Below are 144,179 nucleotides of genomic sequence, written 5' to 3'. Positions count from 1 at the left end.
GGCCGGCCGGAACCACCTCTCAGACGTGCCAGAACCTCATGCCGGACACCCCAGAACCACCTGCTGGACAGACCGGAAACACCTGCCGGACACGCCGGAACCACATGTTCGACTCGCTGGAACCACATTCTGGACATGGCAAAATCACCTGCCGCCTATGCCAGAACCGCTTGGCGAACACTCCGGAATCACCTGTCAGGCATGCCGGAACCACCTCTCAGACCTGCCAGAACCACATGCCAATGACACCGGAAGCACCTGCCGAGCATGCCGGAAGCACCTGCTCGACTCGCCAGAACCACCTGTCGGACACGCCAAAATCACCTGCCGGCTACGCCACAGCCAGTTGGTGAACACTCCGGAAACACCTGCCGGGCTGGCTGGAACCACCTGCCAGCTACGCCAGAACCACTTGGCGGAGACTCCAGAAACACCTGTTGGGCCAGCCGGAACCACCTCTCAGACGTGCCAGAACCATGTGCCTGAGATGCTGGAACCACACCCCGAACAGACCGAAACCACCTGCCAGACCCAACTGAACCACGTGCCGAGCACGCAGGAACAACCTGCTCGCCTCGCCGGAACCACCGGCCGGGCGCAGCGGAAGCACCTGCCGAGCGCGCCGGAGCCACCTGCTCGCCTCGCCGGAACCACCTGCCGGGCCCAGCGGAAGCACGTGCTGAGCGCGCCGGAGCCACCTGCTCGCCTCGCCGGAACCACCTGCCGGGCCCAGCGGAAGCAACTGCCGAGCGCGCCGGAGCCACCTGCTCGCCTCGCCGGAACCACGTGCCGGGCCCTAACCCTAACCCTAACCCTAACCCTATCCCCAAACCCTAACCCTAACCCTAACCCCTAACCCTAAGCCTAACCCTAAACCCTAACCCAACCGTAACCCTAACCCTAACCCTACCCCTAACCCTAACCCCTAACCCCAAACCCTAAACCCTAACCCTAACCGTAACCCTAACCTTATCCCTAACCCTAACCTGATGGACAGGCTGGAACCAGCTGCTCAACTCGCCGGAACCACCTGCCAGACATGCCAGAACCACCTGCCGAGCACGCCGGAGCCACCTGCTGGACTCACCAGAACCACCCGCCTGACAGGCCAAAATCAACAGCTGGCTATGAGAGAACCACCTGGCAGACAATCCGCAATAACCTGCCAGGCATGCAGGAACCACCTCTCAGACGTAAGAGAACCACGTGCCGGACACGCTGGAACCACGTCCTGGACAGACTGGAACCACCTGCCGGACATGCCTGGACCACCTGCCGAGCACGCCGGAACCACCTGCTCGACTCGCAGGACCCATGTGCCAGACACGCCAAAATGAACTGCCGGCTACACCAGAACCACTTACCGGACACTCCGGAATAACCTGCCCGGCATGCCAGAACCACCTCTCAGAAGTGCCAGAAGCACGTGCTGGACATGCCGGAACAACCTATCGGACAGAACGGAACAACCTGCCGGACACACCAAAATCACCTGCGGGCTACGCCAGAACCATTTGGAGGACTCTCCGGGAAAACCTGCCGGGCATGCTGGAACCACCTCTCAGACGTGCCTGAACCACGTGGCGGACACTCCGCAAACGCATGTCGGGCCGGCCGGAACCACCTCTCAGACGTGCCAGAACCTCATGCCGGACACCCCAGAACCACCTGCTGGACAGACCGGAAACACCTGCCGGACACGCCGGAACCACATGTTCGACTCGCTGGAACCACATTCTGGACATGGCAAAATCACCTGCCGCCTATGCCAGAACCGCTTGGCGAACACTCCGGAATCACCTGTCAGGCATGCCGGAACCACCTCTCAGACCTGCCAGAACCACATGCCAATGACACCGGAAGCACCTGCCGAGCATGCCGGAAGCACCTGCTCGACTCGCCAGAACCACCTGTCGGACACGCCAAAATCACCTGCCGGCTACGCCACAGCCAGTTGGTGAACACTCCGGAAACACCTGCCGGGCTGGCTGGAACCTCCTGCCAGCTACGCCAGAACCACTTGGCGGAGACTCCAGAAACACCTGTTGGGCCAGCCGGAACCACCTCTCAGACGTGCCAGAACCATGTGCCTGAGATGCTGGAACCACACCCCGAACAGACCGAAACCACCTGCCAGACCCAACTGAACCACGTGCCGAGCACGCAGGAACAACCTGCTCGCCTCGCCGGAACCACCGGCCGGGCGCAGCGGAAGCACCTGCCGAGCGCGCCGGAGCCACCTGCTCGCCTCGCCGGAACCACCTGCCGGGCCCAGCGGAAGCACGTGCTGAGCGCGCCGGAGCCACCTGCTCGCCTCGCCGGAACCACCTGCCGGGCCCAGCGGAAGCAACTGCCGAGCGCGCCGGAGCCACCTGCTCGCCTCGCCGGAACCACGTGCCGGGCCCTAACCCTAACCCTAACCCTAACCCTATCCCCAAACCCTAACCCTAACCCTAACCCCTAACCCTAAGCCTAACCCTAAACCCTAACCCAACCGTAACCCTAACCCTAACCCTACCCCTAACCCTAACCCCTAACCCCAAACCCTAAACCCTAACCCTAACCGTAACCCTAACCTTATCCCTAACCCTAACCTGATGGACAGGCTGGAACCAGCTGCTCAACTCGCCGGAACCACCTGCCAGACATGCCAGAACCACCTGCCGAGCACGCCGGAGCCACCTGCTGGACTCACCAGAACCACCCGCCTGACAGGCCAAAATCAACAGCTGGCTATGAGAGAACCACCTGGCAGACAATCCGCAATAACCTGCCAGGCATGCAGGAACCACCTCTCAGACGTAAGAGAACCACGTGCCGGACACGCTGGAACCACGTCCTGGACAGACTGGAACCACCTGCCGGACATGCCTGGACCACCTGCCGAGCACGCCGGAACCACCTGCTCGACTCGCAGGACCCATGTGCCAGACACGCCAAAATGAACTGCCGGCTACACCAGAACCACTTACCGGACACTCCGGAATAACCTGCCCGGCATGCCAGAACCACCTCTCAGAAGTGCCAGAAGCACGTGCTGGACATGCCGGAACAACCTATCGGACAGAAAGGAACAACCTGCCGGACACACCAAAATCACCTGCGGGCTACGCCAGAACCACTTGGAGGACTCTCCGGGAAAACCTGCCGGGCATGCTGGAACCACCTCTCAGACGTGCCTGAACCACGTGGCGGACACTCCGCAAACGCATGTCGGGCCGGCCGGAACCACCTCTCAGACGTGCCAGAACCTCATGCCGGACACCCCAGAACCACCTGCTGGACAGACCGGAAACACCTGCCGGACACGCCGGAACCACATGTTCGACTCGCTGGAACCACATTCTGGACATGGCAAAATCACCTGCCGCCTATGCCAGAACCGCTTGGCGAACACTCCGGAATCACCTGTCAGGCATGCCGGAACCACCTCTCAGACCTGCCAGAACCACATGCCAATGACACCGGAAGCACCTGCCGAGCATGCCGGAAGCACCTGCTCGACTCGCCAGAACCACCTGTCGGACACGCCAAAATCACCTGCCGGCTACGCCACAGCCAGTTGGTGAACACTCCGGAAACACCTGCCGGGCTGGCTGGAACCACCTGCCAGTCACGCCAACATCACCTGCCAGCTACGCCAGAACCACTTGGCGGAGACTCCAGAAACACCTGTTGGGCCAGCCGGAACCACCTCTCAGACGTGCCAGAACCATGTGCCTGAGATGCTGGAACCACACCCCAAACAGACCGAAACCACCTGCCAGACCCAACTGAACCACCTGCTAAGCACGCAGGAACAACCTGCTCGCCTCGCCGGAACCACATGCCGGGCGCAGCAGAAGCACCTGCCGGGCGCGCCGGAGCCACCTGCTCGCCTCGCCGGAACCACCTGCCGGGCGCAGCGGAAGCACCTGCCGAGCGCGCCGGAGCCACCTGCTCGCCTCGCCGGAACCACCTGCCGGGCCCAGCGGAAGCACGTGCCAAGCACGCCGGAGCCACCTGCTCGCCTCGCCGGAACCACCTGCCGGGCCCAGCGGAAGCACCTGCCGGGCGCACCGGAGCCACCTGCTCGCCTCGCCGGAACCACGTGCCGGGCCCTATCCCTAACCCTAACCCTAACCCTATCCCCAAACCCTAACCCTAACCCTAACCCCTAACCCTAAGCCTAACCCTAAACCCTAACCCAACCGTAACCCTAACCCTAACCCTACCCCTAACCCTAACCCCTAACCCCAAACCCTAAACCCTAACCCTAACCGTAACCCTAACCCTATCCCTAACCCTAACCTGACGGACAGGCTGGAACCAGCTGCTCAACTCGCCGGAACCACCTGCCAGACATGCCAGAACCACCTGCCGAGCACGCCGGAGCCACCTGCTGGACTCACCAGAACCACCTGCCTGACAGGCCAAAATCAACAGCTGGCTATGAGAGAACCACCTGGCAGACAATCCGCAATAACCTGCCAGGCATGCAGGAACCACCTCTCAGACGTAAGAGAACCACGTGCCGGACACGCTGGAACCACGTCCTGGACAGACTGGAACCACCTGCCGGACATGCCTGGACCACCTGCCGAGCACGCCGGAACCACCTGCTCGACTCGCAGGACCCATGTGCCAGACACGCCAAAATGAACTGCCGGCTACACCAGAACCACTTACCGGACACTCCGGAATAACCTGCCCGGCATGCCAGAACCACCTCTCAGAAGTGCCAGAAGCACGTGCTGGACATGCCGGAACAACCTATCGGACAGAACGGAACAACCTGCCGGACACACCAAAATCACCTGCGGGCTACGCCAGAACCACTTGGAGGACTCTCCGGGAAAACCTGCCGGGCATGCTGGAACCACCTCTCAGACGTGCCTGAACCACGTGGCGGACACTCCGGAAACGCATGTCGGGCCGGCCGGAACCACCTCTCAGACGTGCCAGAACCTCATGCCGGACACCCCAGAACCACCTGCTGGACAGACCGGAAACACCTGCCGGACACGCCGGAACCACATGTTCGACTCGCTGGAACCACATTCTGGACATGGCAAAATCACCTTCCGCCTATGCCAGAACCGCTTGGCGAACACTCCGGAATCACCTGTCAGGCATGCCGGAACCACCTCTCAGACCTGCCAGAACCACATGCCAATGACACCGGAAGCACCTGCCGAGCATGCCGGAAGCACCTGCTCGACTCGCCAGAACCACCTGTCGGACACGCCAAAATCACCTGCCGGCTACGCCACAGCCAGTTGGTGAACACTCCGGAAACACCTGCCGGGCTGGCTGGAACCACCTGCCAGTCACGCCAACATCACCTGCCAGCTACGCCAGAACCACTTGGCGGAGACTCCAGAAACACCTGTTGGGCCAGCCGGAACCACCTCTCAGACGTGCCAGAACCATGTGCCTGAGATGCTGGAACCACACCCCGAACAGACCGAAACCACCTGCCAGACCCAACTGAACAACCTGCCAAGCACGCAGGAACAACCTGCTCGCCTCGCCGGAACCAACTGCCGGGCGCAGCGGAAGCACCTGCCGAGCGCGCCGGAGCCACCTGCTCGCCTCGCCGGAAACACCAGCCGGGCCCAGCGGAAGCACCTGCCGAGCGCGCCGGAGCCACCTGCTCGCCTCGCCGGAACCACCTGCCCGGCGCGCCGGAGCCACCTGCTCGCCTCGCCGGAACCACCTGCCGGGCGCAGCGGAAGCACGTGCCGGGCGCGCCGGAGCCACCTGCTCGGCTCGCCGGAACCACCTGCCGGGCCCTAACCCTAACCCTAACCCTAACCCTATCCCCAAACCCTAACCCTAACCCTAACCCCTAACCCTAAGCCTAACCCTAAACCCTAACCCAACCGTAACCCTAACCCTAACCCTACCCCTAACCCTAACCCCTAACCCCAAACCCTAAACCCTAACCCTAACCGTAACCCTAACCCTATCCCTAACCCTAACCTGACGGACAGGCTGGAACCAGCTGCTCAACTCGCCGGAACCACCTGCCAGACATGCCAGAACCACCTGCCGAGCACGCCGGAGCCACCTGCTGGACTCACCAGAACCACCTGCCTGACAGGCCAAAATCAACAGCTGGCTATGAGAGAACCACCTGGCAGACAATCCGCAATAACCTGCCAGGCATGCAGGAAAAACCTCTCAGACGTAAGAGAACCACGTGCCGGACACGCTGGAACCACGTCCTGGACAGACTGGAACCACCTGCCGGACATGCCTGGACCACCTGCCGAGCACGCCGGAACCACCTGCTCGACTCGCAGGACCCATGTGCCAGACACGCCAAAATGAACTGCCGGCTACACCAGAACCACTTACCGGACACTCCGGAATAACCTGCCCGGCATGCCAGAACCACCTCTCAGAAGTGCCAGAAGCACGTGCTGGACATGCCGGAACAACCTATCGGACAGAAAGGAACAACCTGCCGGACACACCAAAATCACCTGCGGGCTACGCCAGAACCACTTGGAGGACTCTCCGGGAAAACCTGCCGGGCATGCTGGAACCACCTCTCAGACGTGCCTGAACCACGTGGCGGACACTCCGCAAACGCATGTCGGGCCGGCCGGAACCACCTCTCAGACGTGCCAGAACCTCATGCCGGACACCCCAGAACCACCTGCTGGACAGACCGGAAACACCTGCCGGACACGCCGGAACCACATGTTCGACTCGCTGGAACCACATTCTGGACATGGCAAAATCACCTGCCGCCTATGCCAGAACCGCTTGGCGAACACTCCGGAATCACCTGTCAGGCATGCCGGAACCACCTCTCAGACCTGCCAGAACCACATGCCAATGACACCGGAAGCACCTGCCGAGCATGCCGGAAGCACCTGCTCGACTCGCCAGAACCACCTGTCGGACACGCCAAAATCACCTGCCGGCTACGCCACAGCCAGTTGGTGAACACTCCGGAAACACCTGCCGGGCTGGCTGGAACCACCTGCCAGTCACGCCAACATCACCTGCCAGCTACGCCAGAACCACTTGGCGGAGACTCCAGAAACACCTGTTGGGCCAGCCGGAACCACCTCTCAGACGTGCCAGAACCATGTGCCTGAGATGCTGGAACCACACCCCGAACAGACCGAAACCACCTGCCAGACCCAACTGAACAACCTGCCAAGCACGCAGGAACAACCTGCTCGCCTCGCCGGAACCACCTGCCGGGCGCAGCGGAAGCACCTGCCGAGCGCGCCGGAGCCACCTGCTCGCCTCGCCGGAAACACCAGCCGGGCCCAGCGGAAGCACCTGCCGAGCGTGCCGGAGCCACATGCTCGCCTCGCCGGAACCACCTGCCCGGCGCGCCGGAGCCACCTGCTCGCCTCGCCGGAACCACCTGCCGGGCGCAGCGGAAGCACCTGCCGGGCGCGCCGGAGCCACCTGCTCGGCTCGCCGGAACCACCTGCCGGTCCCTAACCCTAACCCTAACCCTAACCCTATCCCCAAACCCTAACCCTAACCCTAACCCCTAACCCTAAGCCTAACCCTAAACCCTAACCCAACCGTAACCCTAACCCTAACCCTACCCCTAACCCTAACCCCTAACCCCAAACCCTAAACCCTAACCCTAACCGTAACCCTAACCCTATCCCTAACCCTAACCTGACGGACAGGCTGGAACCAGCTGCTCAACTCGCCGGAACCACCTGCCAGACATGCCAGAACCACCTGCCGAGCACGCCGGAGCCACCTGCTGGACTCACCAGAACCACCCGCCTGACAGGCCAAAATCAACAGCTGGCTATGAGAGAACCACCTGGCAGACAATCCGCAATAACCTGCCAGGCATGCAGGAACCACCTCTCAGACGTAAGAGAACCACGTGCCGGACACGCTGGAACCACGTCCTGGACAGACTGGAACCACCTGCCGGACATGCCTGGACCACCTGCCGAGCACGCCGGAACCACCTGCTCGACTCGCAGGACCCATGTGCCAGACACGCCAAAATGAACTGCCGGCTACACCAGAACCACTTACCGGACACTCCGGAATAACCTGCCCGGCATGCCAGAACCACCTCTCAGAAGTGCCAGAAGCACGTGCTGGACATGCCGGAACAACCTATCGGACAGAACGGAACAACCTGCCGGACACACCAAAATCACCTGCGGGCTACGCCAGAACCATTTGGAGGACTCTCCGGGAAAACCTGCCGGGCATGCTGGAATCACCTCTCAGACGTGCCTGAACCACGTGGCGGACACTCCGGAAACGCATGTCGGGCCGGCCGGAACCACCTCTCAGACGTGCCAGAACCTCATGCCGGACACCCCAGAACCACCTGCTGGACAGACCGGAAACACCTGCCGGACACGCCGGAACCACATGTTCGACTCGCTGGAACCACATTCTGGACATGGCAAAATCACCTGCCGCCTATGCCAGAACCGCTTGGCGAACACTCCGGAATCACCTGTCAGGCATGCCGGAACCACCTCTCAGACCTGCCAGAACCACATGCCAATGACACCGGAAGCACCTGCCGAGCATGCCGGAAGCACCTGCTCGACTCGCCAGAACCACCTGTCGGACACGCCAAAATCACCTGCCGGCTACGCCACAGCCAGTTGGTGAACACTCCGGAAACACCTGCCGGGCTGGCTGGAACCACCTGCCAGCTACGCCAGAACCACTTGGCGGAGACTCCAGAAACACCTGTTGGGCCAGCCGGAACCACCTCTCAGACGTGCCAGAACCATGTGCCTGAGATACTGGAACCACACCCCGAACAGACCGAAACCACCTGCCAGACCCAACTGAACCACGTGCCGAGCACGCAGGAACAACCTGCTCGCCTCGCCGGAACCACCGGCCGGGCGCAGCGGAAGCACCTGCCGAGCGCGCCGGAGCCACCTGCTCGCCTCGCCGGAACCACCTGCCGGGCCCAGCGGAAGCACGTGCTGAGCGCGCCGGAGCCACCTGCTCGCCTCGCCGGAACCACCTGCCGGGCCCAGCGGAAGCAACTGCCGAGCGCGCCGGAGCCACCTGCTCGCCTCGCCGGAACCACGTGCCGGGCCCTAACCCTAACCCTAACCCTAACCCTATCCCCAAACCCTAACCCTAACCCTAACCCCTAACCCTAAGCCTAACCCTAAACCCTAACCCAACCGTAACCCTAACCCTAACCCTACCCCTAACCCTAACCCCTAACCCCAAACCCTAAACCCTAACCCTAACCGTAACCCTAACCTTATCCCTAACCCTAACCTGATGGACAGGCTGGAACCAGCTGCTCAACTCGCCGGAACCACCTGCCAGACATGCCAGAACCACCTGCCGAGCACGCCGGAGCCACCTGCTGGACTCACCAGAACCACCCGCCTGACAGGCCAAAATCAACAGCTGGCTATGAGAGAACCACCTGGCAGACAATCCGCAATAACCTGCCAGGCATGCAGGAACCACCTCTCAGACGTAAGAGAACCACGTGCCGGACACGCTGGAACCACGTCCTGGACAGACTGGAACCACCTGCCGGACATGCCTGGACCACCTGCCGAGCACGCCGGAACCACCTGCTCGACTCGCAGGACCCATGTGCCAGACACGCCAAAATGAACTGCCGGCTACACCAGAACCACTTACCGGACACTCCGGAATAACCTGCCCGGCATGCCAGAACCACCTCTCAGAAGTGCCAGAAGCACGTGCTGGACATGCCGGAACAACCTATCGGACAGAACGGAACAACCTGCCGGACACACCAAAATCACCTGCGGGCTACGCCAGAACCATTTGGAGGACTCTCCGGGAAAACCTGCCGGGCATGCTGGAACCACCTCTCAGACGTGCCTGAACCACGTGGCGGACACTCCGCAAACGCATGTCGGGCCGGCCGGAACCACCTCTCAGACGTGCCAGAACCTCATGCCGGACACCCCAGAACCACCTGCTGGACAGACCGGAAACACCTGCCGGACACGCCGGAACCACATGTTCGACTCGCTGGAACCACATTCTGGACATGGCAAAATCACCTGCCGCCTATGCCAGAACCGCTTGGCGAACACTCCGGAATCACCTGTCAGGCATGCCGGAACCACCTCTCAGACCTGCCAGAACCACATGCCAATGACACCGGAAGCACCTGCCGAGCATGCCGGAAGCACCTGCTCGACTCGCCAGAACCACCTGTCGGACACGCCAAAATCACCTGCCGGCTACGCCACAGCCAGTTGGTGAACACTCCGGAAACACCTGCCGGGCTGGCTGGAACCACCTGCCAGCTACTCCAGAACCACTTGGCGGAGACTCCAGAAACACCTGTTGGGCCAGCCGGAACCACCTCTCAGACGTGCCAGAACCATGTGCCTGAGATGCTGGAACCACACCCCGAACAGACCGAAACCACCTGCCAGACCCAACTGAACCACGTGCCGAGCACGCAGGAACAACCTGCTCGCCTCGCCGGAACCACCGGCCGGGCGCAGCGGAAGCACCTGCCGAGCGCGCCGGAGCCACCTGCTCGCCTCGCCGGAACCACCTGCTGGGCCCAGCGGAAGCACGTGCTGAGCGCGCCGGAGCCACCTGCTCGCCTCGCCGGAACCACCTGCCGGGCCCAGCGGAAGCAACTGCCGAGCGCGCCGGAGCCACCTGCTCGCCTCGCCGGAACCACGTGCCGGGCCCTAACCCTAACCCTAACCCTAACCCTATCCCCAAACCCTAACCCTAACCCTAACCCCTAACCCTAAGCCTAACCCTAAACCCTAACCCAACCGTAACCCTAACCCTAACCCTACCCCTAACCCTAACCCCTAACCCCAAACCCTAAACCCTAACCCTAACCGTAACCCTAACCTTATCCCTAACCCTAACCTGATGGACAGGCTGGAACCAGCTGCTCAACTCGCCGGAACCACCTGCCAGACATGCCAGAACCACCTGCCGAGCACGCCGGAGCCACCTGCTGGACTCACCAGAACCACCCGCCTGACAGGCCAAAATCAACAGCTGGCTATGAGAGAACCACCTGGCAGACAATCCGCAATAACCTGCCAGGCATGCAGGAACCACCTCTCAGACGTAAGAGAACCACGTGCCGGACACGCTGGAACCACGTCCTGGACAGACTGGAACCACCTGCCGGACATGCCTGGACCACCTGCCGAGCACGCCGGAACCACCTGCTCGACTCGCAGGACCCATGTGCCAGACACGCCAAAATGAACTGCCGGCTACACCAGAACCACTTACCGGACACTCCGGAATAACCTGCCCGGCATGCCAGAACCACCTCTCAGAAGTGCCAGAAGCACGTGCTGGACATGCCGGAACAACCTATCGGACAGAAAGGAACAACCTGCCGGACACACCAAAATCACCTGCGGGCTACGCCAGAACCACTTGGAGGACTCTCCGGGAAAACCTGCCGGGCATGCTGGAACCACCTCTCAGACGTGCCTGAACCACGTGGCGGACACTCCGCAAACGCATGTCGGGCCGGCCGGAACCACCTCTCAGACGTGCCAGAACCTCATGCCGGACACCCCAGAACCACCTGCTGGACAGACCGGAAACACCTGCCGGACACGCCGGAACCACATGTTCGACTCGCTGGAACCACATTCTGGACATGGCAAAATCACCTGCCGCCTATGCCAGAACCGCTTGGCGAACACTCCGGAATCACCTGTCAGGCATGCCGGAACCACCTCTCAGACCTGCCAGAACCACATGCCAATGACACCGGAAGCACCTGCCGAGCATGCCGGAAGCACCTGCTCGACTCGCCAGAACCACCTGTCGGACACGCCAAAATCACCTGCCGGCTACGCCACAGCCAGTTGGTGAACACTCCGGAAACACCTGCCGGGCTGGCTGGAACCACCTGCCAGCTACGCCAGAACCACTTGGCGGAGACTCCAGAAACACCTGTTGGGCCAGCCGGAACCACCTCTCAGACGTGCCAGAACCATGTGCCTGAGATGCTGGAACCACACCCCGAACAGACCGAAACCACCTGCCAGACCCAACTGAACAACCTGCCAAGCACGCAGGAACAACCTGCTCGCCTCGCCGGAACCAACTGCCGGGCGCAGCGGAAGCACCTGCCGAGCGCGCCGGAGCCACCTGCTCGCCTCGCCGGAAACACCAGCCGGGCCCAGCGGAAGCACCTGCCGAGCGCGCCGGAGCCACCTGCTCGCCTCGCCGGAACCACCTGCCCAGCGCGCCGGAGCCACCTGCTCGCCTCGCCGGAACCACCTGCCGGGCGCAGCGGAAGCACCTGCCGGGCGCGCCGGAGCCACCTGCTCGTCTCGCCGGAACCACATGCCGGGCCCTAACCCTAACCCTAACCCTAACCCTATCCCCAAACCCTAACCCTAACCCTAACCCCTAACCCTAAGCCTAACCCTAAACCCTAACCCAACCGTAACCCTAACCCTAACCCTACCCCTAACCCTAACCCCTAACCCCAAACCCTAAACCCTAACCCTAACCGTAACCCTAACCCTATCCCTAACCCTAACCTGACGGACAGGCTGGAACCAGCTGCTCAACTCGCCGGAACCACCTGCCAGACATGCCAGAACCACCTGCCGAGCACGCCGGAGCCACCTGCTGGACTCACCAGAACCACCCGCCTGACAGGCCAAAATCAACAGCTGGCTATGAGAGAACCACCTGGCAGACAATCCGCAATAACCTGCCAGGCATGCAGGAACCACCTCTCAGACGTAAGAGAACCACGTGCCGGACACGCTGGAACCACGTCCTGGACAGACTGGAACCACCTGCCGGACATGCCTGGACCACCTGCCGAGCACGCCGGAACCACCTGCTCGACTCGCAGGACCCATGTGCCAGACACGCCAAAATGAACTGCCGGCTACACCAGAACCACTTACCGGACACTCCGGAATAACCTGCCCGGCATGCCAGAACCACCTCTCAGAAGTGCCAGAAGCACGTGCTGGACATGCCGGAACAACCTATCGGACAGAACGGAACAACCTGCCGGACACACCAAAATCACCTGCGGGCTACGCCAGAACCATTTGGAGGACTCTCCGGGAAAACCTGCCAGGCATGCTGGAATCACCTCTCAGACGTGCCTGAACCACGTGGCGGACACTCCGGAAACGCATGTCGGGCCGGCCGGAACCACCTCTCAGACGTGCCAGAACCTCATGCCGGACACCCCAGAACCACCTGCTGGACAGACCGGAAACACCTGCCGGACACGCCGGAACCACATGTTCGACTCGCTGGAACCACATTCTGGACATGGCAAAATCACCTGCCGCCTATGCCAGAACCGCTTGGCGAACACTCCGGAATCACCTGTCAGGCATGCCGGAACCACCTCTCAGACCTGCCAGAACCACATGCCAATGACACCGGAAGCACCTGCCGAGCATGCCGGAAGCACCTGCTCGACTCGCCAGAACCACCTGTCGGACACGCCAAAATCACCTGCCGGCTACGCCACAGCCAGTTGGTGAACACTCCGGAAACACCTGCCGGGCTGGCTGGAACCACCTGCCAGCTACTCCAGAACCACTTGGCGGAGACTCCAGAAACACCTGTTGGGCCAGCCGGAACCACCTCTCAGACGTGCCAGAACCATGTGCCTGAGATGCTGGAACCACACCCCGAACAGACCGAAACCACCTGCCAGACCCAACTGAACCACGTGCCGAGCACGCAGGAACAACCTGCTCGCCTCGCCGGAACCACCGGCCGGGCGCAGCGGAAGCACCTGCCGAGCGCGCCGGAGCCACCTGCTCGCCTCGCCGGAACCACCTGCTGGGCCCAGCGGAAGCACGTGCTGAGCGCGCCGGAGCCACCTGCTCGCCTCGCCGGAACCACCTGCCGGGCCCAGCGGAAGCAACTGCCGAGCGCGCCGGAGCCACCTGCTCGCCTCGCCGGAACCACGTGCCGGGCCCTAACCCTAACCCTAACCCTAACCCTATCCCCAAACCCTAACCCTAACCCTAACCCCTAACCCTAAGCCTAACCCTAAACCCTAACCCAACCGTAACCCTAACCCTAACCCTACCCCTAACCCTAACCCCTAACCCCAAACCCTAAACCCTAACCCTAACCGTAACCCTAACCTTATCCCTAACCCTAACCTGATGGACAGGCTGGAACCAGCTGCTCAACTCGCCGGAACCACCTGCCAGACATGCCAGAACCACCTGCCGAGCACGCCGGAGCCACCTGCTGGACTCACCAGAACCACCCGCCTGACAGGCCAAAATCAACAGCTGGCTATGAGAGAACCACCTGGCAGACAATCCGCAATAACCTGCCAGGCATGCAGGAACCACCTCTCAGACGTAAGAGAACCACGTGCCGGACACGCTGGAACCACGTCCTGGACAGACTGGAACCACCTGCCGGACATGCCTGGACCACCTGCCGAGCACGCCGGAACCACCTGCTCGACTCGCAGGACCCATGTGCCAGACACGCCAAAATGAACTGCCGGCTACACCAGAACCACTTACCGGACACTCCGGAATAACCTGCCCGGCATGCCAGAACCACCTCTCAGAAGTGCCAGAAGCACGTGCTGGACATGCCGGAACAACCTATCGGACAGAAAGGAACAACCTGCCGGACACACCAAAATCACCTGCGGGCTACGCCAGAACCACTTGGAGGACTCTCCGGGAAAACCTGCCGGGCATGCTGGAACCACCTCTCAGACGTGCCTGAACCACGTGGCGGACACTCCGCAAACGCATGTCGGGCCGGCCGGAACCACCTCTCAGACGTGCCAGAACCTCATGCCGGACACCCCAGAACCACCTGCTGGACAGACCGGAAACACCTGCCGGACACGCCGGAACCACATGTTCGACTCGCTGGAACCACATTCTGGACATGGCAAAATCACCTGCCGCCTATGCCAGAACCGCTTGGCGAACACTCCGGAATCACCTGTCAGGCATGCCGGAACCACCTCTCAGACCTGCCAGAACCACATGCCAATGACACCGGAAGCACCTGCCGAGCATGCCGGAAGCACCTGCTCGACTCGCCAGAACCACCTGTCGGACACGCCAAAATCACCTGCCGGCTACGCCACAGCCAGTTGGTGAACACTCCGGAAACACCTGCCGGGCTGGCTGGAACCACCTGCCAGCTACGCCAGAACCACTTGGCGGAGACTCCAGAAACACCTGTTGGGCCAGCCGGAACCACCTCTCAGACGTGCCAGAACCATGTGCCTGAGATGCTGGAACCACACCCCGAACAGACCGAAACCACCTGCCAGACCCAACTGAACAACCTGCCAAGCACGCAGGAACAACCTGCTCGCCTCGCCGGAACCAACTGCCGGGCGCAGCGGAAGCACCTGCCGAGCGCGCCGGAGCCACCTGCTCGCCTCGCCGGAAACACCAGCCGGGCCCAGCGGAAGCACCTGCCGAGCGCGCCGGAGCCACCTGCTCGCCTCGCCGGAACCACCTGCCCAGCGCGCCGGAGCCACCTGCTCGCCTCGCCGGAACCACCTGCCGGGCGCAGCGGAAGCACCTGCCGGGCGCGCCGGAGCCACCTGCTCGTCTCGCCGGAACCACATGCCGGGCCCTAACCCTAACCCTAACCCTAACCCTATCCCCAAACCCTAACCCTAACCCTAACCCCTAACCCTAAGCCTAACCCTAAACCCTAACCCAACCGTAACCCTAACCCTAACCCTACCCCTAACCCTAACCCCTAACCCCAAACCCTAAACCCTAACCCTAACCGTAACCCTAACCCTATCCCTAACCCTAACCTGACGGACAGGCTGGAACCAGCTGCTCAACTCGCCGGAACCACCTGCCAGACATGCCAGAACCACCTGCCGAGCACGCCGGAGCCACCTGCTGGACTCACCAGAACCACCCGCCTGACAGGCCAAAATCAACAGCTGGCTATGAGAGAACCACCTGGCAGACAATCCGCAATAACCTGCCAGGCATGCAGGAACCACCTCTCAGACGTAAGAGAACCACGTGCCGGACACGCTGGAACCACGTCCTGGACAGACTGGAACCACCTGCCGGACATGCCTGGACCACCTGCCGAGCACGCCGGAACCACCTGCTCGACTCGCAGGACCCATGTGCCAGACACGCCAAAATGAACTGCCGGCTACACCAGAACCACTTACCGGACACTCCGGAATAACCTGCCCGGCATGCCAGAACCACCTCTCAGAAGTGCCAGAAGCACGTGCTGGACATGCCGGAACAACCTATCGGACAGAACGGAACAACCTGCCGGACACACCAAAATCACCTGCGGGCTACGCCAGAACCATTTGGAGGACTCTCCGGGAAAACCTGCCAGGCATGCTGGAATCACCTCTCAGACGTGCCTGAACCACGTGGCGGACACTCCGGAAACGCATGTCGGGCCGGCCGGAACCACCTCTCAGACGTGCCAGAACCTCATGCCGGACACCCCAGAACCACCTGCTGGACAGACCGGAAACACCTGCCGGACACGCCGGAACCACATGTTCGACTCGCTGGAACCACATTCTGGACATGGCAAAATCACCTGCCGCCTATGCCAGAACCGCTTGGCGAACACTCCGGAATCACCTGTCAGGCATGCCGGAACCACCTCTCAGACCTGCCAGAACCACATGCCAATGACACCGGAAGCACCTGCCGAGCATGCCGGAAGCACCTGCTCGACTCGCCAGAACCACCTGTCGGACACGCCAAAATCACCTGCCGGCTACGCCACAGCCAGTTGGTGAACACTCCGGAAACACCTGCCGGGCTGGCTGGAACCACCTGCCAGCTACTCCAGAACCACTTGGCGGAGACTCCAGAAACACCTGTTGGGCCAGCCGGAACCACCTCTCAGACGTGCCAGAACCATGTGCCTGAGATGCTGGAACCACACCCCGAACAGACCGAAACCACCTGCCAGACCCAACTGAACCACGTGCCGAGCACGCAGGAACAACCTGCTCGCCTCGCCGGAACCACCTGCCGGGCGCAGCGGAAGCACCTGCCGAGCGCGCCGGAGCCACCTGCTCGCCTCGCCGGAACCACCTGCTGGGCCCAGCGGAAGCACGTGCTGAGCGCGCCGGAGCCACCTGCTCGCCTCGCCGGAACCACCTGCCGGGCCCAGCGGAAGCAACTGCCGAGCGCGCCGGAGCCACCTGCTCGCCTCGCCGGAACCACGTGCCGGGCCCTAACCCTAACCCTAACCCTAACCCTATCCCCAAACCCTAACCCTAACCCTAACCCCTAACCCTAAGCCTAACCCTAAACCCTAACCCAACCGTAACCCTAACCCTAACCCTACCCCTAACCCTAACCCCTAACCCCAAACCCTAAACCCTAACCCTAACCGTAACCCTAACCTTATCCCTAACCCTAACCTGATGGACAGGCTGGAACCAGCTGCTCAACTCGCCGGAACCACCTGCCAGACATGCCAGAACCACCTGCCGAGCACGCCGGAGCCACCTGCTGGACTCACCAGAACCACCCGCCTGACAGGCCAAAATCAACAGCTGGCTATGAGAGAACCACCTGGCAGACAATCCGCAATAACCTGCCAGGCATGCAGGAACCACCTCTCAGACGTAAGAGAACCACGTGCCGGACACGCTGGAACCACGTCCTGGACAGACTGGAACCACCTGCCGGACATGCCTGGACCACCTGCCGAGCACGCCGGAACCACCTGCTCGACTCGCAGGACCCATGTGCCAGACACGCCAAAATGAACTGCCGGCTACACCAGAACCACTTACCGGACACTCCGGAATAACCTGCCCGGCATGCCAGAACCACCTCTCAGAAGTGCCAGAAGCACGTGCTGGACATGCCGGAACAACCTATCGGACAGAAAGGAACAACCTGCCGGACACACCAAAATCACCTGCGGGCTACGCCAGAACCACTTGGAGGACTCTCCGGGAAAACCTGCCGGGCATGCTGGAACCACCTCTCAGACGTGCCTGAACCACGTGGCGGACACTCCGCAAACGCATGTCGGGCCGGCCGGAACCACCTCTCAGACGTGCCAGAACCTCATGCCGGACACCCCAGAACCACCTGCTGGACAGACCGGAAACACCTGCCGGACACGCCGGAACCACATGTTCGACTCGCTGGAACCACATTCTGGACATGGCAAAATCACCTGCCGCCTATGCCAGAACCGCTTGGCGAACACTCCGGAATCACCTGTCAGGCATGCCGGAACCACCTCTCAGACCTGCCAGAACCACATGCCAATGACACCGGAAGCACCTGCCGAGCATGCCGGAAGCACCTGCTCGACTCGCCAGAACCACCTGTCGGACACGCCAAAATCACCTGCCGGCTACGCCACAGCCAGTTGGTGAACACTCCGGAAACACCTGCCGGGCTGGCTGGAACCACCTGCCAGCTACGCCAGAACCACTTGGCGGAGACTCCAGAAACACCTGTTGGGCCAGCCGGAACCACCTCTCAGACGTGCCAGAACCATGTGCCTGAGATGCTGGAACCACACCCCGAACAGACCGAAACCACCTGCCAGACCCAACTGAACAACCTGCCAAGCACGCAGGAACAACCTGCTCGCCTCGCCGGAACCAACTGCCGGGCGCAGCGGAAGCACCTGCCGAGCGCGCCGGAGCCACCTGCTCGCCTCGCCGGAAACACCAGCCGGGCCCAGCGGAAGCACCTGCCGAGCGCGCCGGAGCCACCTGCTCGCCTCGCCGGAACCACCTGCCCAGCGCGCCGGAGCCACCTGCTCGCCTCGCCGGAACCACCTGCCGGGCGCAGCGGAAGCACCTGCCGGGCGCGCCGGAGCCACCTGCTCGTCTCGCCGGAACCACCTGCCGGGCCCTAACCCTAACCCTAACCCTAACCCTATCCCCAAACCCTAACCCTAACCCTAACCCCTAACCCTAAGCCTAACCCTAAACCCTAACCCAACCGTAACCCTAACCCTAACCCTACCCCTAACCCTAACCCCTAACCCCAAACCCTAAACCCTAACCCTAACCGTAACCCTAACCCTATCCCTAACCCTAACCTGACGGACAGGCTGGAACCAGCTGCTCAACTCGCCGGAACCACCTGCCAGACATGCCAGAACCACCTGCCGAGTACGCCGGAGCCACCTGCTGGACTCACCAGAACCACCTGCCTGACAGGCCAAAATCAACAGCTGGCTATGAGAGAACCACCTGGCAGACAATCCGCAATAACCTGCCAGGCATGCAGGAACCACCTCTCAGACGTAAGAGAACCACGTGCCGGACACGCTGGAACCACGTCCTGGACAGACTGGAACCACCTGCCGGACATGCCTGGACCACCTGCCGAGCACGCCGGAACCACCTGCTCGACTCGCCGTACCCATGTGCCAGACACGCCAAAATGAACTGCCGGCTACACCAGAACCACTTACCGGACACTCCGGAATAACCTGCCCGGCATGCCAGAACCACCTCTCAGAAGTGCCAGAAGCACGTGCTGGACATGCCGGAACAACCTATCGGACAGAACGGAACAACCTGCCGGACACACCAAAATCACCTGCGGGCTACGCCAGAACCACTTGGAGGACTCTCCGGGAAAACCTGCCGGGCATGCTGGAACCACCTCTCAGACGTGCCTGAACCACGTGGCGGACACTCCGGAAACGCATGTCGGGCCGGCCGGAACCACCTCTCAGACGTGCCAGAACCTCATGCCGGACACCCCAGAACCACCTGCTGGACAGACCGGAAACACCTGCCGGACACGCCGGAACCACATGTTCGACTCGCTGGAACCACATTCTGGACATGGCAAAATCACCTGCCGCCTATGCCAGAACCGCTTGGCGAACACTCCGGAATCACCTGTCAGGCATGCCGGAACCACCTCTCAGACCTGCCAGAACCACATGCCAATGACACCGGAAGCACCTGCCGAGCATGCCGGAAGCACCTGCTCGACTCGCCAGAACCACCTGTCGGACACGCCAAAATCACCTGCCGGCTACGCCACAGCCAGTTGGTGAACACTCCGGAAACACCTGCCGGGCTGGCTGGAACCACCTGCCAGTCACGCCAACATCACCTGCCAGCTACGCCAGAACCACTTGGCGGAGACTCCAGAAACACCTGTTGGGCCAGCCGGAACCACCTCTCAGACGTGCCAGAACCATGTGCCTGAGATGCTGGAACCACACCCCGAACAGACCGAAACCACCTGCCAGACCCAACTGAACAACCTGCCAAGCACGCAGGAACAACCTGCTCGCCTCGCCGGAACCAACTGCCGGGCGCAGCGGAAGCACCTGCCGAGCGCGCCGGAGCCACCTGCTCGCCTCGCCGGAAACACCAGCCGGGCCCAGCGGAAGCACCTGCCGAGCGTGCCGGAGCCACCTGCTCGCCTCGCCGGAACCACCTGCCCGGCGCGCCGGAGCCACCTGCTCGCCTCGCCGGAACCACCTGCCGGGCGCAGCGGAAGCACCTGCCGGGCGCGCCGGAGCCACCTGCTGGTCTCGCCGGAACCACCTGCCGGGCCCGAACCCTAACCCTAACCCTAACCCTATCCCCAAACCCTAACCCTAACCCTATCCCCTAACCCTAAGCCTAACCCTAAACCCTAACCCAACCGTAACCCTAACCCTAACCCTACCCCTAACCCTAACCCCTAACCCCAAACCCTAAACCCTAACCCTAACCGTAACCCTAACCCTATCCCTAACCCTAACCTGACGGACAGGCTGGAACCAGCTGCTCAACTCGCCGGAACCACCTGCCAGACATGCCAGAACCACCTGCCGAGTACGCCGGAGCCACCTGCTGGACTCACCAGAACCACCTGCCTGACAGGCCAAAATCAACAGCTGGCTATGAGAGAACCACCTGGCAGACAATCCGCAATAACCTGCCAGGCATGCAGGAACCACCTCTCAGACGTAAGAGAACCACGTGCCGGACACGCTGGAACCACGTCCTGGACAGACTGGAACCACCTGCCGGACATGCCTGGACCACCTGCCGAGCACGCCGGAACCACCTGCTCGACTCGCCGTACCCATGTGCCAGACACGCCAAAATGAACTGCCGGCTACACCAGAACCACTTACCGGACACTCCGGAATAACCTGCCCGGCATGCCAGAACCACCTCTCAGAAGTGCCAGAAGCACGTGCTGGACATGCCGGAACAACCTATCGGACAGAACGGAACAACCTGCCGGACACACCAAAATCACCTGCGGGCTACGCCAGAACCACTTGGAGGACTCTCCGGGAAAACCTGCCGGGCATGCTGGAACCACCTCTCAGACGTGCCTGAACCACGTGGCGGACACTCCGGAAACGCATGTCGGGCCGGCCGGAACCACCTCTCAGACGTGCCAGAACCTCATGCCGGACACCCCAGAACCACCTGCTGGACAGACCGGAAACACCTGCCGGACACGCCGGAACCACATGTTCGACTCGCTGGAACCACATTCTGGACATGGCAAAATCACCTGCCGCCTATGCCAGAACCGCTTGGCGAACACTCCGGAATCACCTGTCAGGCATGCCGGAACCACCTCTCAGACCTGCCAGAACCACATGCCAATGACACCGGAAGCACCTGCCGAGCATGCCGGAAGCACCTGCTCGACTCGCCAGAACCACCTGTCGGACACGCCAAAATCACCTGCCGGCTACGCCACAGCCAGTTGGTGAACACTCCGGAAACACCTGCCGGGCTGGCTGGAACCACCTGCCAGTCACGCCAAAATCACCTGCCAGCTACGCCAGAACCACTTGGCGGAGACTCCAGAAACACCTGTTGGGCCAGCCGGAACCACCTCTCAGACGTGCCAGAACCATGTGCCTGAGATGCTGGAACCACACCCCGAACAGACCGAAACCACCTGCCAGACCCAACTGAACAACCTGCCAAGCACGCAGGAACAACCTGCTCGCCTCGCCGGAACCAACTGCCGGGCGCAGCGGAAGCACCTGCCGAGCACGCCGGAGCCACCTGCTCGCCTCGCCGGAAACACCAGCCGGGCCCAGCGGAAGCACCTGCCGAGCGCGCCGGAGCCACCTGCTCGCCTCGCCGGAACCACCTGCCCGGCGCGCCGGAGCCACCTGCTCGCCTCGCCGGAACCACCTGCCGGGCGCAGCGGAAGCACCTGCCGGGCGCGCCGGAGCCACCTGCTCGGCTCGCCGGAACCACCTGCCGGGCCCTAACCCTAACCCTAACCCTAACCCTATCCCCAAACCCTAACCCTAACCCTAACCCCTAACCCTAAGCCTAACCCTAAACCCTAACCCAACCGTAACCCTAACCTTAACCCTACCCCTAACCCTAACCCCTAACCCCAAACCCTAAACCCTAACCCTAACCGTAACCCTAACCCTATCCCTAACCCTAACCTGACGGACAGGCTGGAACCAGCTGCTCAACTCGCCGGAACCACCTGCCAGACATGCCAGAACCACCTGCCGAGTACGCCGGAGCCACCTGCTGGACTCACCAGAACCACCTGCCTGACAGGCCAAAATCAACAGCTGGCTATGAGAGAACCACCTGGCAGACAATCCGCAATAACCTGCCAGGCATGCAGGAACCACCTCTCAGACGTAAGAGAACCACGTGCCGGACACGCTGGAACCACGTCCTGGACAGACTGGAACCACCTGCCGGACATGCCTGGACCACCTGCCGAGCACGCCGGAACCACCTGCTCGACTCGCAGGACCCATGTGCCAGACACGCCAAAATGAACTGCCGGCTACACCAGAACCACTTACCGGACACTCCGGAATAACCTGCCCGGCATGCCAGAACCACCTCTCAGAAGTGCCAGAAGCACGTGCTGGACATGCCGGAACAACCTATCGGACAGAACGGAACAACCTGCCGGACACACCAAAATCACCTGCGGGCTACGCCAGAACCACTTGGAGGACTCTCCGGGAAAACCTGCCGGGCATGCTGGAACCACCTCTCAGACGTGCCTGAACCACGTGGCGGACACTCCGCAAACGCATGTCGGGCCGGCCGGAACCACCTCTCAGACGTGCCAGAACCTCATGCCGGACACCCCAGAACCACCTGCTGGACAGACCGGAAACACCTGCCGGACACGCCGGAACCACATGTTCGACTCGCTGGAACCACATTCTGGACATGGCAAAATCACCTGCCGCCTATGCCAGAACCGCTTGGCGAACACTCCGGAATCACCTGTCAGGCATGCCGGAACCACCTCTCAGACCTGCCAGAACCACATGCCAATGACACCGGAAGCACCTGCCGAGCATGCCGGAAGCACCTGCTCGACTCGCCAGAACCACCTGTCGGACACGCCAAAATCACCTGCCGGCTACGCCACAGCCAGTTGGTGAACACTCCGGAAACACCTGCCGGGCTGGCTGGAACCACCTGCCAGTCACGCCAACATCACCTGCCAGCTACGCCAGAACCACTTGGCGGAGACTCCAGAAACACCTGTTGGGCCAGCCGGAACCACCTCTCAGACGTGCCAGAACCATGTGCCTGAGATGCTGGAACCACACCCCGAACAGACCGAAACCACCTGCCAGACCCAACTGAACAACCTGCCAAGCACGCAGGAACAACCTGCTCGCCTCGCCGGAACCAACTGCCGGGCGCAGCGGAAGCACCTGCCGAGCGCGCCGGAGCCACCTGCTCGCCTCGCCGGAAACACCAGCCGGGCCCAGCGGAAGCACCTGCCGAGCGCGCCGGAGCCACCTGCTCGCCTCGCCGGAACCACCTGCCCGGCGCGCCGGAGCCACCTGCTCGCCTCGCCGGAACCACCTGCCGGGCGCAGCGGAAGCACCTGCCGGGCGCGCCGGAGCCACCTGCTCGTCTCGCCGGAACCACCTGCCAGGCCCTAACCCTAACCCTAACCCTAACCCTATCCCCAAACCCTAACCCTAACCCTAACCCCTAACCCTAAGCCTAACCCTAAACCCTAACCCAACCGTAACCCTAACCCTAACCCTACCCCTAACCCTAACCCCTAACCCCAAACCCTAAACCCTAACCCTAACCGTAACCCTAACCCTATCCCTAACCCTAACCTGACGGACAGGCTGGAACCAGCTGCTCAACTCGCCGGAACCACCTGCCAGACATGCCAGAACCACCTGCCGAGTACGCCGGAGCCACCTGCTGGACTCACCAGAACCACCTGCCTGACAGGCCAAAATCAACAGCTGGCTATGAGAGAACCACCTGGCAGACAATCCGCAATAACCTGCCAGGCATGCAGGAACCACCTCTCAGACGTAAGAGAACCACGTGCCGGACACGCTGGAACCACGTCCTGGACAGACTGGAACCACCTGCCGGACATGCCTGGACCACCTGCCGAGCACGCCGGAACCACCTGCTCGACTCGCCGTACCCATGTGCCAGACACGCCAAAATGAACTGCCGGCTACACCAGAACCACTTACCGGACACTCCGGAATAACCTGCCCGGCATGCCAGAACCACCTCTCAGAAGTGCCAGAAGCACGTGCTGGACATGCCGGAACAACCTATCGGACAGAACGGAACAACCTGCCGGACACACCAAAATCACCTGCGGGCTACGCCAGAACCACTTGGAGGACTCTCCGGGAAAACCTGCCGGGCATGCTGGAACCACCTCTCAGACGTGCCTGAACCACGTGGCGGACACTCCGGAAACGCATGTCGGGCCGGCCGGAACCACCTCTCAGACGTGCCAGAACCTCATGCCGGACACCCCAGAACCACCTGCTGGACAGACCGGAAACACCTGCCGGACACGCCGGAACCACATGTTCGACTCGCTGGAACCACATTCTGGACATGGCAAAATCACCTGCCGCCTATGCCAGAACCGCTTGGCGAACACTCCGGAATCACCTGTCAGGCATGCCGGAACCACCTCTCAGACCTGCCAGAACCACATGCCAATGACACCGGAAGCACCTGCCGAGCATGCCGGAAGCACCTGCTCGACTCGCCAGAACCACCTGTCGGACACGCCAAAATCACCTGCCGGCTACGCCACAGCCAGTTGGTGAACACTCCGGAAACACCTGCCGGGCTGGCTGGAACCACCTGCCAGTCACGCCAAAATCACCTGCCAGCTACGCCAGAACCACTTGGCGGAGACTCCAGAAACACCTGTTGGGCCAGCCGGAACCACCTCTCAGACGTGCCAGAACCATGTGCCTGAGATGCTGGAACCACACCCCGAACAGACCGAAACCACCTGCCAGACCCAACTGAACAACCTGCCAAGCACGCAGGAACAACCTGCTCGCCTCGCCGGAACCAACTGCCGGGCGCAGCGGAAGCACCTGCCGAGCACGCCGGAGCCACCTGCTCGCCTCGCCGGAAACACCAGCCGGGCCCAGCGGAAGCACCTGCCGAGCGCGCCGGAGCCACCTGCTCGCCTCGCCGGAACCACCTGCCCGGCGCGCCGGAGCCACCTGCTCGCCTCGCCGGAACCACCTGCCGGGCGCAGCGGAAGCACCTGCCGGGCGCGCCGGAGCCACCTGCTCGGCTCGCCGGAACCACCTGCCGGGCCCTAACCCTAACCCTAACCCTAACCCTATCCCCAAACCCTAACCCTAACCCTAACCCCTAACCCTAAGCCTAACCCTAAACCCTAACCCAACCGTAACCCTAACCTTAACCCTACCCCTAACCCTAACCCCTAACCCCAAACCCTAAACCCTAACCCTAACCGTAACCCTAACCCTATCCCTAACCCTAACCTGACGGACAGGCTGGAACCAGCTGCTCAACTCGCCGGAACCACCTGCCAGACATGCCAGAACCACCTGCCGAGTACGCCGGAGCCACCTGCTGGACTCACCAGAACCACCTGCCTGACAGGCCAAAATCAACAGCTGGCTATGAGAGAACCACCTGGCAGACAATCCGCAATAACCTGCCAGGCATGCAGGAACCACCTCTCAGACGTAAGAGAACCACGTGCCGGACACGCTGGAACCACGTCCTGGACAGACTGGAACCACCTGCCGGACATGCCTGGACCACCTGCCGAGCACGCCGGAACCACCTGCTCGACTCGCAGGACCCATGTGCCAGACACGCCAAAATGAACTGCCGGCTACACCAGAACCACTTACCGGACACTCCGGAATAACCTGCCCGGCATGCCAGAACCACCTCTCAGAAGTGCCAGAAGCACGTGCTGGACATGCCGGAACAACCTATCGGACAGAACGGAACAACCTGCCGGACACACCAAAATCACCTGCGGGCTACGCCAGAACCACTTGGAGGACTCTCCGGGAAAACCTGCCGGGCATGCTGGAACCACCTCTCAGACGTGCCTGAACCACGTGGCGGACACTCCGCAAACGCATGTCGGGCCGGCCGGAACCACCTCTCAGACGTGCCAGAACCTCATGCCGGACACCCCAGAACCACCTGCTGGACAGACCGGAAACACCTGCCGGACACGCCGGAACCACATGTTCGACTCGCTGGAACCACATTCTGGACATGGCAAAATCACCTGCCGCCTATGCCAGAACCGCTTGGCGAACACTCCGGAATCACCTGTCAGGCATGCCGGAACCACCTCTCAGACCTGCCAGAACCACATGCCAATGACACCGGAAGCACCTGCCGAGCATGCCGGAAGCACCTGCTCGACTCGCCAGAACCACCTGTCGGACACGCCAAAATCACCTGCCGGCTACGCCACAGCCAGTTGGTGAACACTCCGGAAACACCTGCCGGGCTGGCTGGAACCACCTGCCAGTCACGCCAACATCACCTGCCAGCTACGCCAGAACCACTTGGCGGAGACTCCAGAAACACCTGTTGGGCCAGCCGGAACCACCTCTCAGACGTGCCAGAACCATGTGCCTGAGATGCTGGAACCACACCCCGAACAGACCGAAACCACCTGCCAGACCCAACTGAACAACCTGCCAAGCACGCAGGAACAACCTGCTCGCCTCGCCGGAACCAACTGCCGGGCGCAGCGGAAGCACCTGCCGAGCGCGCCGGAGCCACCTGCTCGCCTCGCCGGAAACACCAGCCGGGCCCAGCGGAAGCACCTGCCGAGCGCGCCGGAGCCACCTGCTCGCCTCGCCGGAACCACCTGCCCGGCGCGCCGGAGCCACCTGCTCGCCTCGCCGGAACCACCTGCCGGGCGCAGCGGAAGCACCTGCCGGGCGCGCCGGAGCCACCTGCTCGTCTCGCCGGAACCACCTGCCAGGCCCTAACCCTAACCCTAACCCTAACCCTATCCCCAAACCCTAACCCTAACCCTAACCCCTAACCCTAAGCCTAACCCTAAACCCTAACCCAACCGTAACCCTAACCCTAACCCTACCCCTAACCCTAACCCCTAACCCCAAACCCTAAACCCTAACCCTAACCGTAACCCTAACCCTATCCCTAACCCTAACCTGACGGACAGGCTGGAACCAGCTGCTCAACTCGCCGGAACCACCTGCCAGACATGCCAGAACCACCTGCCGAGTACGCCGGAGCCACCTGCTGGACTCACCAGAACCACCTGCCTGACAGGCCAAAATCAACAGCTGGCTATGAGAGAACCACCTGGCAGACAATCCGCAATAACCTGCCAGGCATGCAGGAACCACCTCTCAGACGTAAGAGAACCACGTGCCGGACACGCTGGAACCACGTCCTGGACAGACTGGAACCACCTGCCGGACATGCCTGGACCACCTGCCGAGCACGCCGGAACCACCTGCTCGACTCGCCGTACCCATGTGCCAGACACGCCAAAATGAACTGCCGGCTACACCAGAACCACTTACCGGACACTCCGGAATAACCTGCCCGGCATGCCAGAACCACCTCTCAGAAGTGCCAGAAGCACGTGCTGGACATGCCGGAACAACCTATCGGACAGAACGGAACAACCTGCCGGACACACCAAAATCACCTGCGGGCTACGCCAGAACCACTTGGAGGACTCTCCGGGAAAACCTGCCGGGCATGCTGGAACCACCTCTCAGACGTGCCTGAACCACGTGGCGGACACTCCGGAAACGCATGTCGGGCCGGCCGGAACCACCTCTCAGACGTGCCAGAACCTCATGCCGGACACCCCAGAACCACCTGCTGGACAGACCGGAAACACCTGCCGGACACGCCGGAACCACATGTTCGACTCGCTGGAACCACATTCTGGACATGGCAAAATCACCTGCCGCCTATGCCAGAACCGCTTGGCGAACACTCCGGAATCACCTGTCAGGCATGCCGGAACCACCTCTCAGACCTGCCAGAACCACATGCCAATGACACCGGAAGCACCTGCCGAGCATGCCGGAAGCACCTGCTCGACTCGCCAGAACCACCTGTCGGACACGCCAAAATCACCTGCCGGCTACGCCACAGCCAGTTGGTGAACACTCCGGAAACACCTGCCGGGCTGGCTGGAACCACCTGCCAGTCACGCCAAAATCACCTGCCAGCTACGCCAGAACCACTTGGCGGAGACTCCAGAAACACCTGTTGGGCCAGCCGGAACCACCTCTCAGACGTGCCAGAACCATGTGCCTGAGATGCTGGAACCACACCCCGAACAGACCGAAACCACCTGCCAGACCCAACTGAACAACCTGCCAAGCACGCAGGAACAACCTGCTCGCCTCGCCGGAACCAACTGCCGGGCGCAGCGGAAGCACCTGCCGAGCACGCCGGAGCCACCTGCTCGCCTCGCCGGAAACACCAGCCGGGCCCAGCGGAAGCACCTGCCGAGCGCGCCGGAGCCACCTGCTCGCCTCGCCGGAACCACCTGCCCGGCGCGCCGGAGCCACCTGCTCGCCTCGCCGGAACCACCTGCCGGGCGCAGCGGAAGCACCTGCCGGGCGCGCCGGAGCCACCTGCTCGGCTCGCCGGAAACACCTGCCGGGCCCTAACCCTAACCCTAACCCTAACCCTATCCCCAAACCCTAACCCTAACCCTAACCCCTAACCCTAAGCCTAACCCTAAACCCTAACCCAACCGTAACCCTAACCTTAACCCTACCCCTAACCCTAACCCCTAACCCCAAACCCTAAACCCTAACCCTAACCGTAACCCTAACCCTATCCCTAACCCTAACCTGACGGACAGGCTGGAACCAGCTGCTCAACTCGCCGGAACCACCTGCCAGACATGCCAGAACCACCTGCCGAGTACGCCGGAGCCACCTGCTGGACTCACCAGAACCACCTGCCTGACAGGCCAAAATCAACAGCTGGCTATGAGAGAACCACCTGGCAGACAATCCGCAATAACCTGCCAGGCATGCAGGAACCACCTCTCAGACGTAAGAGAACCACGTGCCGGACACGCTGGAACCACGTCCTGGACAGACTGGAACCACCTGCCGGACATGCCTGGACCACCTGCCGAGCACGCCGGAACCACCTGCTCGACTCGCAGGACCCATGTGCCAGACACGCCAAAATGAACTGCCGGCTACACCAGAACCACTTACCGGACACTCCGGAATAACCTGCCCGGCATGCCAGAACCACCTCTCAGAAGTGCCAGAAGCACGTGCTGGACATGCCGGAACAACCTATCGGACAGAACGGAACAACCTGCCGGACACACCAAAATCACCTGCGGGCTACGCCAGAACCACTTGGAGGACTCTCCGGGAAAACCTGCCGGGCATGCTGGAACCACCTCTCAGACGTGCCTGAACCACGTGGCGGACACTCCGCAAACGCATGTCGGGCCGGCCGGAACCACCTCTCAGACGTGCCAGAACCTCATGCCGGACACCCCAGAACCACCTGCTGGACAGACCGGAAACACCTGCCGGACACGCCGGAACCACATGTTCGACTCGCTGGAACCACATTCTGGACATGGCAAAATCACCTGCCGCCTATGCCAGAACCGCTTGGCGAACACTCCGGAATCACCTGTCAGGCATGCCGGAACCACCTCTCAGACCTGCCAGAACCACATGCCAATGACACCGGAAGCACCTGCCGAGCATGCCGGAAGCACCTGCTCGACTCGCCAGAACCACCTGTCGGACACGCCAAAATCACCTGCCGGCTACGCCACAGCCAGTTGGTGAACACTCCGGAAACACCTGCCGGGCTGGCTGGAACCACCTGCCAGTCACGCCAACATCACCTGCCAGCTACGCCAGAACCACTTGGCGGAGACTCCAGAAACACCTGTTGGGCCAGCCGGAACCACCTCTCAGACGTGCCAGAACCATGTGCCTGAGATGCTGGAACCACACCCCGAACAGACCGAAACCACCTGCCAGACCCAACTGAACAACCTGCCAAGCACGCAGGAACAACCTGCTCGCCTCGCCGGAACCAACTGCCGGGCGCAGCGGAAGCACCTGCCGAGCACGCTGGAGCCACCTGCTCGCCTCGCCGGAAACACCAGCCGGGCCCAGCGGAAGCACCTGCCGAGCGCGCCGGAGCCACCTGCTCGCCTCGCCGGAACCACCTGCCCGGCGCGCCGGAGCCACCTGCTCGCCTCGCCGGAACCACCTGCCGGGCGCAGCGGAAGCACCTGCCGGGCGCGCCGGAGCCACCTGCTCGGCTCGCCGGAACCACCTGCCGGGCCCTAACCCTAACCCTAACCCTAACCCTATCCCCAAACCCTAACCCTAACCCTAACCCCTAACCCTAAGCCTAACCCTAAACCCTAACCCAACCGTAACCCTAACCTTAACCCTACCCCTAACCCTAACCCCTAACCCCAAACCCTAAACCCTAACCCTAACCGTAACCCTAACCCTATCCCTAACCCTAACCTGACGGACAGGCTGGAACCAGCTGCTCAACTCGCCGGAACCACCTGCCAGACATGCCAGAACCACCTGCCGAGTACGCCGGAGCCACCTGCTGGACTCACCAGAACCACCTGCCTGACAGGCCAAAATCAACAGCTGGCTATGAGAGAACCACCTGGCAGACAATCCGCAATAACCTGCCAGGCATGCAGGAACCACCTCTCAGACGTAAGAGAACCACGTGCCGGACACGCTGGAACCACGTCCTGGACAGACTGGAACCACCTGCCGGACATGCCTGGACCACCTGCCGAGCACGCCGGAACCACCTGCTCGACTCGCAGGACCCATGTGCCAGACACGCCAAAATGAACTGCCGGCTACACCAGAACCACTTACCGGACACTCCGGAATAACCTGCCCTGCATGCCAGAACCACCTCTCAGAAGTGCCAGAAGCACGTGCTGGACATGCCGGAACAACCTATCGGACAGAACGGAACAACCTGCCGGACACACCAAAATCACCTGCGGGCTACGCCAGAACCACTTGGAGGACTCTCCGGGAAAACCTGCCGGGCATGCTGGAACCACCTCTCAGACGTGCCTGAACCACGTGGCGGACACTCCGGAAGCGCATGTCGGGCCGGCCGGAACCACCTCTCAGACGTGCCAGAACCTCATGCCGGACACCCCAGAACCACCTGCTGGACAGACCGGAAACACCTGCCGGACACGCCGGAACCACATGTTCGACTCGCTGGAACCACATTCTGGACATGGCAAAATCACCTGCCGCCTATGCCAGAACCGCTTGGCGAACACTCCGGAATCACCTGTCAGGCATGCCGGAACCACCTCTCAGACCTGCCAGAACCACATGCCAATGACACCGGAAGCACCTGCCGAGCATGCCGGAAGCACCTGCTCGACTCTCCAGAACCACCTGTCGGATACGCCAAAATCACCTGCCGGCTACGCCACAGCCATTTGGTGAACACTCCGGAAACACCTGCCGGGCTGGCTGGAACCACCTGCCAGTCACGCCAACATCACCTGCCAGCTACGCCAGAACCACTTGGCGGAGACTCCAGAAACACCTGTTGGGCCAGCCGGAACCACCTCTCAGACGTGCCAGAACCATGTGCCTGAGATGCTGGAACCACACCCCGAACAGACCGAAACCACCTGCCAGACCCAACTGAACCACCTGCCGAGCACGCAGGAACAACCTGCTCGCCTCGCCGGAACCACCTGCCGGGTGCAGCGGAAGCACCTGCCGAGCGCGCCGGAGCCACCTGCTCGCCTCGCCGGAACCACCTGCCCGGCGCGCCGGAGCCACCTGCTCGCCTCGCCGGAACCACCTGCCAGGCCCAGCAGAAGCACCTGCCGGGCGCGCCGGAGCCACCTGCTCGCCTCGCCGGAACCACCTGCCGGGTGCAGCGGAAGCACCTGCCGAGCGCGCCGGAGCCACCTGCTCGCCTCGCCGGAACCACCTGCCGGGTGCAGCGGAAGCACCTGCCGAGCGCGCCGGAGCCACCTGCTCGCCTCGCCGGAACCACCTGCCGTGCCCAGCGGAAGCACGTGCCAAGCACGCCGGAGCCACCTGCTCGCCTCGCCGGAACCACCTGCCGGGCCGAGCAGAAGCACCTGCCGAGCGCGCCGGAGCCACCTGCTCGCCTCGCCGGAACCACGTGCCGGGCCCTAACCCTAACCCTAACCCTATCCCCAAACCCTAACCCTAACCCTAACCCCTAACCCTAAGCCTAACCCTAAACCCTAACCCAACCGTAACCCTAACCCTAACCCTACCCCTAACCCTAACCCCTAACCCCAAACCCTAAACCCTAACCCTAACTGTAACCCTAACAGTATCCCTAACCCTAACCTGACGGACAGGCTGGAACCAGCTGCTCAACTCGCCGGAACCACCTGCCAGACATGCCAGAACCACCTGCCGAGCACGCCGGAGCCACCTGCTGGACTCACCAGAACCACCTGCCTGACAGGCCAAAATCAACAGCTGGCTATGAGAGAACCACCTGGCAGACAATCCGCAATAACCTGCCAGGCATGCAGGAACCACCTCTCAGACGTAAGAGAACCACGTGCCGGACACGCTGGAACCACGTCCTGGACAGACTGGAACCACCTGCCGGACATGCCTGGACCACCTGCCGAGCACGCCGGAACCACCTGCTCGACTCGCAGGACCCATGTGCCAGACACGCCAAAATGAACTGCCGGCTACACCAGAACCACTTACCGGACACTCCGGAATAACCTGCCCGGCATGCCAGAACCACCTCTCAGAAGTGCCAGAAGCACGTGCTGGACATGCCGGAACAACCTATCGGACAGAACGGAACAACCTGCCGGACACACCAAAATCACCTGCGGGCTACGCCAGAACCACTTGGAGGACTCTCCGGGAAAACCTGCCGGGCATGCTGGAACCACCTCTCAGACGTGCCTGAACCACGTGGCGGACACTCCGCAAACGCATGTCGGGCCGGCCGGAACCACCTCTCAGACGTGCCAGAACCTCATGCCGGACACCCCAGAACCACCTGCTGGACAGACCGGAAACACCTGCCGGACACGCCGGAACCACATGTTCGACTCGCGGGAACCACATTCTGGACATGGCAAAATCACCTGCCGCCTATGCCAGAACCGCTTGGCGAACACTCCGGAATCACCTGTCAGGCATGCCGGAACCACCTCTCAGACCTGCCAGAACCACATGCCAATGACACCGGAAGCACCTGCCGAGCATGCCGGAAGCACCTGCTCGACTCGCCAGAACCACCTGTCGGACACGCCAAAATCACCTGCCGGCTACGCCACAGCCAGTTGGTGAACACTCCGGAAACACCTGCCGGGCTGGCTGGAACCACCTGCCAGCTACGCCAGAACCACTTGGCGGAGACTCCAGAAACACCTGTTGGGCCAGCCGGAACCACCTCTCAGACGTGCCAGAACCATGTGCCTGAGATGCTGGAACCACACCCCGAACAGACCGAAACCACCTGCCAGACCCAACTGAACCACCTGCCGAGCACGCAGGAACAACCTGCTCGCCTCGCCGGAACCACCTGTCGGGCGCAGCGGAAGCACCTGCCGAGCGCGCCGGAGCCACCTGCTCGCCTCGCCGGAACCACCTGCCGGGCCCAGCGGAAGCACCTGCCGGGCGCGCCGGAGCCACCTGCTCGGCTCGCCGGAACCACGTGCCGGGCCCTAACCCTAACCCTAACCCTAACCCTATCCCCAAACCCTAACCCTAACCCTAACCCCTAACCCTAAGCCTAACCCTAAACCCTAACCCAACCGTAACCCTAACCCTAACCCTACCCCTAACCCTAACCCCTAACCCCAAACCCTAAACCCTAACCCTAACCGTAACCCTAACCCTATCCCTAACCCTAACCTGACGGACAGGCTGGAACCAGCTGCTCAACTCGCCGGAACCACCTGCCACACATGCCAGAACCACCTGCCGAGCACGCCGGAGCCACCTGCTGGACTCACCAGAACCACCTGCCTGACAGGCCAAAATCAACAGCTGGCTATGAGAGAACCACCTGGCAGACAATCCGCAATAACCTGCCAGGCATGCAGGAACCACCTCTCAGACGTAAGAGAACCACGTGCCGGACACGCTGGAACCACGTCCTGGACAGACTGGAACCACCTGCCGGACATGCCTGGACCACCTGCCGAGCACGCCGGAACCACCTGCTCGACTCGCAGGACCCATGTGCCAGACACGCCAAAATGAACTGCCGGCTACACCAGAACCACTTACCGGACACTCCGGAATAACCTGCCCGGCATGCCAGAACCACCTCTCAGAAGTGCCAGAAGCACGTGCTGGACATGCCGGAACAACCTATCGGACAGAACGGAACAACCTGCCGGACACACCAAAATCACCTGCGGGCTACGCCAGAACCACTTGGAGGACTCTCCGGGAAAACCTGCCGGGCATGCTGGAACCACCTCTCAGACGTGCCTGAACCACGTGGCGGACACTCCGGAAACGCATGTCGGGCCGGCCGGAACCACCTCTCAGACGTGCCAGAACCTCATGCCGGACACCCCAGAACCACCTGCTGGACAGACCGGAAACACCTGCCGGACACGCCGGAACCACATGTTCGACTCGCTGGAACCACATTCTGGACATGGCAAAATCACCTGCCGCCTATGCCAGAACCGCTTGGCGAACACTCCGGAATCACCTGTCAGGCATGCCGGAACCACCTCTCAGACCTGCCAGAACCACATGCCAATGACACCGGAAGCACCTGCCGAGCATGCCGGAAGCACCTGCTCGACTCGCCAGAACCACCTGTCGGACACGCCAAAATCACCTGCCGGCTACGCCACAGCCAGTTGGTGAACACTCCGGAAACACCTGCCGGGCTGGCTGGAACCACCTGCCAGTCACGCCAACATCACCTGCCAGCTACGCCAGAACCACTTGGCGGAGACTCCAGAAACACCTGTTGGGCCAGCCGGAAACACCTCTCAGACGTGCCAGCACCATGTGCCTGAGATGCTGGAACCACACCCCGAACAGACCGAAACCACCTGCCAGAACCAACTGAACCACCTGCCGAGCACGCCGGAACCACCTGCTCGACTCGCAGGACCCATGTGCCAGACACGCCAAAATGAACTGCCGGCTACACCAGAACCACTTACCGGACACTCCGGAATAACCTTCCCGGCATGCCAGAACCACCTCTCAGAAGTGCCAGAAGCACGTGCTGGACATGCCGGAACATCCTATCGGACAGAACGGAACAACCTGCCGGACACACCAAAATCACCTGCGGGCTACGCCAGAACCACTTGGAGGACTCTCCGGGAAAACCTGCCGGGCATGCTGGAACCACCTCTCAGACGTGCCTGAACCACGTGGCGGACACTCCGGAAACGCATGTAGGGCCAGCCGGAACCACCTCTCACACGTGCCAGAACCTCATGCCGGACACCCCAGAACCACCTGCTGGACAGACCGGAAACACCTGCCGGACACGCCGGAACCACATGTTCGACTCGCGGGAACCACATTCTGGACATGGCAAAATCACCTGCCGCCTATGCCAGAACCGCTTGGCGAACACTCCGGAATCACCTGTCAGGCATGCCGGAACCACCTCTCAGACCTGCCAGAACCACATGCCAATGACACCGGAAGCACCTGCCGAGCATGCCGGAAGCACCTGCTCGACTCGCCAGAACCACCTGTCGGACACGCCAAAATCACCTGCCGGCTACGCCACAGCCAGTTGGTGAACACTCGGGAAACACCTGCCGGGCTGGCTGGAACCACCTGCCAGTCACGCCAACATCACCTGCCAGCTACGCCAGAACCACTTGGCGGAGACTCCAGAAACACCTGTTGGGCCAGCCGGAACCACCTCTCAGACGTGCCAGAACCATGTGCCTGAGATGCTGGAACCACACCCCGAACAGACCGAAACCACCTGCCAGACCCAACTGAACCACCTGCCGAGCACGCAGGGACAACCTGCTCGCCTCGCCGGAACCACCTGCCGGGCGCAGCGGAAGCACCTGCCGAGCGCGCCGGAGCCACCTGCTCGCCTCGCCGGAAACACCAGCCGGGCCCAGCGGAAGCACCTGCCGAGCGCGCCGGAGCCACCTGCTCGCCTCGCCGGAACCACCTGCCCGGCGCGCCGGAGCCACCTGCTCGCCTCGCCGGAACCACCTGCCGGGCGCAGCGGAAGCACCTGCCGGGCGCGCCGGAGCCACCTGCTCGGCTCGCCGGAAACACCTGCCGGGCCCTAACCCTAACCCTAACCCTAACCCTATCCCCAAACCCTAACCCTAACCCTAACCCCTAACCCTAAGCCTAACCCTAAACCCTAACCCAACCGTAACCCTAACCCTAACCCTACCCCTAACCCTAACCCCTAACCCCAAACCCTAAACCCTAACCCTAACCGTAACCCTAACCCTATCCCTAACCCTAACCTGACGGACAGGCTGGAACCAGCTGCTCAACTCGCCGGAACCACCTGCCACACATGCCAGAACCACCTGCCGAGCACGCCGGAGCCACCTGCTGGACTCACCAGAACCACCTGCCTGACAGGCCAAAATCAACAGCTGGCTATGAGAGAACCACCTGGCAGACAATCCGCAATAACCTGCCAGGCATGCAGGAACCACCTCTCAGACGTAAGAGAACCACGTGCCGGACACGCTGGAACCACGTCCTGGACAGACTGGAACCACCTGCCGGACATGCCTGGACCACCTGCCGAGCACGCCGGAACCACCTACTCGACTCGCCGTACCCATGTGCCAGACACGCCAAAATGAACTGCCGGCTACACCAGAACCACTTACCGGACACTCCGGAATAACCTGCCCGGCATGCCAGAACCACCTCTCAGAAGTGCCAGAAGCACGTGCTGGACATGCCGGAACAACCTATCGGACAGAACGGAACAACCTGCCGGACACACCAAAATCACCTGCGGGCTACGCCAGAACCACTTGGAGGACTCTCCGGGAAAACCTGCCGGGCATGCTGGAACCACCTCTCAGACGTGCCTGAACCACGTGGCGGACACTCCGGAAACGCATGTCGGGCCGGCCGGAACCACCTCTCAGACGTGCCAGAACCTCATGCCGGACACCCCAGAACCACCTGCTGGACAGACCGGAAACACCTGCCGGACACGCCGGAACCACATGTTCGACTCGCTGGAACCACATTCTGGACATGGCAAAATCACCTGCCGCCTATGCCAGAACCGCTTGGCGAACACTCCGGAATCACCTGTCAGGCATGCCGGAACCACCTCTCAGACCTGCCAGAACCACATGCCAATGACACCGGAAGCACCTGCCGAGCATGCCGGAAGCACCTGCTCGACTCGCCAGAACCACCTGTCGGACATGCCAAAATCACCTGCCGGCTACGCCACAGCCAGTTGGTGAACACTCCGGAAACACCTGCCGGGCTGGCTGGAACCACCTGCCAGTCACGCCAACATCACCTGCCAGCTACGCCAGAACCACTTGGCGGAGACTCCAGAAACACCTGTTGGGCCAGCCGGAAACACCTCTCAGACGTGCCAGAACCATGTGCCTGAGATGCTGGAACCACACCCCGAACAGACCGAAACCACCTGCCAGAACCAACTGAACCACCTGCCGAGCACGCCGGAACCACCTGCTCGACTCGCAGGACCCATGTGCCAGACACGCCAAAATGAACTGCCGGCTACACCAGAACCACTTACCGGACACTCCGGAATAACCTGCCCGGCATGCCAGAACCACCTCTCAGAAGTGCCAGAAGCACGTGCTGGACATGCCGGAACATCCTATCGGACAGAACGGAACAACCTGCCGGACACACCAAAATCACCTGCGGGCTACGCCAGAACCACTTGGAGGACTCTCCGGGAAAACCTGCCGGGCATGCTGGAACCACCTCTCAGACGTGCCTGAACCACGTGGCGGACACTCCGGAAACGCATGTCGGGCCGGCCGGAACCACCTCTCTGACGTGCCAGAACCTCATGCCGGACACCCCAGAACCACCTGCTGGACAGACCGGAAACACCTGCCGGACACGCCGGAACCACATGTTCGACTCGCGGGAACCACATTCTGGACATGGCAAAATCACCTGCCGCCTATGCCAGAACCGCTTGGCGAACACTCCGGAATCATCTGTCAGGCATGCCGGAACCACCTCTCAGACCTGCCAGAACCACATGCCAATGACACCGGAAGCACCTGCCGAGCATGCCGGAAGCACCTGCTCGACTCGCCAGAACCACCTGTCGGACACGCCAAAATCACCTGCCGGCTACGCCACAGCCAGTTGGTGAACACTCCGGAAACACCTGCCGGGCTGGCTGGAACCACCTGCCAGTCACGCCAACATCACCTGCCAGCTCCGCCAGAACCACTTGGCGGAGACTCCAGAAACACCTGTTGGGCCAGCCGGAACCACCTCTCAGACGTGCCAGAACCATGTGCCTGAGATGCTGGAACCACACCCCGAACAGACCGAACCCACCTGCCAGACCCAACTGAACCACCTGCCGAGCACGCAGGAACAACCTGCTCGCCTCGCCGGAACCACCTGCCGGGCGCAGAGGAAGCACCTGCCGAGCGCGCCGGAGCCACCTGCTCGCCTCGCCGGAACCACCTTCCGGGCCCAGCGGAAGCACCTGCCGAGCGCGCCGGAGCCACCTGCTCGCCTCGCCGGAACCACGTGCCGGGCCCTAACCCTAACCCTAACCCTAACCCTATCCCCAAACCCTAACCCTAACCCTAACCCCTAACCCTAAGCCTAACCCTAAACCCTAACCCAACCGTAACCCTAACCCTAACCCTACCCCTAACCCTAACCCCTAACCCCAAACCCTAAACCCTAACCCTAACCGTAACCCTAACCCTATCCCTAACCCTAACCTGAAGGACAGCCTGGAACCAGCTGCTCAACTCGCCGGAACCACCTGCCAGACATGCCAGAACCACCTGCCGAGCACGCCGGAGCCACCTGCTGGACTCACCAGAACCACCCGCCTGACAGGCCAAAATCAACAGCTGGCTATGAGAGAACCACCTGGCAGACAATCCGCAATAACCTGCCAGGCATGCAGGAACCACCTCTCAGACGTAAGAGAACCACGTGCCGGACACGCTGGAACCACGTCCTGGACAGACTGGAACCACCTGCCGGACATGCCTGGACCACCTGCCGAGCATGCCGGAACCACCTGCTCGACTCGCAGGACCCATGTGCCAGACACGCCAAAATGAACTGCCGGCTACACCAGAACCACTTACCGGACACTCCGGAATAACCTGCCCGGCATGCCAGAACCACCTCTCAGAAGTGCCAGAAGCACGTGCTGGACATGCCGGAACAACCTATCGGACAGAACGGAACAACCTGCCGGACACACCAAAATCACCTGCGGGCTACGCCAGAACCACTTGGAGGACTCTCCGGGAAAACCTGCCGGGCATGCTGGAACCACCTCTCAGACGTGCCTGAACCACGTGGCGGACACTCCGGAAACGCATGTCGGGCCGGCCGGAACCACCTCTCAGACGTGCCAGAACCTCATGCCGGACACCCCAGAACCACCTGCTGGACAGACCGGAAACACCTGCCGGACACGCCGGAACCACATGTTCGACTCGCTGGAACCACATTCTGGACATGGCAAAATCACCTGCCGCCTATGCCAGAACCGCTTGGCGAACACTCCGGAATCACCTGTCAGGCATGCCGGAACCACCTCTCAGACCTGCCAGAACCACATGCCAATGACACCGGAAGCACCTGCCGAGCATGCCGGAAGCACCTGCTCGACTCGCCAGAACCACCTGTCGGACACGCCAAAATCACCTGCCGGCTACGCCACAGCCAGTTGGTGAACACTCCGGAAACACCTGCCGGGCTGGCTGGAACCACCTGCCAGCTACGCCAGAACCACTTGGCGGAGACTCCAGAAACACCTGTTGGGCCAGCCGGAACCACCTCTCAGACGTGCCAGAACCATGTGCCTGAGATGCTGGAACCACACCCCGAACAGACCGAAACCACCTGCCAGACCCAACTGAACCACGTGCCGAGCACGCCGGAGCCACCTGCTCGCCTCGCCGGAACCACCTGCCGGGCGCAGCGGAAGCACCTGCCGAGCGCGCCGGAGCCACCTGCTCGCCTCGCCGGAACCACCTGCCGGGCCCAGCGGAAGCACGTGCCGAGCGCGCCGGAGCCACCTGCTCGCCTCGCCGGAACCACCTGCCGGGCCCAGCGGAAGCACCTGCCGAGCGCGCCGGAGCCACCTGCTCGCCTCGCCGGAACCACGTGCCGGGCCCTAACCCTAACCCTAACCCTAACCCTATCCCCAAACCCTAACCCTAACCCTAACCCCTAACCCAACCGTAACTCTAACCCTAACCCTACCCCTAACCCTAACCCCTAACCCCAAACCCTAAACCCTAACCCTAACCGTAACCCTAACCCTATCCCTAACCCTAACCTGACGGACAGGCTGGAACCAGCTGCTCAACTCGCCGGAACCACCTGCCAGACATGCCAGAACCACCTGCCGAGCACGCCGGAGCCACCTGCTGGACTCACCAGAACCACCCGCCTGACAGGCCAAAATCAACAGCTGGCTATGAGAGAACCACCTGGCAGACAATCCGCAATAACCTGCCAGGCATGCAGGAACCACCTCTCAGACGTAAGAGAACCACGTGCCGGACACGCTGGAACCACGTCCTGGACAGACTGGAACCACCTGCCGGACATGCCTGGACCACCTGCCGAGCACGCCGGAACCACCTGCTCGACTCGCAGGACCCATGTGCCAGACACGCCAAAATGAACTGCCGGCTACACCAGAACCACTTACCGGACACTCCGGAATAACCTGCCCGGCATGCCAGAACCACCTCTCAGAAGTGCCAGAAGCACGTGCTGGACATGCCGGAACAACCTATCGGACAGAACGGAACAACCTGCCGGACACACCAAAATCACCTGCGGGCTACGCCAGAACCACTTGGAGGACTCTCCGGGAAAACCTGCCGGGCATGCTGGAACCACCTCTCAGACGTGCCTGAACCACGTGGCGGACACTCCGCAAACGCATGTCGGGCCGGCCGGAACCACCTCTCAGACGTGCCAGAACCTCATGCCGGACACCCCAGAACCACCTGCTGGACAGACCGGAAACACCTGCCGGACACGCCGGAACCACATGTTCGACTCGCTGGAACCACATTCTGGACATGGCAAAATCACCTGCCGCCTATGCCAGAACCGCTTGGCGAACACTCCGGAATCACCTGTCAGGCATGCCGGAACCACCTCTCAGACCTGCCAGAACCACATGCCAATGACACCGGAAGCACCTGCCGAGCATGCCGGAAGCACCTGCTCGACTCGCCAGAACCACCTGTCGGACACGCCAAAATCACCTGCCGGCTACGCCACAGCCAGTTGGTGAACACTCCGGAAACACCTGCCGGGCTGGCTGGAACCACCTGCCAGCTACGCCAGAACCACTTGGCGGAGACTCCAGAAACACCTGTTGGGCCAGCCGGAACCACCTCTCAGACGTGCCAGAACCATGTGCCTGAGATGCTGGAACCACACCCCGAACAGACCGAAACCACCTGCCAGACCCAACTGAACCACCTGCCGAGCACGCAGGAACAACCTGCTCGCCTCGCCGGAACCACCTGCCGGGCGCAGCGGAAGCACCTGCCGAGCGCACCGGAGCCACCTGCTCGCCTCGCCGGAACCACCTGCCGGGCCCAGCGGAAGCACGTGCCGAGCGCGCCGGAGCCACCTGCTCGCCTCGCCGGAACCACCTGCCGGGCCCAGCGGAAGCACCTGCCGAGCGCGCCGGAGCCACCTGCTCGCCTCGCCGGAACCACGTGCCGGGCCCTAACCCTAACCCTAACCCTAACCCTATCCCCAAACCCTAACCCTAACCCTAACCCCTAACCCTAAGCCTAACCCTAAACCCTAACCCAACCGTAACCCTAACCCTAACCCTACCCCTAACCCTAACCCCTAACCCCAAACCCTAAACCCTAACCCTAACCGTAACCCTAACCCTATCCCTAACCCTAACCTGAAGGACAGCCTGGAACCAGCTGCTCAACTCGCCGGAACCACCTGCCAGACATGCCAGAACCACCTGCCGAGCACGCCGGAGCCACCTGCTGGACTCACCAGAACCACCCGCCTGACAGGCCAAAATCAACAGCTGGCTATGAGAGAACCACCTGGCAGACAATCCGCAATAACCTGCCAGGCATGCAGGAACCACCTCTCAGACGTAAGAGAACCACGTGCCGGACACGCTGGAACCACGTCCTGGACAGACTGGAACCACCTGCCGGACATGCCTGGACCACCTGCCGAGCACGCCGGAACCACCTGCTCGACTCGCAGGACCCATGTGCCAGACACGCCAAAATGAACTGCCGGCTACACCAGAACCACTTACCGGACACTCCGGAATAACCTGCCCGGCATGCCAGAACCACCTCTCAGAAGTGCCAGAAGCACGTGCTGGACATGCCGGAACAACCTATCGGACAGAACGGAACAACCTGCCGGACACACCAAAATCACCTGCGGGCTACGCCAGAACCACTTGGAGGACTCTCCGGGAAAACCTGCCGGGCATGCTGGAACCACCTCTCAGACGTGCCTGAACCACGTGGCGGACACTCCGCAAACGCATGTCGGGCCGGCCGGAACCACCTCTCAGACGTGCCAGAACCTCATGCCGGACACCCCAGAACCACCTGCTGGACAGACCGGAAACACCTGCCGGACACGCCGGAACCACATGTTCGACTCGCTGGAACCACATTCTGGACATGGCAAAATCACCTGCCGCCTATGCCAGAACCGCTTGGCGAACACTCCGGAATCACCTGTCAGGCATGCCGGAACCACCTCTCAGACCTGCCAGAACCACATGCCAATGACACCGGAAGCACCTGCCGAGCATGCCGGAAGCACCTGCTCGACTCGCCAGAACCACCTGTCGGACACGCCAAAATCACCTGCCGGCTACGCCACAGCCAGTTGGTGAACACTCCGGAAACACCTGCCGGGCTGGCTGGAACCACCTGCCAGCTACGCCAGAACCACTTGGCGGAGACTCCAGAAACACCTGTTGGGCCAGCCGGAACCACCTCTCAGACGTGCCAGAACCATGTGCCTGAGATGCTGGAACCACACCCCGAACAGACCGAAACCACCTGCCAGACCCAACTGAACCACCTGCCGAGCACGCCGGAGCCACCTGCTCGCCTCGCCGGAACCACCTGCCGGGCGCAGCGGAAGCACCTGCCGAGCGCGCCGGAGCCACCTGCTCGCCTCGCCGGAACCACCTGCCGGGCCCAGCGGAAGCACGTGCCGAGCGCGCCGGAGCCACCTGCTCGCCTCGCCGGAACCACCTGCCGGGCCCAGCGGAAGCACCTGCCGAGCGCGCCGGAGCCACCTGCTCGCCTCGCCGGAACCACGTGCCGGGCCCTAACCCTAACCCTAACCCTAACCCTATCCCCAAACCCTAACCCTAACCCTAACCCCTAACCCTAAGCCTAACCCTAAACCCTAACCCAACCGTAACCCTAACCCTAACCCTACCCCTAACCCTAACCCCTAACCCCAAACCCTAAACCCTAACCCTAACCGTAACCCTAACCCTATCCCTAACCCTAACCTGACGGACAGGCTGGAACCAGCTGCTCAACTCGCCGGAACCACCTGCCAGACATGCCAGAACCACCTGCCGAGCACGCCGGAGCCACCTGCTGGACTCACCAGAACCACCCGCCTGACAGGCCAAAATCAACAGCTGGCTATGAGAGAACCACCTGGCAGACAATCCGCAATAACCTGCCAGGCATGCAGGAACCACCTCTCAGACGTAAGAGAACCACGTGCCGGACACGCTGGAACCACGTCCTGGACAGACTGGAACCACCTGCCGGACATGCCTGGACCACCTGCCGAGCACGCCGGAACCACCTGCTCGACTCGCAGGACCCATGTGCCAGACACGCCAAAATGAACTGCCGGCTACACCAGAACCACTTACCGGACACTCCGGAATAACCTGCCCGGCATGCCAGAACCACCTCTCAGAAGTGCCAGAAGCACGTGCTGGACATGCCGGAACAACCTATCGGACAGAACGGAACAACCTGCCGGACACACCAAAATCACCTGCGGGCTACGCCAGAACCACTTGGAGGACGCTCCGGGAAAACCTGCCGGGCATTCTGGAACCACCTCTCAGACGTGCCTGAACCACGTGGCGGACACTCCGGAAACGGATGTCGGGCCGGCCGGAACCACCTCTCACACGTGCCAGAACCTCATGCCGGACACCCCAGAACCACCTGCTGGACAGACCGGAAACACCTGCCGGACACGCCGGAACCACATGTTCGACTCGCTGGAACCACATTCTGGACATGGCAAAATCACCTGCCGCCTATGCCAGAACCGCTTGGCGAACACTCCGGAATCACCTGTCAGGCATGCCGGAACCACCTCTCAGACCTGCCAGAACCACATGCCAATGACACCGGAAGCACCTGCCGAGCATGCCGGAAGCACCTGCTCGACTCGCCAGAACCACCTGTCGGACACGCCAAAATCACCTGCCGGCTACGCCACAGCCAGTTGGTGAACACTCCGGAAACACCTGCCGGGCTGGCTGGAACCACCTGCCAGCTACGCCAGAACCACTTGGCGGAGACTCCAGAAACACCTGTTGGGCCAGCCGGAACCACCTCTCAGACGTGCCAGAACCATGTGCCTGAGATGCTGGAACCACACCCCGAACAGACCGAAACCACCTGCCAGACCCAACTGAACCACCTGCCGAGCACGCAGGAACAACCTGCTCGCCTCGCCGGAACCACCTGCCGGGCGCAGCGGAAGCACCTGCCGAGCGCGCCGGAGCCACCTGCTCGCCTCGCCGGAACCACCTGCCGGGCCCAGCGGAAGCACGTGCCGAGCGCGCCGGAGCCACCTGCTCGCCTCGCCGGAACCACGTGCCGGGCCCTAACCCTAACCCTAACCCTAACCCTATCCCCAAACCCTAACCCTAACCCTAACCCCTAACCCTAAGCCTAACCCTAAACCCTAACCCAACCGTAACCCTAACCCTAACCCTACCCCTAACCCTAACCCCTAACCCCAAACCCTAAACCCTAACCCTAACCGTAACCCTAACCCTATCCCTAACCCTAACCTGAAGGACAGCCTGGAACCAGCTGCTCAACTCGCCGGAACCACCTGCCAGACATGCCAGAACCACCTGCCGAGCACGCCGGAGCCACCTGCTGGACTCACCAGAACCACCCGCCTGACAGGCCAAAATCAACAGCTGGCTATGAGAGAACCACCTGGCAGACAATCCGCAATAACCTGCCAGGCATGCAGGAACCACCTCTCAGACGTAAGAGAACCACGTGCCGGACACGCTGGAACCACGTCCTGGACAGACTGGAACCACCTGCCGGACATGCCTGGACCACCTGCCGAGCACGCCGGAACCACCTGCTCGACTCGCAGGACCCATGTGCCAGACACGCCAAAATGAACTGCCGGCTACACCAGAACCACTTACCGGACACTCCGGAATAACCTGCCCGGCATGCCAGAACCACCTCTCAGAAGTGCCAGAAGCACGTGCTGGACATGCCGGAACAACCTATCGGACAGAACGGAACAACCTGCCGGACACACCAAAATCACCTGCGGGCTACGCCAGAACCACTTGGAGGACTCTCCGGGAAAACCTGCCGGGCATGCTGGAACCACCTCTCAGACGTGCCTGAACCACGTGGCGGACACTCCGCAAACGCATGTCGGGCCGGCCGGAACCACCTCTCAGACGTGCCAGAACCTCATGCCGGACACCCCAGAACCACCTGCTGGACAGACCGGAAACACCTGCCGGACACGCCGGAACCACATGTTCGACTCGCTGGAACCACATTCTGGACATGGCAAAATCACCTGCCGCCTATGCCAGAACCGCTTGGCGAACACTCCGGAATCACCTGTCAGGCATGCCGGAACCACCTCTCAGACCTGCCAGAACCACATGCCAATGACACCGGAAGCACCTGCCGAGCATGCCGGAAGCACCTGCTCGACTCGCCAGAACCACCTGTCGGACACGCCAAAATCACCTGCCGGCTACGCCACAGCCAGTTGGTGAACACTCCGGAAACACCTGCCGGGCTGGCTGGAACCACCTGCCAGCTACGCCAGAACCACTTGGCGGAGACTCCAGAAACACCTGTTGGGCCAGCCGGAACCACCTCTCAGACGTGCCAGAACCATGTGCCTGAGATGCTGGAACCACACCCCGAACAGACCGAAACCACCTGCCAGACCCAACTGAACCACCTGCCGAGCACGCAGGAACAACCTGCTCGCCTCGCCGGAACCACCTGCCGGGCGCAGCGGAAGCACCTGCCGAGCGCGCCGGAGCCACCTGCTCGCCTCGCCGGAACCACCTGCCGGGCGCAGCGGAAGCACGTGCCGAGCGCGCCGGAGCCACCTGCTCGCCTCGCCGGAACCACCTGCCGGGCCCAGCGGAAGCACGTGCCGAGCGCGCCGGAGCCACCTGCTCGCCTCGCCGGAACCACCTGCCGGGCCCAGCGGAAGCACCTGCCGAGCGCGCCGGAGCCACCTGCTCGCCTCGCCGGAACCACGTGCCGGGCCCTAACCCTAACCCTAACCCTAACCCTATCCCCAAACCCTAACCCTAACCCTAACCCCTAACCCTAAGCCTAACCCTAAACCCTAACCCAACCGTAACCCTAACCCTAACCCTACCCCTAACCCTAACCCCTAACCCCAAACCCTAAACCCTAACCCTAACCGTAACCCTAACCCTATCCCTAACCCTAACCTGACGGACAGGCTGGAACCAGCTGCTCAACTCGCCGGAACCACCTGCCAGACATGCCAGAACCACCTGCCGAGCACGCCGGAGCCACCTGCTGGACTCACCAGAACCACCCGCCTGACAGGCCAAAATCAACAGCTGGCTATGAGAGAACCACCTGGCAGACAATCCGCAATAACCTGCCAGGCATGCAGGAACCACCTCTCAGACGTAAGAGAACCACGTGCCGGACACGCTGGAACCACGTCCTGGACAGACTGGAACCACCTGCCGGACATGCCTGGACCACCTGCCGAGCACGCCGGAACCACCTGCTCGACTCGCAGGACCCATGTGCCAGACACGCCAAAATGAACTGCCGGCTACACCAGAACCACTTACCGGACACTCCGGAATAACCTGCCCGGCATGCCAGAACCACCTCTCAGAAGTGCCAGAAGCACGTGCTGGACATGCCGGAACAACCTATCGGACAGAACGGAACAACCTGCCGGACACACCAAAATCACCTGCGGGCTACGCCAGAACCACTTGGAGGACTCTCCGGGAAAACCTGCCGGGCATGCTGGAACCACCTCTCAGACGTGCCTGAACCACGTGGCGGACACTCCGCAAACGCATGTCGGGCCGGCCGGAACCACCTCTCAGACGTGCCAGAACCTCATGCCGGACACCCCAGAACCACCTGCTGGACAGACCGGAAACACCTGCCGGACACGCCGGAACCACATGTTCGACTCGCTGGAACCACATTCTGGACATGGCAAAATCACCTGCCGCCTATGCCAGAACCGCTTGGCGAACACTCCGGAATCACCTGTCAGGCATGCCGGAACCACCTCTCAGACCTGCCAGAACCACATGCCAATGACACCGGAAGCACCTGCCGAGCATGCCGGAAGCACCTGCTCGACTCGCCAGAACCACCTGTCGGACACGCCAAAATCACCTGCCGGCTACGCCACAGCCAGTTGGTGAAACTCCGGAAACACCTGCCGGGCTGGCTGGAACCACCTGCCAGCTACGCCAGAACCACTTGGCGGAGACTCCAGAAACACCTGTTGGGCCAGCCGGAACCACCTCTCAGACGTGCCAGAACCATGTGCCTGAGATGCTGGAACCACACCCCGAACAGACCGAAACCACCTGCCAGACCCAACTGAACCACGTGCCGAGCACGCAGGAACAACCTGCTCGCCTCGCCGGAACCACCTGCCGGGCGCAGCGGAAGCACCTGCCGAGCGCGCCGGAGCCACCTGCTCGCCTCGCCGGAACCACCTGCCGGGCCCAGCGGAAGCACGTGCCGAGCGCGCCGGAGCCACCTGCTCGCCTCGCCGGAACCACGTGCCGGGCCCTAACCCTAACCCTAACCCTAACCCTATCCCCAAACCCTAACCCTAACCCTAACCCCTAACCCTAAGCCTAACCCTAAACCCTAACCCAACCGTAACCCTAACCCTAACCCTACCCCTAACCCTAACCCCTAACCCCAAACCCTAAACCCTAACCCTAACCGTAACCCTAACCCTATCCCTAACCCTAACCTGACGGACAAGCTGGAACCAGCTGCTCAACTCGCCGGAACCACCTGCCAGACATGCCAGAACCACCTGCCGAGCACGCCGGAGCCACCTGCTGGACTCACCAGAACCACCCGCCTGACAGGCCAAAATCAACAGCTGGCTATGAGAGAACCACCTGGCAGACAATCCGCAATAACCTGCCAGGCATGCAGGAACCACCTCTCAGACGTAAGAGAACCACGTGCCGGACACGCTGGAACCACGTCCTGGACAGACTGGAACCACCTGCCGGACATGCCTGGACCACCTGCCGAGCACGCCGGAACCACCTGCTCGACTCGCAGGACCCATGTGCCAGACACGCCAAAATGAACTGCCGGCTACACCAGAACCACTTACCGGACACTCCGGAATAACCTGCCCGGCATGCCAGAACCACCTCTCAGAAGTGCCAGAAGCACGTGCTGGACATGCCGGAACAACCTATCGGACAGAACGGAACAACCTGCCGGACACACCAAAATCACCTGCGGGCTACGCCAGAACCACTTGGAGGACTCTCCGGGAAAACCTGCCGGGCATGCTGGAACCACCTCTCAGACGTGCCTGAACCACGTGGCGGACACTCCGCAAACGCATGTCGGGCCGGCCGGAACCACCTCTCAGACGTGCCAGAACCTCATGCCGGACACCCCAGAACCACCTGCTGGACAGACCGGAAACACCTGCCGGACACGCCGGAACCACATGTTCGACTCGCTGGAACCACATTCTGGACATGGCAAAATCACCTGCCGCCTATGCCAGAACCGCTTGGCGAACACTCCGGAATCACCTGTCAGGCATGCCGGAACCACCTCTCAGACCTGCCAGAACCACATGCCAATGACACCGGAAGCACCTGCCGAGCATGCCGGAAGCACCTGCTCGACTCGCCAGAACCACCTGTCGGACACGCCAAAATCACCTGCCGGCTACGCCACAGCCAGTTGGTGAACACTCCGGAAACACCTGCCGGGCTGGCTGGAACCACCTGCCAGCTACGCCAGAACCACTTGGCGGAGACTCCAGAAACACCTGTTGGGCCAGCCGGAACCACCTCTCAGACGTGCCAGAACCATGTGCCTGAGATGCTGGAACCACACCCCGAACAGACCGAAACCACCTGCCAGACCCAACTGAACCACCTGCCGAGCACGCAGGAACAACCTGCTCGCCTCGCCGGAACCACCTGCCGGGCGCAGCGGAAGCACCTGCCGAGCGCGCCGGAGCCACCTGCTCGCCTCGCCGGAACCACCTGCCGGGCCCAGCGGAAGCACGTGCCGAGCGCGCCGGAGCCACCTGCTCGCCTCGCCGGAACCACCTGCCGGGCCCAGCGGAAGCACCTGCCGAGCGCGCCGGAGCCACCTGCTCGCCTCGCCGGAACCACGTGCCGGGCCCTAACCCTAACCCTAACCCTAACCCTATCCCCAAACCCTAACCCTAACCCTAACCCCTAACCCTAAGCCTAACCCTAAACCCTAACCCAACCGTAACCCTAACCCTAACCCTACCCCTAACCCTAACCCCTAACCCCAAACCCTAAACCCTAACCCTAACCATAACCCTAACCCTATCCCTAACCCTAACCTGACGGACAGGCTGGAACCAGCTGCTCAACTCGCCGGAACCACCTGCCAGACATGCCAGAACCACCTGCCGAGCACGCCGGAGCCACCTGCTGGACTCACCAGAACCACCCGCCTGACAGGCCAAAATCAACAGCTGGCTATGAGAGAACCACCTGGCAGACAATCCGCAATAACCTGCCAGGCATGCAGGAACCACCTCTCAGACGTAAGAGAACCACGTGCCGGACACGCTGGAACCACGTCCTGGACAGACTGGAACCACCTGCCGGACATGCCTGGACCACCTGCCGAGCACGCCGGAACCACCTGCTCGACTCGCAGGACCCATGTGCCAGACACGCCAAAATGAACTGCCGGCCACACCAGAACCACTTACCGGACACTCCGGAATAACCTGCCCGGCATGCCAGAACCACCTCTCAGAAGTGCCAGAAGCACGTGCTGGACATGCCGGAACAACCTATCGGACAGAACGGAACAACCTGCCGGACACACCAAAATCACCTGCGGGCTACGCCAGAACCACTTGGAGGACTCTCCGGGAAAACCTGCCGGGCATGCTGGAACCACCTCTCAGACGTGCCTGAACCACGTGGCGGACACTCCGGAAACGGATGTCGGGCCGGCCGGAACCACCTCTCACACGTGCCAGAACCTCATGCCGGACACCCCAGAACCACCTGCTGGACAGACCGGAAACACCTGCCGGACACGCCGGAACCACATGTTCGACTCGCTGGAACCACATTCTGGACATGGCAAAATCACCTGCCGCCTATGCCAGAACCGCTTGGCGAACACTCCGCAATCACCTGTCAGGCATGCCGGAACCACCTCTCAGACCTGCCAGAACCACATGCCAATGACACCGGAAGCACCTGCCGAGCATGCCGGAAGCACCTGCTCGACTCGCCAGAACCACCTGTCGGACACGCCAAAATCACCTGCCGGCTACGCCACAGCCAGTTGGTGAACACTCCGGAAACACCTGCCGGGCTGGCTGGAACCACCTGCCAGCTACGCCAGAACCACTTGGCGGAGACTCCAGAAACACCTGTTGGGCCAGCCGGAACCACCTCTCAGACGTGCCAGAACCATGTGCCTGAGATGCTGGAACCACACCCCGAACAGACCGAAACCACCTGCCAGACCCAACTGAACCACCTGCCGAGCACGCAGGAACAACCTGCTCGCCTCGCCGGAACCACCTGCCGGGCGCAGCGGAAGCACCTGCCGAGCGCGCCGGAGCCACCTGCTCGCCTCGCCGGAACCACCTGCCGGGCCCAGCGGAAGCACGTGCCGAGCGCGCCGGAGCCACCTGCTCGCCTCGCCGGAACCACGTGCCGGGCCCTAACCCTAACCCTAACCCTAACCCTATCCCCAAACCCTAACCCTAACCCTAACCCCTAACCCTAAGCCTAACCCTAAACCCTAACCCAACCGTAACCCTAACCCTAACCCTACCCCTAACCCTAACCCCTAACCCCAAACCCTAAACCCTAACCCTAACCGTAACCCTAACCCTATCCCTAACCCTAACCTGAAGGACAGCCTGGAACCAGCTGCTCAACTCGCCGGAACCACCTGCCAGACATGCCAGAACCACCTGCCGAGCACGCCGGAGCCACCTGCTGGACTCACCAGAACCACCCGCCTGACAGGCCAAAATCAACAGCTGGCTATGAGAGAACCACCTGGCAGACAATCCGCAATAACCTGCCAGGCATGCAGGAACCACCTCTCAGACGTAAGAGAACCACGTGCCGGACACGCTGGAACCACGTCCTGGACAGACTGGAACCACCTGCCGGACATGCCTGGACCACCTGCCGAGCACGCCGGAACCACCTGCTCGACTCGCAGGACCCATGTGCCAGACACGCCAAAATGAACTGCCGGCTACACCAGAACCACTTACCGGACACTCCGGAATAACCTGCCCGGCATGCCAGAACCACCTCTCAGAAGTGCCAGAAGCACGTGCTGGACATGCCGGAACAACCTATCGGACAGAACGGAACAACCTGCCGGACACACCAAAATCACCTGCGGGCTACGCCAGAACCACTTGGAGGACTCTCCGGGAAAACCTGCCGGGCATGCTGGAACCACCTCTCAGACGTGCCTGAACCACGTGGCGGACACTCCGGAAACGCATGTCGGGCCGGCCGGAACCACCTCTCAGACGTGCCAGAACCTCATGCCGGACACCCCAGAACCACCTGCTGGACAGACCGGAAACACCTGCCGGACACGCCGGAACCACATGTTCGACTCGCTGGAACCACATTCTGGACATGGCAAAATCACCTGCCGCCTATGCCAGAACCGCTTGGCGAACACTCCGGAATCACCTGTCAGGCATGCCGGAACCACCTCTCAGACCTGCCAGAACCACATGCCAATGACACCGGAAGCACCTGCCGAGCATGCCGGAAGCACCTGCTCGACTCGCCAGAACCACCTGTCGGACACGCCAAAATCACCTGCCGGCTACGCCACAGCCAGTTGGTGAACACTCCGGAAACACCTGCCGGGCTGGCTGGAACCACCTGCCAGCTACGCCAGAACCACTTGGCGGAGACTCCAGAAACACCTGTTGGGCCAGCCGGAACCACCTCTCAGACGTGCCAGAACCATGTGCCTGAGATGCTGGAACCACACCCCGAACAGACCGAAACCACCTGCCAGACCCAACTGAACCACCTGCCGAGCACGCAGGAACAACATGCTCGCCTCGCCGGAACCACCTGCCGGGCACAGCGGAAGCACCTGCCGAGCGCGCCGGAGCCACCTGCTCGCCTCGCCGGAACCACCTGCCGGGCCCAGCGGAAGCACGTGCCGAGCGCGCCGGAGCCACCTGCTCGCCTCGCCGGAACCACGTGCCGGGCCCTAACCCTAACCCTAACCCTAACCCTATCCCCAAACCCTAACCCTAACCCTAACCCCTAACCCTAAGCCTAACCCTAAACCCTAACCCAACCGTAACCCTAACCCTAACCCTACCCCTAACCCTAACCCCTAACCCCAAACCCTAAACCCTAACCCTAACCGTAACCCTAACCCTATCCCTAACCCTAACCTGACGGACAGGCTGGAACCAGCTGCTCAACTCGCCGGAACCACCTGCCAGACATGCCAGAACCACCTGCCGAGCACGCCGGAGCCACCTGCTGGACTCACCAGAACCACCCGCCTGACAGGCCAAAATCAACAGCTGGCTATGAGAGAACCACCTGGCAGACAATCCGCAATAACCTGCCAGGCATGCAGGAACCACCTCTCAGACGTAAGAGAACCACGTGCCGGACACGCTGGAACCACGTCCTGGACAGACTGGAACCACCTGCCGGACATGCCTGGACCACCTGCCGAGCACGCCGGAACCACCTGCTCGACTCGCAGGACCCATGTGCCAGACACGCCAAAATGAACTGCCGGCTACACCAGAACCACTTACCGGACACTCCGGAATAACCTGCCCGGCATGCCAGAACCACCTCTCAGAAGTGCCAGAAGCACGTGCTGGACATGCCGGAACAACCTATCGGACAGAACGGAACAACCTGCCGGACACACCAAAATCACCTGCGGGCTACGCCAGAACCACTTGGAGGACTCTCCGGGAAAACCTGCCGGGCATGCTGGAACCACCTCTCAGACGTGCCTGAACCACGTGGCGGACACTCCGCAAACGCATGTCGGGCCGGCCGGAACCACCTCTCAGACGTGCCAGAACCTCATGCCGGACACCCCAGAACCACCTGCTGGACAGACCGGAAACACCTGCCGGACACGCCGGAACCACATGTTCGACTCGCTGGAACCACATTCTGGACATGGCAAAATCACCTGCCGCCTATGCCAGAACCGCTTGGCGAACACTCCGGAATCACCTGTCAGGCATGCCGGAACCACCTCTCAGACCTGCCAGAACCACATGCCAATGACACCGGAAGCACCTGCCGAGCATGCCGGAAGCACCTGCTCGACTCGCCAGAACCACCTGTCGGACACGCCAAAATCACCTGCCGGCTACGCCACAGCCAGTTGGTGAAACTCCGGAAACACCTGCCGGGCTGGCTGGAACCACCTGCCAGCTACGCCAGAACCACTTGGCGGAGACTCCAGAAACACCTGTTGGGCCAGCCGGAACCACCTCTCAGACGTGCCAGAACCATGTGCCTGAGATGCTGGAACCACACCCCGAACAGACCGAAACCACCTGCCAGACCCAACTGAACCACGTGCCGAGCACGCAGGAACAACCTGCTCGCCTCGCCGGAACCACCTGCCGGGCGCAGCGGAAGCACCTGCCGAGCGCGCCGGAGCCACCTGCTCGCCTCGCCGGAACCACCTGCCGGGCCCAGCGGAAGCACGTGCCGAGCGCGCCGGAGCCACCTGCTCGCCTCGCCGGAACCACGTGCCGGGCCCTAACCCTAACCCTAACCCTAACCCTATCCCCAAACCCTAACCCTAACCCTAACCCCTAACCCTAAGCCTAACCCTAAACCCTAACCCAACCGTAACCCTAACCCTAACCCTACCCCTAACCCTAACCCCTAACCCCAAACCCTAAACCCTAACCCTAACCGTAACCCTAACCCTATCCCTAACCCTAACCTGACGGACAAGCTGGAACCAGCTGCTCAACTCGCCGGAACCACCTGCCAGACATGCCAGAACCACCTGCCGAGCACGCCGGAGCCACCTGCTGGACTCACCAGAACCACCCGCCTGACAGGCCAAAATCAACAGCTGGCTATGAGAGAACCACCTGGCAGACAATCCGCAATAACCTGCCAGGCATGCAGGAACCACCTCTCAGACGTAAGAGAACCACGTGCCGGACACGCTGGAACCACGTCCTGGACAGACTGGAACCACCTGCCGGACATGCCTGGACCACCTGCCGAGCACGCCGGAACCACCTGCTCGACTCGCAGGACCCATGTGCCAGACACGCCAAAATGAACTGCCGGCTACACCAGAACCACTTACCGGACACTCCGGAATAACCTGCCCGGCATGCCAGAACCACCTCTCAGAAGTGCCAGAAGCACGTGCTGGACATGCCGGAACAACCTATCGGACAGAACGGAACAACCTGCCGGACACACCAAAATCACCTGCGGGCTACGCCAGAACCACTTGGAGGACTCTCCGGGAAAACCTGCCGGGCATGCTGGAACCACCTCTCAGACGTGCCTGAACCACGTGGCGGACACTCCGCAAACGCATGTCGGGCCGGCCGGAACCACCTCTCAGACGTGCCAGAACCTCATGCCGGACACCCCAGAACCACCTGCTGGACAGACCGGAAACACCTGCCGGACACGCCGGAACCACATGTTCGACTCGCTGGAACCACATTCTGGACATGGCAAAATCACCTGCCGCCTATGCCAGAACCGCTTGGCGAACACTCCGGAATCACCTGTCAGGCATGCCGGAACCACCTCTCAGACCTGCCAGAACCACATGCCAATGACACCGGAAGCACCTGCCGAGCATGCCGGAAGCACCTGCTCGACTCGCCAGAACCACCTGTCGGACACGCCAAAATCACCTGCCGGCTACGCCACAGCCAGTTGGTGAAACTCCGGAAACACCTGCCGGGCTGGCTGGAACCACCTGCCAGCTACGCCAGAACCACTTGGCGGAGACTCCAGAAACACCTGTTGGGCCAGCCGGAACCACCTCTCAGACGTGCCAGAACCATGTGCCTGAGATGCTGGAACCACACCCCGAACAGACCGAAACCACCAGCCAGACCCAACTGAACCACGTGCCGAGCACGCAGGAACAACCTGCTCGCCTCGCCGGAACCACCTGCCGGGCGCAGCGGAAGCACCTGCCGAGCGCGCCGGAGCCACCTGCTCGCCTCGCCGGAACCACCTGCCGGGCCCAGCGGAAGCACGTGCCGAGCGCGCCGGAGCCACCTGCTCGCCTCGCCGGAACCACGTGCCGGGCCCTAACCCTAACCCTAACCCTAACCCTATCCCCAAACCCTAACCCTAACCCTAACCCCTAACCCTAAGCCTAACCCTAAACCCTAACCCAACCGTAACCCTAACCCTAACCCTACCCCTAACCCTAACCCCTAACCCCAAACCCTAAACCCTAACCCTAACCGTAACCCTAACCCTATCCCTAACCCTAACCTGAAGGACAGCCTGGAACCAGCTGCTCAACTCGCCGGAACCACCTGCCAGACATGCCAGAACCACCTGCCGAGCACGCCGGAGCCACCTGCTGGACTCACCAGAACCACCCGCCTGACAGGCCAAAATCAACAGCTGGCTATGAGAGAACCACCTGGCAGACAATCCGCAATAACCTGCCAGGCATGCAGGAACCACCTCTCAGACGTAAGAGAACCACGTGCCGGACACGCTGGAACCACGTCCTGGACAGACTGGAACCACCTGCCGGACATGCCTGGACCACCTGCCGAGCACGCCGGAACCACCTGCTCGACTCGCAGGACCCATGTGCCAGACACGCCAAAATGAACTGCCGGCTACACCAGAACCACTTACCGGACACTCCGGAATAACCTGCCCGGCATGCCAGAACCACCTCTCAGAAGTGCCAGAAGCACGTGCTGGACATGCCGGAACAACCTATCGGACAGAACGGAACAACCTGCCGGACACACCAAAATCACCTGCGGGCTACGCCAGAACCACTTGGAGGACTCTCCGGGAAAACCTGCCGGGCATGCTGGAACCACCTCTCAGACGTGCCTGAACCACGTGGCGGACACTCCGCAAACGCATGTCGGGCCGGCCGGAACCACCTCTCAGACGTGCCAGAACCTCATGCCGGACACCCCAGAACCACCTGCTGGACAGACCGGAAACACCTGCCGGACACGCCGGAACCACATGTTCGACTCGCTGGAACCACATTCTGGACATGGCAAAATCACCTGCCGCCTATGCCAGAACCGCTTGGCGAACACTCCGGAATCACCTGTCAGGCATGCCGGAACCACCTCTCAGACCTGCCAGAACCACATGCCAATGACACCGGAAGCACCTGCCGAGCATGCCGGAAGCACCTGCTCGACTCGCCAGAACCACCTGTCGGACACGCCAAAATCACCTGCCGGCTACGCCACAGCCAGTTGGTGAACACTCCGGAAACACCTGCCGGGCTGGCTGGAACCACCTGCCAGCTACGCCAGAACCACTTGGCGGAGACTCCAGAAACACCTGTTGGGCCAGCCGGAACCACCTCTCAGACGTGCCAGAACCATGTGCCTGAGATGCTGGAACCACACCCCGAACAGACCGAAACCACCTGCCAGACCCAACTGAACCACGTGCCGAGCACGCAGGAACAACCTGCTCGCCTCGCCGGAACCACCTGCCGGGCGCAGCGGAAGCACCTGCCGAGCGCGCCGGAGCCACCTGCTCGCCTCGCCGGAACCACCTGCCGGGCCCAGCGGAAGCACGTGCCGAGCGCGCCGGAGCCACCTGCTCGCCTCGCCGGAACCACCTGCCGGGCCCAGCGGAAGCACCTGCCGAGCGCGCCGGAGCCACCTGCTCGCCTCGCCGGAACCACGTGCCGGGCCCTAACCCTAACCCTAACCCTAACCCTATCCCCAAACCCTAACCCTAACCCTAACCCCTAACCCTAAGCCTAACCCTAAACCCTAACCCAACCGTAACCCTAACCCTAACCCTACCCCTAACCCTAACCCCTAACCCCAAACCCTAAACCCTAACCCTAACCGTAACCCTAACCCTATCCCTAACCCTAACCTGACGGACAGGCTGGAACCAGCTGCTCAACTCGCCGGAACCACCTGCCAGACATGCCAGAACCACCTGCCGAGCACGCCGGAGCCACCTGCTGGACTCACCAGAACCACCCGCCTGACAGGCCAAAATCAACAGCTGGCTATGAGAGAACCACCTGGCAGACAATCCGCAATAACCTGCCAGGCATGCAGGAACCACCTCTCAGACGTAAGAGAACCACGTGCCGGACACGCTGGAACCACGTCCTGGACAGACTGGAACCACCTGCCGGACATGCCTGGACCACCTGCCGAGCACGCCGGAACCACCTGCTCGACTCGCAGGACCCATGTGCCAGACACGCCAAAATGAACTGCCGGCTACACCAGAACCACTTACCGGACACTCCGGAATAACCTGCCCGGCATGCCAGAACCACCTCTCAGAAGTGCCAGAAGCACGTGCTGGACATGCCGGAACAACCTATCGGACAGAACGGAACAACCTGCCGGACACACCAAAATCACCTGCGGGCTACGCCAGAACCACTTGGAGGACTCTCCGGGAAAACCTGCCGGGCATGCTGGAACCACCTCTCAGACGTGCCTGAACCACGTGGCGGACACTCCGCAAACGCATGTCGGGCCGGCCGGAACCACCTCTCAGACGTGCCAGAACCTCATGCCGGACACCCCAGAACCACCTGCTGGACAGACCGGAAACACCTGCCGGACACGCCGGAACCACATGTTCGACTCGCTGGAACCACATTCTGGACATGGCAAAATCACCTGCCGCCTATGCCAGAACCGCTTGGCGAACACTCCGGAATCACCTGTCAGGCATGCCGGAACCACCTCTCAGACCTGCCAGAACCACATGCCAATGACACCGGAAGCACCTGCCGAGCATGCCGGAAGCACCTGCTCGACTCGCCAGAACCACCTGTCGGACACGCCAAAATCACCTGCCGGCTACGCCACAGCCAGTTGGTGAACACTCCGGAAACACCTGCCGGGCTGGCTGGAACCACCTGCCAGCTACGCCAGAACCACTTGGCGGAGACTCCAGAAACACCTGTTGGGCCAGCCGGAACCACCTCTCAGACGTGCCAGAACCATGTGCCTGAGATGCTGGAACCACACCCCGAACAGACCGAAACCACCTGCCAGACCCAACTGAACCACGTGCCGAGCACGCAGGAACAACCTGCTCGCCTCGCCGGAACCACCTGCCGGGCGCAGCGGAAGCACCTGCCGAGCGCGCCGGAGCCACCTGCTCGCCTCGCCGGAACCACCTGCCGGGCCCAGCGGAAGCCCGTGCCGAGCGCGCCGGAGCCACCTGCTCGCCTCGCCGGAACCACCTGCCGGGCCCAGCGGAAGCACCTGCCGAGCGCGCCGGAGCCACCTGCTCGCCTCGCCGGAACCACGTGCCGGGCCCTAACCCTAACCCTAACCCTAACCCTATCCCCAAACCCTAACCCTAACCCTAACCCCTAACCCTAAGCCTAACCCTAAACCCTAACCCAACCGTAACCCTAACCCTAACCCTACCCCTAACCCTAACCCCTAACCCCAAACCCTAAACCCTAACCCTAACCGTAACCCTAACCCTATCCCTAACCCTAACCTGACGGACAGGCTGGAACCAGCTGCTCAACTCGCCGGAACCACCTGCCAGACATGCCAGAACCACCTGCCGAGCACGCCGGAGCCACCTGCTGGACTCACCAGAACCACCCGCCTGACAGGCCAAAATCAACAGCTGGCTATGAGAGAACCACCTGGCAGACAATCCGCAATAACCTGCCAGGCATGCAGGAACCACCTCTCAGACGTAAGAGAACCACGTGCCGGACACGCTGGAACCACGTCCTGGACAGACTGGAACCACCTGCCGGACATGCCTGGACCACCTGCCGAGCACGCCGGAACCACCTGCTCGACTCGCAGGACCCATGTGCCAGACACGCCAAAATGAACTGCCGGCTACACCAGAACCACTTACCGGACACTCCGGAATAACCTGCCCGGCATGCCAGAACCACCTCTCAGAAGTGCCAGAAGCACGTGCTGGACATGCCGGAACAACCTATCGGACAGAACGGAACAACCTGCCGGACACACCAAAATCACCTGCGGGCTACGCCAGAACCACTTGGAGGACTCTCCGGGAAAACCTGCCGGGCATGCTGGAACCACCTCTCAGACGTGCCTGAACCACGTGGCGGACACTCCGCAAACGCATGTCGGGCCGGCCGGAACCACCTCTCAGACGTGCCAGAACCTCATGCCGGACACCCCAGAACCACCTGCTGGACAGACCGGAAACACCTGCCGGACACGCCGGAACCACATGTTCGACTCGCTGGAACCACATTCTGGACATGGCAAAATCACCTGCCGCCTATGCCAGAACCGCTTGGCGAACACTCCGGAATCACCTGTCAGGCATGCCGGAACCACCTCTCAGACCTGCCAGAACCACATGCCAATGACACCGGAAGCACCTGCCGAGCATGCCGGAAGCACCTGCTCGACTCGCCAGAACCACCTGTCGGACACGCCAAAATCACCTGCCGGCTACGCCACAGCCAGTTGGTGAAACTCCGGAAACACCTGCCGGGCTGGCTGGAACCACCTGCCAGCTACGCCAGAACCACTTGGCGGAGACTCCAGAAACACCTGTTGGGCCAGCCGGAACCACCTCTCAGACGTGCCAGAACCATGTGCCTGAGATGCTGGAACCACACCCCGAACAGACCGAAACCACCTGCCAGACCCAACTGAACCACCTGCCGAGCACGCAGGAACAACCTGCTCGCCTCGCCGGAACCACCTGCCGGGCCCAGCGGAAGCACGTGCCGAGCGCGCCGGAGCCACCTGCTCGCCTCGCCGGAACCACCTGCCGGGCCCAGCGGAAGCACGTGCCGAGCGCGCCGGAGCCACCTGCTCGCCTCGCCGGAACCACGTGCCGGGCCCTAACCCTAACCCTAACCCTAACCCTATCCCCAAACCCTAACCCTAACCCTAACCCCTAACCCTAAGCCTAACCCTAAACCCTAACCCAACCGTAACCCTAACCCTAACCCTACCCCTAACCCTAACCCCTAACCCCAAACCCTAAACCCTAACCCTAACCGTAACCCTAACCCTATCCCTAACCCTAACCTGAAGGACAGCCTGGAACCAGCTGCTCAACTCGCCGGAACCACCTGCCAGACATGCCAGAACCACCTGCCGAGCACGCCGGAGCCACCTGCTGGACTCACCAGAACCACCCGCCTGACAGGCCAAAATCAACAGCTGGCTATGAGAGAACCACCTGGCAGACAATCCGCAATAACCTGCCAGGCATGCAGGAACCACCTCTCAGACGTAAGAGAACCACGTGCCGGACACGCTGGAACCACGTCCTGGACAGACTGGAACCACCTGCCGGACATGCCTGGACCACCTGCCGAGCACGCCGGAACCACCTGCTCGACTCGCAGGACCCATGTGCCAGACACGCCAAAATGAACTGCCGGCTACACCAGAACCACTTACCGGACACTCCGGAATAACCTGCCCGGCATGCCAGAACCACCTCTCAGAAGTGCCAGAAGCACGTGCTGGACATGCCGGAACAACCTATCGGACAGAACGGAACAACCTGCCGGACACACCAAAATCACCTGCGGGCTACGCCAGAACCACTTGGAGGACTCTCCGGGAAAACCTGCCGGGCATGCTGGAACCACCTCTCAGACGTGCCTGAACCACGTGGCGGACACTCCGCAAACGCATGTCGGGCCGGCCGGAACCACCTCTCAGACGTGCCAGAACCTCATGCCGGACACCCCAGAACCACCTGCTGGACAGACCGGAAACACCTGCCGGACACGCCGGAACCACATGTTCGACTCGCTGGAACCACATTCTGGACATGGCAAAATCACCTGCCGCCTATGCCAGAACCGCTTGGCGAACACTCCGGAATCACCTGTCAGGCATGCCGGAACCACCTCTCAGACCTGCCAGAACCACATGCCAATGACACCGGAAGCACCTGCCGAGCATGCCGGAAGCACCTGCTCGACTCGCCAGAACCACCTGTCGGACACGCCAAAATCACCTGCCGGCTACGCCACAGCCAGTTGGTGAAACTCCGGAAACACCTGCCGGGCTGGCTGGAACCACCTGCCAGCTACGCCAGAACCACTTGGCGGAGACTCCAGAAACACCTGTTGGGCCAGCCGGAACCACCTCTCAGACGTGCCAGAACCATGTGCCTGAGATGCTGGAACCACACCCCGAACAGACCGAAACCACCAGCCAGACCCAACTGAACCACGTGCCGAGCACGCAGGAACAACCTGCTCGCCTCGCCGGAACCACCTGCCGGGCGCAGCGGAAGCACCTGCCGAGCGCGCCGGAGCCACCTGCTCGCCTCGCCGGAACCACCTGCCGGGCCCAGCGGAAGCACGTGCCGAGCGCGCCGGAGCCACCTGCTCGCCTCGCCGGAACCACGTGCCGGGCCCTAACCCTAACCCTAACCCTAACCCTATCCCCAAACCCTAACCCTAACCCTAACCCCTAACCCTAAGCCTAACCCTAAACCCTAACCCAACCGTAACCCTAACCCTAACCCTACCCCTAACCCTAACCCCTAACCCCAAACCCTAAACCCTAACCCTAACCGTAACCCTAACCCTATCCCTAACCCTAACCTGAAGGACAGCCTGGAACCAGCTGCTCAACTCGCCGGAACCACCTGCCAGACATGCCAGAACCACCTGCCGAGCACGCCGGAGCCACCTGCTGGACTCACCAGAACCACCCGCCTGACAGGCCAAAATCAACAGCTGGCTATGAGAGAACCACCTGGCAGACAATCCGCAATAACCTGCCAGGCATGCAGGAACCACCTCTCAGACGTAAGAGAACCACGTGCCGGACACGCTGGAACCACGTCCTGGACAGACTGGAACCACCTGCCGGACATGCCTGGACCACCTGCCGAGCACGCCGGAACCACCTGCTCGACTCGCAGGACCCATGTGCCAGACACGCCAAAATGAACTGCCGGCTACACCAGAACCACTTACCGGACACTCCGGAATAACCTGCCCGGCATGCCAGAACCACCTCTCAGAAGTGCCAGAAGCACGTGCTGGACATGCCGGAACAACCTATCGGACAGAACGGAACAACCTGCCGGACACACCAAAATCACCTGCGGGCTACGCCAGAACCACTTGGAGGACTCTCCGGGAAAACCTGCCGGGCATGCTGGAACCACCTCTCAGACGTGCCTGAACCACGTGGCGGACACTCCGCAAACGCATGTCGGGCCGGCCGGAACCACCTCTCAGACGTGCCAGAACCTCATGCCGGACACCCCAGAACCACCTGCTGGACAGACCGGAAACACCTGCCGGACACGCCGGAACCACATGTTCGACTCGCTGGAACCACATTCTGGACATGGCAAAATCACCTGCCGCCTATGCCAGAACCGCTTGGCGAACACTCCGGAATCACCTGTCAGGCATGCCGGAACCACCTCTCAGACCTGCCAGAACCACATGCCAATGACACCGGAAGCACCTGCCGAGCATGCCGGAAGCACCTGCTCGACTCGCCAGAACCACCTGTCGGACACGCCAAAATCACCTGCCGGCTACGCCACAGCCAGTTGGTGAACACTCCGGAAACACCTGCCGGGCTGGCTGGAACCACCTGCCAGCTACGCCAGAACCACTTGGCGGAGACTCCAGAAACACCTGTTGGGCCAGCCGGAACCACCTCTCAGACGTGCCAGAACCATGTGCCTGAGATGCTGGAACCACACCCCGAACAGACCGAAACCACCTGCCAGACCCAACTGAACCACGTGCCGAGCACGCAGGAACAACCTGCTCGCCTCGCCGGAACCACCTGCCGGGCGCAGCGGAAGCACCTGCCGAGCGCGCCGGAGCCACCTGCTCGCCTCGCCGGAACCACCTGCCGGGCCCAGCGGAAGCACGTGCCGAGCGCGCCGGAGCCACCTGCTCGCCTCGCCGGAACCACCTGCCGGGCCCAGCGGAAGCACCTGCCGAGCGCGCCGGAGCCACCTGCTCGCCTCGCCGGAACCACGTGCCGGGCCCTAACCCTAACCCTAACCCTAACCCTATCCCCAAACCCTAACCCTAACCCTAACCCCTAACCCTAAGCCTAACCCTAAACCCTAACCCAACCGTAACCCTAACCCTAACCCTACCCCTAACCCTAACCCCTAACCCCAAACCCTAAACCCTAACCCTAACCGTAACCCTAACCCTATCCCTAACCCTAACCTGACGGACAGGCTGGAACCAGCTGCTCAACTCGCCGGAACCACCTGCCAGACATGCCAGAACCACCTGCCGAGCACGCCGGAGCCACCTGCTGGACTCACCAGAACCACCCGCCTGACAGGCCAAAATCAACAGCTGGCTATGAGAGAACCACCTGGCAGACAATCCGCAATAACCTGCCAGGCATGCAGGAACCACCTCTCAGACGTAAGAGAACCACGTGCCGGACACGCTGGAACCACGTCCTGGACAGACTGGAACCACCTGCCGGACATGCCTGGACCACCTGCCGAGCACGCCGGAACCACCTGCTCGACTCGCAGGACCCATGTGCCAGACACGCCAAAATGAACTGCCGGCTACACCAGAACCACTTACCGGACACTCCGGAATAACCTGCCCGGCATGCCAGAACCACCTCTCAGAAGTGCCAGAAGCACGTGCTGGACATGCCGGAACAACCTATCGGACAGAACGGAACAACCTGCCGGACACACCAAAATCACCTGCGGGCTACGCCAGAACCACTTGGAGGACTCTCCGGGAAAACCTGCCGGGCATGCTGGAACCACCTCTCAGACGTGCCTGAACCACGTGGCGGACACTCCGCAAACGCATGTCGGGCCGGCCGGAACCACCTCTCAGACGTGCCAGAACCTCATGCCGGACACCCCAGAACCACCTGCTGGACAGACCGGAAACACCTGCCGGACACGCCGGAACCACATGTTCGACTCGCTGGAACCACATTCTGGACATGGCAAAATCACCTGCCGCCTATGCCAGAACCGCTTGGCGAACACTCCGGAATCACCTGTCAGGCATGCCGGAACCACCTCTCAGACCTGCCAGAACCACATGCCAATGACACCGGAAGCACCTGCCGAGCATGCCGGAAGCACCTGCTCGACTCGCCAGAACCACCTGTCGGACACGCCAAAATCACCTGCCGGCTACGCCACAGCCAGTTGGTGAAACTCCGGAAACACCTGCCGGGCTGGCTGGAACCACCTGCCAGCTACGCCAGAACCACTTGGCGGAGACTCCAGAAACACCTGTTGGGCCAGCCGGAACCACCTCTCAGACGTGCCAGAACCATGTGCCTGAGATGCTGGAACCACACCCCAAACAGACCGAAACCACCTGCCAGACCCAACTGAACCACCTGCCGAGCACGCAGGAACAACCTGCTCGCCTCGCCGGAACCACCTGCCGGGCCCAGCGGAAGCACGTGCCGAGCGCGCCGGAGCCACCTGCTCGCCTCGCCGGAACCACCTGCCGGGCCCAGCGGAAGCACGTGCCGAGCGCGCCGGAGCCACCTGCTCGCCTCGCCGGAACCACGTGCCGGGCCCTAACCCTAACCCTAACCCTAACCCTATCCCCAAACCCTAACCCTAACCCTAACCCCTAACCCTAAGCCTAACCCTAAACCCTAACCCAACCGTAACCCTAACCCTAACCCTACCCCTAACCCTAACCCCTAACCCCAAACCCTAAACCCTAACCCTAACCGTAACCCTAACCCTATCCCTAACCCTAACCTGAAGGACAGCCTGGAACCAGCTGCTCAACTCGCCGGAACCACCTGCCAGACATGCCAGAACCACCTGCCGAGCACGCCGGAGCCACCTGCTGGACTCACCAGAACCACCCGCCTGACAGGCCAAAATCAACAGCTGGCTATGAGAGAACCACCTGGCAGACAATCCGCAATAACCTGCCAGGCATGCAGGAACCACCTCTCAGACGTAAGAGAACCACGTGCCGGACACGCTGGAACCACGTCCTGGACAGACTGGAACCACCTGCCGGACATGCCTGGACCACCTGCCGAGCACGCCGGAACCACCTGCTCGACTCGCAGGACCCATGTGCCAGACACGCCAAAATGAACTGCCGGCTACACCAGAACCACTTACCGGACACTCCGGAATAACCTGCCCGGCATGCCAGAACCACCTCTCAGAAGTGCCAGAAGCACGTGCTGGACATGCCGGAACAACCTATCGGACAGAACGGAACAACCTGCCGGACACACCAAAATCACCTGCGGGCTACGCCAGAACCACTTGGAGGACTCTCCGGGAAAACCTGCCGGGCATGCTGGAACCACCTCTCAGACGTGCCTGAACCACGTGGCGGACACTCCGCAAACGCATGTCGGGCCGGCCGGAACCACCTCTCAGACGTGCCAGAACCTCATGCCGGACACCCCAGAACCACCTGCTGGACAGACCGGAAACACCTGCCGGACACGCCGGAACCACATGTTCGACTCGCTGGAACCACATTCTGGACATGGCAAAATCACCTGCCGCCTATGCCAGAACCGCTTGGCGAACACTCCGGAATCACCTGTCAGGCATGCCGGAACCACCTCTCAGACCTGCCAGAACCACATGCCAATGACACCGGAAGCACCTGCCGAGCATGCCGGAAGCACCTGCTCGACTCGCCAGAACCACCTGTCGGACACGCCAAAATCACCTGCCGGCTACGCCACAGCCAGTTGGTGAACACTCCGGAAACACCTGCCGGGCTGGCTGGAACCACCTGCCAGCTACGCCAGAACCACTTGGCGGAGACTCCAGAAACACCTGTTGGGCCAGCCGGAACCACCTCTCAGACGTGCCAGAACCATGTGCCTGAGATGCTGGAACCACACCCCGAACAGACCGAAACCACCTGCCAGACCCAACTGAACCACCTGCCGAGCACGCAGGAACAACCTGCTCGCCTCGCCGGAACCACCTGCCGGGCGCAGCGGAAGCACCTGCCGAGTGCGCCGGAGCCACCTGCTCGCCTCGCCGGAACCACCTGCCGGGCCCAACGGAAGCACGTGCCGAGCGCGCCGGAGCCACCTGCTCGCCTCGCCGGAACCACCTGCCGGGCCCAGCGGAAGCACCTGCCGAGCGCGCCGGAGCCACCTGCTCGCCTCGCCGGAACCACGTGCCGGGCCCTAACCCTAACCCTAACCCTAACCCTATCCCCAAACCCTAACCCTAACCCTAACCCCTAACCCTAAGCCTAACCCTAAACCCTAACCCAACCGTAACCCTAACCCTAACCCTACCCCTAACCCTAACCCCTAACCCCAAACCCTAAACCCTAACCCTAACCGTAACCCTAACCCTATCCCTAACCCTAACCTGACGGACAGGCTGGAACCAGCTGCTCAACTCGCCGGAACCACCTGCCAGACATGCCAGAACCACCTGCCGAGCACGCCGGAGCCACCTGCTGGACTCACCAGAACCACCCGCCTGACAGGCCAAAATCAACAGCTGGCTATGAGAGAACCACCTGGCAGACAATCCGCAATAACCTGCCAGGCATGCAGGAACCACCTCTCAGACGTAAGAGAACCACGTGCCGGACACGCTGGAACCACGTCCTGGACAGACTGGAACCACCTGCCGGACATGCCTGGACCACCTGCCGAGCACGCCGGAACCACCTGCTCGACTCGCAGGACCCATGTGCCAGACACGCCAAAATGAACTGCCGGCTACACCAGAACCACTTACCGGACACTCCGGAATAACCTGCCCGGCATGCCAGAACCACCTCTCAGAAGTGCCAGAAGCACGTGCTGGACATGCCGGAACAACCTATCGGACAGAAAGGAACAACCTGCCGGACACACCAAAATCACCTGCGGGCTACGCCAGAACCACTTGGAGGACTCTCCGGGAAAACCTGCCGGGCATGCTGGAACCACCTCTCAGACGTGCCTGAACCACGTGGCGGACACTCCGCAAACGCATGTCGGGCCGGCCGGAACCACCTCTCAGACGTGCCAGAACCTCATGCCGGACACCCCAGAACCACCTGCTGGACAGACCGGAAACACCTGCCGGACACGCCGGAACCACATGTTCGACTCGCTGGAACCACATTCTGGACATGGCAAAATCACCTGCCGCCTATGCCAGAACCGCTTGGCGAACACTCCGGAATCACCTGTCAGGCATGCCGGAACCACCTCTCAGACCTGCCAGAACCACATGCCAATGACACCGGAAGCACCTGCCGAGCATGCCGGAAGCACCTGCTCGACTCGCCAGAACCACCTGTCGGACACGCCAAAATCACCTGCCGGCTACGCCACAGCCAGTTGGTGAACACTCCGGAAACACCTGCCGGGCTGGCTGGAACCACCTGCCAGCTACGCCAGAACCACTTGGCGGAGACTCCAGAAACACCTGTTGGGCCAGCCGGAACCACCTCTCAGACGTGCCAGAACCATGTGCCTGAGATGCTGGAACCACACCCCGAACAGACCGAAACCACCTGCCAGACCCAACTGAACCACCTGCCGAGCACGCAGGAACAACCTGCTCGCCTCGCCGGAACCACCTGCCGGGCGCAGCGGAAGCACCTGCCGAGCGCGCCGGAGCCACCTGCTCGCCTCGCCGGAACCACCTGCCGGGCCCAGCGGAAGCACCTGCCGAGCGCGCCGGAGCCACCTGCTCGCCTCGCCGGAACCACGTGCCGGGCCCTAACCCTAACCCTAACCCTAACCCTATCCCCAAACCCTAACCCTAACCCTAACCCCTAACCCTAAGCCTAACCCTAAACCCTAACCCAACCGTAACCCTAACCCTAACCCTACCCCTAACCCTAACCCCTAACCCCAAACCCTAAACCCTAACCCTAACCGTAACCCTAACCCTATCCCTAACCCTAACCTGACGGACAGGCTGGAACCAGCTGCTCAACTCGCCGGAACCACCTGCCAGACATGCCAGAACCACCTGCCGAGCACGCCGGAGCCACCTGCTGGACTCACCAGAACCACCCGCCTGACAGGCCAAAATCAACAGCTGGCTATGAGAGAACCACCTGGCAGACAATCCGCAATAACCTGCCAGGCATGCAGGAACCACCTCTCAGACGTAAGAGAACCACGTGCCGGACACGCTGGAACCACGTCCTGGACAGACTGGAACCACCTGCCGGACATGCCTGGACCACCTGCCGAGCACGCCGGAACCACCTGCTCGACTCGCAGGACCCATGTGCCAGACACGCCAAAATGAACTGCCGGCTACACCAGAACCACTTACCGGACACTCCGGAATAACCTGCCCGGCATGCCAGAACCACCTCTCAGAAGTGCCAGAAGCACGTGCTGGACATGCCGGAACAACCTATCGGACAGAAAGGAACAACCTGCCGGACACACCAAAATCACCTGCGGGCTACGCCAGAACCACTTGGAGGACTCTCCGGGAAAACCTGCCGGGCATGCTGGAACCACCTCTCAGACGTGCCTGAACCACGTGGCGGACACTCCGCAAACGCATGTCGGGCCGGCCGGAACCACCTCTCAGACGTGCCAGAACCTCATGCCGGACACCCCAGAACCACCTGCTGGACAGACCGGAAACACCTGCCGGACACGCCGGAACCACATGTTCGACTCGCTGGAACCACATTCTGGACATGGCAAAATCACCTGCCGCCTATGCCAGAACCGCTTGGCGAACACTCCGGAATCACCTGTCAGGCATGCCGGAACCACCTCTCAGACCTGCCAGAACCACATGCCAATGACACCGGAAGCACCTGCCGAGCATGCCGGAAGCACCTGCTCGACTCGCCAGAACCACCTGTCGGACACGCCAAAATCACCTGCCGGCTACGCCACAGCCAGTTGGTGAACACTCCGGAAACACCTGCCGGGCTGGCTGGAACCACCTGCCAGCTACGCCAGAACCACTTGGCGGAGACTCCAGAAACACCTGTTGGGCCAGCCGGAACCACCTCTCAGACGTGCCAGAACCATGTGCCTGAGATGCTGGAACCACACCCCGAACAGACCGAAACCACCTGCCAGACCCAACTGAACCACGTGCCGAGCACGCAGGAACAACCTGCTCGCCTCGCCGGAACCACCTGCCGGGCGCAGCGGAAGCACCTGCCGAGCGCGCCGGAGCCACCTGCTCGCCTCGCCGGAACCACCTGCCGGGCCCAGCGGAAGCACCTGCCGAGCGCGCCGGAGCCACCTGCTCGCCTCGCCGGAACCACGTGCCGGGCCCTAACCCTAACCCTAACCCTAACCCTATCCCCAAACCCTAACCCTAACCCTAACCCCTAACCCTAAGCCTAACCCTAAACCCTAACCCAACCGTAACCCTAACCCTAACCCTACCCCTAACCCTAACCCCTAACCCCAAACCCTAAACCCTAACCCTAACCGTAACCCTAACCCTATCCCTAACCCTAACCTGAAGGACAGCCTGGAACCAGCTGCTCAACTCGCCGGAACCACCTGCCAGACATGCCAGAACCACCTGCCGAGCACGCCGGAGCCACCTGCTGGACTCACCAGAACCACCCGCCTGACAGGCCAAAATCAACAGCTGGCTATGAGAGAACCACCTGGCAGACAATCCGCAATAACCTGCCAGGCATGCAGGAACCACCTCTCAGACGTAAGAGAACCACGTGCCGGACACGCTGGAACCACGTCCTGGACAGACTGGAACCACCTGCCGGACATGCCTGGACCACCTGCCGAGCACGCCGGAACCACCTGCTCGACTCGCAGGACCCATGTGCCAGACACGCCAAAATGAACTGCCGGCTACACCAGAACCACTTACCGGACACTCCGGAATAACCTGCCCGGCATGCCAGAACCACCTCTCAGAAGTGCCAGAAGCACGTGCTGGACATGCCGGAACAACCTATCGGACAGAACGGAACAACCTGCCGGACACACCAAAATCACCTGCGGGCTACGCCAGAACCACTTGGAGGACTCTCCGGGAAAACCTGCCGGGCATGCTGGAACCACCTCTCAGACGTGCCTGAACCACGTGGCGGACACTCCGCAAACGCATGTCGGGCCGGCCGGAACCACCTCTCAGACGTGCCAGAACCTCATGCCGGACACCCCAGAACCACCTGCTGGACAGACCGGAAACACCTGCCGGACACGCCGGAACCACATGTTCGACTCGCTGGAACCACATTCTGGACATGGCAAAATCACCTGCCGCCTATGCCAGAACCGCTTGGCGAACACTCCGGAATCACCTGTCAGGCATGCCGGAACCACCTCTCAGACCTGCCAGAACCACATGCCAATGACACCGGAAGCACCTGCCGAGCATGCCGGAAGCACCTGCTCGACTCGCCAGAACCACCTGTCGGACACGCCAAAATCACCTGCCGGCTACGCCACAGCCAGTTGGTGAACACTCCGGAAACACCTGCCGGGCTGGCTGGAACCACCTGCCAGCTACGCCAGAACCACTTGGCGGAGACTCCAGAAACACCTGTTGGGCCAGCCGGAACCACCTCTCAGACGTGCCAGAACCATGTGCCTGAGATGCTGGAACCACACCCCGAACAGACCGAAACCACCTGCCAGACCCAACTGAACCACCTGCCGAGCACGCAGGAACAACCTGCTCGCCTCGCCGGAACCACCTGCCGGGCGCAGCGGAAGCACCTGCCGAGCGCGCCGGAGCCACCTGCTCGCCTCGCCGGAACCACCTGCCGGGCCCAGCGGAAGCACCTGCCGAGCGCGCCGGAGCCACCTGCTCGCCTCGCCGGAACCACGTGCCGGGCCCTAACCCTAACCCTAACCCTAACCCTATCCCCAAACCCTAACCCTAACCCTAACCCCTAACCCTAAGCCTAACCCTAAACCCTAACCCAACCGTAACCCTAACCCTAACCCTACCCCTAACCCTAACCCCTAACCCCAAACCCTAAACCCTAACCCTAACCGTAACCCTAACCCTATCCCTAACCCTAACCTGACGGACAGGCTGGAACCAGCTGCTCAACTCGCCGGAACCACCTGCCAGACATGCCAGAACCACCTGCCGAGCACGCCGGAGCCACCTGCTGGACTCACCAGAACCACCCGCCTGACAGGCCAAAATCAACAGCTGGCTATGAGAGAACCACCTGGCAGACAATCCGCAATAACCTGCCAGGCATGCAGGAACCACCTCTCAGACGTAAGAGAACCACGTGCCGGACACGCTGGAACCACGTCCTGGACAGACTGGAACCACCTGCCGGACATGCCTGGACCACCTGCCGAGCACGCCGGAACCACCTGCTCGACTCGCAGGACCCATGTGCCAGACACGCCAAAATGAACTGCCGGCTACACCAGAACCACTTACCGGACACTCCGGAATAACCTGCCCGGCATGCCAGAACCACCTCTCAGAAGTGCCAGAAGCACGTGCTGGACATGCCGGAACAACCTATCGGACAGAAAGGAACAACCTGCCGGACACACCAAAATCACCTGCGGGCTACGCCAGAACCACTTGGAGGACTCTCCGGGAAAACCTGCCGGGCATGCTGGAACCACCTCTCAGACGTGCCTGAACCACGTGGCGGACACTCCGCAAACGCATGTCGGGCCGGCCGGAACCACCTCTCAGACGTGCCAGAACCTCATGCCGGACACCCCAGAACCACCTGCTGGACAGACCGGAAACACCTGCCGGACACGCCGGAACCACATGTTCGACTCGCTGGAACCACATTCTGGACATGGCAAAATCACCTGCCGCCTATGCCAGAACCGCTTGGCGAACACTCCGGAATCACCTGTCAGGCATGCCGGAACCACCTCTCAGACCTGCCAGAACCACATGCCAATGACACCGGAAGCACCTGCCGAGCATGCCGGAAGCACCTGCTCGACTCGCCAGAACCACCTGTCGGACACGCCAAAATCACCTGCCGGCTACGCCACAGCCAGTTGGTGAACACTCCGGAAACACCTGCCGGGCTGGCTGGAACCACCTGCCAGCTACGCCAGAACCACTTGGCGGAGACTCCAGAAACACCTGTTGGGCCAGCCGGAACCACCTCTCAGACGTGCCAGAACCATGTGCCTGAGATGCTGGAACCACACCCCGAACAGACCGAAACCACCTGCCAGACCCAACTGAACCACGTGCCGAGCACGCAGGAACAACCTGCTCGCCTCGCCGGAACCACCTGCCGGGCGCAGCGGAAGCACCTGCCGAGCGCGCCGGAGCCACCTGCTCGCCTCGCCGGAACCACCTGCCGGGCCCAGCGGAAGCACGTGCCGAGCGCGCCGGAGCCACCTGCTCGCCTCGCCGGAACCACCTGCCGGGCCCAGCGGAAGCACCTGCCGAGCGCGCCGGAGCCACCTGCTCGCCTCGCCGGAACCACGTGCCGGGCCCTAACCCTAACCCTAACCCTAACCCTATCCCCAAACCCTAACCCTAACCCTAACCCCTAACCCTAAGCCTAACCCTAAACCCTAACCCAAGCGTAACCCTAACCCTAACCCTACCCCTAACCCTAACCCCTAACCCCAAACCCTAAACCCTAACCCTAACCGTAACCCTAACCCTATCCCTAACCCTAACCTGACGGACAGGCTGGAACCAGCTGCTCAACTCGCCGGAACCACCTGCCAGACATGCCAGAACCACCTGCCGAGCACGCCGGAGCCACCTGCTGGACTCACCAGAACCACCCGCCTGACAGGCCAAAATCAACAGCTGGCTATGAGAGAACCACCTGGCAGACAATCCGCAATAACCTGCCAGGCATGCAGGAACCACCTCTCAGACGTAAGAGAACCACGTGCCGGACACGCTGGAACCACGTCCTGGACAGACTGGAACCACCTGCCGGACATGCCTGGACCACCTGCCGAGCACGCCGGAACCACCTGCTCGACTTGCAGGACCCATGTGCCAGACACGCCAAAATGAACTGCCGGCTACACCAGAACCACTTACCGGACACTCCGGAATAACCTGCCCGGCATGCCAGAACCACCTCTCAGAAGTGCCAGAAGCACGTGCTGGACATGCCGGAACAACCTATCGGACAGAAAGGAACAACCTGCCGGACACACCAAAATCACCTGCGGGCTACGCCAGAACCACTTGGAGGACTCTCCGGGAAAACCTGCCGGGCATGCTGGAACCACCTCTCAGACGTGCCTGAACCACGTGGCGGACACTCCGCAAACGCATGTCGGGCCGGCCGGAACCACCTCTCAGACGTGCCAGAACCTCATGCCGGACACCCCAGAACCACCTGCTGGACAGACCGGAAACACCTGCCGGACACGCCGGAACCACATGTTCGACTCGCTGGAACCACATTCTGGACATGGCAAAATCACCTGCCGCCTATGCCAGAACCGCTTGGCGAACACTCCGGAATCACCTGTCAGGCATGCCGGAACCACCTCTCAGACCTGCCAGAACCACATGCCAATGACACCGGAAGCACCTGCCGAGCATGCCGGAAGCACCTGCTCGACTCGCCAGAACCACCTGTCGGACACGCCAAAATCACCTGCCGGCTACGCCACAGCCAGTTGGTGAACACTCCGGAAACACCTGCCGGGCTGGCTGGAACCACCTGCCAGCTACGCCAGAACCACTTGGCGGAGACTCCAGAAACACCTGTTGGGCCAGCCGGAACCACCTCTCAGACGTGCCAGAACCATGTGCCTGAGATGCTGGAACCACACCCCGAACAGACCGAAACCACCTGCCAGACCCAACTGAACCACGTGCCGAGCACGCAGGAACAACCTGCTCGCCTCGCCGGAACCACCTGCCGGGCGCAGCGGAAGCACCTGCCGAGCGCGCCGGAGCCACCTGCTCGCCTCGCCGGAACCACCTGCCGGGCCCAGCGGAAGCACGTGCCGAGCGCGCCGGAGCCACCTGCTCGCCTCGCCGGAACCACCTGCCGGGCCCAGCGGAAGCACCTGCCGAGCGCGCCGGAGCCACCTGCTCGCCTCGCTGGAACCACGTGCCGGGCCCTAACCCTAACCCTAACCCTAACCCTATCCCCAAACCCTAACCCTAACCCTAACCCCTAACCCTAAGCCTAACCCTAAACCCTAACCCAACCGTAACCCTAACCCTAACCCTACCCCTAACCCTAACCCCTAACCCCAAACCCTAAACCCTAACCCTAACCGTAACCCTAACCCTATCCCTAACCCTAACCTGACGGACAGGCTGGAACCAGCTGCTCAACTCGCCGGAACCACCTGCCAGACATGCCAGAACCACCTGCCGAGCACGCCGGAGCCACCTGCTGGACTCACCAGAACCACCCGCCTGACAGGCCAAAATCAACAGCTGGCTATGAGAGAACCACCTGGCAGACAATCCGCAATAACCTGCCAGGCATGCAGGAACCACCTCTCAGACGTAAGAGAACCACGTGCTGGACACGCTGGAACCACGTCCTGGACAGACTGGAACCACCTGCCGGACATGCCTGGACCACCTGCCGAGCACGCCGGAACCACCTGCTCGACTCGCAGGACCCATGTGCCAGACACGCCAAAATGAACTGCCGGCTACACCAGAACCACTTACCGGACACTCCGGAATAACCTGCCCGGCATGCCAGAACCACCTCTCAGAAGTGCCAGAAGCACGTGCTGGACATGCCGGAACAACCTATCGGACAGAAAGGAACAACCTGCCGGACACACCAAAATCACCTGCGGGCTACGCCAGAACCACTTGGAGGACTCTCCGGGAAAACCTGCCGGGCATGCTGGAACCACCTCTCAGACGTGCCTGAACCACGTGGCGGACACTCCGCAAACGCATGTCGGGCCGGCCGGAACCACCTCTCAGACGTGCCAGAACCTCATGCCGGACACCCCAGAACCACCTGCTGGACAGACCGGAAACACCTGCCGGACACGCCGGAACCACATGTTCGACTTGCTGGAACCACATTCTGGACATGGCAAAATCACCTGCCGCCTATGCCAGAACCGCTTGGCGAACACTCCGGAATCACCTGTCAGGCATGCCGGAACCACCTCTCAGACCTGCCAGAACCACATGCCAATGACACCGGAAGCACCTGCCGAGCATGCCGGAAGCACCTGCTCGACTCGCCAGAACCACCTGTCGGACACGCCAAAATCACCTGCCGGCTACGCCACAGCCAGTTGGTGAACACTCCGGAAACACCTGCCGGGCTGGCTGGAACCACCTGCCAGCTACGCCAGAACCACTTGGCGGAGACTCCAGAAACACCTGTTGGGCCAGCCGGAACCACCTCTCAGACGTGCCAGAACCATGTGCCTGAGATGCTGGAACCACACCCCGAACAGACCGAAACCACCTGCCAGACCCAACTGAACCACGTGCCGAGCACGCAGGAACAACCTGCTCGCCTCGCCGGAACCACCTGCCGGGCGCAGCGGAAGCACCTGCCGAGCGCGCCGGAGCCACCTGCTCGCCTCGCCGGAACCACCTGCCGGGCGCAGCGGAAGCACGTGCCGAGCGCGCCGGAGCCACCTGCTCGCCTCGCCGGAACCACCTGCCGGGCCCAGCGGAAGCACCTGCCGAGCGCGCCGGAGCCACCTGCTCGCCTCGCCGGAACCACGTGCCGGGCCCTAACCCTAACCCTAACCCTAACCCTATCCCCAAACCCTAACCCTAACCCTAACCCCTAACCCTAAGCCTAACCCTAAACCCTAACCCAACCGTAACCCTAACCCTAACCCTACCCCTAACCCTAACCCCTAACCCCAAACCCTAAACCCTAACCCTAACCGTAACCCTAACCCTATCCCTAACCCTAACCTGACGGACAGGCTGGAACCAGCTGCTCAACTCGCCGGAACCACCTGCCAGACATGCCAGAACCACCTGCCGAGCACGCCGGAGCCACCTGCTGGACTCACCAGAACCACCCGCCTGACAGGCCAAAATCAACAGCTGGCTATGAGAGAACCACCTGGCAGACAATCCGCAATAACCTGCCAGGCATGCAGGAACCACCTCTCAGACGTAAGAGAACCACGTGCCGGACACGCTGGAACCACGTCCTGGACAGACTGGAACCACCTGCCGGACATGCCTGGACCACCTGCCGAGCACGCCGGAACCACCTGCTCGACTCGCAGGACCCATGTGCCAGACACGCCAAAATGAACTGCCGGCTACACCAGAACCACTTACCGGACACTCCAGAATAACCTGCCCGGCATGCCAGAACCACCTCTCAGAAGTGCCAGAAGCACGTGCTGGACATGCCGGAACAACCTATCGGACAGAAAGGAACAACCTGCCGGACACACCAAAATCACCTGCGGGCTACGCCAGAACCACTTGGAGGACTCTCCGGGAAAACCTGCCGGGCATGCTGGAACCACCTCTCAGACGTGCCTGAACCACGTGGCGGACACTCCGCAAACGCATGTCGGGCCGGCCGGAACCACCTCTCAGACGTGCCAGAACCTCATGCCGGACACCCCAGAACCACCTGCTGGACAGACCGGAAACACCTGCCGGACACGCCGGAACCACATGTTCGACTTGCTGGAACCACATTCTGGACATGGCAAAATCACCTGCCGCCTATGCCAGAACCGCTTGGCGAACACTCCGGAATCACCTGTCAGGCATGCCGGAACCACCTCTCAGACCTGCCAGAACCACATGCCAATGACACCGGAAGCACCTGCCGAGCATGCCGGAAGCACCTGCTCGACTCGCCAGAACCACCTGTCGGACACGCCAAAATCACCTGCCGGCTACGCCACAGCCAGTTGGTGAACACTCCGGAAACACCTGCCGGGCTGGCTGGAACCACCTGCCAGCTACGCCAGAACCACTTGGCGGAGACTCCAGAAACACCTGTTGGGCCAGCCGGAACCACCTCTCAGACGTGCCAGAACCATGTGCCTGAGATGCTGGAACCACACCCCGAACAGACCGAAACCACCTGCCAGACCCAACTGAACCACGTGCCGAGCACGCAGGAACAACCTGCTCGCCTCGCCTGAACCACCTGCCGGGCGCAGCGGAAGCACCTGCCGAGCGCGCCGGAGCCACCTGCTCGCCTCGCCGGAACCACCTGCCGGGCCCAGCGGAAGCACGTGCCGAGCGCGCCGGAGCCACCTGCTCGCCTCGCCGGAACCACCTGCCGGGCCCAGCGGAAGCACCTGCCGAGCGCGCCGGAGCCACCTGCTCGCCTCGCCGGAACCACGTGCCGGGCCCTAACCCTAACCCTAACCCTAACCCTATCCCCAAACCCTAACCCTAACCCTAACCCCTAACCCTAAGCCTAACCCTAAACCCTAACCCAACCGTAACCCTAACCCTAACCCTACCCCTAACCCTAACCCCTAACCCCAAACCCTAAACCCTAACCCTAACCGTAACCCTAACCCTATCCCTAACCCTAACCTGACGGACAGGCTGGAACCAGCTGCTCAACTCGCCGGAACCACCTGCCAGACATGCCAGAACCACCTGCCGAGCACGCCGGAGCCACCTGCTGGACTCACCAGAACCACCCGCCTGACAGGCCAAAATCAACAGCTGGCTATGAGAGAACCACCTGGCAGACAATCCGCAATAACCTGCCAGGCATGCAGGAACCACCTCTCAGACGTAAGAGAACCACGTGCCGGACACGCTGGAACCACGTCCTGGACAGACTGGAACCACCTGCCGGACATGCCTGGACCACCTGCCGAGCACGCCGGAACCACCTGCTCGACTCGCAGGACCCATGTGCCAGACACGCCAAAATGAACTGCCGGCTACACCAGAACCACTTACCGGACACTCCGGAATAACCTGCCCGGCATGCCAGAACCACCTCTCAGAAGTGCCAGAAGCACGTGCTGGACATGCCGGAACAACCTATCGGACAGAAAGGAACAACCTGCCGGACACACCAAAATCACCTGCGGGCTACGCCAGAACCACTTGGAGGACTCTCCGGGAAAACCTGCCGGGCATGCTGGAACCACCTCTCAGACGTGCCTGAACCACGTGGCGGACACTCCGCAAACGCATGTCGGGCCGGCCGGAACCACCTCTCAGACGTGCCAGAACCTCATGCCGGACACCCCAGAACCACCTGCTGGACAGACCGGAAACACCTGCCGGACACGCCGGAACCACATGTTCGACTCGCTGGAACCACATTCTGGACATGGCAAAATCACCTGCCGCCTATGCCAGAACCGCTTGGCGAACACTCCGGAATCACCTGTCAGGCATGCCGGAACCACCTCTCAGACCTGCCAGAACCACATGCCAATGACACCGGAAGCACCTGCCGAGCATGCCGGAAGCACCTGCTCGACTCGCCAGAACCACCTGTCGGACACGCCAAAATCACCTGCCGGCTACGCCACAGCCAGTTGGTGAACACTCCGGAAACACCTGCCGGGCTGGCTGGAACCACCTGCCAGCTACGCCAGAACCACTTGGCGGAGACTCCAGAAACACCTGTTGGGCCAGCCGGAACCACCTCTCAGACGTGCCAGAACCATGTGCCTGAGATGCTGGAACCACACCCCGAACAGACCGAAACCACCTGCCAGACCCAACTGAACCACGTGCCGAGCACGCAGGAACAACCTGCTCGCCTCGCCGGAACCACCTGCCGGGCGCAGCGGAAGCACCTGCCGAGCGCGCCGGAGCCACCTGCTCGCCTCGCCGGAACCACCTGCCGGGCCCAGCGGAAGCACGTGCCGAGCGCGCCGGAGCCACCTGCTCGCCTCGCCGGAACCACCTGCCGGGCCCAGCGGAAGCACCTGCCGAGCGCGCCGGAGCCACCTGCTCGCCTCGCCGGAACCACGTGCCGGGCCCTAACCCTAACCCTAACCCTAACCCTATCCCCAAACCCTAACCCTAACCCTAACCCCTAACCCTAAGCCTAACCCTAACCCCTAACCCTAAGCCTAACCCTAAACCCTAACCCAACCGTAACCCTAACCCTAACCCTACCCCTAACCCTAACCCCTAACCCCAAACCCTAAACCCTAACCCTAACCGTAACCCTAACCCTATCCCTAACCCTAACCTGACGGACAGGCTGGAACCAGCTGCTCAACTCGCCGGAACCACCTGCCAGACATGCCAGAACCACCTGCCGAGCACGCCGGAGCCACCTGCTGGACTCACCAGAACCACCCGCCTGACAGGCCAAAATCAACAGCTGGCTATGAGAGAACCACCTGGCAGACAATCCGCAATAACCTGCCAGGCATGCAGGAACCACCTCTCAGACGTAAGAGAACCACGTGCCGGACACGCTGGAACCACGTCCTGGACAGACTGGAACCACCTGCCGGACATGCCTGGACCACCTGCCGAGCACGCCGGAACCACCTGCTCGACTCGCAGGACCCATGTGCCAGACACGCCAAAATGAACTGCCGGCTACACCAGAACCACTTACCGGACACTCCGGAATAACCTGCCCGGCATGCCAGAACCACCTCTCAGAAGTGCCAGAAGCACGTGCTGGACATGCCGGAACAACCTATCGGACAGAAAGGAACAACCTGCCGGACACACCAAAATCACCTGCGGGCTACGCCAGAACCACTTGGAGGACTCTCCGGGAAAACCTGCCGGGCATGCTGGAACCACCTCTCAGACGTGCCTGAACCACGTGGCGGACACTCCGCAAACGCATGTCGGGCCGGCCGGAACCACCTCTCAGACGTGCCAGAACCTCATGCCGGACACCCCAGAACCACCTGCTGGACAGACCGGAAACACCTGCCGGACACGCCGGAACCACATGTTCGACTTGCTGGAACCACATTCTGGACATGGCAAAATCACCTGCCGCCTATGCCAGAACCGCTTGGCGAACACTCCGGAATCACCTGTCAGGCATGCCGGAACCACCTCTCAGACCTGCCAGAACCACATGCCAATGACACCGGAAGCACCTGCCGAGCATGCCGGAAGCACCTGCTCGACTCGCCAGAACCACCTGTCGGACACGCCAAAATCACCTGCCGGCTACGCCACAGCCAGTTGGTGAACACTCCGGAAACACCTGCCGGGCTGGCTGGAACCACCTGCCAGCTACGCCAGAACCACTTGGCGGAGACTCCAGAAACACCTGTTGGGCCAGCCGGAACCACCTCTCAGACGTGCCAGAACCATGTGCCTGAGATGCTGGAACCACACCCCGAACAGACCGAAACCACCTGCCAGACCCAACTGAACCACGTGCCGAGCACGCAGGAACAACCTGCTCGCCTCGCCTGAACCACCTGCCGGGCGCAGCGGAAGCACCTGCCGAGCGCGCCGGAGCCACCTGCTCGCCTCGCCGGAACCACCTGCCGGGCCCAGCGGAAGCACGTGCCGAGCGCGCCGGAGCCACCTGCTCGCCTCGCCGGAACCACCTGCCGGGCCCAGCGGAAGCACCTGCCGAGCGCGCCGGAGCCACCTGCTCGCCTCGCCGGAACCACGTGCCGGGCCCTAACCCTAACCCTAACCCTAACCCTATCCCCAAACCCTAACCCTAACCCTAACCCCTAACCCTAAGCCTAACCCTAAACCCTAACCCAACCGTAACCCTAACCCTAACCCTACCCCTAACCCTAACCCCTAACCCCAAACCCTAAACCCTAACCCTAACCGTAACCCTAACCCTATCCCTAACCCTAACCTGACGGACAGGCTGGAACCAGCTGCTCAACTCGCCGGAACCACCTGCCAGACATGCCAGAACCACCTGCCGAGCACGCCAGAGCCACCTGCTGGACTCACCAGAACCACCCGCCTGACAGGCCAAAATCAACAGCTGGCTATGAGAGAACCACCTGGCAGACAATCCGCAATAACCTGCCAGGCATGCAGGAACCACCTCTCAGACGTAAGAGAACCACGTGCCGGACACGCTGGAACCACGTCCTGGACAGACTGGAACCACCTGCCGGACATGCCTGGACCACCTGCCGAGCACGCCGGAACCACCTGCTCGACTCGCAGGACCCATGTGCCAGACACGCCAAAATGAACTGCCGGCTACACCAGAACCACTTACCGGACACTCCGGAATAACCTGCCCGGCATGCCAGAACCACCTCTCAGAAGTGCCAGAAGCACGTGCTGGACATGCCGGAACAACCTATCGGACAGAAAGGAACAACCTGCCGGACACACCAAAATCACCTGCGGGCTACGCCAGAACCACTTGGAGGACTCTCCGGGAAAACCTGCCGGGCATGCTGGAACCACCTCTCAGACGTGCCTGAACCACGTGGCGGACACTCCGGAAACGCATGTCGGGCCGGCCGGAACCACCTCTCAGACGTGCCAGAACCTCATGCCGGACACCCCAGAACCACCTGCTGGACAGACCGGAAACACCTGCCGGACACGCCGGAACCACATGTTCGACTCGCTGGAACCACATTCTGGACATGGCAAAATCACCTGCCGCCTATGCCAGAACCGCTTGGCGAACACTCCGGAATCACCTGTCAGGCATGCCGGAACCACCTCTCAGACCTGCCAGAACCACATGCCAATGACACCGGAAGCACCTGCCGAGCATGCCGGAAGCACCTGCTCGACTCGCCAGAACCACCTGTCGGACACGCCAAAATCACCTGCCGGCTACGCCACAGCCAGTTGGTGAACACTCCGGAAACACCTGCCGGGCTGGCTGGAACCACCTGCCAGCTACGCCAGAACCACTTGGCGGAGACTCCAGAAACACCTGTTGGGCCAGCCGGAACCACCTCTCAGACGTGCCAGAACCATGTGCCTGAGATGCTGGAACCACACCCCGAACAGACCGAAACCACCTGCCAGACCCAACTGAACCACGTGCCGAGCACGCAGGAACAACCTGCTCGCCTCGCCGGAACCACCTGCCGGGCGCAGCGGAAGCACCTGCCGAGCGCGCCGGAGCCACCTGCTCGCCTCGCCGGAACCACCTGCCGGGCCCAGCGGAAGCACGTGCCGAGCGCGCCGGAGCCACCTGCTCGCCTCGCCGGAACCACCTGCCGGGCCCAGCGGAAGCACCTGCCGAGCGCGCCGGAGCCACCTGCTCGCCTCGCCGGAACCACGTGCCGGGCCCTAACCCTAACCCTAACCCTAACCCTATCCCCAAACCCTAACCCTAACCCTAACCCCTAACCCTAAGCCTAACCCTAACCCCTAACCCTAAGCCTAACCCTAAACCCTAACCCAACCGTAACCCTAACCCTAACCCTACCCCTAACCCTAACCCCTAACCCCAAACCCTAAACCCTAACCCTAACCGTAACCCTAACCCTATCCCTAACCCTAACCTGACGGACAGGCTGGAACCAGCTGCTCAACTCGCCGGAACCACCTGCCAGACATGCCAGAACCACCTGCCGAGCACGCCGGAGCCACCTGCTGGACTCACCAGAACCACCTGCCTGACAGGCCAAAATCAACAGCTGGCTATGAGAGAACCACCTGGCAGACAATCCGCAATAACCTGCCAGGCATGCAGGAACCACCTCTCAGACGTAAGAGAACCACGTGCCGGACACGCTGGAACCACGTCCTGGACAGACTGGAACCACCTGCCGGACATGCCTGGACCACCTGCCGAGCACGCCGGAACCACCTGCTCGACTCGCAGGACCCATGTGCCAGACACGCCAAAATGAACTGCCGGCTACACCAGAACCACTTACCGGACACTCCGGAATAACCTGCCCGGCATGCCAGAACCACCTCTCAGAAGTGCCAGAAGCACGTGCTGGACATGCCGGAACAACCTATCGGACAGAACGGAACAACCTGCCGGACACACCAAAATCACCTGCGGGCTACGCCAGAACCACTTGGAGGACTCTCCGGGAAAACCTGCCGGGCATGCTGGAACCACCTCTCAGACGTGCCTGAACCACGTGGCGGACACTCCGCAAACGCATGTCGGGCCGGCCGGAACCACCTCTCAGACGTGCCAGAACCTCATGCCGGACACCCCAGAACCACCTGCTGGACAGACCGGAAACACCTGCCGGACACGCCGGAACCACATGTTCGACTCGCTGGAACCACATTCTGGACATGGCAAAATCACCTGCCGCCTATGCCAGAACCGCTTGGCGAACACTCCGGAATCACCTGTCAGGCATGCCGGAACCACCTCTCAGACCTGCCAGAACCACATGCCAATGACACCGGAAGCACCTGCCGAGCATGCCGGAAGCACCTGCTCGACTCGCCAGAACCACCTGTCGGACACGCCAAAATCACCTGCCGGCTACGCCACAGCCAGTTGGTGAACACTCCGGAAACACCTGCCGGGCTGGCTGGAACCACCTGCCAGCTACGCCAGAACCACTTGGCGGAGACTCCAGAAACACCTGTTGGGCCAGCCGGAACCACCTCTCAGACGTGCCAGAACCATGTGCCTGAGATGCTGGAACCACACCCCGAACAGACCGAAACCACCTGCCAGACCCAACTGAACCACGTGCCGAGCACGCAGGAACAACCTGCTCGCCTCGCCGGAACCACCTGCCGGGCGCAGCGGAAGCACCTGCCGAGCGCGCCGGAGCCACCTGCTCGCCTCGCCGGAACCACCTGCCGGGCCCAGCGGAAGCACGTGCCGAGCGCGCCGGAGCCACCTGCTCGCCTCGCCGGAACCACCTGCCGGGCCCAGCGGAAGCACCTGCCGAGCGCGCCGGAGCCACCTGCTCGCCTCGCCGGAACCACGTGCCGGGCCCTAACCCTAACCCTAACCCTAACCCTATCCCCAAACCCTAACCCTAACCCTAACCCCTAACCCTAAGCCTAACCCTAACCCCTAACCCTAAGCCTAACCCTAAACCCTAACCCAACCGTAACCCTAACCCTAACCCTACCCCTAACCCTAACCCCTAACCCCAAACCCTAAACCCTAACCCTAACCGTAACCCTAACCCTATCCCTAACCCTAACCTGACGGACAGGCTGGAACCAGCTGCTCAACTCGCCGGAACCACCTGCCAGACATGCCAGAACCACCTGCCGAGCACGCCGGAGCCACCTGCTGGACTCACCAGAACCACCTGCCTGACAGGCCAAAATCAACAGCTGGCTATGAGAGAACCACCTGGCAGACAATCCGCAATAACCTGCCAGGCATGCAGGAACCACCTCTCAGACGTAAGAGAACCACGTGCCGGACACGCTGGAACCACGTCCTGGACAGACTGGAACCACCTGCCGGACATGCCTGGACCACCTGCCGAGCACGCCGGAACCACCTGCTCGACTCGCAGGACCCATGTGCCAGACACGCCAAAATGAACTGCCGGCTACACCAGAACCACTTACCGGACACTCCGGAATAACCTGCCCGGCATGCCAGAACCACCTCTCAGAAGTGCCAGAAGCACGTGCTGGACATGCCGGAACAACCTATCGGACAGAACGGAACAACCTGCCGGACACACCAAAATCACCTGCGGGCTACGCCAGAACCACTTGGAGGACTCTCCGGGAAAACCTGCCGGGCATGCTGGAACCACCTCTCAGACGTGCCTGAACCACGTGGCGGACACTCCGCAAACGCATGTCGGGCCGGCCGGAACCACCTCTCAGACGTGCCAGAACCTCATGCCGGACACCCCAGAACCACCTGCTGGACAGACCGGAAACACCTGCCGGACACGCCGGAACCACATGTTCGACTCGCTGGAACCACATTCTGGACATGGCAAAATCACCTGCCGCCTATGCCAGAACCGCTTGGCGAACACTCCGGAATCACCTGTCAGGCATGCCGGAACCACCTCTCAGACCTGCCAGAACCACATGCCAATGACACCGGAAGCACCTGCCGAGCATGCCGGAAGCACCTGCTCGACTCGCCAGAACCACCTGTCGGACACGCCAAAATCACCTGCCGGCTACGCCACAGCCAGTTGGTGAACACTCCGGAAACACCTGCCGGGCTGGCTGGAACCACCTGCCAGCTACGCCAGAACCACTTGGCGGAGACTCCAGAAACACCTGTTGGGCCAGCCGGAACCACCTCTCAGACGTGCCAGAACCATGTGCCTGAGATGCTGGAACCACACCCCGAACAGACCGAAACCACCTGCCAGACCCAACTGAACCACGTGCCGAGCACGCAGGAACAACCTGCTCGCCTCGCCGGAACCACCTGCCGGGCGCAGCGGAAGCACCTGCCGAGCGCGCCGGAGCCACCTGCTCGCCTCGCCGGAACCACCTGCCGGGCCCAGCGGAAGCACGTGCCGAGCGCGCCGGAGCCACCTGCTCGCCTCGCCGGAACCACCTGCCGGGCCCAGCGGAAGCACCTGCCGAGCGCGCCGGAGCCACCTGCTCGCCTCGCCGGAACCACGTGCCGGGCCCTAACCCTAACCCTAACCCTAACCCTATCCCCAAACCCTAACCCTAACCCTAACCCCTAACCCTAAGCCTAACCCTAACCCCTAACCCTAAGCCTAACCCTAAACCCTAACCCAACCGTAACCCTAACCCTAACCCTACCCCTAACCCTAACCCCTAACCCCAAACCCTAAACCCTAACCCTAACCGTAACCCTAACCCTATCCCTAACCCTAACCTGACGGACAGGCTGGAACCAGCTGCTCAACTCGCCGGAACCACCTGCCAGACATGCCAGAACCACCTGCCGAGCACGCCGGAGCCACCTGCTGGACTCACCAGAACCACCCGCCTGACAGGCCAAAATCAACAGCTGGCTATGAGAGAACCACCTGGCAGACAATCCGCAATAACCTGCCAGGCATGCAGGAACCACCTCTCAGACGTAAGAGAACCACGTGCCGGACACGCTGGAACCACGTCCTGGACAGACTGGAACCACCTGCCGGACATGCCTGGACCACCTGCCGAGCACGCCGGAACCACCTGCTCGACTCGCAGGACCCATGTGCCAGACACGCCAAAATGAACTGCCGGCTACACCAGAACCACTTACCGGACACTCCGGAATAACCTGCCCGGCATGCCAGAACCACCTCTCAGAAGTGCCAGAAGCACGTGCTGGACATGCCGGAACAACCTATCGGACAGAAAGGAACAACCTGCCGGACACACCAAAATCACCTGCGGGCTACGCCAGAACCACTTGGAGGACTCTCCGGGAAAACCTGCCGGGCATGCTGGAACCACCTCTCAGACGTGCCTGAACCACGTGGCGGACACTCCGCAAACGCATGTCGGGCCGGCCGGAACCACCTCTCAGACGTGCCAGAACCTCATGCCGGACACCCCAGAACCACCTGCTGGACAGACCGGAAACACCTGCCGGACACGCCGGAACCACATGTTCGACTTGCTGGAACCACATTCTGGACATGGCAAAATCACCTGCCGCCTATGCCAGAACCGCTTGGCGAACACTCCGGAATCACCTGTCAGGCATGCCGGAACCACCTCTCAGACCTGCCAGAACCACATGCCAATGACACCGGAAGCACCTGCCGAGCATGCCGGAAGCACCTGCTCGACTCGCCAGAACCACCTGTCGGACACGCCAAAATCACCTGCCGGCTACGCCACAGCCAGTTGGTGAACACTCCGGAAACACCTGCCGGGCTGGCTGGAACCACCTGCCAGCTACGCCAGAACCACTTGGCGGAGACTCCAGAAACACCTGTTGGGCCAGCCGGAACCACCTCTCAGACGTGCCAGAACCATGTGCCTGAGATGCTGGAACCACACCCCGAACAGACCGAAACCACCTGCCAGACCCAACTGAACCACGTGCCGAGCACGCAGGAACAACCTGCTCGCCTCGCCTGAACCACCTGCCGGGCGCAGCGGAAGCACCTGCCGAGCGCGCCGGAGCCACCTGCTCGCCTCGCCGGAACCACCTGCCGGGCCCAGCGGAAGCACGTGCCGAGCGCGCCGGAGCCACCTGCTCGCCTCGCCGGAACCACCTGCCGGGCCCAGCGGAAGCACCTGCCGAGCGCGCCGGAGCCACCTGCTCGCCTCGCCGGAACCACGTGCCGGGCCCTAACCCTAACCCTAACCCTAACCCTATCCCCAAACCCTAACCCTAACCCTAACCCCTAACCCTAAGCCTAACCCTAAACCCTAACCCAACCGTAACCCTAACCCTAACCCTACCCCTAACCCTAACCCCTAACCCCAAACCCTAAACCCTAACCCTAACCGTAACCCTAACCCTATCCCTAACCCTAACCTGACGGACAGGCTGGAACCAGCTGCTCAACTCGCCGGAACCACCTGCCAGACATGCCAGAACCACCTGCCGAGCACGCCAGAGCCACCTGCTGGACTCACCAGAACCACCCGCCTGACAGGCCAAAATCAACAGCTGGCTATGAGAGAACCACCTGGCAGACAATCCGCAATAACCTGCCAGGCATGCAGGAACCACCTCTCAGACGTAAGAGAACCACGTGCCGGACACGCTGGAACCACGTCCTGGACAGACTGGAACCACCTGCCGGACATGCCTGGACCACCTGCCGAGCACGCCGGAACCACCTGCTCGACTCGCAGGACCCATGTGCCAGACACGCCAAAATGAACTGCCGGCTACACCAGAACCACTTACCGGACACTCCGGAATAACCTGCCCGGCATGCCAGAACCACCTCTCAGAAGTGCCAGAAGCACGTGCTGGACATGCCGGAACAACCTATCGGACAGAAAGGAACAACCTGCCGGACACACCAAAATCACCTGCGGGCTACGCCAGAACCACTTGGAGGACTCTCCGGGAAAACCTGCCGGGCATGCTGGAACCACCTCTCAGACGTGCCTGAACCACGTGGCGGACACTCCGCAAACGCATGTCGGGCCGGCCGGAACCACCTCTCAGACGTGCCAGAACCTCATGCCGGACACCCCAGAACCACCTGCTGGACAGACCGGAAACACCTGCCGGACACGCCGGAACCACATGTTCGACTCGCTGGAACCACATTCTGGACATGGCAAAATCACCTGCCGCCTATGCCAGAACCGCTTGGCGAACACTCCGGAATCACCTGTCAGGCATGCCGGAACCACCTCTCAGACCTGCCAGAACCACATGCCAATGACACCGGAAGCACCTGCCGAGCATGCCGGAAGCACCTGCTCGACTCGCCAGAACCACCTGTCGGACACGCCAAAATCACCTGCCGGCTACGCCACAGCCAGTTGGTGAACACTCCGGAAACACCTGCCGGGCTGGCTGGAACCACCTGCCAGCTACGCCAGAACCACTTGGCGGAGACTCCAGAAACACCTGTTGGGCCAGCCGGAACCACCTCTCAGACGTGCCAGAACCATGTGCCTGAGATGCTGGAACCACACCCCGAACAGACCGAAACCACCTGCCAGACCCAACTGAACCACGTGCCGAGCACGCAGGAACAACCTGCTCGCCTCGCCGGAACCACCTGCCGGGCGCAGCGGAAGCACCTGCCGAGCGCGCCGGAGCCACCTGCTCGCCTCGCCGGAACCACCTGCCGGGCCCAGCGGAAGCACGTGCCGAGCGCGCCGGAGCCACCTGCTCGCCTCGCCGGAACCACCTGCCGGGCCCAGCGGAAGCACCTGCCGAGCGCGCCGGAGCCACCTGCTCGCCTCGCCGGAACCACGTGCCGGGCCCTAACCCTAACCCTAACCCTAACCCTATCCCCAAACCCTAACCCTAACCCTAACCCCTAACCCTAAGCCTAACCCTAACCCCTAACCCTAAGCCTAACCCTAAACCCTAACCCAACCGTAACCCTAACCCTAACCCTACCCCTAACCCTAACCCCTAACCCCAAACCCTAAACCCTAACCCTAACCGTAACCCTAACCCTATCCCTAACCCTAACCTGACGGACAGGCTGGAACCAGCTGCTCAACTCGCCGGAACCACCTGCCAGACATGCCAGAACCACCTGCCGAGCACGCCGGAGCCACCTGCTGGACTCACCAGAACCACCTGCCTGACAGGCCAAAATCAACAGCTGGCTATGAGAGAACCACCTGGCAGACAATCCGCAATAACCTGCCAGGCATGCAGGAACCACCTCTCAGACGTAAGAGAACCACGTGCCGGACACGCTGGAACCACGTCCTGGACAGACTGGAACCACCTGCCGGACATGCCTGGACCACCTGCCGAGCACGCCGGAACCACCTGCTCGACTCGCAGGACCCATGTGCCAGACACGCCAAAATGAACTGCCGGCTACACCAGAACCACTTACCGGACACTCCGGAATAACCTGCCCGGCATGCCAGAACCACCTCTCAGAAGTGCCAGAAGCACGTGCTGGACATGCCGGAACAACCTATCGGACAGAACGGAACAACCTGCCGGACACACCAAAATCACCTGCGGGCTACGCCAGAACCACTTGGAGGACTCTCCGGGAAAACCTGCCGGGCATGCTGGAACCACCTCTCAGACGTGCCTGAACCACGTGGCGGACACTCCGCAAACGCATGTCGGGCCGGCCGGAACCACCTCTCAGACGTGCCAGAACCTCATGCCGGACACCCCAGAACCACCTGCTGGACAGACCGGAAACACCTGCCGGACACGCCGGAACCACATGTTCGACTCGCTGGAACCACATTCTGGACATGGCAAAATCACCTGCCGCCTATGCCAGAACCGCTTGGCGAACACTCCGGAATCACCTGTCAGGCATGCCGGAACCACCTCTCAGACCTGCCAGAACCACATGCCAATGACACCGGAAGCACCTGCCGAGCATGCCGGAAGCACCTGCTCGACTCGCCAGAACCACCTGTCGGACACGCCAAAATCACCTGCCGGCTACGCCACAGCCAGTTGGTGAACACTCCGGAAACACCTGCCGGGCTGGCTGGAACCACCTGCCAGCTACGCCAGAACCACTTGGCGGAGACTCCAGAAACACCTGTTGGGCCAGCCGGAACCACCTCTCAGACGTGCCAGAACCATGTGCCTGAGATGCTGGAACCACACCCCGAACAGACCGAAACCACCTGCCAGACCCAACTGAACCACGTGCCGAGCACGCAGGAACAACCTGCTCGCCTCGCCGGAACCACCTGCCGGGCGCAGCGGAAGCACCTGCCGAGCGCGCCGGAGCCACCTGCTCGCCTCGCCGGAACCACCTGCCGGGCCCAGCGGAAGCACGTGCCGAGCGCGCCGGAGCCACCTGCTCGCCTCGCCGGAACCACCTGCCGGGCCCAGCGGAAGCACCTGCCGAGCGCGCCGGAGCCACCTGCTCGCCTCGCCGGAACCACGTGCCGGGCCCTAACCCTAACCCTAACCCTAACCCTATCCCCAAACCCTAACCCTAACCCTAACCCCTAACCCTAAGCCTAACCCTAAACCCTAACCCAACCGTAACCCTAACCCTAACCCTACCCCTAACCCTAACCCCTAACCCCAAACCCTAAACCCTAACCCTAACCGTAACCCTAACCCTATCCCTAACCCTAACCTGACGGACAGGCTGGAACCAGCTGCTCAACTCGCCGGAACCACCTGCCAGACATGCCAGAACCACCTGCCGAGCACGCCAGAGCCACCTGCTGGACTCACCAGAACCACCCGCCTGACAGGCCAAAATCAACAGCTGGCTATGAGAGAACCACCTGGCAGACAATCCGCAATAACCTGCCAGGCATGCAGGAACCACCTCTCAGACGTAAGAGAACCACGTGCCGGACACGCTGGAACCACGTCCTGGACAGACTGGAACCACCTGCCGGACATGCCTGGACCACCTGCCGAGCACGCCGGAACCACCTGCTCGACTCGCAGGACCCATGTGCCAGACACGCCAAAATGAACTGCCGGCTACACCAGAACCACTTACCGGACACTCCGGAATAACCTGCCCGGCATGCCAGAACCACCTCTCAGAAGTGCCAGAAGCACGTGCTGGACATGCCGGAACAACCTATCGGACAGAAAGGAACAACCTGCCGGACACACCAAAATCACCTGCGGGCTACGCCAGAACCACTTGGAGGACTCTCCGGGAAAACCTGCCGGGCATGCTGGAACCACCTCTCAGACGTGCCTGAACCACGTGGCGGACACTCCGCAAACGCATGTCGGGCCGGCCGGAACCACCTCTCAGACGTGCCAGAACCTCATGCCGGACACCCCAGAACCACCTGCTGGACAGACCGGAAACACCTGCCGGACACGCCGGAACCACATGTTCGACTCGCTGGAACCACATTCTGGACATGGCAAAATCACCTGCCGCCTATGCCAGAACCGCTTGGCGAACACTCCGGAATCACCTGTCAGGCATGCCGGAACCACCTCTCAGACCTGCCAGAACCACATGCCAATGACACCGGAAGCACCTGCCGAGCATGCCGGAAGCACCTGCTCGACTCGCCAGAACCACCTGTCGGACACGCCAAAATCACCTGCCGGCTACGCCACAGCCAGTTGGTGAACACTCCGGAAACACCTGCCGGGCTGGCTGGAACCACCTGCCAGCTACGCCAGAACCACTTGGCGGAGACTCCAGAAACACCTGTTGGGCCAGCCGGAACCACCTCTCAGACGTGCCAGAACCATGTGCCTGAGATGCTGGAACCACACCCCGAACAGACCGAAACCACCTGCCAGACCCAACTGAACCACGTGCCGAGCACGCAGGAACAACCTGCTCGCCTCGCCGGAACCACCTGCCGGGCGCAGCGGAAGCACCTGCCGAGCGCGCCGGAGCCACCTGCTCGCCTCGCCGGAACCACCTGCCGGGCCCAGCGGAAGCACGTGCCGAGCGCGCCGGAGCCACCTGCTCGCCTCGCCGGAACCACCTGCCGGGCCCAGCGGAAGCACCTGCCGAGCGCGCCGGAGCCACCTGCTCGCCTCGCCGGAACCACGTGCCGGGCCCTAACCCTAACCCTAACCCTAACCCTATCCCCAAACCCTAACCCTAACCCTAACCCCTAACCCTAAGCCTAACCCTAACCCCTAACCCTAAGCCTAACCCTAAACCCTAACCCAACCGTAACCCTAACCCTAACCCTACCCCTAACCCTAACCCCTAACCCCAAACCCTAAACCCTAACCCTAACCGTAACCCTAACCCTATCCCTAACCCTAACCTGACGGACAGGCTGGAACCAGCTGCTCAACTCGCCGGAACCACCTGCCAGACATGCCAGAACCACCTGCCGAGCACGCCGGAGCCACCTGCTGGACTCACCAGAACCACCTGCCTGACAGGCCAAAATCAACAGCTGGCTATGAGAGAACCACCTGGCAGACAATCCGCAATAACCTGCCAGGCATGCAGGAACCACCTCTCAGACGTAAGAGAACCACGTGCCGGACACGCTGGAACCACGTCCTGGACAGACTGGAACCACCTGCCGGACATGCCTGGACCACCTGCCGAGCACGCCGGAACCACCTGCTCGACTCGCAGGACCCATGTGCCAGACACGCCAAAATGAACTGCCGGCTACACCAGAACCACTTACCGGACACTCCGGAATAACCTGCCCGGCATGCCAGAACCACCTCTCAGAAGTGCCAGAAGCACGTGCTGGACATGCCGGAACAACCTATCGGACAGAACGGAACAACCTGCCGGACACACCAAAATCACCTGCGGGCTACGCCAGAACCACTTGGAGGACTCTCCGGGAAAACCTGCCGGGCATGCTGGAACCACCTCTCAGACGTGCCTGAACCACGTGGCGGACACTCCGCAAACGCATGTCGGGCCGGCCGGAACCACCTCTCAGACGTGCCAGAACCTCATGCCGGACACCCCAGAACCACCTGCTGGACAGACCGGAAACACCTGCCGGACACGCCGGAACCACATGTTCGACTCGCTGGAACCACATTCTGGACATGGCAAAATCACCTGCCGCCTATGCCAGAACCGCTTGGCGAACACTCCGGAATCACCTGTCAGGCATGCCGGAACCACCTCTCAGACCTGCCAGAACCACATGCCAATGACACCGGAAGCACCTGCCGAGCATGCCGGAAGCACCTGCTCGACTCGCCAGAACCACCTGTCGGACACGCCAAAATCACCTGCCGGCTACGCCACAGCCAGTTGGTGAACACTCCGGAAACACCTGCCGGGCTGGCTGGAACCACCTGCCAGCTACGCCAGAACCACTTGGCGGAGACTCCAGAAACACCTGTTGGGCCAGCCGGAACCACCTCTCAGACGTGCCAGAACCATGTGCCTGAGATGCTGGAACCACACCCCGAACAGACCGAAACCACCTGCCAGACCCAACTGAACCACGTGCCGAGCACGCAGGAACAACCTGCTCGCCTCGCCGGAACCACCTGCCGGGCGCAGCGGAAGCACCTGCCGAGCGCGCCGGAGCCACCTGCTCGCCTCGCCGGAACCACCTGCCGGGCCCAGCGGAAGCACGTGCCGAGCGCGCCGGAGCCACCTGCTCGCCTCGCCGGAACCACCTGCCGGGCCCAGCGGAAGCACCTGCCGAGCGCGCCGGAGCCACCTGCTCGCCTCGCCGGAACCACGTGCCGGGCCCTAACCCTAACCCTAACCCTAACCCTATCCCCAAACCCTAACCCTAACCCTAACCCCTAACCCTAAGCCTAACCCTAACCCCTAACCCTAAGCCTAACCCTAAACCCTAACCCAACCGTAACCCTAACCCTAACCCTACCCCTAACCCTAACCCCTAACCCCAAACCCTAAACCCTAACCCTAACCGTAACCCTAACCCTATCCCTAACCCTAACCTGACGGACAGGCTGGAACCAGCTGCTCAACTCGCCGGAACCACCTGCCAGACATGCCAGAACCACCTGCCGAGCACGCCGGAGCCACCTGCTGGACTCACCAGAACCACCTGCCTGACAGGCCAAAATCAACAGCTGGCTATGAGAGAACCACCTGGCAGACAATCCGCAATAACCTGCCAGGCATGCAGGAACCACCTCTCAGACGTAAGAGAACCACGTGCCGGACACGCTGGAACCACGTCCTGGACAGACTGGAACCACCTGCCGGACATGCCTGGACCACCTGCCGAGCACGCCGGAACCACCTGCTCGACTCGCAGGACCCATGTGCCAGACACGCCAAAATGAACTGCCGGCTACACCAGAACCACTTACCGGACACTCCGGAATAACCTGCCCGGCATGCCAGAACCACCTCTCAGAAGTGCCAGAAGCACGTGCTGGACATGCCGGAACAACCTATCGGACAGAAAGGAACAACCTGCCGGACACACCAAAATCACCTGCGGGCTACGCCAGAACCACTTGGAGGACTCTCCGGGAAAACCTGCCGGGCATGCTGGAACCACCTCTCAGACGTGCCTGAACCACGTGGCGGACACTCCGCAAACGCATGTCGGGCCGGCCGGAACCACCTCTCAGACGTGCCAGAACCTCATGCCGGACACCCCAGAACCACCTGCTGGACAGACCGGAAACACCTGCCGGACACGCCGGAACCACATGTTCGACTTGCTGGAACCACATTCTGGACATGGCAAAATCACCTGCCGCCTATGCCAGAACCGCTTGGCGAACACTCCGGAATCACCTGTCAGGCATGCCGGAACCACCTCTCAGACCTGCCAGAACCACATGCCAATGACACCGGAAGCACCTGCCGAGCATGCCGGAAGCACCTGCTCGACTCGCCAGAACCACCTGTCGGACACGCCAAAATCACCTGCCGGCTACGCCACAGCCAGTTGGTGAACACTCTGGAAACACCTGCCGGGCTGGGTGGAACCACCTGCCAGCTACGCCAGAACCACTTGGCGGAGACTCCAGAAACACCTGTTGGGCCAGCCGGAACCACCTCTCAGACGTGCCAGAACCATGTGCCTGAGATGCTGGAACCACACCCCGAACAGACCGAAACCACCTGCCAGACCCAACTGAACCACGTGCCGAGCACGCAGGAACAACCTGCTCGCCTCGCCGGAACCACCTGCCGGGCGCAGCGGAAGCACCTGCCGAGCGCGCCGGAGCCACCTGCTCGCCTCGCCGGAACCACCTGCCGGGCCCAGCGGAAGCACGTGCCGAGCGCGCCGGAGCCACCTGCTCGCCTCGCCGGAACCACCTGCCGGGCCCAGCGGAAGCACCTGCCGAGCGCGCCGGAGCCACCTGCTCGCCTCGCCGGAACCACGTGCCGGGCCCTAACCCTAACCCTAACCCTAACCCTATCCCCAAACCCTAACCCTAACCCTAACCCCTAACCCTAAGCCTAACCCTAAACCCTAACCCAACCGTAACCCTAACCCTAACCCTACCCCTAACCCTAACCCCTAACCCCAAACCCTAAACCCTAACCCTAACCGTAACCCTAACCCTATCCCTAACCCTAACCTGACGGACAGGCTGGAACCAGCTGCTCAACTCGCCGGAACCACCTGCCAGACATGCCAGAACCACCTGCCGAGCACGCCGGAGCCACCTGCTGGACTCACCAGAACCACCCGCCTGACAGGCCAAAATCAACAGCTGGCTATGAGAGAACCACCTGGCAGACAATCCGCAATAACCTGCCAGGCATGCAGGAACCACCTCTCAGACGTAAGAGAACCACGTGCCGGACACGCTGGAACCACGTCCTGGACAGACTGGAACCACCTGCCGGACATGCCTGGACCACCTGCCGAGCACGCCGGAACCACCTGCTCGACTCGCAGGACCCATGTGCCAGACACGCCAAAATGAACTGCCGGCTACACCAGAACCACTTACCGGACACTCCGGAATAACCTGCCCGGCATGCCAGAACCACCTCTCAGAAGTGCCAGAAGCACGTGCTGGACATGCCGGAACAACCTATCGGACAGAAAGGAACAACCTGCCGGACACACCAAAATCACCTGCAGGCTACGCCAGAACCACTTGGAGGACTCTCCGGGAAAACCTGCCGGGCATGCTGGAACCACCTCTCAGACGTGCCTGAACCACGTGGCGGACACTCCGCAAACGCATGTCGGGCCGGCCGGAACCACCTCTCAGACGTGCCAGAACCTCATGCCGGACACCCCAGAACCACCTGCTGGACAGACCGGAAACACCTGCCGGACACGCCGGAACCACATGTTCGACTCGCTGGAACCACATTCTGGACATGGCAAAATCACCTGCCGCCTATGCCAGAACCGCTTGGCGAACACTCCGGAATCACCTGTCAGGCATGCCGGAACCACCTCTCAGACCTGCCAGAACCACATGCCAATGACACCGGAAGCACCTGCCGAGCATGCCGGAAGCACCTGCTCGACTCGCCAGAACCACCTGTCGGACACGCCAAAATCACCTGCCGGCTACGCCACAGCCAGTTGGTGAACACTCCGGAAACACCTGCCGGGCTGGCTGGAACCACCTGCCAGCTACGCCAGAACCACTTGGCGGAGACTCCAGAAACACCTGTTGGGCCAGCCGGAACCACCTCTCAGACGTGCCAGAACCATGTGCCTGAGATGCTGGAACCACACCCCGAACAGACCGAAACCACCTGCCAGACCCAACTGAACCACGTGCCGAGCACGCAGGAACAACCTGCTCGCCTCGCCGGAACCACCTGCCGGGCGCAGCGGAAGCACCTGCCGAGCGCGCCGGAGCCACCTGCTCGCCTCGCCGGAACCACCTGCCGGGCCCAGCGGAAGCACGTGCCGAGCGCGCCGGAGCCACCTGCTCGCCTCGCCGGAACCACCTGCCGGGCCCAGCGGAAGCACCTGCCGAGCGCGCCGGAGCCACCTGCTCGCCTCGCCGGAACCACGTGCCGGGCCCTAACCCTAACCCTAACCCTAACCCTATCCCCAAACCCTAACCCTAACCCTAACCCCTAACCCTAAGCCTAACCCTAACCCCTAACCCTAAGCCTAACCCTAAACCCTAACCCAACCGTAACCCTAACCCTAACCCTACCCCTAACCCTAACCCCTAACCCCAAACCCTAAACCCTAACCCTAACCGTAACCCTAACCCTATCCCTAACCCTAACCTGACGGACAGGCTGGAACCAGCTGCTCAACTCGCCGGAACCACCTGCCAGACATGCCAGAACCACCTGCCGAGCACGCCGGAGCCACCTGCTGGACTCACCAGAACCACCTGCCTGACAGGCCAAAATCAACAGCTGGCTATGAGAGAACCACCTGGCAGACAATCCGCAATAACCTGCCAGGCATGCAGGAACCACCTCTCAGACGTAAGAGAACCACGTGCCGGACACGCTGGAACCACGTCCTGGACAGACTGGAACCACCTGCCGGACATGCCTGGACCACCTGCCGAGCACGCCGGAACCACCTGCTCGACTCGCAGGACCCATGTGCCAGACACGCCAAAATGAACTGCCGGCTACACCAGAACCACTTACCGGACACTCCGGAATAACCTGCCCGGCATGCCAGAACCACCTCTCAGAAGTGCCAGAAGCACGTGCTGGACATGCCGGAACAACCTATCGGACAGAAAGGAACAACCTGCCGGACACACCAAAATCACCTGCGGGCTACGCCAGAACCACTTGGAGGACTCTCCGGGAAAACCTGCCGGGCATGCTGGAACCACCTCTCAGACGTGCCTGAACCACGTGGCGGACACTCCGCAAACGCATGTCGGGCCGGCCGGAACCACCTCTCAGACGTGCCAGAACCTCATGCCGGACACCCCAGAACCACCTGCTGGACAGACCGGAAACACCTGCCGGACACGCCGGAACCACATGTTCGACTTGCTGGAACCACATTCTGGACATGGCAAAATCACCTGCCGCCTATGCCAGAACCGCTTGGCGAACACTCCGGAATCACCTGTCAGGCATGCCGGAACCACCTCTCAGACCTGCCAGAACCACATGCCAATGACACCGGAAGCACCTGCCGAGCATGCCGGAAGCACCTGCTCGACTCGCCAGAACCACCTGTCGGACACGCCAAAATCACCTGCCGGCTACGCCACAGCCAGTTGGTGAACACTCTGGAAACACCTGCCGGGCTGGCTGGAACCACCTGCCAGCTACGCCAGAACCACTTGGCGGAGACTCCAGAAACACCTGTTGGGCCAGCCGGAACCACCTCTCAGACGTGCCAGAACCATGTGCCTGAGATGCTGGAACCACACCCCGAACAGACCGAAACCACCTGCCAGACCCAACTGAACCACGTGCCGAGCACGCAGGAACAACCTGCTCGCCTCGCCGGAACCACCTGCCGGGCGCAGCGGAAGCACCTGCCGAGCGCGCCGGAGCCACCTGCTCGCCTCGCCGGAACCACCTGCCGGGCCCAGCGGAAGCACGTGCCGAGCGCGCCGGAGCCACCTGCTCGCCTCGCCGGAACCACCTGCCGGGCCCAGCGGAAGCACCTGCCGAGCGCGCCGGAGCCACCTGCTCGCCTCGCCGGAACCACGTGCCGGGCCCTAACCCTAACCCTAACCCTAACCCTATCCCCAAACCCTAACCCTAACCCTAACCCCTAACCCTAAGCCTAACCCTAAACCCTAACCCAACCGTAACCCTAACCCTAACCCTACCCCTAACCCTAACCCCTAACCCCAAACCCTAAACCCTAACCCTAACCGTAACCCTAACCCTATCCCTAACCCTAACCTGACGGACAGGCTGGAACCAGCTGCTCAACTCGCCGGAACCACCTGCCAGACATGCCAGAACCACCTGCCGAGCACGCCGGAGCCACCTGCTGGACTCACCAGAACCACCCGCCTGACAGGCCAAAATCAACAGCTGGCTATGAGAGAACCACCTGGCAGACAATCCGCAATAACCTGCCAGGCATGCAGGAACCACCTCTCAGACGTAAGAGAACCACGTGCCGGACACGCTGGAACCACGTCCTGGACAGACTGGAACCACCTGCCGGACATGCCTGGACCACCTGCCGAGCACGCCGGAACCACCTGCTCGACTCGCAGGACCCATGTGCCAGACACGCCAAAATGAACTGCCGGCTACACCAGAACCACTTACCGGACACTCCGGAATAACCTGCCCGGCATGCCAGAACCACCTCTCAGAAGTGCCAGAAGCACGTGCTGGACATGCCGGAACAACCTATCGGACAGAAAGGAACAACCTGCCGGACACACCAAAATCACCTGCAGGCTACGCCAGAACCACTTGGAGGACTCTCCGGGAAAACCTGCCGGGCATGCTGGAACCACCTCTCAGACGTGCCTGAACCACGTGGCGGACACTCCGCAAACGCATGTCGGGCCGGCCGGAACCACCTCTCAGACGTGCCAGAACCTCATGCCGGACACCCCAGAACCACCTGCTGGACAGACCGGAAACACCTGCCGGACACGCCGGAACCACATGTTCGACTCGCTGGAACCACATTCTGGACATGGCAAAATCACCTGCCGCCTATGCCAGAACCGCTTGGCGAACACTCCGGAATCACCTGTCAGGCATGCCGGAACCACCTCTCAGACCTGCCAGAACCACATGCCAATGACACCGGAAGCACCTGCCGAGCATGCCGGAAGCACCTGCTCGACTCGCCAGAACCACCTGTCGGACACGCCAAAATCACCTGCCGGCTACGCCACAGCCAGTTGGTGAACACTCCGGAAACACCTGCCGGGCTGGCTGGAACCACCTGCCAGCTACGCCAGAACCACTTGGCGGAGACTCCAGAAACACCTGTTGGGCCAGCCGGAACCACCTCTCAGACGTGCCAGAACCATGTGCCTGAGATGCTGGAACCACACCCCGAACAGACCGAAACCACCTGCCAGACCCAACTGAACCACGTGCCGAGCACGCAGGAACAACCTGCTCGCCTCGCCGGAACCACCTGCCGGGCCCAGCGGAAGCACGTGCCGAGCGCGCCGGAGCCACCTGCTCGCCTCGCCGGAACCACCTGCCGGGCCCAGCGGAAGCACCTGCCGAGCGCGCCGGAGCCACCTGCTCGCCTCGCCGGAACCACGTGCCGGGCCCTAACCCTAACCCTAACCCTAACCCTATCCCCAAACCCTAACCCTAACCCTAACCCCTAACCCTAAGCCTAACCCTAAACCCTAACCCAACCGTAACCCTAACCCTAACCCTACCCCTAACCCTAACCCCTAACCCCAAACCCTAAACCCTAACCCTAACCGTAACCCTAACCCTATCCCTAACCCTAACCTGACGGACAGGCTGGAACCAGCTGCTCAACTCGCCGGAACCACCTGCCAGACATGCCAGAACCACCTGCCGAGCACGCCGGAGCCACCTGCTGGACTCACCAGAACCACCCGCCTGACAGGCCAAAATCAACAGCTGGCTATGAGAGAACCACCTGGCAGACAATCCGCAATAACCTGCCAGGCATGCAGGAACCACCTCTCAGACGTAAGAGAACCACGTGCCGGACACGCTGGAACCACGTCCTGGACAGACTGGAACCACCTGCCGGACATGCCTGGACCACCTGCCGAGCACGCCGGAACCACCTGCTCGACTCGCAGGACCCATGTGCCAGACACGCCAAAATGAACTGCCGGCTACACCAGAACCACTTACCGGACACTCCGGAATAACCTGCCCGGCATGCCAGAACCACCTCTCAGAAGTGCCAGAAGCACGTGCTGGACATGCCGGAACAACCTATCGGACAGAACGGAACAACCTGCCGGACACACCAAAATCACCTGCGGGCTACGCCAGAACCACTTGGAGGACTCTCCGGGAAAACCTGCCGGGCATGCTGGAACCACCTCTCAGACGTGCCTGAACCACGTGGCGGACACTCCGCAAACGCATGTCGGGCCGGCCGGAACCACCTCTCAGACGTGCCAGAACCTCATGCCGGACACCCCAGAACCACCTGCTGGACAGACCGGAAACACCTGCCGGACACGCCGGAACCACATGTTCGACTCGCTGGAACCACATTCTGGACATGGCAAAATCACCTGCCGCCTATGCCAGAACCGCTTGGCGAACACTCCGGAATCACCTGTCAGGCATGCCGGAACCACCTCTCAGACCTGCCAGAACCACATGCCAATGACACCGGAAGCACCTGCCGAGCATGCCGGAAGCACCTGCTCGACTCGCCAGAACCACCTGTCGGACACGCCAAAATCACCTGCCGGCTACGCCACAGCCAGTTGGTGAACACTCCGGAAACACCTGCCGGGCTGGCTGGAACCACCTGCCAGCTACGCCAGAACCACTTGGCGGAGACTCCAGAAACACCTGTTGGGCCAGCCGGAACCACCTCTCAGACGTGCCAGAACCATGTGCCTGAGATGCTGGAACCACACCCCGAACAGACCGAAACCACCTGCCAGACCCAACTGAACCACGTGCCGAGCACGCAGGAACAACCTGCTCGCCTCGCCGGAACCACCTGCCGGGCGCAGCGGAAGCACCTGCCGAGCGCGCCGGAGCCACCTGCTCGCCTCGCCGGAACCACCTGCCGGGCCCAGCGGAAGCACGTGCCGAGCGCGCCGGAGCCACCTGCTCGCCTCGCCGGAACCACCTGCCGGGCCCAGCGGAAGCACCTGCCGAGCGCGCCGGAGCCACCTGCTCGCCTCGCCGGAACCACGTGCCGGGCCCTAACCCTAACCCTAACCCTAACCCTATCCCCAAACCCTAACCCTAACCCTAACCCCTAACCCTAAGCCTAACCCTAAACCCTAACCCAACCGTAACCCTAACCCTAACCCTACCCCTAACCCTAACCCCTAACCCCAAACCCTAAACCCTAACCCTAACCGTAACCCTAACCCTATCCCTAACCCTAACCTGACGGACAGGCTGGAACCAGCTGCTCAACTCGCCGGAACCACCTGCCAGACATGCCAGAACCACCTGCCGAGCACGCCGGAGCCACCTGCTGGACTCACCAGAACCACCCGCCTGACAGGCCAAAATCAACAGCTGGCTATGAGAGAACCACCTGGCAGACAATCCGCAATAACCTGCCAGGCATGCAGGAACCACCTCTCAGACGTAAGAGAACCACGTGCCGGACACGCTGGAACCACGTCCTGGACAGACTGGAACCACCTGCCGGACATGCCTGGACCACCTGCCGAGCACGCCGGAACCACCTGCTCGACTCGCAGGACCCATGTGCCAGACACGCCAAAATGAACTGCCGGCTACACCAGAACCACTTACCGGACACTCCGGAATAACCTGCCCGGCATGCCAGAACCACCTCTCAGAAGTGCCAGAAGCACATGCTGGACATGCCGGAACAACCTATCGGACAGAAAGGAACAACCTGCCGGACACACCAAAATCACCTGCGGGCTACGCCAGAACCACTTGGAGGACTCTCCGGGAAAACCTGCCGGGCATGCTGGAACCACCTCTCAGACGTGCCTGAACCACGTGGCGGACACTCCGCAAACGCATGTCGGGCCGGCCGGAACCACCTCTCAGACGTGCCAGAACCTCATGCCGGACACCCCAGAACCACCTGCTGGACAGACCGGAAACACCTGCCGGACACGCCGGAACCACATGTTCGACTCGCTGGAACCACATTCTGGACATGGCAAAATCACCTGCCGCCTATGCCAGAACCGCTTGGCGAACACTCCGGAATCACCTGTCAGGCATGCCGGAACCACCTCTCAGACCTGCCAGAACCACATGCCAATGACACCGGAAGCACCTGCCGAGCATGCCGGAAGCACCTGCTCGACTCGCCAGAACCACCTGTCGGACACGCCAAAATCACCTGCCGGCTACGCCACAGCCAGTTGGTGAACACTCCGGAAACACCTGCCGGGCTGGCTGGAACCACCTGCCAGCTACGCCAGAACCACTTGGCGGAGACTCCAGAAACACCTGTTGGGCCAGCCGGAACCACCTCTCAGACGTGCCAGAACCATGTGCCTGAGATGCTGGAACCACACCCCGAACAGACCGAAACCACCTGCCAGACCCAACTGAACCACGTGCCGAGCACGCAGGAACAACCTGCTCGCCTCGCCGGAACCACCTGCCGGGCGCAGCGGAAGCACCTGCCGAGCGCGCCGGAGCCACCTGCTCGCCTCGCCGGAACCACCTGCCGGGCCCAGCGGAAGCACGTGCCGAGCGCGCCGGAGCCACCTGCTCGCCTCGCCGGAACCACCTGCCGGGCCCAGCGGAAGCACCTGCCGAGCGCGCCGGAGCCACCTGCTCGCCTCGCCGGAACCACGTGCCGGGCCCTAACCCTAACCCTAACCCTAACCCTATCCCCAAACCCTAACCCTAACCCTAACCCCTAACCCTAAGCCTAACCCTAAACCCTAACCCAACCGTAACCCTAACCCTAACCCTACCCCTAACCCTAACCCCTAACCCCAAACCCTAAACCCTAACCCTAACCGTAACCCTAACCCTATCCCTAACCCTAACCTGACGGACAGGCTGGAACCAGCTGCTCAACTCGCCGGAACCACCTGCCAGACATGCCAGAACCACCTGCCGAGCACGCCGGAGCCACCTGCTGGACTCACCAGAACCACCCGCCTGACAGGCCAAAATCAACAGCTGGCTATGAGAGAACCACCTGGCAGACAATCCGCAATAACCTGCCAGGCATGCAGGAACCACCTCTCAGACGTAAGAGAACCACGTGCCGGACACGCTGGAACCACGTCCTGGACAGACTGGAACCACCTGCCGGACATGCCTGGACCACCTGCCGAGCACGCCGGAACCACCTGCTCGACTCGCAGGACCCATGTGCCAGACACGCCAAAATGAACTGCCGGCTACACCAGAACCACTTACCGGACACTCCGGAATAACCTGCCCGGCATGCCAGAACCACCTCTCAGAAGTGCCAGAAGCACGTGCTGGACATGCCGGAACAACCTATCGGACAGAAAGGAACAACCTGCCGGACACACCAAAATCACCTGCGGGCTACGCCAGAACCACTTGGAGGACTCTCCGGGAAAACCTGCCGGGCATGCTGGAACCACCTCTCAGACGTGCCTGAACCACGTGGCGGACACTCCGCAAACGCATGTCGGGCCGGCCGGAACCACCTCTCAGACGTGCCAGAACCTCATGCCGGACACCCCAGAACCACCTGCTGGACAGACCGGAAACACCTGCCGGACACGCCGGAACCACATGTTCGACTCGCTGGAACCACATTCTGGACATGGCAAAATCACCTGCCGCCTATGCCAGAACCGCTTGGCGAACACTCCGGAATCACCTGTCAGGCATGCCGGAACCACCTCTCAGACCTGCCAGAACCACATGCCAATGACACCGGAAGCACCTGCCGAGCATGCCGGAAGCACCTGCTCGACTCGCCAGAACCACCTGTCGGACACGCCAAAATCACCTGCCGGCTACGCCACAGCCAGTTGGTGAACACTCCGGAAACACCTGCCGGGCTGGCTGGAACCACCTGCCAGCTACGCCAGAACCACTTGGCGGAGACTCCAGAAACACCTGTTGGGCCAGCCGGAACCACCTCTCAGACGTGCCAGAACCATGTGCCTGAGATGCTGGAACCACACCCCGAACAGACCGAAACCACCTGCCAGACCCAACTGAACCACGTGCCGAGCACGCAGGAACAACCTGCTCGCCTCGCCGGAACCACCTGCCGGGCGCAGCGGAAGCACCTGCCGAGCGCGCCGGAGCCACCTGCTCGCCTCGCCGGAACCACCTGCCGGGCCCAGCGGAAGCACGTGCCGAGCGCGCCGGAGCCACCTGCTCGCCTCGCCGGAACCACCTGCCGGGCCCAGCGGAAGCACCTGCCGAGCGCGCCGGAGCCACCTGCTCGCCTCGCCGGAACCACGTGCCGGGCCCTAACCCTAACCCTAACCCTAACCCTATCCCCAAACCCTAACCCTAACCCTAACCCCTAACCCTAAGCCTAACCCTAAACCCTAACCCAACCGTAACCCTAACCCTAACCCTACCCCTAACCCTAACCCCTAACCCCAAACCCTAAACCCTAACCCTAACCGTAACCCTAACCCTATCCCTAACCCTAACCTGACGGACAGGCTGGAACCAGCTGCTCAACTCGCCGGAACCACCTGCCAGACATGCCAGAACCACCTGCCGAGCACGCCGGAGCCACCTGCTGGACTCACCAGAACCACCCGCCTGACAGGCCAAAATCAACAGCTGGCTATGAGAGAACCACCTGGCAGACAATCCGCAATAACCTGCCAGGCATGCAGGAACCACCTCTCAGACGTAAGAGAACCACGTGCCGGACACGCTGGAACCACGTCCTGGACAGACTGGAACCACCTGCCGGACATGCCTGGACCACCTGCCGAGCACGCCGGAACCACCTGCTCGACTCGCAGGACCCATGTGCCAGACACGCCAAAATGAACTGCCGGCTACACCAGAACCACTTACCGGACACTCCGGAATAACCTGCCCGGCATGCCAGAACCACCTCTCAGAAGTGCCAGAAGCACGTGCTGGACATGCCGGAACAACCTATCGGACAGAAAGGAACAACCTGCCGGACACACCAAAATCACCTGCGGGCTACGCCAGAACCACTTGGAGGACTCTCCGGGAAAACCTGCCGGGCATGCTGGAACCACCTCTCAGACGTGCCTGAACCACGTGGCGGACACTCCGCAAACGCATGTCGGGCCGGCCGGAACCACCTCTCAGACGTGCCAGAACCTCATGCCGGACACCCCAGAACCACCTGCTGGACAGACCGGAAACACCTGCCGGACACGCCGGAACCACATGTTCGACTCGCTGGAACCACATTCTGGACATGGCAAAATCACCTGCCGCCTATGCCAGAACCGCTTGGCGAACACTCCGGAATCACCTGTCAGGCATGCCGGAACCACCTCTCAGACCTGCCAGAACCACATGCCAATGACACCGGAAGCACCTGCCGAGCATGCCGGAAGCACCTGCTCGACTCGCCAGAACCACCTGTCGGACACGCCAAAATCACCTGCCGGCTACGCCACAGCCAGTTGGTGAACACTCCGGAAACACCTGCCGGGCTGGCTGGAACCACCTGCCAGCTACGCCAGAACCACTTGGCGGAGACTCCAGAAACACCTGTTGGGCCAGCCGGAACCACCTCTCAGACGTGCCAGAACCATGTGCCTGAGATGCTGGAACCACACCCCGAACAGACCGAAACCACCTGCCAGACCCAACTGAACCACGTGCCGAGCACGCAGGAACAACCTGCTCGCCTCGCCGGAACCACCTGCCGGGCGCAGCGGAAGCACCTGCCGAGCGCGCCGGAGCCACCTGCTCGCCTCGCCGGAACCACCTGCCGGGCCCAGCGGAAGCACGTGCCGAGCGCGCCGGAGCCACCTGCTCGCCTCGCCGGAACCACCTGCCGGGCCCAGCGGAAGCACCTGCCGAGCGCGCCGGAGCCACCTGCTCGCCTCGCCGGAACCACGTGCCGGGCCCTAACCCTAACCCTAACCCTAACCCTATCCCCAAACCCTAACCCTAACCCTAACCCCTAACCCTAAGCCTAACCCTAAACCCTAACCCAACCGTAACCCTAACCCTAACCCTACCCCTAACCCTAACCCCTAACCCCAAACCCTAAACCCTAACCCTAACCGTAACCCTAACCCTATCCCTAACCCTAACCTGACGGACAGGCTGGAACCAGCTGCTCAACTCGCCGGAACCACCTGCCAGACATGCCAGAACCACCTGCCGAGCACGCCGGAGCCACCTGCTGGACTCACCAGAACCACCCGCCTGACAGGCCAAAATCAACAGCTGGCTATGAGAGAACCACCTGGCAGACAATCCGCAATAACCTGCCAGGCATGCAGGAACCACCTCTCAGACGTAAGAGAACCACGTGCCGGACACGCTGGAACCACGTCCTGGACAGACTGGAACCACCTGCCGGACATGCCTGGACCACCTGCCGAGCACGCCGGAACCACCTGCTCGACTCGCAGGACCCATGTGCCAGACACGCCAAAATGAACTGCCGGCTACACCAGAACCACTTACCGGACACTCCGGAATAACCTGCCCGGCATGCCAGAACCACCTCTCAGAAGTGCCAGAAGCACGTGCTGGACATGCCGGAACAACCTATCGGACAGAAAGGAACAACCTGCCGGACACACCAAAATCACCTGCAGGCTACGCCAGAACCACTTGGAGGACTCTCCGGGAAAACCTGCCGGGCATGCTGGAACCACCTCTCAGACGTGCCTGAACCACGTGGCGGACACTCCGCAAACGCATGTCGGGCCGGCCGGAACCACCTCTCAGACGTGCCAGAACCTCATGCCGGACACCCCAGAACCACCTGCTGGACAGACCGGAAACACCTGCCGGACACGCCGGAACCACATGTTCGACTCGCTGGAACCACATTCTGGACATGGCAAAATCACCTGCCGCCTATGCCAGAACCGCTTGGCGAACACTCCGGAATCACCTGTCAGGCATGCCGGAACCACCTCTCAGACCTGCCAGAACCACATGCCAATGACACCGGAAGCACCTGCCGAGCATGCCGGAAGCACCTGCTCGACTCGCCAGAACCACCTGTCGGACACGCCAAAATCACCTGCCGGCTACGCCACAGCCAGTTGGTGAACACTCCGGAAACACCTGCCGGGCTGGCTGGAACCACCTGCCAGCTACGCCAGAACCACTTGGCGGAGACTCCAGAAACACCTGTTGGGCCAGCCGGAACCACCTCTCAGACGTGCCAGAACCATGTGCCTGAGATGCTGGAACCACACCCCGAACAGACCGAAACCACCTGCCAGACCCAACTGAACCACGTGCCGAGCACGCAGGAACAACCTGCTCGCCTCGCCGGAACCACCTGCCGGGCGCAGCGGAAGCACCTGCCGAGCGCGCCGGAGCCACCTGCTCGCCTCGCCGGAACCACCTGCCGGGCCCAGCGGAAGCACGTGCCGAGCGCGCCGGAGCCACCTGCTCGCCTCGCCGGAACCACCTGCCGGGCCCAGCGGAAGCACCTGCCGAGCGCGCCGGAGCCACCTGCTCGCCTCGCCGGAACCACCTGCCGGGCCCAGCGGAAGCACGTGCCGAGCGCGCCGGAGCCACCTGCTCGCCTCGCCGGAACCACGTGCCGGGCCCTAACCCTAACCCTAACCCTAACCCTATCCCCAAACCCTAACCCTAACCCTAACACCTAACCCTAAGCCTAACCCTAAACCCTAACCCAACCGTAACCCTAACCCTAACCCTACCCCTAACCCTAACCCCTAACCCCAAACCCTAAACCCTAACCCTAACCGTAACCCTAACCCTATCCCTAACCCTAACCTGACGGACAGGCTGGAACCAGCTGCTCAACTCGCCGGAACCACCTGCCAGACATGCCAGAACCACCTGCCGAGCACGCCGGAGCCACCTGCTGTACTCACCAGAACCACCCGCCTGACAGGCCAAAATCAACAGCTGGCTATGAGAGAACCACCTGGCAGACAATCCGCAATAACCTGCCAGGCATGCAGGAACCACCTCTCAGACGTAAGAGAACCACGTGCCGGACACGCTGGAACCACGTCCTGGACAGACTGGAACCACCTGCCGGACATGCCTGGACCACCTGCCGAGCACGCCGGAACCACCTGCTCGACTCGCAGGACCCATGTGCCAGACACGCCAAAATGAACTGCCGGCTACACCAGAACCACTTACCGGACACTCCGGAATAACCTGCCCGGCATGCCAGAACCACCTCTCAGAAGAGCCAGAAGCACGTGCTGGACATGCCGGAACAACCTATCGGACAGAAAGGAACAACCTGCCGGACACACCAAAATCACCTGCGGGCTACGCCAGAACCACTTGGAGGACTCTCCGGGAAAACCTGCCGGGCATGCTGGAACCACCTCTCAGACGTGCCTGAACCACGTGGCGGACACTCCGCAAACGCATGTCGGGCCGGCCGGAACCACCTCTCAGACGTGCCAGAACCTCATGCCGGACACCCCAGAACCACCTGCTGGACAGACCGGAAACACCTGCCGGACACGCCGGAACCACATGTTCGACTCGCTGGAACCACATTCTGGACATGGCAAAATCACCTGCCGCCTATGCCAGAACCGCTTGGCGAACACTCCGGAATCACCTGTCAGGCATGCCGGAACCACCTCTCAGACCTGCCAGAACCACATGCCAATGACACCGGAAGCACCTGCCGAGCATGCCGGAAGCACCTGCTCGACTCGCCAGAACCACCTGTCGGACACGCCAAAATCACCTGCCGGCTACGCCACAGCCAGTTGGTGAACACTCCGGAAACACCTGCCGGGCTGGCTGGAACCACCTGCCAGCTACGCCAGAACCACTTGGCGGAGACTCCAGAAACACCTGTTGGGCCAGCCGGAACCACCTCTCAGACGTGCCAGAACCATGTGCCTGAGATGCTGGAACCACACCCCGAACAGACCGAAACCACCTGCCAGACCCAACTGAACCACGTGCCGAGCACGCAGGAACAACCTGCTCGCCTCGCCGGAACCACCTGCCGGGCGCAGCGGAAGCACCTGCCGAGCGCGCCGGAGCCACCTGCTCGCCTCGCCGGAACCACCTGCCGGGCCCAGCGGAAGCACGTGCCGAGCGCGCCGGAGCCACCTGCTCGCCTCGCCGGAACCACCTGCCGGGCCCAGCGGAAGCACCTGCCGAGCGCGCCGGAGCCACCTGCTCGCCTCGCCGGAACCACGTGCCGGGCCCTAACCCTAACCCTAACCCTAACCCTATCCCCAAACCCTAACCCTAACCCTAACCCCTAACCCTAAGCCTAACCCTAAACCCTAACCCAACCGTAACCCTAACCCTAACCCTACCCCTAACCCTAACCCCTAACCCCAAACCCTAAACCCTAACCCTAACCGTAACCCTAACCCTATCCCTAACCCTAACCTGACGGACAGGCTGGAACCAGCTGCTCAACTCGCCGGAACCACCTGCCAGACATGCCAGAACCACCTGCCGAGCACGCCGGAGCCACCTGCTGGACTCACCAGAACCACCCGCCTGACAGGCCAAAATCAACAGCTGGCTATGAGAGAACCACCTGGCAGACAATCCGCAATAACCTGCCAGGCATGCAGGAACCACCTCTCAGACGTAAGAGAACCACGTGCCGGACACGCTGGAACCACGTCCTGGACAGACTGGAACCACCTGCCGGACATGCCTGGACCACCTGCCGAGCACGCCGGAACCACCTGCTCGACTCGCAGGACCCATGTGCCAGACACGCCAAAATGAACTGCCGGCTACACCAGAACCACTTACCGGACACTCCGGAATAACCTGCCCGGCATGCCAGAACCACCTCTCAGAAGTGCCAGAAGCACGTGCTGGACATGCCGGAACAACCTATCGGACAGAAAGGAACAACCTGCCGGACACACCAAAATCACCTGCAGGCTACGCCAGAACCACTTGGAGGACTCTCCGGGAAAACCTGCCGGGCATGCTGGAACCACCTCTCAGACGTGCCTGAACCACGTGGCGGACACTCCGCAAACGCATGTCGGGCCGGCCGGAACCACCTCTCAGACGTGCCAGAACCTCATGCCGGACACCCCAGAACCACCTGCTGGACAGACCGGAAACACCTGCCGGACACGCCGGAACCACATGTTCGACTCGCTGGAACCACATTCTGGACATGGCAAAATCACCTGCCGCCTATGCCAGAACCGCTTGGCGAACACTCCGGAATCACCTGTCAGGCATGCCGGAACCACCTCTCAGACCTGCCAGAACCACATGCCAATGACACCGGAAGCACCTGCCGAGCATGCCGGAAGCACCTGCTCGACTCGCCAGAACCACCTGTCGGACACGCCAAAATCACCTGCCGGCTACGCCACAGCCAGTTGGTGAACACTCCGGAAACACCTGCCGGGCTGGCTGGAACCACCTGCCAGCTACGCCAGAACCACTTGGCGGAGACTCCAGAAACACCTGTTGGGCCAGCCGGAACCACCTCTCAGACGTGCCAGAACCATGTGCCTGAGATGCTGGAACCACACCCCGAACAGACCGAAACCACCTGCCAGACCCAACTGAACCACGTGCCGAGCACGCAGGAACAACCTGCTCGCCTCGCCGGAACCACCTGCCGGGCGCAGCGGAAGCACCTGCCGAGCGCGCCGGAGCCACCTGCTCGCCTCGCCGGAACCACCTGCCGGGCCCAGCGGAAGCACGTGCCGAGCGCGCCGGAGCCACCTGCTCGCCTCGCCGGAACCACCTGCCGGGCCCAGCGGAAGCACCTGCCGAGCGCGCCGGAGCCACCTGCTCGCCTCGCCGGAACCACCTGCCGGGCCCAGCGGAAGCACGTGCCGAGCGCGCCGGAGCCACCTGCTCGCCTCGCCGGAACCACGTGCCGGGCCCTAACCCTAACCCTAACCCTAACCCTATCCCCAAACCCTAACCCTAACCCTAACACCTAACCCTAAGCCTAACCCTAAACCCTAACCCAACCGTAACCCTAACCCTAACCCTACCCCTAACCCTAACCCCTAACCCCAAACCCTAAACCCTAACCCTAACCGTAACCCTAACCCTATCCCTAACCCTAACCTGACGGACAGGCTGGAACCAGCTGCTCAACTCGCCGGAACCACCTGCCAGACATGCCAGAACCACCTGCCGAGCACGCCGGAGCCACCTGCTGTACTCACCAGAACCACCCGCCTGACAGGCCAAAATCAACAGCTGGCTATGAGAGAACCACCTGGCAGACAATCCGCAATAACCTGCCAGGCATGCAGGAACCACCTCTCAGACGTAAGAGAACCACGTGCCGGACACGCTGGAACCACGTCCTGGACAGACTGGAACCACCTGCCGGACATGCCTGGACCACCTGCCGAGCACGCCGGAACCACCTGCTCGACTCGCAGGACCCATGTGCCAGACACGCCAAAATGAACTGCCGGCTACACCAGAACCACTTACCGGACACTCCGGAATAACCTGCCCGGCATGCCAGAACCACCTCTCAGAAGAGCCAGAAGCACGTGCTGGACATGCCGGAACAACCTATCGGACAGAAAGGAACAACCTGCCGGACACACCAAAATCACCTGCGGGCTACGCCAGAACCACTTGGAGGACTCTCCGGGAAAACCTGCCGGGCATGCTGGAACCACCTCTCAGACGTGCCTGAACCACGTGGCGGACACTCCGCAAACGCATGTCGGGCCGGCCGGAACCACCTCTCAGACGTGCCAGAACCTCATGCCGGACACCCCAGAACCACCTGCTGGACAGACCGGAAACACCTGCCGGACACGCCGGAACCACATGTTCGACTCGCTGGAACCACATTCTGGACATGGCAAAATCACCTGCCGCCTATGCCAGAACCGCTTGGCGAACACTCCGGAATCACCTGTCAGGCATGCCGGAACCACCTCTCAGACCTGCCAGAACCACATGCCAATGACACCGGAAGCACCTGCCGAGCATGCCGGAAGCACCTGCTCGACTCGCCAGAACCACCTGTCGGACACGCCAAAATCACCTGCCGGCTACGCCACAGCCAGTTGGTGAACACTCCGGAAACACCTGCCGGGCTGGCTGGAACCACCTGCCAGCTACGCCAGAACCACTTGGCGGAGACTCCAGAAACACCTGTTGGGCCAGCCGGAACCACCTCTCAGACGTGCCAGAACCATGTGCCTGAGATGCTGGAACCACACCCCGAACAGACCGAAACCACCTGCCAGACCCAACTGAACCACGTGCCGAGCACGCAGGAACAACCTGCTCGCCTCGCCGGAACCACCTGCCGGGCGCAGCGGAAGCACCTGCCGAGCGCGCCGGAGCCACCTGCTCGCCTCGCCGGAACCACCTGCCGGGCCCAGCGGAAGCACGTGCCGAGCGCGCCGGAGCCACCTGCTCGCCTCGCCGGAACCACCTGCCGGGCCCAGCGGAAGCACCTGCCGAGCGCGCCGGAGCCACCTGCTCGCCTCGCCGGAACCACCTGCCGGGCCCAGCGGAAGCACGTGCCGAGCGCGCCGGAGCCACCTGCTCGCCTCGCCGGAACCACGTGCCGGGCCCTAACCCTAACCCTAACCCTAACCCTATCCCCAAACCCTAACCCTAACCCTAACACCTAACCCTAAGCCTAACCCTAAACCCTAACCCAACCGTAACCCTAACCCTAACCCTACCCCTAACCCTAACCCCTAACCCCAAACCCTAAACCCTAACCCTAACCGTAACCCTAACCCTATCCCTAACCCTAACCTGACGGACAGGCTGGAACCAGCTGCTCAACTCGCCGGAACCACCTGCCAGACATGCCAGAACCACCTGCCGAGCACGCCGGAGCCACCTGCTGTACTCACCAGAACCACCCGCCTGACAGGCCAAAATCAACAGCTGGCTATGAGAGAACCACCTGGCAGACAATCCGCAATAACCTGCCAGGCATGCAGGAACCACCTCTCAGACGTAAGAGAACCACGTGCCGGACACGCTGGAACCACGTCCTGGACAGACTGGAACCACCTGCCGGACATGCCTGGACCACCTGCCGAGCACGCCGGAACCACCTGCTCGACTCGCAGGACCCATGTGCCAGACACGCCAAAATGAACTGCCGGCTACACCAGAACCACTTACCGGACACTCCGGAATAACCTGCCCGGCATGCCAGAACCACCTCTCAGAAGTGCCAGAAGCACGTGCTGGACATGCCGGAACAACCTATCGGACAGAAAGGAACAACCTGCCGGACACACCAAAATCACCTGCGGGCTACGCCAGAACCACTTGGAGGACTCTCCGGGAAAACCTGCCGGGCATGCTGGAACCACCTCTCAGACGTGCCTGAACCACGTGGCGGACACTCCGCAAACGCATGTCGGGCCGGCCGGAACCACCTCTCAGACGTGCCAGAACCTCATGCCGGACACCCCAGAACCACCTGCTGGACAGACCGGAAACACCTGCCGGACACGCCGGAACCACATGTTCGACTCGCTGGAACCACATTCTGGACATGGCAAAATCACCTGCCGCCTATGCCAGAACCGCTTGGCGAACACTCCGGAATCACCTGTCAGGCATGCCGGAACCACCTCTCAGACCTGCCAGAACCACATGCCAATGACACCGGAAGCACCTGCCGAGCATGCCGGAAGCACCTGCTCGACTCGCCAGAACCACCTGTCGGACACGCCAAAATCACCTGCCGGCTACGCCACAGCCAGTTGGTGAACACTCCGGAAACACCTGCCGGGCTGGCTGGAACCACCTGCCAGCTACGCCAGAACCACTTGGCGGAGACTCCAGAAACACCTGTTGGGCCAGCCGGAACCACCTCTCAGACGTGCCAGAACCATGTGCCTGAGATGCTGGAACCACACCCCGAACAGACCGAAACCACCTGCCAGACCCAACTGAACCACGTGCCGAGCACGCAGGAACAACCTGCTCGCCTCGCCGGAACCACCTGCCGGGCGCAGCGGAAGCACCTGCCGAGCGCGCCGGAGCCACCTGCTCGCCTCGCCGGAACCACCTGCCGGGCCCAGCGGAAGCACGTGCCGAGCGCGCCGGAGCCACCTGCTCGCCTCGCCGGAACCACCTGCCGGGCCCAGCGGAAGCACCTGCCGAGCGCGCCGGAGCCACCTGCTCGCCGCGCCGGAACCACGTGCCGGGCCCTAACCCTAACCCTAACCCTAACCCTATCCCCAAACCCTAACCCTAACCCTAACCCCTAACCCTAAGCCTAACCCTAAACCCTAACCCAACCGTAACCCTAACCCTAACCCTACCCCTAACCCTAACCCCTAACCCCAAACCCTAAACCCTAACCCTAACCGTAACCCTAACCCTATCCCTAACCCTAACCTGACGGACAGGCTGGAACCAGCTGCTCAACTCGCCGGAACCACCTGCCAGACATGCCAGAACCACCTGCCGAGCACGCCGGAGCCACCTGCTGGACTCACCAGAACCACCCGCCTGACAGGCCAAAATCAACAGCTGGCTATGAGAGAACCACCTGGCAGACAATCCGCAATAACCTGCCAGGCATGCAGGAACCACCTCTCAGACGTAAGAGAACCACGTGCCGGACACGCTGGAACCACGTCCTGGACAGACTGGAACCACCTGCCGGACATGCCTGGACCACCTGCCGAGCACGCCGGAACCACCTGCTCGACTCGCAGGACCCATGTGCCAGACACGCCAAAATGAACTGCCGGCTACACCAGAACCACTTACCGGACACTCCGGAATAACCTGCCCGGCATGCCAGAACCACCTCTCAGAAGTGCCAGAAGCACGTGCTGGACATGCCGGAACAACCTATCGGACAGAAAGGAACAACCTGCCGGACACACCAAAATCACCTGCGGGCTACGCCAGAACCACTTGGAGGACTCTCCGGGAAAACCTGCCGGGCATGCTGGAACCACCTCTCAGACGTGCCTGAACCACGTGGCGGACACTCCGCAAACGCATGTCGGGCCGGCCGGAACCACCTCTCAGACGTGCCAGAACCTCATGCCGGACACCCCAGAACCACCTGCTGGACAGACCGGAAACACCTGCCGGACACGCCGGAACCACATGTTCGACTCGCTGGAACCACATTCTGGACATGGCAAAATCACCTGCCGCCTATGCCAGAACCGCTTGGCGAACACTCCGGAATCACCTGTCAGGCATGCCGGAACCACCTCTCAGACCTGCCAGAACCACATGCCAATGACACCGGAAGCACCTGCCGAGCATGCCGGAAGCACCTGCTCGACTCGCCAGAACCACCTGTCGGACACGCCAAAATCACCTGCCGGCTACGCCACAGCCAGTTGGTGAACACTCCGGAAACACCTGCCGGGCTGGCTGGAACCACCTGCCAGCTACGCCAGAACCACTTGGCGGAGACTCCAGAAACACCTGTTGGGCCAGCCGGAACCACCTCTCAGACGTGCCAGAACCATGTGCCTGAGATGCTGGAACCACACCCCGAACAGACCGAAACCACCTGCCAGACCCAACTGAACCACGTGCCGAGCACGCAGGAACAACCTGCTCGCCTCGCCGGAACCACCTGCCGGGCGCAGCGGAAGCACCTGCCGAGCGCGCCGGAGCCACCTGCTCGCCTCGCCGGAACCACCTGCCGGGCCCAGCGGAAGCACGTGCCGAGCGCGCCGGAGCCACCTGCTCGCCTCGCCGGAACCACCTGCCGGGCCCAGCGGAAGCACCTGCCGAGCGCGCCGGAGCCACCTGCTCGCCTCGCCGGAACCACCTGCCGGGCCCAGCGGAAGCACGTGCCGAGCGCGCCGGAGCCACCTGCTCGCCTCGCCGGAACCACGTGCCGGGCCCTAACCCTAACCCTAACCCTAACCCTATCCCCAAACCCTAACCCTAACCCTAACACCTAACACTAAGCCTAACCCTAAACCCTAACCCAACCGTAACCCTAACCCTAACCCTACCCCTAACCCTAACCCCTAACCCCAAACCCTAAACCCTAACCCTAACCGTAACCCTAACCCTATCCCTAACCCTAACCTGACGGACAGGCTGGAACCAGCTGCTCAACTCGCCGGAACCACCTGCCAGACATGCCAGAACCACCTGCCGAGCACGCCGGAGCCACCTGCTGTACTCACCAGAACCACCCGCCTGACAGGCCAAAATCAACAGCTGGCTATGAGAGAACCACCTGGCAGACAATCCGCAATAACCTGCCAGGCATGCAGGAACCACCTCTCAGACGTAAGAGAACCACGTGCCGGACACGCTGGAACCACGTCCTGGACAGACTGGAACCACCTGCCGGACATGCCTGGACCACCTGCCGAGCACGCCGGAACCACCTGCTCGACTCGCAGGACCCATGTGCCAGACACGCCAAAATGAACTGCCGGCTACACCAGAACCACTTACCGGACACTCCGGAATAACCTGCCCGGCATGCCAGAACCACCTCTCAGAAGTGCCAGAAGCACGTGCTGGACATGCCGGAACAACCTATCGGACAGAAAGGAACAACCTGCCGGACACACCAAAATCACCTGCGGGCTACGCCAGAACCACTTGGAGGACTCTCCGGGAAAACCTGCCGGGCATGCTGGAACCACCTCTCAGACGTGCCTGAACCACGTGGCGGACACTCCGCAAACGCATGTCGGGCCGGCCGGAACCACCTCTCAGACGTGCCAGAACCTCATGCCGGACACCCCAGAACCACCTGCTGGACAGACCGGAAACACCTGCCGGACACGCCGGAACCACATGTTCGACTCGCTGGAACCACATTCTGGACATGGCAAAATCACCTGCCGCCTATGCCAGAACCGCTTGGCGAACACTCCGGAATCACCTGTCAGGCATGCCGGAACCACCTCTCAGACCTGCCAGAACCACATGCCAATGACACCGGAAGCACCTGCCGAGCATGCCGGAAGCACCTGCTCGACTCGCCAGAACCACCTGTCGGACACGCCAAAATCACCTGCCGGCTACGCCACAGCCAGTTGGTGAACACTCCGGAAACACCTGCCGGGCTGGCTGGAACCACCTGCCAGCTACGCCAGAACCACTTGGCGGAGACTCCAGAAACACCTGTTGGGCCAGCCGGAACCACCTCTCAGACGTGCCAGAACCATGTGCCTGAGATGCTGGAACCACACCCCGAACAGACCGAAACCACCTGCCAGACCCAACTGAACCACGTGCCGAGCACGCAGGAACAACCTGCTCGCCTCGCCGGAACCACCTGCCGGGCGCAGCGGAAGCACCTGCCGAGCGCGCCGGAGCCACCTGCTCGCCTCGCCGGAACCACCTGCCGGGCCCAGCGGAAGCACGTGCCGAGCGCGCCGGAGCCACCTGCTCGCCTCGCCGGAACCACCTGCCGGGCCCAGCGGAAGCACCTGCCGAGCGCGCCGGAGCCACCTGCTCGCCGCGCCGGAACCACGTGCCGGGCCCTAACCCTAACCCTAACCCTAACCCTATCCCCAAACCCTAACCCTAACCCTAACCCCTAACCCTAAGCCTAACCCTAAACCCTAACCCAACCGTAACCCTAACCCTAACCCTACCCCTAACCCTAACCCCTAACCCCAAACCCTAAACCCTAACCCTAACCGTAACCCTAACCCTATCCCTAACCCTAACCTGACGGACAGGCTGGAACCAGCTGCTCAACTCGCCGGAACCACCTGCCAGACATGCCAGAACCACCTGCCGAGCACGCCGGAGCCACCTGCTGGACTCACCAGAACCACCCGCCTGACAGGCCAAAATCAACAGCTGGCTATGAGAGAACCACCTGGCAGACAATCCGCAATAACCTGCCAGGCATGCAGGAACCACCTCTCAGACGTAAGAGAACCACGTGCCGGACACGCTGGAACCACGTCCTGGACAGACTGGAACCACCTGCCGGACATGCCTGGACCACCTGCCGAGCACGCCGGAACCACCTGCTCGACTCGCAGGACCCATGTGCCAGACACGCCAAAATGAACTGCCGGCTACACCAGAACCACTTACCGGACACTCCGGAATAACCTGCCCGGCATGCCAGAACCACCTCTCAGAAGTGCCAGAAGCACGTGCTGGACATGCCGGAACAACCTATCGGACAGAAAGGAACAACCTGCCGGACACACCAAAATCACCTGCGGGCTACGCCAGAACCACTTGGAGGACTCTCCGGGAAAACCTGCCGGGCATGCTGGAACCACCTCTCAGACGTGCCTGAACCACGTGGCGGACACTCCGCAAACGCATGTCGGGCCGGCCGGAACCACCTCTCAGACGTGCCAGAACCTCATGCCGGACACCCCAGAACCACCTGCTGGACAGACCGGAAACACCTGCCGGACACGCCGGAACCACATGTTCGACTCGCTGGAACCACATTCTGGACATGGCAAAATCACCTGCCGCCTATGCCAGAACCGCTTGGCGAACACTCCGGAATCACCTGTCAGGCATGCCGGAACCACCTCTCAGACCTGCCAGAACCACATGCCAATGACACCGGAAGCACCTGCCGAGCATGCCGGAAGCACCTGCTCGACTCGCCAGAACCACCTGTCGGACACGCCAAAATCACCTGCCGGCTACGCCACAGCCAGTTGGTGAACACTCCGGAAACACCTGCCGGGCTGGCTGGAACCACCTGCCAGCTACGCCAGAACCACTTGGCGGAGACTCCAGAAACACCTGTTGGGCCAGCCGGAACCACCTCTCAGACGTGCCAGAACCATGTGCCTGAGATGCTGGAACCACACCCCGAACAGACCGAAACCACCTGCCAGACCCAACTGAACCACGTGCCGAGCACGCAGGAACAACCTGCTCGCCTCGCCGGAACCACCTGCCGGGCGCAGCGGAAGCACCTGCCGAGCGCGCCGGAGCCACCTGCTCGCCTCGCCGGCACCACCTGCCGGGCGCAGCGGAAGCACCTGCCGAGCGCGCCGGAGCCACCTGCTCGCCTCGCCGGAACCACCTGCCGGGCCCAGCGGAAGCACGTGCCGAGCGCGCCGGAGCCACCTGCTCGCCTCGCCGGAACCACCTGCCGGGCCCAGCGGAAGCACCTGCCGAGCGCGCCGGAGCCACCTGCTCGCCTCGCCGGAACCACGTGCCGGGCCCTAACCCTAACCCTAACCCTAACCCTATCCCCAAACCCTAACCCTAACCCTAACCCCTAACCCTAAGCCTAACCCTAAACCCTAACCCAACCGTAACCCTAACCCTAACCCTACCCCTAACCCTAACCCCTAACCCCAAACCCTAAACCCTAACCCTAACCGTAACCCTAACCCTATCCCTAACCCTAACCTGACGGACAGGCTGGAACCAGCTGCTCAACTCGCCGGAACCACCTGCCAGACATGCCAGAACCACCTGCCGAGCACGCCGGAGCCACCTGCTGGACTCACCAGAACCACCCGCCTGACAGGCCAAAATCAACAGCTGGCTATGAGAGAACCACCTGGCAGACAATCCGCAATAACCTGCCAGGCATGCAGGAACCACCTCTCAGACGTAAGAGAACCACGTGCCGGACACGCTGGAACCACGTCCTGGACAGACTGGAACCACCTGCCGGACATGCCTGGACCACCTGCCGAGCACGCCGGAACCACCTGCTCGACTCGCAGGACCCATGTGCCAGACACGCCAAAATGAACTGCCGGCTACACCAGAACCACTTACCGGACACTCCGGAATAACCTGCCCGGCATGCCAGAACCACCTCTCAGAAGTGCCAGAAGCACGTGCTGGACATGCCGGAACAACCTATCGGACAGAAAGGAACAACCTGCCGGACACACCAAAATCACCTGCGGGCTACGCCAGAACCACTTGGAGGACTCTCCGGGAAAACCTGCCGGGCATGCTGGAACCACCTCTCAGACGTGCCTGAACCACGTGGCGGACACTCCGCAAACGCATGTCGGGCCGGCCGGAACCACCTCTCAGACGTGCCAGAACCTCATGCCGGACACCCCAGAACCACCTGCTGGACAGACCGGAAACACCTGCCGGACACGCCGGAACCACATGTTCGACTCGCTGGAACCACATTCTGGACATGGCAAAATCACCTGCCGCCTATGCCAGAACCGCTTGGCGAACACTCCGGAATCACCTGTCAGGCATGCCGGAACCACCTCTCAGACCTGCCAGAACCACATGCCAATGACACCGGAAGCACCTGCCGAGCATGCCGGAAGCACCTGCTCGACTCGCCAGAACCACCTGTCGGACACGCCAAAATCACCTGCCGGCTACGCCACAGCCAGTTGGTGAACACTCCGGAAACACCTGCCGGGCTGGCTGGAACCACCTGCCAGCTACGCCAGAACCACTTGGCGGAGACTCCAGAAACACCTGTTGGGCCAGCCGGAACCACCTCTCAGACGTGCCAGAACCATGTGCCTGAGATGCTGGAACCACACCCCGAACAGACCGAAACCACCTGCCAGACCCAACTGAACCACGTGCCGAGCACGCAGGAACAACCTGCTCGCCTCGCCGGAACCACCTGCCGGGCGCAGCGGAAGCACCTGCCGAGCGCGCCGGAGCCACCTGCTCGCCTCGCCGGAACCACCTGCCGGGCCCAGCGGAAGCACGTGCCGAGCGCGCCGGAGCCACCTGCTCGCCTCGCCGGAACCACCTGCCGGGCCCAGCGGAAGCACCTGCCGAGCGCGCCGGAGCCACCTGCTCGCCTCGCCGGAACCACGTGCCGGGCCCTAACCCTAACCCTAACCCTAACCCTATCCCCAAACCCTAACCCTAACCCTAACCCCTAACCCTAAGCCTAACCCTAAACCCTAACCCAACCGTAACCCTAACCCTAACCCTACCCCTAACCCTAACCCCTAACCCCAAACCCTAAACCCTAACCCTAACCGTAACCCTAACCCTATCCCTAACCCTAACCTGACGGACAGGCTGGAACCAGCTGCTCAACTCGCCGGAACCACCTGCCAGACATGCCAGAACCACCTGCCGAGCACGCCGGAGCCACCTGCTGGACTCACCAGAACCACCCGCCTGACAGGCCAAAATCAACAGCTGGCTATGAGAGAACCACCTGGCAGACAATCCGCAATAACCTGCCAGGCATGCAGGAACCACCTCTCAGACGTAAGAGAACCACGTGCCGGACACGCTGGAACCACGTCCTGGACAGACTGGAACCACCTGCCGGACATGCCTGGACCACCTGCCGAGCACGCCGGAACCACCTGCTCGACTCGCAGGACCCATGTGCCAGACACGCCAAAATGAACTGCCGGCTACACCAGAACCACTTACCGGACACTCCGGAATAACCTGCCCGGCATGCCAGAACCACCTCTCAGAAGTGCCAGAAGCACGTGCTGGACATGCCGGAACAACCTATCGGACAGAAAGGAACAACCTGCCGGACACACCAAAATCACCTGCGGGCTACGCCAGAACCACTTGGAGGACTCTCCGGGAAAACCTGCCGGGCATGCTGGAACCACCTCTCAGACGTGCCTGAACCACGTGGCGGACACTCCGCAAACGCATGTCGGGCCGGCCGGAACCACCTCTCAGACGTGCCAGAACCTCATGCCGGACACCCCAGAACCACCTGCTGGACAGACCGGAAACACCTGCCGGACACGCCGGAACCACATGTTCGACTCGCTGGAACCACATTCTGGACATGGCAAAATCACCTGCCGCCTATGCCAGAACCGCTTGGCGAACACTCCGGAATCACCTGTCAGGCATGCCGGAACCACCTCTCAGACCTGCCAGAACCACATGCCAATGACACCGGAAGCACCTGCCGAGCATGCCGGAAGCACCTGCTCGACTCGCCAGAACCACCTGTCGGACACGCCAAAATCACCTGCCGGCTACGCCACAGCCAGTTGGTGAACACTCTGGAAACACCTGCCGGGCTGGCTGGAACCACCTGCCAGCTACGCCAGAACCACTTGGCGGAGACTCCAGAAACACCTGTTGGGCCAGCCGGAACCACCTCTCAGACGTGCCAGAACCATGTGCCTGAGATGCTGGAACCACACCCCGAACAGACCGAAACCACCTGCCAGACCCAACTGAACCACGTGCCGAGCACGCAGGAACAACCTGCTCGCCTCGCCGGAACCACCTGCCGGGCGCAGCGGAAGCACCTGCCGAGCGCGCCGGAGCCACCTGCTCGCCTCGCCGGAACCACCTGCCGGGCCCAGCGGAAGCACGTGCCGAGCGCGCCGGAGCCACCTGCTCGCCTCGCCGGAACCACCTGCCGGGCCCAGCGGAAGCACCTGCCGAGCGCGCCGGAGCCACCTGCTCGCCTCGCCGGAACCACGTGCCGGGCCCTAACCCTAACCCTAACCCTAACCCTATCCCCAAACCCTAACCCTAACCCTAACCCCTAACCCTAAGCCTAACCCTAAACCCTAACCCAACCGTAACCCTAACCCTAACCCTACCCCTAACCCTAACCCCTAACCCCAAACCCTAAACCCTAACCCTAACCGTAACCCTAACCCTATCCCTAACCCTAACCTGACGGACAGGCTGGAACCAGCTGCTCAACTCGCCGGAACCACCTGCCAGACATGCCAGAACCACCTGCCGAGCACGCCGGAGCCACCTGCTGGACTCACCAGAACCACCCGCCTGACAGGCCAAAATCAACAGCTGGCTATGAGAGAACCACCTGGCAGACAATCCGCAATAACCTGCCAGGCATGCAGGAACCACCTCTCAGACGTAAGAGAACCACGTGCCGGACACGCTGGAACCACGTCCTGGACAGACTGGAACCACCTGCCGGACATGCCTGGACCACCTGCCGAGCACGCCGGAACCACCTGCTCGACTCGCAGGACCCATGTGCCAGACACGCCAAAATGAACTGCCGGCTACACCAGAACCACTTACCGGACACTCCGGAATAACCTGCCCGGCATGCCAGAACCACCTCTCAGAAGTGCCAGAAGCACGTGCTGGACATGCCGGAACAACCTATCGGACAGAAAGGAACAACCTGCCGGACACACCAAAATCACCTGCGGGCTACGCCAGAACCACTTGGAGGACTCTCCGGGAAAACCTGCCGGGCATGCTGGAACCACCTCTCAGACGTGCCTGAACCACGTGGCGGACACTCCGCAAACGCATGTCGGGCCGGCCGGAACCACCTCTCAGACGTGCCAGAACCTCATGCCGGACACCCCAGAACCACCTGCTGGACAGACCGGAAACACCTGCCGGACACGCCGGAACCACATGTTCGACTCCCTGGAACCACATTCTGGACATGGCAAAATCACCTGCCGCCTATGCCAGAACCGCTTGGCGAACACTCCGGAATCACCTGTCAGGCATGCCGGAACCACCTCTCAGACCTGCCAGAACCACATGCCAATGACACCGGAAGCACCTGCCGAGCATGCCGGAAGCACCTGCTCGACTCGCCAGAACCACCTGTCGGACACGCCAAAATCACCTGCCGGCTACGCCACAGCCAGTTGGTGAACACTCCGGAAACACCTGCCGGGCTGGCTGGAACCACCTGCCAGCTACGCCAGAACCACTTGGCGGAGACTCCAGAAACACCTGTTGGGCCAGCCGGAACCACCTCTCAGACGTGCCAGAACCATGTGCCTGAGATGCTGGAACCACACCCCGAACAGACCGAAACCACCTGCCAGACCCAACTGAACCACGTGCCGAGCACGCAGGAACAACCTGCTCGCCTCGCCGGAACCACCTGCCGGGCGCAGCGGAAGCACCTGCCGAGCGCGCCGGAGCCACCTGCTCGCCTCGCCGGAACCACCTGCCGGGCCCAGCGGAAGCACGTGCCGAGCGCGCCGGAGCCACCTGCTCGCCTCGCCGGAACCACCTGCCGGGCCCAGCGGAAGCACCTGCCGAGCGCGCCGGAGCCACCTGCTCGCCTCGCCGGAACCACGTGCCGGGCCCTAACCCTAACCCTAACCCTAACCCTATCCCCAAACCCTAACCCTAACCCTAACCCCTAACCCTAAGCCTAACCCTAAACCCTAACCCAACCGTAACCCTAACCCTAACCCTACCCCTAACCCTAACCCCTAACCCCAAACCCTAAACCCTAACCCTAACCGTAACCCTAACCCTATCCCTAACCCTAACCTGACGGACAGGCTGGAACCAGCTGCTCAACTCGCCGGAACCACCTGCCAGACATGCCAGAACCACCTGCCGAGCACGCCGGAGCCACCTGCTGGACTCACCAGAACCACCCGCCTGACAGGCCAAAATCAACAGCTGGCTATGAGAGAACCACCTGGCAGACAATCCGCAATAACCTGCCAGGCATGCAGGAACCACCTCTCAGACGTAAGAGAACCACGTGCCGGACACGCTGGAACCACGTCCTGGACAGACTGGAACCACCTGCCGGACATGCCTGGACCACCTGCCGAGCACGCCGGAACCACCTGCTCGACTCGCAGGACCCATGTGCCAGACACGCCAAAATGAACTGCCGGCTACACCAGAACCACTTACCGGACACTCCGGAATAACCTGCCCGGCATGCCAGAACCACCTCTCAGAAGTGCCAGAAGCACGTGCTGGACATGCCGGAACAACCTATCGGACAGAAAGGAACAACCTGCCGGACACACCAAAATCACCTGCGGGCTACGCCAGAACCACTTGGAGGACTCTCCGGGAAAACCTGCCGGGCATGCTGGAACCACCTCTCAGACGTGCCTGAACCACGTGGCGGACACTCCGCAAACGCATGTCGGGCCGGCCGGAACCACCTCTCAGACGTGCCAGAACCTCATGCCGGACACCCCAGAACCACCTGCTGGACAGACCGGAAACACCTGCCGGACACGCCGGAACCACATGTTCGACTCGCTGGAACCACATTCTGGACATGGCAAAATCACCTGCCGCCTATGCCAGAACCGCTTGGCGAACACTCCGGAATCACCTGTCAGGCATGCCGGAACCACCTCTCAGACCTGCCAGAACCACATGCCAATGACACCGGAAGCACCTGCCGAGCATGCCGGAAGCACCTGCTCGACTCGCCAGAACCACCTGTCGGACACGCCAAAATCACCTGCCGGCTACGCCACAGCCAGTTGGTGAACACTCTGGAAACACCTGCCGGGCTGGCTGGAACCACCTGCCAGCTACGCCAGAACCACTTGGCGGAGACTCCAGAAACACCTGTTGGGACAGCCGGAACCACCTCTCAGACGTGCCAGAACCATGTGCCTGAGATGCTGGAACCACACCCCGAACAGACCGAAACCACCTGCCAGACCCAACTGAACCACGTGCCGAGCACGCAGGAACAACCTGCTCGCCTCGCCGGCACCACCTGCCGGGCGCAGCGGAAGCACCTGCCGAGCGCGCCGGAGCCACCTGCTCGCCTCGCCGGAACCACCTGCCGGGCCCAGCGGAAGCACGTGCCGAGCGCGCCGGAGCCACCTGCTCGCCTCGCCGGAACCACCTGCCGGGCCCAGCGGAAGCACCTGCCGAGCGCGCCGGAGCCACCTGCTCGCCTCGCCGGAACCACGTGCCGGGCCCTAACCCTAACCCTAACCCTAACCCTATCCCCAAACCCTAACCCTAACCCTAACCCCTAACCCTAAGCCTAACCCTAAACCCTAACCCAACCGTAACCCTAACCCTAACCCTACCCCTAACCCTAACCCCTAACCCCAAACCCTAAACCCTAACCCTAACCGTAACCCTAACCCTATCCCTAACCCTAACCTGACGGACAGGCTGGAACCAGCTGCTCAACTCGCCGGAACCACCTGCCAGACATGCCAGAACCACCTGCCGAGCACGCCGGAGCCACCTGCTGGACTCACCAGAACCACCCGCCTGACAGGCCAAAATCAACAGCTGGCTATGAGAGAACCACCTGGCAGACAATCCGCAATAACCTGCCAGGCATGCAGGAACCACCTCTCAGACGTAAGAGAACCACGTGCCGGACACGCTGGAACCACGTCCTGGACAGACTGGAACCACCTGCCGGACATGCCTGGACCACCTGCCGAGCACGCCGGAACCACCTGCTCGACTCGCAGGACCCATGTGCCAGACACGCCAAAATGAACTGCCGGCTACACCAGAACCACTTACCGGACACTCCGGAATAACCTGCCCGGCATGCCAGAACCACCTCTCAGAAGTGCCAGAAGCACGTGCTGGACATGCCGGAACAACCTATCGGACAGAAAGGAACAACCTGCCGGACACACCAAAATCACCTGCGGGCTACGCCAGAACCACTTGGAGGACTCTCCGGGAAAACCTGCCGGGCATGCTGGAACCACCTCTCAGACGTGCCTGAACCACGTGGCGGACACTCCGCAAACGCATGTCGGGCCGGCCGGAACCACCTCTCAGACGTGCCAGAACCTCATGCCGGACACCCCAGAACCACCTGCTGGACAGACCGGAAACACCTGCCGGACACGCCGGAACCACATGTTCGACTCGCTGGAACCACATTCTGGACATGGCAAAATCACCTGCCGCCTATGCCAGAACCGCTTGGCGAACACTCCGGAATCACCTGTCAGGCATGCCGGAACCACCTCTCAGACCTGCCAGAACCACATGCCAATGACACCGGAAGCACCTGCCGAGCATGCCGGAAGCACCTGCTCGACTCGCCAGAACCACCTGTCGGACACGCCAAAATCACCTGCCGGCTACGCCACAGCCAGTTGGTGAACACTCCGGAAACACCTGCCGGGCTGGCTGGAACCACCTGCCAGCTACGCCAGAACCACTTGGCGGAGACTCCAGAAACACCTGTTGGGCCAGCCGGAACCACCTCTCAGACGTGCCAGAACCATGTGCCTGAGATGCTGGAACCACACCCCGAACAGACCGAAACCACCTGCCAGACCCAACTGAACCACGTGCCGAGCACGCAGGAACAACCTGCTCGCCTCGCCGGAACCACCTGCCGGGCGCAGCGGAAGCACCTGCCGAGCGCGCCGGAGCCACCTGCTCGCCTCGCCGGAACCACCTGCCGGGCCCAGCGGAAGCACGTGCCGAGCGCGCCGGAGCCACCTGCTCGCCTCGCCGGAACCACCTGCCGGGCCCAGCGGAAGCACCTGCCGAGCGCGCCGGAGCCACCTGCTCGCCTCGCCGGAACCACGTGCCGGGCCCTAACCCTAACCCTAACCCTAACCCTATCCCCAAACCCTAACCCTAACCCTAACCCCTAACCCTAAGCCTAACCCTAAACCCTAACCCAACCGTAACCCTAACCCTAACCCTACCCCTAACCCTAACCCCTAACCCCAAACCCTAAACCCTAACCCTAACCGTAACCCTAACCCTATCCCTAACCCTAACCTGACGGACAGGCTGGAACCAGCTGCTCAACTCGCCGGAACCACCTGCCAGACATGCCAGAACCACCTGCCGAGCACGCCGGAGCCACCTGCTGGACTCACCAGAACCACCCGCCTGACAGGCCAAAATCAACAGCTGGCTATGAGAGAACCACCTGGCAGACAATCCGCAATAACCTGCCAGGCATGCAGGAACCACCTCTCAGACGTAAGAGAACCACGTGCCGGACACGCTGGAACCACGTCCTGGACAGACTGGAACCACCTGCCGGACATGCCTGGACCACCTGCCGAGCACGCCGGAACCACCTGCTCGACTCGCAGGACCCATGTGCCAGACACGCCAAAATGAACTGCCGGCTACACCAGAACCACTTACCGGACACTCCGGAATAACCTGCCCGGCATGCCAGAACCACCTCTCAGAAGTGCCAGAAGCACGTGCTGGACATGCCGGAACAACCTATCGGACAGAAAGGAACAACCTGCCGGACACACCAAAATCACCTGCGGGCTACGCCAGAACCACTTGGAGGACTCTCCGGGAAAACCTGCCGGGCATGCTGGAACCACCTCTCAGACGTGCCTGAACCACGTGGCGGACACTCCGCAAACGCATGTCGGGCCGGCCGGAACCACCTCTCAGACGTGCCAGAACCTCATGCCGGACACCCCAGAACCACCTGCTGGACAGACCGGAAACACCTGCCGGACACGCCGGAACCACATGTTCGACTCGCTGGAACCACATTCTGGACATGGCAAAATCACCTGCCGCCTATGCCAGAACCGCTTGGCGAACACTCCGGAATCACCTGTCAGGCATGCCGGAACCACCTCTCAGACCTGCCAGAACCACATGCCAATGACACCGGAAGCACCTGCCGAGCATGCCGGAAGCACCTGCTCGACTCGCCAGAACCACCTGTCGGACACGCCAAAATCACCTGCCGGCTACGCCACAGCCAGTTGGTGAACACTCTGGAAACACCTGCCGGGCTGGCTGGAACCACCTGCCAGCTACGCCAGAACCACTTGGCGGAGACTCCAGAAACACCTGTTGGGACAGCCGGAACCACCTCTCAGACGTGCCAGAACCATGTGCCTGAGATGCTGGAACCACACCCCGAACAGACCGAAACCACCTGCCAGACCCAACTGAACCACGTGCCGAGCACGCAGGAACAACCTGCTCGCCTCGCCGGCACCACCTGCCGGGCGCAGCGGAAGCACCTGCCGAGCGCGCCGGAGCCACCTGCTCGCCTCGCCGGAACCACCTGCCGGGCCCAGCGGAAGCACGTGCCGAGCGCGCCGGAGCCACCTGCTCGCCTCGCCGGAACCACCTGCCGGGCCCAGCGGAAGCACCTGCCGAGCGCGCCGGAGCCACCTGCTCGCCTCGCCGGAACCACGTGCCGGGCCCTAACCCTAACCCTAACCCTAACCCTATCCCCAAACCCTAACCCTAACCCTAACCCCTAACCCTAAGCCTAACCCTAAACCCTAACCCAACCGTAACCCTAACCCTAACCCTACCCCTAACCCTAACCCCTAACCCCAAACCCTAAACCCTAACCCTAACCGTAACCCTAACCCTATCCCTAACCCTAACCTGACGGACAGGCTGGAACCAGCTGCTCAACTCGCCGGAACCACCTGCCAGACATGCCAGAACCACCTGCCGAGCACGCCGGAGCCACCTGCTGGACTCACCAGAACCACCCGCCTGACAGGCCAAAATCAACAGCTGGCTATGAGAGAACCACCTGGCAGACAATCCGCAATAACCTGCCAGGCATGCAGGAACCACCTCTCAGACGTAAGAGAACCACGTGCCGGACACGCTGGAACCACGTCCTGGACAGACTGGAACCACCTGCCGGACATGCCTGGACCACCTGCCGAGCACGCCGGAACCACCTGCTCGACTCGCAGGACCCATGTGCCAGACACGCCAAAATGAACTGCCGGCTACACCAGAACCACTTACCGGACACTCCGGAATAACCTGCCCGGCATGCCAGAACCACCTCTCAGAAGTGCCAGAAGCACGTGCTGGACATGCCGGAACAACCTATCGGACAGAAAGGAACAACCTGCCGGACACACCAAAATCACCTGCGGGCTACGCCAGAGTCACTTGGAGGACTCTCCGGGAAAACCTGCCGGGCATGCTGGAACCACCTCTCAGACGTGCCTGAACCACGTGGCGGACACTCCGCAAACGCATGTCGGGCCGGCCGGAACCACCTCTCAGACGTGCCAGAACCTCATGCCGGACACCCCAGAACCACCTGCTGGACAGACCGGAAACACCTGCCGGACACGCCGGAACCACATGTTCGACTCGCTGGAACCACATTCTGGACATGGCAAAATCACCTGCCGCCTATGCCAGAACCGCTTGGCGAACACTCCGGAATCACCTGTCAGGCATGCCGGAACCACCTCTCAGACCTGCCAGAACCACATGCCAATGACACCGGAAGCACCTGCCGAGCATGCCGGAAGCACCTGCTCGACTCGCCAGAACCACCTGTCGGACACGCCAAAATCACCTGCCGGCTACGCCACAGCCAGTTGGTGAACACTCCGGAAACACCTGCCGGGCTGGCTGGAACCACCTGCCAGCTACGCCAGAACCACTTGGCGGAGACTCCAGAAACACCTGTTGGGCCAGCCGGAACCACCTCTCAGACGTGCCAGAACCATGTGCCTGAGATGCTGGAACCACACCCCGAACAGACCGAAACCACCTGCCAGACCCAACTGAACCACGTGCCGAGCACGCAGGAACAACCTGCTCGCCTCGCCGGAACCACCTGCCGGGCGCAGCGGAAGCACCTGCCGAGCGCGCCGGAGCCACCTGCTCGCCTCGCCGGAACCACCTGCCGGGCCCAGCGGAAGCACGTGCCGAGCGCGCCGGAGCCACCTGCTCGCCTCGCCGGAACCACCTGCCGGGCCCAGCGGAAGCACCTGCCGAGCGCGCCGGAGCCACCTGCTCGCCTCGCCGGAACCACGTGCCGGGCCCTAACCCTAACCCTAACCCTAACCCTATCCCCAAACCCTAACCCTAACCCTAACCCCTAACCCTAAGCCTAACCCTAAACCCTAACCCAACCGTAACCCTAACCCTAACCCTACCCCTAACCCTAACCCCTAACCCCAAACCCTAAACCCTAACCCTAACCGTAACCCTAACCCTATCCCTAACCCTAACCTGACGGACAGGCTGGAACCAGCTGCTCAACTCGCCGGAACCACCTGCCAGACATGCCAGAACCACCTGCCGAGCACGCCGGAGCCACCTGCTGGACTCACCAGAACCACCCGCCTGACAGGCCAAAATCAACAGCTGGCTATGAGAGAACCACCTGGCAGACAATCCGCAATAACCTGCCAGGCATGCAGGAACCACCTCTCAGACGTAAGAGAACCACGTGCCGGACACGCTGGAACCACGTCCTGGACAGACTGGAACCACCTGCCGGACATGCCTGGACCACCTGCCGAGCACGCCGGAACCACCTGCTCGACTCGCAGGACCCATGTGCCAGACACGCCAAAATGAACTGCCGGCTACACCAGAACCACTTACCGGACACTCCGGAATAACCTGCCCGGCATGCCAGAACCACCTCTCAGAAGTGCCAGAAGCACGTGCTGGACATGCCGGAACAACCTATCGGACAGAAAGGAACAACCTGCCGGACACACCAAAATCACCTGCGGGCTACGCCAGAACCACTTGGAGGACTCTCCGGGAAAACCTGCCGGGCATGCTGGAACCACCTCTCAGACGTGCCTGAACCACGTGGCGGACACTCCGCAAACGCATGTCGGGCCGGCCGGAACCACCTCTCAGACGTGCCAGAACCTCATGCCGGACACCCCAGAACCACCTGCTGGACAGACCGGAAACACCTGCCGGACACGCCGGAACCACATGTTCGACTCGCTGGAACCACATTCTGGACATGGCAAAATCACCTGCCGCCTATGCCAGAACCGCTTGGCGAACACTCCGGAATCACCTGTCAGGCATGCCGGAACCACCTCTCAGACCTGCCAGAACCACATGCCAATGACACCGGAAGCACCTGCCGAGCATGCCGGAAGCACCTGCTCGACTCGCCAGAACCACCTGTCGGACACGCCAAAATCACCTGCCGGCTACGCCACAGCCAGTTGGTGAACACTCCGGAAACACCTGCCGGGCTGGCTGGAACCACCTGCCAGCTACGCCAGAACCACTTGGCGGAGACTCCAGAAACACCTGTTGGGCCAGCCGGAACCACCTCTCAGACGTGCCAGAACCATGTGCCTGAGATGCTGGAACCACACCCCGAACAGACCGAAACCACCTGCCAGACCCAACTGAACCACGTGCCGAGCACGCAGGAACAACCTGCTCGCCTCGCCGGAACCACCTGCCGGGCGCAGCGGAAGCACCTGCCGAGCGCGCCGGAGCCACCTGCTCGCCTCGCCGGAACCACCTGCCGGGCCCAGCGGAAGCACGTGCCGAGCGCGCCGGAGCCACCTGCTCGCCTCGCCGGAACCACCTGCCGGGCCCAGCGGAAGCACCTGCCGAGCGCGCCGGAGCCACCTGCTCGCCTCGCCGGAACCACGTGCCGGGCCCTAACCCTAACCCTAACCCTAACCCTATCCCCAAACCCTAACCCTAACCCTAACCCCTAACCCTAAGCCTAACCCTAAACCCTAACCCAACCGTAACCCTAACCCTAACCCTACCCCTAACCCTAACCCCTAACCCCAAACCCTAAACCCTAACCCTAACCGTAACCCTAACCCTATCCCTAACCCTAACCTGACGGACAAGCTGGAACCAGCTGCTCAACTCGCCGGAACCACCTGCCAGACATGCCAGAACCACCTGCCGAGCACGCCGGAGCCACCTGCTGGACTCACCAGAACCACCCGCCTGACAGGCCAAAATCAACAGCTGGCTATGAGAGAACCACCTGGCAGACAATCCGCAATAACCTGCCAGGCATGCAGGAACCACCTCTCAGACGTAAGAGAACCACGTGCCGGACACGCTGGAACCACGTCCTGGACAGACTGGAACCACCTGCCGGACATGCCTGGACCACCTGCCGAGCACGCCGGAACCACCTGCTCGACTCGCAGGACCCATGTGCCAGACACGCCAAAATGAACTGCCGGCTACACCAGAACCACTTACCGGACACTCCGGAATAACCTGCCCGGCATGCCAGAACCACCTCTCAGAAGTGCCAGAAGCACGTGCTGGACATGCCGGAACAACCTATCGGACAGAAAGGAACAACCTGCCGGACACACCAAAATCACCTGCGGGCTACGCCAGAACCACTTGGAGGACTCTCCGGGAAAACCTGCCGGGCATGCTGGAACCACCTCTCAGACGTGCCTGAACCACGTGGCGGACACTCCGCAAACGCATGTCGGGCCGGCCGGAACCACCTCTCAGACGTGCCAGAACCTCATGCCGGACACCCCAGAACCACCTGCTGGACAGACCGGAAACACCTGCCGGACACGCCGGAACCACATGTTCGACTCGCTGGAACCACATTCTGGACATGGCAAAATCACCTGCCGCCTATGCCAGAACCGCTTGGCGAACACTCCGGAATCACCTGTCAGGCATGCCGGAACCACCTCTCAGACCTGCCAGAACCACATGCCAATGACACCGGAAGCACCTGCCGAGCATGCCGGAAGCACCTGCTCGACTCGCCAGAACCACCTGTCGGACACGCCAAAATCACCTGCCGGCTACGCCACAGCCAGTTGGTGAACACTCCGGAAACACCTGCCGGGCTGGCTGGAACCACCTGCCAGCTACGCCAGAACCACTTGGCGGAGACTCCAGAAACACCTGTTGGGCCAGCCGGAACCACCTCTCAGACGTGCCAGAACCATGTGCCTGAGATGCTGGAACCACACCCCGAACAGACCGAAACCACCTGCCAGACCCAACTGAACCACGTGCCGAGCACGCAGGAACAACCTGCTCGCCTCGCCGGAACCACCTGCCGGGCGCAGCGGAAGCACCTGCCGAGCGCGCCGGAGCCACCTGCTCGCCTCGCCGGAACCACCTGCCGGGCCCAGCGGAAGCACGTGCCGAGCGCGCCGGAGCCACCTGCTCGCCTCGCCGGAACCACCTGCCGGGCCCAGCGGAAGCACCTGCCGAGCGCGCCGGAGCCACCTGCTCGCCTCGCCGGAACCACGTGCCGGGCCCTAACCCTAACCCTAACCCTAACCCTATCCCCAAACCCTAACCCTAACCCTAACCCCTAACCCTAAGCCTAACCCTAAACCCTAACCCAACCGTAACCCTAACCCTAACCCTACCCCTAACCCTAACCCCTAACCCCAAACCCTAAACCCTAACCCTAACCGTAACCCTAACCCTATCCCTAACCCTAACCTGACGGACAGGCTGGAACCAGCTGCTCAACTCGCCGGAACCACCTGCCAGACATGCCAGAACCACCTGCCGAGCACGCCGGAGCCACCTGCTGGACTCACCAGAACCACCCGCCTGACAGGCCAAAATCAACAGCTGGCTATGAGAGAACCACCTGGCAGACAATCCGCAATAACCTGCCAGGCATGCAGGAACCACCTCTCAGACGTAAGAGAACCACGTGCCGGACACGCTGGAACCACGTCCTGGACAGACTGGAACCACCTGCCGGACATGCCTGGACCACCTGCCGAGCACGCCGGAACCACCTGCTCGACTCGCAGGACCCATGTGCCAGACACGCCAAAATGAACTGCCGGCTACACCAGAACCACTTACCGGACACTCCGGAATAACCTGCCCGGCATGCCAGAACCACCTCTCAGAAGTGCCAGAAGCACGTGCTGGACATGCCGGAACAACCTATCGGACAGAACGGAACAACCTGCCGGACACACCAAAATCACCTGCGGGCTACGCCAGAACCACTTGGAGGACTCTCCGGGAAAACCTGCCGGGCATGCTGGAACCACCTCTCAGACGTGCCTGAACCACGTGGCGGACACTCCGCAAACGCATGTCGGGCCGGCCGGAACCACCTCTCAGACGTGCCAGAACCTCATGCCGGACACCCCAGAACCACCTGCTGGACAGACCGGAAACACCTGCCGGACACGCCGGAACCACATGTTCGACTCGCTGGAACCACATTCTGGACATGGCAAAATCACCTGCCGCCTATGCCAGAACCGCTTGGCGAACACTCCGGAATCACCTGTCAGGCATGCCGGAACCACCTCTCAGACCTGCCAGAACCACATGCCAATGACACCGGAAGCACCTGCCGAGCATGCCGGAAGCACCTGCTCGACTCGCCAGAACCACCTGTCGGACACGCCAAAATCACCTGCCGGCTACGCCACAGCCAGTTGGTGAACACTCCGGAAACACCTGCCGGGCTGGCTGGAACCACCTGCCAGCTACGCCAGAACCACTTGGCGGAGACTCCAGAAACACCTGTTGGGACAGCCGGAACCACCTCTCAGACGTGCCAGAACCATGTGCCTGAGATGCTGGAACCACACCCCGAACAGACCGAAACCACCTGCCAGACCCAACTGAACCACGTGCCGAGCACGCAGGAACAACCTGCTCGCCTCGCCGGAACCACCTGCCGGGCGCAGCGGAAGCACCTGCCGAGCGCGCCGGAGCCACCTGCTCGCCTCGCCGGAACCACCTGCCGGGCCCAGCGGAAGCACGTGCCGAGCGCGCCGGAGCCACCTGCTCGCCTCGCTGGAACCACCTGCCGGGCCCAGCGGAAGCACCTGCCGAGCGCGCCGGAGCCACCTGCTCGCCTCGCCGGAACCACGTGCCGGGCCCTAACCCTAACCCTAACCCTAACCCTATCTCCAAACCCTAACCCTAACCCTAACCCCTAACCCTAAGCCTAACCCTAAACCCTAACCCAACCGTAACCCTAACCCTAACCCTACCCCTAACCCTAACCCCTAACCCCAAACCCTAAACCCTAACCCTAACCGTAACCCTAACCCTATCCCTAACCCTAACCTGACGGACAGGCTGGAACCAGCTGCTCAACTCGCCGGAACCACCTGCCAGACATGCCAGAACCACCTGCCGAGCACGCCGGAGCCACCTGCTGGACTCACCAGAACCACCCGCCTGACAGGCCAAAATCAACAGCTGGCTATGAGAGAACCACCTGGCAGACAATCCGCAATAACCTGCCAGGCATGCAGGAACCACCTCTCAGACGTAAGAGAACCACGTGCCGGACACGCTGGAACCACGTCCTGGACAGACTGGAACCACCTGCCGGACATGCCTGGACCACCTGCCGAGCACGCCGGAACCACCTGCTCGACTCGCAGGACCCATGTGCCAGACACGCCAAAATGAACTGCCGGCTACACCAGAACCACTTACCGGACACTCCGGAATAACCTGCCCGGCATGCCAGAACCACCTCTCAGAAGTGCCAGAAGCACGTGCTGGACATGCCGGAACAACCTATCGGACAGAAAGGAACAACCTGCCGGACACACCAAAATCACCTGCGGGCTACGCCAGAACCACTTGGAGGACTCTCCGGGAAAACCTGCCGGGCATGCTGGAACCACCTCTCAGACGTGCCTGAACCACGTGGCGGACACTCCGCAAACGCATGTCGGGCCGGCCGGAACCACCTCTCAGACGTGCCAGAACCTCATGCCGGACACCCCAGAACCACCTGCTGGACAGACCGGAAACACCTGCCGGACACGCCGGAACCACATGTTCGACTCGCTGGAACCACATTCTGGACATGGCAAAATCACCTGCCGCCTATGCCAGAACCGCTTGGCGAACACTCCGGAATCACCTGTCAGGCATGCCGGAACCACCTCTCAGACCTGCCAGAACCACATGCCAATGACACCGGAAGCACCTGCCGAGCATGCCGGAAGCACCTGCTCGACTCGCCAGAACCACCTGTCGGACACGCCAAAATCACCTGCCGGCTACGCCACAGCCAGTTGGTGAACACTCCGGAAACACCTGCCGGGCTGGCTGGAACCACCTGCCAGCTACGCCAGAACCACTTGGCGGAGACTCCAGAAACACCTGTTGGGCCAGCCGGAACCACCTCTCAGACGTGCCAGAACCATGTGCCTGAGATGCTGGAACCACACCCCGAACAGACCGAAACCACCTGCCAGACCCAACTGAACCACGTGCCGAGCACGCAGGAACAACCTGCTCGCCTCGCCGGAACCACCTGCCGGGCGCAGCGGAAGCACCTGCCGAGCGCGCCGGAGCCACCTGCTCGCCTCGCCGGAACCACCTGCCGGGCCCAGCGGAAGCACGTGCCGAGCGCGCCGGAGCCACCTGCTCGCCTCGCCGGAACCACCTGCCGGGCCCAGCGGAAGCACCTGCCGAGCGCGCCGGAGCCACCTGCTCGCCTCGCCGGAACCACGTGCCGGGCCCTAACCCTAACCCTAACCCTAACCCTATCCCCAAACCCTAACCCTAACCCTAACCCCTAACCCTAAGCCTAACCCTAAACCCTAACCCAACCGTAACCCTAACCCTAACCCTACCCCTAACCCTAACCCCTAACCCCAAACCCTAAACCCTAACCCTAACCGTAACCCTAACCCTATCCCTAACCCTAACCTGACGGACAGGCTGGAACCAGCTGCTCAACTCGCCGGAACCACCTGCCAGACATGCCAGAACCACCTGCCGAGCACGCCGGAGCCACCTGCTGGACTCACCAGAACCACCCGCCTGACAGGCCAAAATCAACAGCTGGCTATGAGAGAACCACCTGGCAGACAATCCGCAATAACCTGCCAGGCATGCAGGAACCACCTCTCAGACGTAAGAGAACCACGTGCCGGACACGCTGGAACCACGTCCTGGACAGACTGGAACCACCTGCCGGACATGCCTGGACCACCTGCCGAGCACGCCGGAACCACCTGCTCGACTCGCAGGACCCATGTGCCAGACACGCCAAAATGAACTGCCGGCTACACCAGAACCACTTACCGGACACTCCGGAATAACCTGCCCGGCATGCCAGAACCACCTCTCAGAAGTGCCAGAAGCACGTGCTGGACATGCCGGAACAACCTATCGGACAGAAAGGAACAACCTGCCGGACACACCAAAATCACCTGCGGGCTACGCCAGAACCACTTGGAGGACTCTCCGGGAAAACCTGCCGGGCATGCTGGAACCACCTCTCAGACGTGCCTGAACCACGTGGCGGACACTCCGCAAACGCATGTCGGGCCGGCCGGAACCACCTCTCAGACGTGCCAGAACCTCATGCCGGACACCCCAGAACCACCTGCTGGACAGACCGGAAACACCTGCCGGACACGCCGGAACCACATGTTCGACTCGCTGGAACCACATTCTGGACATGGCAAAATCACCTGCCGCCTATGCCAGAACCGCTTGGCGAACACTCCGGAATCACCTGTCAGGCATGCCGGAACCACCTCTCAGACCTGCCAGAACCACATGCCAATGACACCGGAAGCACCTGCCGAGCATGCCGGAAGCACCTGCTCGACTCGCCAGAACCACCTGTCGGACACGCCAAAATCACCTGCCGGCTACGCCACAGCCAGTTGGTGAACACTCCGGAAACACCTGCCGGGCTGGCTGGAACCACCTGCCAGCTACGCCAGAACCACTTGGCGGAGACTCCAGAAACACCTGTTGGGCCAGCCGGAACCACCTCTCAGACGTGCCAGAACCATGTGCCTGAGATGCTGGAACCACACCCCGAACAGACCGAAACCACCTGCCAGACCCAACTGAACCACGTGCCGAGCACGCAGGAACAACCTGCTCGCCTCGCCGGAACCACCTGCCGGGCGCAGCGGAAGCACCTGCCGAGCGCGCCGGAGCCACCTGCTCGCCTCGCCGGAACCACCTGCCGGGCCCAGCGGAAGCACGTGCCGAGCGCGCCGGAGCCACCTGCTCGCCTCGCCGGAACCACCTGCCGGGCCCAGCGGAAGCACCTGCCGAGCGCGCCGGAGCCACCTGCTCGCCGCGCCGGAACCACGTGCCGGGCCCTAACCCTAACCCTAACCCTAACCCTATCCCCAAACCCTAACCCTAACCCTAACCCCTAACCCTAAGCCTAACCCTAAACCCTAACCCAACCGTAACCCTAACCCTAACCCTACCCCTAACCCTAACCCCTAACCCCAAACCCTAAACCCTAACCCTAACCGTAACCCTAACCCTATCCCTAACCCTAACCTGACGGACAGGCTGGAACCAGCTGCTCAACTCGCCGGAACCACCTGCCAGACATGCCAGAACCACCTGCCGAGCACGCCGGAGCCACCTGCTGGACTCACCAGAACCACCCGCCTGACAGGCCAAAATCAACAGCTGGCTATGAGAGAACCACCTGGCAGACAATCCGCAATAACCTGCCAGGCATGCAGGAACCACCTCTCAGACGTAAGAGAACCACGTGCCGGACACGCTGGAACCACGTCCTGGACAGACTGGAACCACCTGCCGGACATGCCTGGACCACCTGCCGAGCACGCCGGAACCACCTGCTCGACTCGCAGGACCCATGTGCCAGACACGCCAAAATGAACTGCCGGCTACACCAGAACCACTTACCGGACACTCCGGAATAACCTGCCCGGCATGCCAGAACCACCTCTCAGAAGTGCCAGAAGCACGTGCTGGACATGCCGGAACAACCTATCGGACAGAAAGGAACAACCTGCCGGACACACCAAAATCACCTGCGGGCTACGCCAGAACCACTTGGAGGACTCTCCGGGAAAACCTGCCGGGCATGCTGGAACCACCTCTCAGACGTGCCTGAACCACGTGGCGGACACTCCGCAAACGCATGTCGGGCCGGCCGGAACCACCTCTCAGACGTGCCAGAACCTCATGCCGGACACCCCAGAACCACCTGCTGGACAGACCGGAAACACCTGCCGGACACGCCGGAACCACATGTTCGACTCGCTGGAACCACATTCTGGACATGGCAAAATCACCTGCCGCCTATGCCAGAACCGCTTGGCGAACACTCCGGAATCACCTGTCAGGCATGCCGGAACCACCTCTCAGACCTGCCAGAACCACATGCCAATGACACCGGAAGCACCTGCCGAGCATGCCGGAAGCACCTGCTCGACTCGCCAGAACCACCTGTCGGACACGCCAAAATCACCTGCCGGCTACGCCACAGCCAGTTGGTGAACACTCCGGAAACACCTGCCGGGCTGGCTGGAACCACCTGCCAGCTACGCCAGAACCACTTGGCGGAGACTCCAGAAACACCTGTTGGGACAGCCGGAACCACCTCTCAGACGTGCCAGAACCATGTGCCTGAGATGCTGGAACCACACCCCGAACAGACCGAAACCACCTGCCAGACCCAACTGAACCACGTGCCGAGCACGCAGGAACAACCTGCTCGCCTCGCCGGAACCACCTGCCAGGCGCAGCGGAAGCACCTGCCGAGCGCGCCGGAGCCACCTGCTCGCCTCGCCGGAACCACCTGCCGGGCGCAGCGGAAGCACGTGCCGAGCGCGCCGGAGCCACCTGCTCGCCTCGCCGGAACCACCTGCCGGGCCCAGCGGAAGCACGTGCCGAGCGCGCCGGAGCCACCTGCTCGCCTCGCCGGAACCACCTGCCGGGCCCAGCGGAAGCACCTGCCGAGCGCGCCGGAGCCACCTGCTCGCCTCGCCGGAACCACGTGCCGGGCCCTAACCCTAACCCTAACCCTAACCCTATCCCCAAACCCTAACCCTAACCCTAACCCCTAACCCTAAGCCTAACCCTAAACCCTAACCCAACCGTAACCCTAACCCTAACCCTACCCCTAACCCTAACCCCTAACCCCAAACCCTAAACCCTAACCCTAACCGTAACCCTAACCCTATCCCTAACCCTAACCTGACGGACAGGCTGGAACCAGCTGCTCAACTCGCCGGAACCACCTGCCAGACATGCCAGAACCACCTGCCGAGCACGCCGGAGCCACCTGCTGGACTCACCAGAACCACCCGCCTGACAGGCCAAAATCAACAGCTGGCTATGAGAGAACCACCTGGCAGACAATCCGCAATAACCTGCCAGGCATGCAGGAACCACCTCTCAGACGTAAGAGAACCACGTGCCGGACACGCTGGAACCACGTCCTGGACAGACTGGAACCACCTGCCGGACATGCCTGGACCACCTGCCGAGCACGCCGGAACCACCTGCTCGACTCGCAGGACCCATGTGCCAGACACGCCAAAATGAACTGCCGGCTACACCAGAACCACTTACCGGACACTCCGGAATAACCTGCCCGGCATGCCAGAACCACCTCTCAGAAGTGCCAGAAGCACGTGCTGGACATGCCGGAACAACCTATCGGACAGAAAGGAACAACCTGCCGGACACACCAAAATCACCTGCGGGCTACGCCAGAACCACTTGGAGGACTCTCCGGGAAAACCTGCCGGGCATGCTGGAACCACCTCTCAGACGTGCCTGAACCACGTGGCGGACACTCCGCAAACGCATGTCGGGCCGGCCGGAACCACCTCTCAGACGTGCCAGAACCTCATGCCGGACACCCCAGAACCACCTGCTGGACAGACCGGAAACACCTGCCGGACACGCCGGAACCACATGTTCGACTCGCTGGAACCACATTCTGGACATGGCAAAATCACCTGCCGCCTATGCCAGAACCGCTTGGCGAACACTCCGGAATCACCTGTCAGGCATGCCGGAACCACCTCTCAGACCTGCCAGAACCACATGCCAATGACACCGGAAGCACCTGCCGAGCATGCCGGAAGCACCTGCTCGACTCGCCAGAACCACCTGTCGGACACGCCAAAATCACCTGCCGGCTACGCCACAGCCAGTTGGTGAACACTCCGGAAACACCTGCCGGGCTGGCTGGAACCACCTGCCAGCTACGCCAGAACCACTTGGCGGAGACTCCAGAAACACCTGTTGGGCCAGCCGGAACCACCTCTCAGACGTGCCAGAACCATGTGCCTGAGATGCTGGAACCACACCCCGAACAGACCGAAACCACCTGCCAGACCCAACTGAACCACGTGCCGAGCACGCAGGAACAACCTGCTCGCCTCGCCGGAACCACCTGCCGGGCGCAGCGGAAGCACCTGCCGAGCGCGCCGGAGCCACCTGCTCGCCTCGCCGGAACCACCTGCCGGGCCCAGCGGAAGCACGTGCCGAGCGCGCCGGAGCCACCTGCTCGCCTCGCCGGAACCACCTGCCGGGCCCAGCGGAAGCACCTGCCGAGCGCGCCGGAGCCACCTGCTCGCCGCGCCGGAACCACGTGCCGGGCCCAAACCCTAACCCTAACCCTAACCCTATCCCCAAACCCTAACCCTAACCCTAACCCCTAACCCTAAGCCTAACCCTAAACCCTAACCCAACCGTAACCCTAACCCTAACCCTACCCCTAACCCTAACCCCTAACCCCAAACCCTAAACCCTAACCCTAACCGTAACCCTAACCCTATCCCTAACCCTAACCTGACGGACAGGCTGGAACCAGCTGCTCAACTCGCCGGAGCCACCTGCTGGACTCACCAGAACCACCCGCCTGACAGGCCAAAATCAACAGCTGGCTATGAGAGAACCACCTGGCAGACAATCCGCAATAACCTGCCAGGCATGCAGGAACCACCTCTCAGACGTAAGAGAACCACGTGCCGGACACGCTGGAACCACGTCCTGGACAGACTGGAACCACCTGCCGGACATGCCTGGACCACCTGCCGAGCACGCCGGAACCACCTGCTCGACTCGCAGGACCCATGTGCCAGACACGCCAAAATGAACTGCCGGCTACACCAGAACCACTTACCGGACACTCCGGAATAACCTGCCCGGCATGCCAGAACCACCTCTCAGAAGTGCCAGAAGCACGTGCTGGACATGCCGGAACAACCTATCGGACAGAAAGGAACAACCTGCCGGACACACCAAAATCACCTGCGGGCTACGCCAGAACCACTTGGAGGACTCTCCGGGAAAACCTGCCGGGCATGCTGGAACCACCTCTCAGACGTGCCTGAACCACGTGGCGGACACTCCGCAAACGCATGTCGGGCCGGCCGGAACCACCTCTCAGACGTGCCAGAACCTCATGCCGGACACCCCAGAACCACCTGCTGGACAGACCGGAAACACCTGCCGGACACGCCGGAACCACATGTTCGACT

This window comes from Equus asinus, chromosome 30 (assembly GCF_041296235.1).
Source record: "Equus asinus isolate D_3611 breed Donkey chromosome 30, EquAss-T2T_v2, whole genome shotgun sequence".
NCBI lineage: Eukaryota > Metazoa > Chordata > Mammalia > Perissodactyla > Equidae > Equus > Equus asinus.
The sequence above is the reverse complement of the archived record's forward strand: the minus strand, read 5'-3'. Positions refer to the sequence as shown.